The sequence below is a fragment of the Syngnathus leptorhynchus genome, chromosome 13, assembly GCF_054491065.1.
Source record: "Syngnathus leptorhynchus isolate UIUO chromosome 13, UIUO_Slep, whole genome shotgun sequence".
Lineage (NCBI taxonomy): Eukaryota > Metazoa > Chordata > Actinopteri > Syngnathiformes > Syngnathidae > Syngnathus > Syngnathus leptorhynchus.
In genome coordinates this window covers 715345-853305 of record NC_141207.1, presented here as the reverse complement: position 1 = coordinate 853305, position 137961 = coordinate 715345, and the positions used below count along the sequence as shown (strand labels likewise).

General features: G+C 46.1%; 12 protein-coding genes and 1 long non-coding RNA gene across 24 annotated transcripts; 7 read left to right on the top strand and 6 right to left on the bottom strand.

Moving 5' to 3' along the window:
• Positions 1-24852: 24852 nt before the first annotated feature.
• On the top strand, positions 24853-28126 carry LOC147046782 (regulator of G protein signaling 5-like). Of its 4 annotated transcripts, none has more exons than XM_085928025.1 (7): positions 24853-25294; positions 26691-26765; positions 26833-26960; positions 27132-27215; positions 27302-27363; positions 27448-27614; positions 27711-28126. In XM_085928025.1, exons 3-7 carry the CDS (start codon positions 26917-26919, stop codon positions 27924-27926), a joined length of 573 nt encoding a protein of 190 aa, XP_085784151.1. In that variant the 5' UTR covers positions 24853-25294; positions 26691-26765; positions 26833-26916; the 3' UTR covers positions 27927-28126. The 4 variants fall into 4 exon arrangements, with proteins under 4 accessions (XP_085784151.1, XP_085784152.1, XP_085784149.1 ...); XM_085928026.1 differs by having other exon boundaries at positions 25730-26765; XM_085928023.1 differs by lacking the exon at positions 26691-26765.
• A 4852-nt stretch (positions 28127-32978) lies between these two features.
• LOC147046781 (regulator of G protein signaling 5-like) lies at positions 32979-37445 on the top strand. The gene is made up of 5 exons (XM_085928028.1): positions 32979-33101; positions 33751-33864; positions 34365-34426; positions 35751-35917; positions 35992-37445. Exons 1-5 carry the CDS (start codon positions 33058-33060, stop codon positions 36154-36156), a joined length of 552 nt encoding a protein of 183 aa, XP_085784154.1. The 5' UTR covers positions 32979-33057; the 3' UTR covers positions 36157-37445.
• A 2147-nt stretch (positions 37446-39592) lies between these two features.
• LOC147046780 (regulator of G protein signaling 4-like) lies at positions 39593-42009 on the bottom strand. 2 transcript variants are annotated; one of them, XM_085927856.1, is made up of 6 exons: positions 41903-42009; positions 41690-41794; positions 41036-41100; positions 40231-40394; positions 39874-40163; positions 39595-39705 (listed from the first exon to the last, which is right to left on the bottom strand). In XM_085927856.1, exons 1-5 carry the CDS (start codon positions 41944-41946, stop codon positions 39921-39923), a joined length of 621 nt encoding a protein of 206 aa, XP_085783982.1. In that variant the 5' UTR covers positions 41947-42009; the 3' UTR covers positions 39595-39705; positions 39874-39920. The 2 variants fall into 2 exon arrangements, with proteins under 2 accessions (XP_085783981.1, XP_085783982.1); XM_085927855.1 differs by having other exon boundaries at positions 39593-40163.
• A 2388-nt stretch (positions 42010-44397) lies between these two features.
• On the top strand, positions 44398-47409 carry fetub (fetuin B). Its single transcript, XM_085927854.1, has 7 exons — positions 44398-44659; positions 44744-44857; positions 44935-45022; positions 45107-45273; positions 45384-45494; positions 45586-45672; positions 45995-47409. The coding sequence occupies exons 1-7, from the start codon at positions 44444-44446 to the stop codon at positions 46727-46729; spliced, it is 1518 nt and encodes a 505-aa protein (XP_085783980.1). The 5' UTR covers positions 44398-44443; the 3' UTR covers positions 46730-47409.
• Positions 47410-47763: 354 nt separating this feature from the next.
• Positions 47764-68847, top strand: LOC147046778 (carboxyl-terminal PDZ ligand of neuronal nitric oxide synthase protein-like). Of its 2 annotated transcripts, none has more exons than XM_085927851.1 (13): positions 47764-48349; positions 48627-48698; positions 55967-56059; positions 57077-57135; positions 57862-57970; positions 58105-58246; positions 58493-58650; positions 59748-59909; positions 60788-60953; positions 61069-61260; positions 64827-65023; positions 65093-65217; positions 66116-68847. In XM_085927851.1, the coding sequence occupies exons 1-13, from the start codon at positions 48245-48247 to the stop codon at positions 66558-66560; spliced, it is 2025 nt and encodes a 674-aa protein (XP_085783977.1). In that variant the 5' UTR covers positions 47764-48244; the 3' UTR covers positions 66561-68847. The 2 variants fall into 2 exon arrangements, with proteins under 2 accessions (XP_085783977.1, XP_085783978.1); XM_085927852.1 differs by having other exon boundaries at positions 47765-48349; positions 61084-61260.
• Positions 68848-69838: 991 nt separating this feature from the next.
• Positions 69839-71972, bottom strand: c13h8orf82 (chromosome 13 C8orf82 homolog). The gene is made up of 3 exons (XM_085928809.1): positions 71325-71972; positions 71211-71259; positions 69839-71037 (listed from the first exon to the last, which is right to left on the bottom strand). The coding sequence occupies exons 1-3, from the start codon at positions 71490-71492 to the stop codon at positions 70562-70564; spliced, it is 693 nt and encodes a 230-aa protein (XP_085784935.1). The 5' UTR covers positions 71493-71972; the 3' UTR covers positions 69839-70561.
• LOC147046776 (MARVEL domain-containing protein 3) lies at positions 71958-74634 on the top strand. Of its 3 annotated transcripts, none has more exons than XM_085928806.1 (4): positions 71958-72274; positions 72912-73014; positions 73105-73193; positions 73576-74634. In XM_085928806.1, the coding sequence occupies exons 2-4, from the start codon at positions 72914-72916 to the stop codon at positions 74232-74234; spliced, it is 849 nt and encodes a 282-aa protein (XP_085784932.1). In that variant the 5' UTR covers positions 71958-72274; positions 72912-72913; the 3' UTR covers positions 74235-74634. The 3 variants fall into 3 exon arrangements, with proteins under 3 accessions (XP_085784932.1, XP_085784933.1, XP_085784934.1); XM_085928807.1 differs by lacking the exon at positions 71958-72274 and adding an exon at positions 72641-72789; XM_085928808.1 differs by lacking the exon at positions 71958-72274 and adding an exon at positions 72648-72681.
• A 1516-nt stretch (positions 74635-76150) lies between these two features.
• LOC147046775 (PH domain leucine-rich repeat protein phosphatase 1-like) lies at positions 76151-84886 on the bottom strand. The gene is made up of 18 exons (XM_085928412.1): positions 84872-84886; positions 82209-84118; positions 81818-82014; positions 81620-81745; positions 81365-81513; positions 81111-81257; positions 80641-80871; positions 80286-80488; positions 80155-80215; positions 79981-80076; positions 79652-79807; positions 79377-79577; positions 79097-79259; positions 78843-78973; positions 78649-78765; positions 78368-78562; positions 78052-78289; positions 76151-77847 (listed from the first exon to the last, which is right to left on the bottom strand). Exons 2-18 carry the CDS (start codon positions 83779-83781, stop codon positions 76777-76779), a joined length of 5055 nt encoding a protein of 1684 aa, XP_085784538.1. The 5' UTR covers positions 83782-84118; positions 84872-84886; the 3' UTR covers positions 76151-76776.
• A 286-nt stretch (positions 84887-85172) lies between these two features.
• Positions 85173-95638, top strand: tns3.2 (tensin 3, tandem duplicate 2). 3 transcript variants are annotated; one of them, XM_085928750.1, is made up of 17 exons: positions 85173-85422; positions 86023-86735; positions 86986-87128; positions 87551-87623; positions 87687-87755; positions 91154-91304; positions 91402-91763; positions 91872-91955; positions 92067-92198; positions 92317-92412; positions 93213-93290; positions 93514-93591; positions 93680-93848; positions 93925-93993; positions 94283-94312; positions 94673-94810; positions 94916-95638. In XM_085928750.1, the coding sequence occupies exons 2-17, from the start codon at positions 86174-86176 to the stop codon at positions 94968-94970; spliced, it is 2289 nt and encodes a 762-aa protein (XP_085784876.1). In that variant the 5' UTR covers positions 85173-85422; positions 86023-86173; the 3' UTR covers positions 94971-95638. The 3 variants fall into 3 exon arrangements, with proteins under 3 accessions (XP_085784876.1, XP_085784878.1, XP_085784877.1); XM_085928751.1 differs by lacking the exon at positions 85173-85422 and adding an exon at positions 85533-85666; XM_085928752.1 differs by having other exon boundaries at positions 94673-95633.
• Positions 95639-103704: 8066 nt separating this feature from the next.
• Positions 103705-104915, bottom strand: LOC147046773 (uncharacterized). Its single transcript, XR_015068016.1, has 3 exons — positions 104487-104915; positions 104075-104372; positions 103705-103955 (listed from the first exon to the last, which is right to left on the bottom strand). It is a non-coding gene; the product is annotated as an uncharacterized LOC147046773 (long non-coding RNA).
• Positions 104429-112635, top strand: igfbp3 (insulin-like growth factor binding protein 3). Of its 2 annotated transcripts, XM_085927712.1 has the most exons (5): positions 104429-104860; positions 106091-106326; positions 106461-106580; positions 106699-106800; positions 110402-112635. In XM_085927712.1, the coding sequence occupies exons 1-5, from the start codon at positions 104488-104490 to the stop codon at positions 110519-110521; spliced, it is 951 nt and encodes a 316-aa protein (XP_085783838.1). In that variant the 5' UTR covers positions 104429-104487; the 3' UTR covers positions 110522-112635. The 2 variants fall into 2 exon arrangements, with proteins under 2 accessions (XP_085783838.1, XP_085783839.1); XM_085927713.1 differs by lacking the exon at positions 106699-106800.
• Positions 112636-112940: 305 nt separating this feature from the next.
• Positions 112941-115576, bottom strand: igfbp1a (insulin-like growth factor binding protein 1a). Its single transcript, XM_085928474.1, has 4 exons — positions 114998-115576; positions 114659-114828; positions 114290-114418; positions 112941-114056 (listed from the first exon to the last, which is right to left on the bottom strand). Exons 1-4 carry the CDS (start codon positions 115380-115382, stop codon positions 113946-113948), a joined length of 795 nt encoding a protein of 264 aa, XP_085784600.1. The 5' UTR covers positions 115383-115576; the 3' UTR covers positions 112941-113945.
• Positions 115577-122036: 6460 nt separating this feature from the next.
• adcy1a (adenylate cyclase 1a) lies at positions 122037-137091 on the bottom strand. Of its 2 annotated transcripts, XM_085927876.1 has the most exons (20): positions 136471-137091; positions 135368-135517; positions 134281-134399; positions 133363-133474; positions 131352-131479; positions 130929-131087; positions 130595-130736; positions 130099-130254; positions 129463-129657; positions 128099-128196; positions 127948-128032; positions 127672-127761; positions 127306-127568; positions 127112-127238; positions 126604-126720; positions 126133-126279; positions 125615-125713; positions 125310-125418; positions 124331-124455; positions 122037-124103 (listed from the first exon to the last, which is right to left on the bottom strand). In XM_085927876.1, the coding sequence occupies exons 1-20, from the start codon at positions 137080-137082 to the stop codon at positions 123771-123773; spliced, it is 3366 nt and encodes a 1121-aa protein (XP_085784002.1). In that variant the 5' UTR covers positions 137083-137091; the 3' UTR covers positions 122037-123770. The 2 variants fall into 2 exon arrangements, with proteins under 2 accessions (XP_085784002.1, XP_085784003.1); XM_085927877.1 differs by lacking the exons at positions 122037-124103; positions 124331-124455; positions 125310-125418 and having other exon boundaries at positions 125672-125713; positions 126105-126279; positions 136471-137085.
• Between the last annotated feature and the right edge of the window lie 870 nt (positions 137092-137961).

Sequence of the window (137961 nt, the reverse complement as noted above, 5' to 3'; positions counted from 1 at the left end):
ATTTGGCCATTTGGAGCGATGAGTGCAAAGTGCAAAATAAAGTGGAATTAAAAGTCTTTGTAAAAACATGCACGACTCCTTCTTGTGACCGGTTCCAAGTCGGCCCCTTGAAATCGTTTACGAATTGGAAGCTTCACAATTGCGTCGTTGAATAGACATTTTTCGTTTCTGGCATTTCAAAAATGTTTATACGAGCGCTATAGATCTGCCTTCCCAAGTCGATATGTTCGTGGAAAGCGAAGCGAAGGAAACGCTTGAGGAGCTCCTGTTTGGAGCTTGAAGCAGTGACAGCTGACACAGAGGGCAGAGTCATGGAGCAATAAGCCTCAGTGGTGGCGGTAAATGTGACCCTGAGTAAGTGACCTTTAAACCAACCTCGGGAGTGGGCAGGAAAATGACACATTGGCTCGCCCCCACGGATCTGTGAGCTAGACAACAGGCAGCAGCTCAAGCAGAACCAGATGTCCTCGCAGAGCCATTTGAAAGTGGAGGCCTGCTTATGAATGCAGTTAACAATTTGATTTTACATGAAGATAAATAAGGAAATTAAATACCAGTGTGGTCAGGGAGATGTTCTTTACAACACACCTTGCAGCCGTCAACTCTCACCAAGAGGCGATCTGACCAGAAGCCCGAGCCGCCCCGACCTGTTCCTCATAATGCGACGGAGCAGCGATTCGACTGCGCTGCTTCTGATGAGCGAGCATCTCACGCTAATGTTCACAAACAAATTCATGACATCGCGACCCGCCTGTTAGGCACTGCTGTCCTCTTGTTACCATGTTGGGGCTCAGTATTTCATGCCATTCTCTTTTGAGCATAAAACAGTGGCAGGCGCATGATTCAAGCCAATAAAATATGTCTTTGCACTTTATCACAAGCAATAAATTCCAAAGCTGTGACTTGCAGGGCTTATATCAGTGGCCTTGGCCAGGCCTTCCCACGATGCACCGCAACGGCATATTGAAACTCCGAAGGCAGATCGTGTTGAAACGTGTCCATCGTTAAGATGTGACTACAAAAATGGCAGCAAAAGCCTCCTAGAATGCCTGAACTTTATTCTTTGGGTTCATCGGAGGCACCATCTCGCCCTCCTTTCCCCCAACTGAGTGTTGTCGGTTACATTCATGACAGAAAAGGTTTTATTGGTGTCGGGTTTAACGTTGCAAAAGTCTGCCGTTTTATTGTACATGCACAATGTGCACTTTTAAAGCTTCTGTTCTCCTTCTCGGTGACGACAGTGCTCCCACCTGAAGGATAATAACTGCAAGTTTAGTGTGGGGGGGGGGGGGGGGGCGTTGCGCAAACTGCAGAGTCAGTTCATCATTCGATTACAGTGGCAACCACAACAATTTTATCACCTCTTGGCTTATAAACGCCTTCACAAGGTCAGGGAATCTCATTCTCACTATCTCCATGACTGCTTTGACCAATAATACAACTCTGGCATTTATTCTCGCAAGGTGTTTTTGCTGTCTGGCGCCCGAGTCATCGTGGCTTTGTGAGCTTAATAAGTTTTAAGACCTGCCATGTGAATGCAAAACTGTTTGAATTGATGTGAAGTGCGTCCAAACACCTTGGCCTTGCTCGGCTTTATGCTTTTCTCACCTTCTGATCTTTCTAATCTGCATCAGACACCTGCGGTCATGAAAACTGAAATTGTATTAAACCCCCGACTGTCAGACTGTTTGCCAAAAGAGCGCAAAATAATTTAACGGGATGAGCTGGGTGAAAGCAGCCCAGAGCTTACGAGAGAAGCAACGTGGCGGCGGTGGCGGCGGCGGAGAAATAACCTTTACTGTTGCCGCCGTCGACCTTGGAGAGCCTGCGCTGCCAATCAGCATTGAAGTCATCGGTGTGGTCATCTTTCCTTGGGATATGCCGCAACCGCCTTCTTAACTGTCACACAAGATCGAGGTTCCGAGTCACTTGAGGTCGTAATGAATCATACATCAGCGTACGATGAGCCAAGCAAGCGCGTTATTTATCTCATTAGCATTGACTTGTCCGCCTCAGTTAAACGCCATCTCGATGGCAAGCCACGGTAGCTTTGGGATTTGCAACACCTTTGCATATTTTTCATTCCTTTTCATCACTGGATGACTCCAATCCTCAAAAGCACAAACAAATGTCTTCAAGCTAATGAATCCGGTGGTGAGGTTGTTTATTTAATTTTTTTTTTTTGACACATTTCTTCACAAAAGCCTGGTCTGCGTTCCCTTGCTTTGCTCATACGTCGGTAGTAGATTATATATAAAAAGCATGTACCTTGAGTGACAGAACATATATATTTGGTCATATTCTTGATAATGACAACATTCTATGTTCACTGTCCCTTTAAATCCACACCCAGGCAGGCAGGCAGGCAGGCAGGCAGGCATATTGTTTGTGCGAAATTCATGTACATCTGAGTGACATTATTGCACCAAATTCTGAATAATAGCATAGCACCTAATGGCTTATTACAGGAAGGAATGCTAAATTAAACATTAATGCACCAATAAATGTTTTATGACATTAAGCTCACAGTGCTTCATAAATTGCATTTTTCCACAACCGGCCACTTCCTTTGCCCTGCACACTATATGCCCTTTATGCACAATAGCCTTCAGTCAAACTTTAAAAAAAAAAGAAAAAAGGTCTTTCTTGATCAACAATTTTGTCATGTGAGGTGAGTTTAGGAACATGGTCAGCAACAACCCCGCCCAGCGATTTTTGTTAATATTGTAATGGTTTGGCCTTTAAAATGCCTTTCAGTGGTGAGCGGTAAGATCTTATATGCTTAATATTCTGCCTGTACAAAATAATAATAGTCAAATCCGGCGTCAAGACAGCTGCTCAGGCATTCCTCCAGTAGCCCAAAGCTCTGTCACCACTCTAACTACATTTTGGGCCCAAGCCAGAAATCTTGTCCAGTCTATAGCAGACAAGCCACCGGTGCTCATTACGTGGAAATACGGTACGCTTGGGCGGATATGACAGTCGCGCGTCCCCAAAGCTCCGTGTTTGCTCAGGTCATGACTGTGAATTAGGTGGCAGTGCTCTCCTGCGAGCCATTACCAACTTCAGTGTCAACACACTGTCTGCTCAAATCTGTCTCTGACCGCCGGAGGCCGCCCATGTTGGAAGCGACTCTCATTTTGTCCCTTAACTACTCCGTCAACAAAGACAAACTGCCACTGACATGGTCACGCTTGAAAAACAGGCCAACTGTAGCAATCCAAAGTTTTTAAAAAAAAAATCAATGTCACGAAGGTGGGAAGTCTCAAACGTTAAGATTGTTCCCGTTCCAACTGCTACGTTCTCTTCTTCCATGCTTAGAAAGTATACGACAGACTTTTTGGCGTCTTGTTTGTCTTGGGGACCTAGACTAATCTGGAACTAGAGTGTGTCCATGTGTGTGTAAGTGCGTGTGCGTGTGTACGTTTAACAGAATGTGTCAGCAGACCTTCATCTGCATAAAATTACGACTGATAAAGACCTCTCATTATGCACAAAGTAAGCCTTGATAGCACAGTGCAGCCACATAAAAGCATACATGTATCCGTCGAGGTGCCGTCGTGCCATCGCACCTGCTCTCCCAGGGTGCGTCTTTTAACTACTGCCACTTGAACAAGTGAATATTAATACTGTATTACATATAAGTCCATTAAATGCTGGTATTAGCTCACTATTAGGCATTCTGATGTAGAGCGTTGTCTAAGATGGAAGGACTCCATCGAACATTTGGCTCATTAGCTGAGCTGAAGCCTATTCAAGTTACTTTTACCTTTTAACTACCTATTTGGAAAAATTGTATGTGAATAAAATAATTCTCATGTCATTAATAAACGCTGACAAGTTTCCGTTAATAATATCCACCCATAGACTAACAAATGAAAAACCAATAAAAAAATTAAAAATAAATAAATAAATGAATAAATAAATAAATAATCCCTGCCCAAAATAATGGCCAAAAAATCGGACTCACTGATGTAAACTTGAGTCATTCTTTCACTTGCTATTTGTAATGTCGTTGTATATACGGTATGTGTCAATTACAGCTCTCCCTGGCAGTGCCAAAAATATATGAAACGAAAGATGAACACACCTCGTGTTGGTAGAAACTGCGGTGGCCAGGGAACAGGCGAGTCGGTGGTAGCAAAGAGAGGAGGAAAGGTCAGCCTGTGTTCAAATTGCTCTTTCTTGCTCGACAGCAGAAGGTAATCAACGCGCCGCTGCAATATTTCATTGAAGCCAAAGAACCCGTCGAGCCCAGGATTTTTTTTTTTCTGGGGCTCAGGACTGATCTAGCATCGATGTCTTTAGTTAGGAAGCCTTTTGCGACGAAACGGAGCTGGATAGAGAGTGCGGCCCCGTGACACCACATTCCCCGCCGAGAGAAAAGTTCAAATTGCAACTTAAAATACTGGACAAGTATAGAATTGAAAGGTTATATAACAAATGACCTACCAAGGCACCGAGGGCCACTGCAGGACATTTAAGCTTCTTTTACAAAAACTGCAAATGGCACAGCAAAGTCTGTCTCGGTTGACTGCGTCATGATTCAAATGTAAACATGCGGTTTGAAGGCGGCGAGAAAGGCCACTCAAGCAGTGAAGAATGTCAAAAGAGCTTCACATCGGGTGACGGAGCTGAAACTTGAAATCAAGGGTGGTAGATTTAACGAAATTAGCGGTTCTGCCCCTCAAACGGAATGTGAGTAGGAGAGAGAGAGAGAGAAAGCGAGGGAGAGAGAGAGAGAGAGAGAGAGAGAGAGAGAGAGAGAGAGAGAGAGAGAGAGAGAGAGAGAGAGAGACGGTGGCGTATTGTTGAGGCGGTGTGGCTTTTAATCAATGACGGGAAGAGTCAGTCTAAAGTCTAAAATGGAATATTTATGAGATCGGCGGTATAAATCGATCGTCCAAGCACTCAGTAGTTTGCAACGATGCACGACTTCATAGATCAAGCAGGAATCGGTATCATGCTTGAAGACAAAATTGGAAACGCAAAACTTGACCTTATCATACATTCCTTCACGTAGCTGACCTTATGGCAACACTGCTCTTACCTCACACGCACACACAAGTGGCGATGGTCCCTAAGTGTTTTGTATGAATTTCCCAGACTGACATCTGTAGGTGAATACTATCTACTGGCAATTTGTATCTTTCCTTATCAGAAAATGGAGCTTTTATACCCCAGTTGAGTGGGCGGATTCTTGAATTGCTCCGAAATCAAAGGGAGGGAGAGCAACATTGCACATCACTACAAGGTGTGAATACAAGACTTGATTTTTGTGTCTTGTGCTGCAATGTCATCCTGGGAGTGGAAATTAGGCTTAGAAAAAAAGTAGGATGCTTGTATGCAAAATATTGATTGTTGTGCGGACGGGACGTATGATGGCACCGTCTGTTGATGGCAAGAGTAGAGCTGGCGTTTGTGGATTTGTTATGTGTGCATATGGATGAACATGGATTTTTACATAGGAAAAGGTTGAAAATGGCAGACAAGTTACGTCAGCGTTATAAAGAGGGCCAGATGGTGAAAAAAATCTTTTTTGCTCTTCTTCTCTAAGATAAAAAAAAACTCAGCAAGATGTTTTGTAAGTTTGCCAGAACTCAAGTTTGCAATACTAGTGAAATTCCACTTTGGGGACAATGTGTGCTATTAAGGCCACCTAAAGCTACTTATGTAAATTATTTAAGACGGTTGTTGTAACACAAAATGTATTATTGATGAATAACTTATTTGAACAGCATCAAAAAAACATCTTCATCGTCACATCCATCCATCTTCTGCCGCTTATTCGTGGTTAGGTGATGGGGGCAGCAGGTTTAGAGAGACACCTAGACTTTCCTCTCCCCAGCCACTTCGTTCAGCTCATCCCAGGGATCCCAAAGTGTTCCCGGGCCAGCCGAGAGACAAAGTCTCTCCAGCGCGTCCTGGGTCTCCTGCTGGTGGGACATGCCCAGAACACCTCCCTGGGAAGATATCCAGGAGGCATTCTAATGAGATGCCTGAGCCACCTCATCTAGCTCCTCTCAACGTGGAGGAGCAGCGGCTCGACTCTTGAGTCCCTCACAGATGACCAAACGTCTCACACTGTCTCTAAGGGAGAGCCCGAAAACCCTGCGGAGGAAACTCATTTCAGCTGCTCGTAACGGATCTTGTTCTTTCGGTCGCGACATATAGCTCGTGACCACAGGTGAGGGTAGGAGCGTAGGTCGACTGGTAAATCTCTTCTTCGCGACGGATCGGTACAGAGTCCACATCACAGCAGAAGCTGCACCGCATGTCGATCTCACACTCCATCCTGCCCTCGCTCGTGAACAAGACCCCAAGATACTTGAACTCCTCCACTTGGGGCAGGATCTCATCCCCGACCCAGAGAGGGCATTCCACCCTTTTCTGACTGAGGACCATGACCCCGACAGTTTCACACTCGGCAGCGAACCGCTCCAGTGAGAGCTGGAGATCACGGCTTGAAGAAGCCTACAGCAGTAGCACATCATCTGCAAAAAGCAGAGATGTGATGCTGAGGTCACCAAAACCAACACCCTTGACGCCTCGTCTGCGCCTAGAAATTCTGTCCATAAAAGTTATGAACAGAATGGTTTTGTCATGTCTCGTACCCAGCCGTTCCACCATGTGTCTGTTGTCATGGTTTCGGTCTGTGTGCTCGCCCCTCCCCTCCTGTGTGCCCCTGTTTAGTTTGATTATTCTCACCTGCCTCTTGTTACCTGTCATGTATATAAGTCCTGTCTGCCCCTTATTGTCTTTTTGTTGCGGTTGCTGTTGTTTTGTTGTCGTCTTCATGTCTTTTTTGGTCCCTGTCGTTTTCAAATCTGTTTTCGGTTAGTCAGTCATGTTATGGTTTTGTTAAGTCATGTCAGTTTGCAGAGTCTGTCTTTGGTTCCTCCAATAAACCCTGGTCCAAGCTGCACTTGGTCGCCCTGCTCCATTCCAGCCGTGACAAGTTTGAGAACAGTTTGGTGCAATTGCAAGGGTTTCACACAAGTACCTGCTGCTGCTGTATGGCTTCTCTGCCAACAAAGGCAGACTGGAAATTTCCATCTATAGGTTTTTGTCCTGCATATTAAGGGACACAAACTAGTATAGCAAATGAGCCCAACTTTATTCAACTTCAGTTCAACATCATGAGGCACACCTGATTATAAGGCACACTAATGATACTTCATAGCCCCTCATAGTCTGAAAAGAAAACAATAAATGGGTAATCTGTTATCAGGAAGATGCCCCTTTGATAAAATTCACCAGCATTCATCATTATTATTCTGGATAAAAAAAACTTTTCACTTAGAGATCTCTTCTATTTACAATTGGTCAATGTTTGAAAGAACAGATGTCCCTCAAGCAATCTGCTCTTCCCAACAGTCTTATTGAATTTACATTCTCACTGTTATCTCAGACTCTGCTGGACCAAGACCGATAAGCGTAGCCAGTGTGTTCCAGTACGGACAGAGGTCCAGTATCTCTTCACAGTGGCCCGTAATGCTCGCCTCCCCACCGATAATGGAACAATCTCGAGCCTCCATCTCTGGCCGGCTCTTTTGCCGAGCCACGGGGCGCTCGAAAAAGCGTTCGATAAAATAGCAGCAGGAGCAGCAGTATGTCATGAGGGGGCTTCTACGTGTCAGCTCCAGAACTCTTTTTGGAGTCTGTTTGACCAGATAAGATGCACACATATCACCTTTGAATTCGTTTAAATACAAGAAATGGTAGATGCCTAACATTAGATGTTGGTAACCACACCTGGAAAATACTTGTCTTGAAATGTTGCAACTTCTAAGCAATGGATGCAGTGTTGCATACCAATACAACACAGCACCTTTTATGGCTCGGAATCAAGAGGTTTGGCAAAAGAATACAAAGCCGTCAAGTCGATAGAAGAAGTTAAGAGTGAAAATGTTGAACATCTAGGCTGACTGGGATTCAGAATGAATCGGATGAAAATTCATGAAAACTGCTCCTGCAGGGCATGGTTGGCAGGTTCGGAGACGGGCTACAAAGTAGCAGTCCGAGGGCCACGGATCGGGCCCAGGAAGGCGTCCTCCCATCTGATTGTGCATATAACAGCGTTGATTTGGACAAATGAATGATTGAAAATGGACTGGCACTACTTGCTTGGCGAATGTCTTCCTCCTAACTGGCTTCATTAGAAGGCCCGTTGCGCTTGCATCTTCCCTCTCACCCTAATTAATTCTCAGCATAGCGTTTCAACCTCTCTCCCTTCTATATTTTCCATCCGGTTCCAACGCTCGCAGCCTCGTATGAATGACGGCTCCACGACCGGCAAGAACAGCTCTGCCATAAACCTGCAGCTGTATTCATCATAGTTATGATTTGGTGACGGGATCACGCCTTACCCCCCCCCCCCCACCTAACATTTCCCCGCCCGCCCATATAAGGTGCCTTGAGTTTGTGCCTGCAGAGCTCCTGCTCCGGTGCCTGTAATTGGCTGATTGGGCAGGAAAGCACCTATTAAGGCTCCTTTCCAGTTCACCGCCTCATTGTCATTGTTATCCACAGCCAACCTTTCCACACTATGACTTTTTTTTTGCCGACCTGAAAGCCTTTGCCTCTGCTTTAGTCTAGAGCCATAAATTCCAAATTGACTCTTGTCCAGAGAAAGTACAGCGTGGCCCAGTTTCCGCTGCTCTGTAACGTTTCATTGCCCGCCCGGCTCGTCTTATGGAGCGCTAGCGTACGATGCTCGCAAAAGATCCTTCAAATCATCCGTGTTAAGCAGCCATCATTACATTCCAAACTATCTGCAATGGATATTGCAACCTCATCAGAAGGATTTACTTTCTGTGGTACCATCGCTTCATGACCGCGAAGAAAATTTTTTTTCTTTTCTAAATCACTATCGTTAAACTTTACAAGCGACGCCTACATTAGGATTCAGAATGCGGCGCAGAGGTCGAGGCTCTGTAGGCTAAACACTCCGTCTTCGTGTCACAATTGTATAAGCGGGTTTCGGGCAGCGCTAGAAGCCACTTTTGTTTAATAAAGGTTTGACAAATGCAGAGGAGCAAGACAGAGATACCCGCAGATGAATTAACTCAAGTTGTGAAGTTTGTTAGCTTGTCTGTCAACTTTCCAGAACTGCTTCTACAACCATGTAACATGCCATTCAGAGTATTGGTGCCTATGTATGGACCATTTATGAGAAATAAAAAGCTTCCAAAGATATTATATAGAAAGTATTAAAAGATATAGCAAATAGTCCTTCTCTCCCTATGGGTTAAGAAATAATTGGCTCCCCATCCACAGAAAACTGATAGATTTGGCTTTTATGTCAAATATGCAGTCAATTATTTATTTTGCAGAATGCAAATTGACTCAATGTAATAATAATGCTAAACATTTTATTTATAAGGCGCCTTTCAGGACACTCAAGGTCGCTGCACAAAGGCATAAAAACAATTCAAGAAAGGACACTGTTTAAAAAAGCCAAGAGCGCTTTGTGTGTTGCTAATGTTCCAAATGAACGGATTGTCAGAAAACACACCATATGATGTGTATTGCTATCACGTTCTGTACATACCATTCACATGAAAGCCACCGAAAGTGAATATACAGCACACATAAAGACTAAATCCATCCATCCATCCATTTTCTGAACCGCTTTGTCCCCACGGGGGTCGCGGGCGTGCTGGAGCCTATCCCAGCCGTCATCGGGCAGTAGGCGGGGGACACCCTGAACCGGTTGCCAGCCAATCGCAAATATAACCTGAAAATTGGGATTGTGGCAAGCTCCTCATTATGGAAAAAAAAAATACGAATGGCCTTGCGCTCCATTCCACGTGTTTGTTTTCTTTGGTGGGATGGAAGCAGACGACCAATTAACGGCTGTTCATGTACAGGAGTTGTCAAGGGACTAATGCAGGACCAAATGACGTGGCCTTATCACACCGCACGATGTAAGTGCATGTGTTGCAGGATAAGAAAACATCGTTTTACTGGTTGTCCTAGCAACCTTTTCCTTCCATTACCAGAGAGCCACAAATCAATTATTCATTGTGTACAGTATATTCACACTGGTGTCTGTCCTACACACACGCACACACTGCAAAAGCAAGAGAAATGCTCAAGGGCCATTCCTAATTGACAAGACCCGGGATATTTTGGTGCGGTCGATTTAGTCCAATACAAGGACATTTTGTGCAGAGTTATAGGATTTCTGCAAATGTCGGGTATCCTTCACAAGAGCGAGACTCATGGAAGCAATGTCATTGAGAGTTCTTATTTCTTATTTTGGCTATGAAATAAATATGCCATTTTTGTTAGAGTAGCATACAGCCATTAGTATGTCTTCACTCCCATCTTCAAATATTATGATGTAAAAAAATTAGACTAATAAATCATTTCAAATCATGCTACCATTAAACTGAATTTTGAAAGTTTTCACTGGGCAAAGTAAAAAAAAGTAAAGTAACGCAGGTGCAAAAGTATCCACACCCTCATGGGTCCATTCACATTCAAAGTCTTGTTAAATGAGTCTTCTCACCAAGGTTGCCATTTGAAGTGCCTCTGATGTCACATTTACAGCCTTGGTTTCATAACACCATCACAAATTCTCCCAAACAAAAACAGAAATGGATTGTGCACCAAAGAAACCGTGTTTGAACTTTTTGGCCGCAATTTTAAAAGCTGTGTTTGGCACCAACATTTGTCATCAACGCAAGGCCAGGCCAGGCCCGGCCAGCAAAGGCAAGGCAGCGACAAAGTGACAAAGAAGTCAAAACAGCTCAAAAACAAACTACATAACTAAACGATTGCTTCCTAAAATCAGGACAAAAACACACCTTTCTTTTTAAAGGAGAAAAAAAGTGGATGTGGGAGCAATCAAAATGTAGCGCACAAGAAAATCAATCAACTCAGCACAGGAGTGAAAAACAAATAATTGTTGGGTCCATCAGAGAGCCGTCTGATGCGATCTCTGATAACCTCTTTGGCCCAGCTCGGCTCTTAATCCACATTTACACAGCAATGTTTCAAATTTTGAAGCGGTAAAGTCAAACCGATGAAATCCATGTTCATATATTTCGCGCCTGGCTGATGATTAAAGCACATTTTCTCATCAATGCAGAAATATATTTTCATTTGGGCTTCAGTGCAGTGCCAAGTCGCCGACCATAAAAACTGAATTTACTGAATAATCACTACATTTACATCCATATTTATTTGGAAGTAATTGCGTTTTTGAAATGCCCCTGGAGCAGAGTTTCTTTTTTTTTGTTTTGTTTTGTTTTTTTGCTCCAACTCTCAGCAAAGCGATACTCTGGTAGCGTGGCGGCCAAGTGTGCTACTTTTGCCACACGAATTAGATACTTATTTTAAATGTTAATTTGATACAAGGGAGAAACAAATAGAAGCATACATTAGGGAAGGCGCCAAAGTAAATATTTGATTTTTTCTTTCTGCGTTTAAGTCTGGAGAGAACCACGCTTATGCCACGTGGAAGCAAAGCTAATGTTTTACTTCATGAATATCTCCCTCAACGAGAACATGGTGTCGAGGCAATTTCCATTCTATATGAAGCCTACCATAAGAGCGTTACACTTTTTTTCATTCTATGCGTCCCACATTTCTGCATAATCAGGATATCAGTCGCCACCGAAAACCAGCTTTTTCTTTTTTTCTTGAAATCTCTGTAACCTCCCATTTATTTTGTTCGCTGAAGCCTCCCCGTTGCTATCTCCCCTCGTGTTCCAATCTCTGGAGTTGCCTTTGCTTCACACTGTGCCGTCATAGAGACAGACAGAGCAATTCCGGGGTGACTCTTGTGGAAATAGGGACTTTAACCAGAGGGGAGGAGAGAGAATTCTGTCCTTTTGTATTTGTCGTGGCCGGAGCTAGACGCTCGGCCAGACTGCTGACATCAATTCTCAAACAAAGAGCTTGTTGTGGCTCGTGAATAGGCAGAAAGCTCGAACAGAATAGAAATGAGCAAAAATAAATATCGACTCGGCATAATTTGGAATAGGACGCATTCATAGTTTAGCGGAGTGGACTTGGCTAGATAAGAAGGACATTAGCAAGAAATAAAAGCTCTCAAATTAGAGATGGCTTTTTTTTTCTTGGCGCGAACATTATATTTGTCGTCGCTGGGGCAGACTGCTTGGCAGATGAAACCGCACGCCACGCTGCACCGACGCAGCTTCCAAGCGTCAGGATGCCAAGTGTGAGCCACAAAGGAGGCAACTTTAAGAGGGACCAAGATTCCACAGTCTGATTCGTCTCACACACACAGGCACACACACACACACACGTGTGTTTATTAATAACTCCAGGACAACTTTCCACCCTTAATGGAAATCAAAGTGTCTGGTCTGGGTAGATATGAAACTTCACAGGGAGGGAATGAATTAGCTCCGATCGAAAAGGTGACTCAGGAAAAGCGCAGGGGAATGGTTGTGGATTGCACTTGTGTGCCTTTAGCTCTGCTCGAGACAAAGCAGGGCAAAAGTTCAGCCCAACATTTTCCAAAATAACTCTGTCTGGAGTGATGAAAGCAGAAAGAATGTTTATGTCAAGCAGTTGACATTCCATGAAGAGTTGATGTCTGAATGTAGCGAAACAAGAGACTGCACGTTCATTTTGGTTGAGCACGATGAGATTCGTCATGTCTTTGTAATACTATAAACAGATTCTTTTGTTCAGACAAACGATTTTTTTTTGTTTTTATTGTTTATTGTTGTATTTGTTGTCATATTAGCCAATTTACACTGGCTCCCGGTCCATTTAAGATGTGACTTCAAGGTTCTTCTATTAACCTATAAATCATTGCATGGCTTAGCGCCTTCATATCTCGTCGACTTAGTTGTTCCTTATGTTCCGTCTCGTAACCTTCGTTCGCAAAACGCTAGTCTTTTAGTGACACCGAGGGCCAAGAAAATGTCTGCAGGGGCTAGAGCATTTTCTATTCGGGCTCCAGAGCTCTGGAATGCCCTGCCAATGGATATTAGAACTGCTACCTCAGTAGAAATATTTAAGACACGTTTAAAGACGTATTTTTATGATGTGGCCTTTAATTAACCTGTAGTAGCCGATTCGGCTGGAGTTTGTTTTTGCTCCCTCTCCCCGACCCCACTCCCCCCACCCCTCCCCGGCTGGGGAGGTGGTTAGGTGACACCCAAGCTGACGACGGCTATCTAGATTCTCGTGGACCAATTCAGCATGAGGGATCTGCAGCGGAATACCCTCCTAGAGGACACTGCCAGGACAATCGAAGGCACCTCCGACAGCTCTTCGCTTTGGCCTGGACATCCACTTTTTGATTTCCATATGATGTATTTTATGTGCCCTCTTTGCATCCATTGCAGCCTGGTGATCCTGAAAGGGGGATCCTTCCATCTGTGGTCCCTTCTCAAGGTTTCTCATTTTTCCCCTGGTAGGGGTTTTTGAGTTTTTCCTTGCCCTTTTGGGAGCCCAAGATCAGGGGATGCTTTGAGAATAATTGTCAATTGATTGTCTATGTGAAGCCCTTTGAGACTGCTTGTGATTTAGGGCTATACAAATAAACTTGACTTGACTTGACTTGTCTGAACAAAATAATATTTTGATATTATATATATGTGATTATTCCCTCTGATAAATCCACATGGCCTGACATCAATCACGGTAACAGGAAATTCTCCAATTAATTCAAGCAAGAGAGACATGTCACGCAGCAAGACCTAAACAACGTCAAATCGTCTCTGTCTCGCTCAACTTTGAAACGATATCTTTTGTGTGTCATTGTTTTGGAGATCGATTTGACCCACATGCAGGAAAACCAACTCAGAAGTCCAGAATGAGTGGTGAGTGTTTATTGGAGGAGATGCGGTGAAGGTAGAGCGGGAGGATCTGAGCCAAGAACAAGGAGCTGGAGCAGCAATGGCGAAGAGTGTGGAGTTCAGCCAGGACGGGGTGATCCGTGGAGGGAATCGCAGGATCAGGAGAACGTGGCGTTGATGAGCAAGATCGAGGAGCTGGAGGCACAACCGAGGAGATGATCACACCGGTAGGGACACTCAGGCAACGAGCGGTAGACAGCACGCTTCTTAAGAGCCCTCCATTAATGAACCTGATGAGCCGCACCTCAGCCCTCAACCACCCCGGACCCTGACATTGTGAGCCATAACGGAAATGGATGGATGTACCAATAAGCTGTCAATAAATAGCAGCAGCATGCCTATCTTCAGTCGTACCTCAGTTGAAGGGTTAGCAAGACGGGTGGACATTTTGGAATGCTTTACAATGGAAAAGTAATTAAAAACATTCAATGATTTAAAAATGATGCAACTTCTATCATTTGTACATTTTGATGGTCAACCTGGATGTGGCTTGTATGAACGGAATGCTTCTGAAAGTCATTTTTCAAAATGTATCCCCGCCTCATCTGAGCATGATCCTTTGGAATTAATGGACTGTTGTCTATTTTTCATGAGCACTAATAAAGTCCTAATTTATAATGAGGCAATCTCATTAAAAGCCAGCAGCAACAAGAGATTCCCTTGAATGGCAAGGTCATTAGAAAGCAGCATTTGGCAGCGGTGCTGGCGAGCACATTCGTGAACATGAAGCGCCGCAGCGTCCGACGTCTCTGCCCCAAGCTCGCGTCGACCTTAAACTGCTTTCATTAGAATAACTCAACACAATGTTTGGTCTCGTGTCAGCAATAAAATTTGATGGGCGAATTTGGACAACTGCAAATTGCAGGATGGATGATTGATTATAAAGACAACGTCAAACGTGTCATCACGGCATCTGCACAAAAAAATGGAATCCTGAAAAAAAGAAAATTGACTTTCTCCTTGGTTTGCTTTGCCGTATTCGATTGCATCCACAAACTCCATTTTACATGAAATTGAAAAGATTGACTCTCAACAGACTGTACACAAAGTAACGAGATACAATCACATCGTGATACAAGATCAGTCGAGTCTCTGCAGTCAGTGAAATAAGGGTGAAGTCAACGAAAAAGCACGAGGGGACGTCTCGCCATTTCCTCATCATCCTCCGTCTCTGTCAGTGCCAGGCAAAGACGTTCAAAGTAATCAGCTGCTTGCTTCTAAAACTGTTTCGGCTAGAGCATGAAAACTCTTCTATGCAGATAGTCATTCATTCATTCATTTTTTAATTTTTTTTATAATCATTTCACTCTATGGTTAGCACGTCCGCCTCACAGTTAGGAGGATGCCGGTTCAATTCCACCTCGTACCCTCCCTGTGTGGAGTTTGCATGTTCTCCCTGTGCCCACGTGGGTTTTTTCCAGGCACTCCGATTTCCTCCCACATCCTAAAAACATGCATGGTAGGCTGATTGAGCACTCCAAATTGCCCGTAAGGTGTGAGTGCAAGTGTGAATGGTTGTCCGTCTCTGTGTGCCCTGCGATTGGCTGGCAACCAGTTCAGGGTGTCCCCCGCCTATTGCACGATGACTGCTGGGATAAGATGGTTTTTAATCGGATGGAAAAGAAGAGTTAGAAAAGGAATTCATCTCTTTGACAAATGGCTTCGAGACTCATTTCTTAGCCAGGATTGATGAGAGCACAAGTGTTGAAGCATCCAAGTGTATCCATCATGTTATGGATTCTGAATTCTGAGAACCTTTTTTTGTACACTTCTCAAGGTGATTGTATATTCTGTAAAATCTGTGAAAGTAAGAATATTTCGTGGTGTCAGATTTGAGTCACCTCAAGGCTGACTGGAGGAAAATGTCTCGGGCTTTGCAATTTGAAATTTCATGTGCGGTGCACTCGCTTGAGTTATTCTTTCACATGCCACAGATATACAAAGCTAACGATTTGTTGACGGAATGATCGGTGTCATGGGGAAAGCACTTGAAAATCTATAGACCGTTGGAACATGTAAGGAAATAGAATCAGCAGCCCCCCCCCCCCCCCCCCCCGTTGCAAATAAAGCACTTATCAGCCAATTAGTCCAAATGTGACAGATGGCGAGGACGTCAAGTTTCAGCCATCAGCGTGTCAATCATCTTCTGCTCTTCCCAAGGTGCTCTCGCTCTCATTGTGAAATCTTAGCGGGAAAAAAAAACGTCACGAACACGCTGTATCATAGAAATGATGACGAAGCATCAGCTCCCTCTAGCGTTTGATTATTTGAGGGGGGGGTTCAACCCTCAGATGGATTGTTGCAAATTTTTGAAGCTGCTTGTCTTGCCTAAGGCCAAAACAATTTAGCTGATGCTATGTTTACTTTCCCAGCTTTAATCCATTACACACTTTCATTGACAATGTGTTAATTTATCTTGTCTGTTTGGTTCTTGTTTAATTCTATTAAAAGGCAACACTTAACATGGTTAATTGACAAATGATTTATTGGGTTAAATTTCAGACATTGTTGTATTGTGATGGCACACAGAGCACAGCGAGTACGGATCGAGGGAAAAGGCGTGCAAATATTAAGCCTCCCCATCTTATCGGCTGGATACAGTTGGGGGGGGGGGGGGGGGTCTTTGTCGTGTTGGGTAGTTGGACATCTCGCTACTCACTCACAGGCTAATCTGAGCTTCACAAACCTTCCCATCTTTACTGGCATGCTCTCCCTGCTGCTTTCAGAGCTGGCCTCATGACTGGGGCCCAATCACAGGATTTACCGGTCCAGCAGGGAAGAGAAGATTGAACTTTGGAGGTGAAGTGTTTCCTTGATGGACTGTTGAGATTCAGCGCCATGAAAAGAAAAACCGCATGTATACGGGATCTCCCGTCGGTGCTCATTCATCTCCCTGGACTGAACACAATGTGCACAGGAAGGAGGGTGTTTTGTGTAAAGACATAGCGGGGACAGTATTCATTAAGAGCGACTTGATCCCAGCCACCTCGCTACCTCATTTTTCATCTTGGGGTAAAAATCCCCCACAGCTTCAGGCCTGGAAAACTTCACAGCTGAGAGATAACAATGACAAAGCATGCCAAACGCTGTTTGGCTCAGCCCTACTGTATTGAAGGCTCCCATATCTCAGTAGATCAAACCGCCTGGATTATCATAAATTCTTGCCGGGTGGAAAAAAAACGGGAGGGGAACAATAGATTAGCGCTGTTCAGGGAGCCAAGCAGCCTGCTTGACTGACTGGGCCATTATACAGACACTGCCTTTGCTTGTTGGGTTGGGTCCCATTTTGCCGTTTTGCCTTTCTGCCTGTGCTGAAGCTTTTTCTAATTGGCTCCCAGAAAAGCAGCATGTATTGAGAATACATCGAGAAATAAAAAAATTACAATTGCCCAATAAATGCTGAAAAATGCTTTGACCGGCTGCACTGCAAAGGAAATGAGCTCACTTGCTAACATTGGTAATCATAGCCTTTCTGCAATATTAGGACAACATGGTCTTTGCTTCACCACATTACTGGTGATGGAACAGGAACTAAAAATACTGATAGCAGAGTAGGGATCAATGTACTGTGTATCTATTTTTAGATATCTACACTGCTGTGGTACCCCTGAAAAGCGATGTCTTTGGAGGAACGACACCAGCCTTCCGGCCTCCCTCAGCCGCGTGGTGCAATTAGGAGAGAAACGAGCGAGCAGCAGCACAGTTATTTCAAACCGGATTGATTTATTCCTCTTCCTCTGTGCTGCACTGAAAAATCATAAAATGATGCATCATTATTTCTTTCACGATGTTGACATTCATGATTTCATTACAAACAACAGAAGTGTTGTGATAGCGGTGAGCCATGTTGAAATAATTGAGCCACGCACCTTCCGACAGCAGCCCCACAACAACGCATCGATAAGTGACACTTTTACCAATGATAGAAATCAAATCCCCATTAGTAAAAATTTGAATAATTTGCGCCTGGACCACTTTCGAAAGATTTAAATAGCAAACCCAAGGGGAGAAAAAAAAAAATGCAAATCCCGCACTGCTGTTGACACTTGTTTAATGGACATATCACAAATACACAAACAAGAAAAATGACTCTGGACATATTTTTTCCATAGTCCATATTTCACAGCCCCTGGAGCATGGAAGACATAGCAACAACATTAATTTGGCTATTTAATTGCTTAATCTTCAACTGGGTAGAGAGCAGCTGCTGGGTAGTGCACTTTTATTGATTGTAGTGCACGCCCATACATTTGTGTATTCCCCCGCTTGCAAGCAAAGGCAATTACTTTGTGTAAACTGCATACAACTCGCTTGTAAACAGCCCGCACGTAACATGCAGTCACGCTAAAGCCTCGTCTTTCCCCAAAGGCTTGTATCATTTCAAAATCATAATTTTGAATGTGCCCTAGGAAGATGGGCCCAGAATTTAGTCAGTAATAAGATTTTAAATTCATGGTGATTTTTAATCTTGATAAGGTCATCAGAAATGAAAGGACCGGTCGCCATGCCCCAAACAATGGAACTGATCCCAAATGCACTCGTTCAGCTGCTTGTCTCCAAAATAAGTATTATCCATCCATCCATATTCTGAACCGCTTAGTCTTCATGGGGGTCGCGGGCGTGCTGGAGCCTATCCCAGCCATCATCGGGCAGTAGGCGGGGGGCACCCTGAACCGGTTGCCAGCCAATCGCAGGGCACACAGAGACGAACAACCTTCCACACTCGCACTCATGCCTAGGGACAATTTGGAGTGCTCAATCGGCCTATCAAGTATATTTTTGGGATGTGGGAGGAAACCGAAGTGCCCAAAGAAAACCCACGCGGACACGGGGAGAACATGCAAACTCCACACAGGGAGGGCCGGAGGTGGAATCGAACCCGCATCCTCTTAACTGTTAGGCAAACTTGCTACCCAGGGCACAATCGAGCCGCCAAGTGTTAGGACGTCACTGAGACTGTTGTGCTGTACCATCTTCTGGGTGAAATAAGTACATTTTGTGAGGCTTGGACAAAAAACGTCAAGTATTCTTGACTTGAAAATATTATTATTCTTATTATTTCTTATTATTATTATAATAATAGTATTATACGTATTCTTGAAAGACGTCATTGACTTTGATAATGTTGGACACAGCAAGCACGTGACAAGTTTATTCTACACCCTTTTGAATTGTTTGACGTTATTTCCTATTTGGGTTTTTTTTTTGTATGTATGCATTCAAATTAGAACAATGGTCCCAGCTCTTCACTTTTTTTCTCATCTCGATTTTATCTAATAAGCGCCATAGAAACTACAAGGAGCTGTAAAACGTCCCTGAATGTGTGCTACTTCCTTATGACCACTAGAGAGCAGCATCACCAAATGGTAAAACAGGAAGCACCACAAATGACAGGCTTTTGAGTATGTATTTGTGCGAGGCTGATCAGAGGCTATGCGTCCGATCTACGAGCCCAAGACCAGCCCAATAATCATCAGTTTGCAGGGCAAAGACAGAGACAGAAGCAAAGTGCACGCGAGAGCGTTATATAACACCTCATCACTTTGGTATGGTTCCGCCAGTCCCTGAAAGAAAGCCACACTCAAAACGGATCGACCTCTGGGACAGTCATCAAATATGCATCTCACTAAGTTTTCTTTCATTGAGAAAAATCTGCCACGAAGTGGTGCCAATATTGCACCAGATGAAGGTGGCACATGAAATTCCACAAAACATTCCGTGTGCGCATGAAAGTGCTTTGACATCAGCGCATAGTTGTGTTTATTGCGCTCCATTTAGCCATCGACCATATATGGGAGGGGAGCTGCTACAACAAACGCATTCAATTGCAAACTTACAATGTAGTGTCATCTACTATATTGCATTTTTCCCATCGTACTTTGCAGAATTCCATCTCCTGGGGCTAGCATAATGTCCATAAGGCATTTGGCAACAGCCCCCTCTGTCTCCCACATTTCGCACGGCTGAGCATGCTGCTGCCGTTGCTGCTACTGCTGCCACCGCCGATTGCTCACAGACAGGCAATTTGAAAAATATCCCATCATCGCTTCTGAGCTGGGCACGAGCGAGCATCTTACTAGAAGACGCCTTCCGGACAGCCATCAATTTAAAAAAGAAAAAAAAAGAAAGGGAGACAAAAGTACATCATCTGCCCTTCACAGACTCAACAGAATCCAGGTAAAGGATTAATATCCATATTCTCGGTTATGTAAACCGGCCCTTCTCTGAACGTGCAGCTCAAAGTATTAAATGAATCGTTGACGGCATCCAGCCTGATTATTATCTGCAGCTTTCAGTCGAATTAGAAAAAAAAATAATGATGACGTTGAGTTGCTTTGGTTGATTGCTCAAATGAAGTGATTGCTTCTATAAACCCCAAATCCAGTGATATTTGAACCTAAATGAAATCAATTTAATAGCAGCATTCTGCAAATCCTTTTCAATGGAATACACAACAACGTTCAACGTTTTAGTCTTCCAACTGATCAATTGTACTGTGTTTTGCCAATATGGACCCATTTTAAATTTGGCGCCTGCAACACAAAGGGCGTTGGGACACGGAACTTAATAAAGTTGCCTTGTTTGTATATTCTGATCTCCAAAACCAACACGGACTCGTCAGATGACAGCAGACTCTCCTAACCGTCAGCCATGTCCAAGTTTGATAAACGGGATGGTAAATTCACAAACAACGTGCCAACATAATGAATCAACATTTTTCAGGGCTCAGTCAAACTCTGTCTTTGAGACGGGATTGGAACCCCTAACCTCAGAACTGTTTGCTGCATCTGCTTGTTAAGCATAGCTGTTTTATGCACATCCAAAATGAGGACAACTGAATTGCAGCATCTGAGTTGACATCGACGATGTTGTGATGGGCATCTGTGAAGGAGAACAAGCAAACGTAGCTCGTTCTCTCCAACTGGAGAGGTGTGTCAGCGGTTGCTATTTTTAGCTGCTTCCCTCCGGGAGTCAGCCAGCCAGTCAGCCAGCCAGCCAGCTTTTGCTGCATGGCTGAGTAGAACATGCTCTGTTTCCTCCTGACAACACACATTTGTCAGGATATTCTTATAAATAGTTCAACCGAAGCACGTGTCCACAACCGACCGCATCTCCAGACAGATTCATCCCAAGAGAGCAGAGAAGAAGTTGCTTTGGAAAACACAAAGCGGGGGGCATTTCTTACCTCTGTGCATGAAAAGGACTTTGAATCTGCCGATTGGTCAGTGTTGTGTCCTCACTTGACATACCATCATCTGGGAACGCACCAGTTTTCAAAATCTGTCACATGTATACAGACGCCATTTCAGTTGCACCTACGATATGTGTGGTTGCTTTCATAAGATACTGACTTAAGTGGGTCAAGACGCGCATACACAAAAAAGACGTGCAGAAATAGTGCTTGGACGGAATTTGGCGAGGAAGCTGTTAGGGTTTACAAACTATCTTGATCGTATGATTATGTTGGAATGTAGACTAGAATTATTAACTTTGTTGAAACCTTTTACCTTTCCTTGACTTTAACCATTTAGTTGTTGAAACTTTCCAAATGGTGTGGAAACATTCTTGCTTAGTTAGTCATCTAAAATGCTCCACTAGTTTCTATTTCCACGAGCTGAGGTGACCACCAAACATGCTTTTACTTGTTCTCAATAAATATGCTCTTGTAAGAGACTAACGGCAGAGTTTGTTCGAACATTGCCGTACCTACAGTAACGAACAAGCTCTCCACTTGTAAGTGCTTAAAGGGCATACTGTGGTTCTTGCAAAATAAGTTAGAATGGGAACATCTCTAACAGAAGCGGGATCCTCAATGTAGTGCTTTGCTATTTTTTAGCAAGTGTTGGCATAAAAGGCAACTTTTGATTCCTCTAATCCTTGCTGAAAATCCATCTGTAGTTCAATTAGTAAATGAAATTCACCTTGAGATTATGACTCACATACAGATGACGGGCACATCTGCGTTTTCAGTCCAGTGCTATGTAACAGGCGTGTTTCTAGGGCAGCCTTTTTGACACACATTTCAAAAGTGATTAAAAAGACCCCAAAATAGCCTTCAATCCAGCAGCTCATCAATTCAAACAAAACTGCCCAAGTATTTCTGTGTCCTCCTGGATTGGGTCAATCGGGAACTAGTTAGGTCCACAAAGTTTGGGGTGAACTGCCGGTAGTGTCCGGCCCAAGAATCTTTTTTTTTTTTTTTTGTGGAGCACCTCCTCACAGCCCAGATAGCGATAACTTGGCAGATAACAGATAACTAGGCCCCAGTCACCCTAAGAACCACGTCCACTAGTTTCACAACACATTATTTACTCACAAATAATTGTTACCGCGCATGTTTAAACATGAACCCAAAATGTTTTGTCTGACCTTTTCATAAGTGGGCAAACCTAGAAAAGAAGAGAGAAACAAACAATTGGCAAAACAATATTTTTCTGATGCCAAGTAAACATCCTTATCTTCATTCGAGAGGATTAGCGCCATGAAGACCAGATTAGGATGTTTATCTCACAAATCTGACTCCTACAGTGACTTGTCACAGTTTCTGCCTCCAGCCCATGAAACAACTGCCAGGTGTTTGAAGTGAGTTTGTCCTTCTGTCTGGCCGTCCATCCATCCATCCATCCATCCACCCATCCATTCATCCATCCATCCATCCATCCATCCATCCATCCATCCATCCATCCATCCATCCATCCATCCATCCATCCATCCATTTTCTGACCAGTATTGGCCATCATTCGTACCCAGCAAACATAATTTAGTTGCAAGCACTCCGGATTGAGCACAGGCTACATGATGCATTTAATGATGCTGCCTTTCACTATTACGTAAACCATTAAAATGCATGACAGCCATTCTTGCCGTGGCGTTTTTTTTCTCACTCCGTCAGATTGTCTGTCAACAGACGAGGTTGTCGGATGGTCTGAATCATTTGATCATGTTCTATCCCAAAAATGTAAGTAAACAGCTTTCTGTTTTGGGGGGGGAGGAGGGGGGCTTGCCATTCACATGCATTGTGCCATGATAACATAAAACCTTGTTCAAATGACATCAAATTCAAATGGGTGAATTCAATTTGCCCAAATATTGCAAGTGTCCAAATGGGTCATATCTGGTAGATACTGCTCAACTTCCAGCACAATGATTAAGATGAAAAAAAATAATAATAAATACAACATTTTCCAGGTAAGAAGAACAGAGGAAGGATTCTTGATTTAAAGATATTTGGTGATTCCTGGCGTCGTCGTGATGAGTATTGATGTCAATCTAACCGAACAAAAGGATACGGCCTTGCACAAAACAGCATGTTGTGAAGCTCGCACCAAGAACGTTGCATATTTACAGACAAGCCGCCCGAGCTGTGCTGTAAACAAGCCAGACGAGAAGGATGGAAGCGACGGGTCAACGTGACACGGCGTTTGGAGAAAAACATGCCCTTGCTCTGCACTTGCACATAAATTGATCATTTATCTGCACTAATGAAGAAAGATTGAAAGGGCGGGTGTGGGAGGCAGGGGGGGGGGTTGTTGATTTGTGTTCTAACAAACAACGGCCGTTTCTGGGAAGAAGAGTCTAAGCTGTGCATTACCTGATAAAAGCGCCTGAAGAATATGCTGCCTTTGGTGACCTTTTCTTCATCTGTGTTGGCTTTTATTTGTCTATCCCACACTTCATTTGTTTCACAGAATAGCAAACTTCTCAATGTTGTCCGTCCATTTGAAGTCATTTTAGTTCTCTGAATTTGCACATCTTAAAAGTGGGAGATATGATTTTGCTTTCGATGACATATTCTCTCATGCATGACTCAAGTAAACCAAACTGTGAGCTGAATAAAACAGAATATTTGTGTAGCGCATGATTCTTACTACAGTAAGACCTCTCTCTCTCTCTCTCTTATTGTGACTGTTTGGGCACAAAATGGAAAGGAAAGCAGATGACTTTTTTCTTCTTCTTCGTATTTTCAGGTTTGCGCAACTTTGTCTAAATACATCCAAGAGAGTTACAGTTGAATGAAATAACGCTCTCAAGTGGCTATTATTTAACAATCTTTGCGACCATCTGGCTCGTCCTGCTGGAGGCTCTTCATCAGTTCCCCAGAGTGCCATCAGACCAATGGACATAAAAAAACAAAAACAAGTTGCAGCGTGCATGCTGCCAAACACAACCCCGCAGAGACCACACACACAGTGGCCGAGAACAAATTCCAAATCAAAAATATAAACTACAATTTGACGTGCAGCATGGATGTTTCGGGCCTCGACGAACGGTGAAACGCATACGACCAGATTCGTCTCAACCAATCGCAAGCCGTGGCTGCATCACAGCGCAGAGAGGCCTTCAGATCAAAACAAAAACAGCGATATGTCAGGAAGGCTTATTCCGCTGGCATTGACCTTTGACCGCAACGTTGTCTTCTTTCTGCCCACGCTTCCAAAACGCACAGAGACGAGCGCTTCCCATAAGACGATTGTCTGTCTTTATTTTCTCGGACGTAAATTGACACCCGAGCAGCACACGTGAGCAAGTGCTCCACCGTTTTTCTTCATTTACGACATTTGCATCAGTAGCTCGGCAGCACGTGAGAGTTTCGCCATAAAGGAAACGCTTTCCGAGGAAACGATTAGGGCGGACGCTCGCTGTGTTTGCCGGATGTGATTTGTGAAATGACAACACAATATTTTCTTCTATTTGATTGTGGAAGAGGTTTTGCTCGGAAATGGGAAATATCCCAGTTCTTCAAAGATGAAAATATTTTCAATCATTTTTTAATGAAATGACTGATTTTTAAGTGTTGTTATTGATGTTGTCAGACGCCTGAAATAAATGTCACAATGAAATGAAAGGAAGTGTTGGTAGTAACACGCGGTGTATGTTTTGTTTTTTGTTCTCATTACGTCCCGTTTTTAAACCCTTTATTAGGTAGCCAACCGGGTGTCCCGCCTCACATAGCCGCGGGTCATGAGGACACATTTGTGATGCTTTTGTGCACAACAGCCAGGATGATCATCATGTTTCAATCATGTCCAGCACGCATGATGCGGCTATTGTCTTTCTGCTTTTTTTGCCATCATGCGGCTAGTCCACTTCTAAACTGTCCTTACAGAAGCGTCGTATGTTTCCTGACCTATTTTTCTAGGTGAAAGCCTCTCAGTAAGACGCAAAGAGGTTCATTCTAGGTCCTTTTAATTTCTTTCAAAAAGATGTTCCCAGTAGCTCTCGGAGCTGGCCTTTTGTTCTGGAGCTTTCAATTTGCCAGTGTGGCCGTATCCTGAAATTCATTTGATTATCCTTTCTGGCAACATTTCGGGGCAGCCTTCATTTTTGGCTTTTAAAGGGATTATAAACAAAACCCACGCTGAGCTTCAGATGAAATGATAATGTCTTTCCACGGCTATGGACATCAGTTTGTGAACGAACAGAATGCCTTCTCAGGTGACATAAGGGTAAGTCACAGCTTTTGTTACAAGTCCCGGTATCGTAAGCCTCAGTTTGGATGCTCTCAAATGGCCTCAAGCTGTAGCACCAAACAAGTCAACACAAATCATAGTTTTTACTTGTATATTCTTCTTAACACTGAAGGGGAACAATCCAGTTCAAAATGTAATCAATTCGGGAAGCATACATGAGGCAAACTGTCGATTTTTGGAAAATGTAAAGGAATTGAAATGCGCTTTATAATCTGAAAAATACGCTGGAGTTTATTGTGGAGCACGAACAAATCTTGTGCGTGTCAGCTACATTGGCTGCATCAGCCAACTTCAAGGACGGTCCATGAACAGCACAAAGGGAAGCTCGGCAATATTGGAAGAAATAATTGTATTCTTTATTTCCTTCTTCCTTTCTCTCTCTTCCGGTTGCCAATGCGGCGGGCACAAAAGGTGTGCTGACATCACCGAACGAGCTCATGAGTAGGAGGCCGGCTTCCCCGAGGCAACTCTTTTTTTCATTTCCTGGCAACAAATGGTGCTATTAAATCTTCACCTGGACAAAGATTGTCCAACGTGTGACGGGTTGATCGCGGGAGCCATCTACTCCATATTAGTTCAGGCAACCTATCTTAGTGATGCACACGTGGTCTTGGGACACCAAATGTCGGCTAAAATTTTTTGTACACGAGATTCTGGGGTCTTTTTTACTCGCAGTAATGTGAAACTGAGCACAAGCACCCTTAGCTTTTAAGCGCAAGACAAACTTTAATACCTTCCAGAGGCACGAGGAAGCAGATTTTCTGAAATGGGCTCCTATCTCTGGATTGGAAGTCACCCGGGTGGTTAAAAAAAACTCATTGATGGCGAGGCCCCTCGGGGGGGTAAACAAATTCATTGCGTGTTGCTTGAAGCCTCGAAACCACCTTATAAACCAAGGAGGATTTCCTGGAACTGTTTGAATGGAATCGATTGGCCATCTTGCCTATACATACACTCATGACGGAACCAAACCCCGGATAATGATAGTAAACGCTTTGCTTGGACGAAAGAAGCCGAGTTGCATCGTCACGCACCGCTGTTCTCCGATTTCTTTGAAACGCCTTCAGCGCTAGCTTTGTGTAAGCTTCTCGGTACTCCATACAGTGCTGTGCATTGTAGTTGACAAAGGCGCCGCCGTTCCGGTCAGCTTGGAACCCCCAACTACAGGTCTTAAGAAAAGAGAGTAAAGTGCTTCATATTGCCAAATATGAAGTTTCCGCATATCCTGTAATTACCCCTCTCTTGTATAGTAAATTTCTGGTTTGATCTCATTGTTATTCCGTGTGTTAAAAGTGTTTTGTAAGAGAAGGAGTATTCAAGGACATGCTTATTAGAGTGGCTTTGTTGTTTACTGTTTTCAATCATTTGATAGCAATTTCCAAGGCCCCCTCCATCCATGTCCTTGTGTTGACTTGACGGTGACTCTCACGCTGGGATTGGCTGCAAGGTCTGATGACACACGGGAGGCGCGGGCGGGCGCCTGCTATAAAAGCCGCTCTCTCGGCTGCTTTCAGGCAAGCAGACGCGGATCCCACGGATATTTGAGCACCGCCCCACACAGGAGAGACGCCAAGCCGCACAGTCTACAGTCCGCTGTTATGTGTAAAGCACTCGCATCCATGCCCGTTTGCTGCTTGGAAAGGTAGGAAAAATGGAGGCATCATCAGCAAGCCATCAAAGTTGATTCTCTCTGAGCAGATCAAATCGATTTTAGGTTTGACTCGAGCGGCATCAATGACAAATGTATTCGGCTCGCACTCAAGGTCACATCCAAATGGGGACTAATGTAACCTTCTCAATCTTCTTTCCGCAGGGCCAAAGAGCTGAAAGCCAGGCTGGGAAGCATTTTGCACAAATCCGAGAGGAGCCTGTTCAGTTGTAAAATGGGAAAGAACAAGTAAGAGCAATTCTCCCAGCCTGAGCAGTCAACAAGTCTGTGTTTCAATTTGGTCAAGTCTAACCACAAGGCACTGTTTGTTGTAGGCCAACTCTGGAGGAGTGCATGAGGTGGAAAGGATCATTTGAACAACTCCTGTCGAGCAAATGTAAGGACGTCTTTGCACACTTTTGAGCCAATTCAATGTAGTTGTTCAATTTGTAACTGTTTTTTTTTTTCTCTCTTGGCCCAGATGGACTATGCGCTTTCACTGCCTTCTTGCTATCCGAATTTAGCGAAGAGAACATTGCCTTCTACTTTGCATGTGAAGATTACAGAAGTACCAAATGTCTCGACGAACTCCCTGCCAAAGCCCACAAAATATACAACGAATTTATCGGCAGCGAGGCTCCCCGGGAGGTGAGTTAAATCAAATAAAATTGAATATTTGTTGAGCAGGTACGGAGGTCTTATTTGAATCAGTGTTTAAATCCGTCTCCCCGTCTCGGTTTCCAGATTAATATTGACCACGAAACCCGTGACATCACCAGAGCCAACATGAGCTCGCCGTCGCCACACTGCTTCAACCAAGCGCAGCACAAGATCTACATGCTCATGGCAAAAGACTGCTATCCACGTTTCTTGCGCTCGCCGGTTTTTGGGGATCTGCTGGGTCAAGCCAAGCAAGGCGCCAAGCCCAGCAAATTGTCCCAGCTGGGAAGGAAGCCCTGAGCTGGCCCGTTCGGCCGTACTGACAAGAAAAGTCTCCCATCCAATGACCCGCTGGAAAGAGCTCACAGGATTCCGTTTCCGCAACTGGGACGTCCTTGGATAGCGCTGCGGGGGTCAAGGCAGCTGCTTTGGAATGGCACAAAATAATCAAGACAGAAGATATGGGAGGAATGCAAAAGCTCTTTTTTGGGGGGGGGGGGGGGGGGGGGTCTGTTTGTAAGCAGAGTTTTTGACAAGAAAAATGGGATATGATGAAGTTTTGTATTTATTGATGCGTATTTTGTGCATTTAAAAAAAAGCATGGGCACTCCTCAGTAATATATTGATATTTATATAAAGGTTGTATTTTTACACAACAGAAAATAAACCTGGCAAACTGAACAAGAATGTGTTCCATTTTCTTCTAATGTGTTGTTATATTCACACATTGCAATTGGATGGAGACGCGAATGTCGTGTTTGGAAATCAAATCTCCCTTCCTGAGGGGATTCTTCCCTGCATTTGACCATTCCATGATGGAGTCTGCCTCTTGCCCCCAAGTCAGCTGGGATAAGGATGTGGATGCAAAAGGATGAAGGTTGCATCAAAAATTCTATATTCAGTATTTAACACAATCACAGTTGAGCAGGTGTTTCTAATATTATGGCTTCCCTCACAACATTTGATAATCATTTTATATTTCTCCGCGACTGTTAAGGGAAAAGAGATTGGTCAATAAATGAGACACGGCAAACTATGAAAGTGGCTGAGGCCATTCAAGTGTAACACTAATAATAGTAATAATTATGTGTTGTCTTTTCATGTCGCCCAGCATGTGTTTTGTTGAGTTGTGTCCAGGGAACGGTGCGAATGGGAAATACTTTGGCAAACAGGAAGCACCCAGACAAAAGTGACAGCATGGACGTAACAGAGGTTATAAAGGTTGATGATAAGCACAGCGGCTGTTTGCACTTGCCATCAACTAAGGTAATAAATTGAAAAAAAAAAAAATGGAAGCCAACAACCGTGAAAACTCAAAGGCACTGGAAAAACCTTGAAAGCATCGATTAGTTTGGGTTATCTAATTTCCTGTTGCCTTTGACCAGGTTTAGATTCGTTTAGTCGCACTGGGGCTGTATGTCGACTTTGTGTTTTCAGATGCCTCGCACGCCTGCAGCATAATCAAACACACAAGAATTGTTTAGTGGCCCCGGACTCATCAAATGTCCATTTTGAGGCACATATTTCTAGAATGTAATATATATATATATATGAAAGCGCCATGCAATTGTTTATATTTTGGAAATTTGACCAAGTGCCCATCAAAGTCACAGCTGCATAAAAATCTGTTCAACTGACATACGGTGGGACACTTGGGTTAATTTCTGGACACAAATAAGATTGTGATGTCTGGGTTTTTTTTTTTTTTCATAAATAGTTCAAGATCCGCCTGTGTTCGCTAAAAAACACCAGAGGGCGCTTTAAAGCAATAAATCACCACGACAATCAAGATCTGTGTGAGTGGAATAGTCACTGTATCCTTTGATTCGACAGTTACCTAAGTGGGGATGGAGCCGTGGGGTGGGCGGGTAAATTCAGCACAATAAACACAATTCAGCTCAAAACACAATTCAGCCCAATAATGACTTTATCACGAGTCCCCTGCTGAAAAACACACAGCAGCATCTCAGACGCTGTGAAACGGACATCAATGTTCTCGTTAAAACCTCTTATGTCATTTTCGGGATATTTTTTCATCAATAAAAATTATTGTGTGGAGATAAAATAATGTTAATCCATCCATATTCTGAACCGCTTAGTCCTCATGGGGGTCGCGGGCGTGCTGGAGCTTATCCCAGCCATCATCGGGCAGTAGGCGGGGGGCACCCTGAACTGGTAGCCAGCCAATCGCAGGGCACACAGAGACGAACAACCATCCGCACTCTCACTCACACCTAGGGACAATTTGGAGAGCTCAATCAACCTACCAAGCATGTTTTTAGGATGTGGGAGGAAATCGGAGCGCCTGGAAAAAACCCACGCAGGCACGGGGAGAACATGCAAACTCCACACAGGGAGGACCTCTCCTAACTGTGAGGCGGACGTGCTAACCAGTGCGCCACCGAGCCGCCTTGGGGCATGACTATGACCTCATCATCATCATCATAGCTTGTCACGTCAAACAGCCAATCATTCTAGGGTGTTCTGATTCACATTCTCGGAGGATATGCTCGATGGTCTGGGCGCCCTCTCCACCATGTTATTAGTGGGCCACGGGTTTATCCTTTTACCACCCACAAGATTGGCATGTAATGTTAGGATCGGTCTCCTTACGGATTAACAGGGTCACGACGAGAACGTTCCTAACTTGACTTTATTCACTTAATTGGGTATTTAGGATGAGGGACGTCGGTCTGCTCTGTTGTGTTGATTTCTTGTGAAGCATTTTCATCTTTCATTCATTGTTTTCAATACAGCAGTTTTGATTCTCACGTTTGATTTCACATGGAGGTAGAAATCATTTGCTTTTCCTTTTCTCTATTTGTCTCATAGCCCAAAGTGGAGTTTTGCCCTATGAGGGGGTGGAAGGTTTATGAGCACTGTCCTCAAGAAATCCTTCTAGAGTGCCGCCAATGCTTTGTGCGGTGGATGCTTCTCGCAAACGATGACGTCGGATGAGACATTCCTCAAGCGGCTTGCCTCATGATTTACCAAGAGAGCGTGAAATGTGACGTTGATGAGATGTCAAGGCCAAAGTGCAGAGAGATGAAAAGACATCAAAACCGCAGTAAATCGAGTCATATTTCAAAATATATAAAACATGGCAAGACAAAAAATGATGGTTGGCCCGTTAAATACAAATTGACCTTTAGGACAACCAAGGGCTATTGTCTAAAAAAGTACCTTCAAATCTTGAAGCTGTCAGCTGGCCAAGTAGAGAATGTCCTGTGGACGGGCAGACAAGACAAAACTGCTACTACATCAGCTGTCTGTACACAAAGATGAAAAAAGAACACAGTCCTTACTGTGAAAGGTGGCAAAATATAAAATATATTGAATATAAAAAATATATTCAATCACATTACTCGTTATAATTAACCCAATTGAATCTCACATAACGATGATGAGAAGGCGGAGGATGTGACCTCAGAGGAACTTTGGCTTTCTCCATATTTCAATATTGGCTTTCCACTTGGGACCTGCATTTGGAACTTTCCCATGCTTGGAGTGTGGTGCTGTTGTCATTCCCTCCTCCAGACACTCTCATATACCCCGCTCATAAGAATTTGCCACTACCTTCTGTCCTTTCTCTTGCCACTCGCTTGAATGAATTTATTCATCAAAATATAAGACCTTGTGTAATTCAAATGATCAAGATGCGCCTGCATTGTGATCTTGTAACGTGAGGCTGAGGATTATACTTGCGGCCATGAACATGTACTTGTATTTCTTTTTTTCAACTCCACAGAGGACTTTGTTTATTGAATGCCTCCGCTCAGACTCAACCTCCTACGTGATTCATCATGTCTGCTGCAGCGCTCGCAACTAATCAAGTACAAATACTTTGTTCCTGTTACAAAGTATCATGTGACTCCAGTGTGAACATTCCACATGCACAAATGCCAAGATGAACAAATGTTTAAGCTCCAGACTCGGCGTGTCTAATTTTAAATGCAAAAAATGATTGCGGTTGCTGTATTCCGTTTACGTAACAGTGGCCACAAAACTGTATTTCAAATTGACCTCTGGTGGCTTTTTCTTCTGAATAAAGGAATACAATTTATTTCTCTAAGACCAGATAACTACTAATTATTTTCTCTACCGTTTTGACTTTGCAATGGCAAAAGCTGTCGTAAATCTGAGCTAAACAGTAGTTGTAGATTTTTCCCTTCCGTTGTGTAAGAAGTTTGATCCAAAAAGGTCTTTCAAATAAACATCTTCATGAAAACAATTGATGGCGCTGTGGGAAGAGACGTTTAATTTCCTCTCGCGTCGGTGTGGGCTGCAAGCCGTGAGAATCCCGACACTTATTAGTCAGCCGACCTTGTGTCAGCAATTCAGCAAAGCCATCTTGACTTTTGAGCTGGGAATACACGACTAATTCCTGGACGTAAAGCATCACAAAACCGTTTTTTTCAATATGACGGTGCCATAAAAATGCCTGGAGGTGATCTGGCTCAAACTTTGTCATGGAGTGCATGGGGGGGTGCAAATGGGGAAATCCTCATTATTCATGGATGGATGAAAGGAAAGACACACTGGAAAAGTGATGTGCATTCCAGGAAAGCGCCAGCACGAAGCAAACGTGTGTTGGATGCTCAACAGTACGCCAATCAAATGGAAAATGGTCAACGAGGTTTGCGACATTTTCAACAATACAAGAAACATAAATACAGGAAGACAGAAGCAACGTTGCCTTCTACATATCTGGCAAATATAGTTAACGGTTAATAAATGCAAGTGACACTAAATTGTTGGGATAATATTTATGATTGCACATTTCACATCTCAGCAGGCATCATTCAATGTTTTTCTACTTTTGATTCAATTTGAAGTTGTCGCTTCTTATCGACTGAAGACGCATGTTTGTATATAAAATGTCGGGAAACAACTTCTTTCTCAGTCGAGGAGTTTCCCAGAGTGAGCGCTGGGGAAAGGTCAGCCTCTCAGCCTGCTGCCTGCTGAGAGCCTCCATGGCCCGAGCGCACAAAAAAATAGTCGAGCATTCAGTCAGTTGTCAAATCAGTCGTATCAGAAGAAACTATCACATCATGATTTCAGACTTTTTAGGAAGAGTTCCTCAATGGTGAAGGTCTGCCAGAAGTAGACGTGACGCTGTGATTAGGGATGCTGAATGTGAAGTCCTGCCAAGGTGTTTGCACGTAAACACCTGTCCTCCTCTGTCCTCCTCTGTCCCGCTTTGTCCAGGCACTGCCGCCACCAGGGCTGCACACATTCCAGTCTGATTGGCTTCACTTTTGGCCCGCAGCCCAGAGAAGGGAAGGAGATTGGAGGGGGGGGGGGGGGGGAGGGGGCTGCATAAAGCCCCCTGCATGTTCAAAGCCTGGGCCAGAACGCAAGAAGAACTCTCCTGCTCACTTTGGACAAAAGCAGTGAAGACTAAAACAACCTTTTTTGCCACTTCTGCAAAATGTGTAAAGGATTAGCTGCCCTGCCCCAAACTTGCCTTGAAAGGTAAGACCGACCCACCCGCAAGTTTTACATCATTAGAGGTTCATCTGCTTTCTTTGATTTAGCGCTAAAATGAGAAGAATTCAAAGAAGCATCTTGGCACCTAAATGTCAATCACTCTTCTCCAAAAAGCCTTCAGTTAGCAGATCAAATATGACAATCTTAAGATAAACATTCTGCGGTGTTCCTGCTGGGAACAAAAAAAGGTTGTTCTTTTTTCCAGGGAGAAAAATGACCTAACTATGCTTCATATTCCACATATTTGTTATTTAGAGTCATTTTTTGTTCCATGAAATGTTTTGATCATAGGTTTTTACAGCACAGTGAGCGCTGAAGTGATCAAACAAATTTGAAAGGGTTCCCATTCAAGTCCTGCTGTGGAAAAAATTTAAAACGGCAACTATTTGTTGGAGAGGTCCGTTTCTGCTTCCTGCTGTCGAGGTGCTCTTGAGTAATCTCAAGACGATCAGCACCGTTTACGTGTCCTTTCCATGCCGATATCGCTCCCGGCACGTGCGCAATCTGGTTCTGTGTGTACAGTGCAACAATTGGATTTCACCTTGAGTATTGATAATATTAAGTCTGATAAACACACACAAACAAAAAGTATCTGCACAAGCTGTAACCTGTGCCTCTGCTTCATGTTTTACAGGGCCAAGGAGATTAAGTCCAAATTGGGAGTTTTGCTTCAAAAGCCGGAAAATGCAATCGACCTCATCATCCCCTACCCGGAGAAAAGCGAGAAGAAGCCAGAGAAGCTCCACAAGTAACCATTTTCTCCTCCTCACCTTTGTGTAGCCGACAAGATGGTTGTCAGGTTTGCTCACGTTTGGCCAAGTGGCAAGACCGAACCCAAACACAAAGCAAAAGGCAGTATTTTTTAAGTCTTTGTGTTTTTGCTAAATATTTCTTCTGCGCTTTCAATGTATTGGCTGCATTGTCACTCAGTGCAAATCATTTTGTAAAAAAGCAGAGCTGTTTACCATTTGCTCATTACAAAATATGAATATCGTCCTGCTAAAGGTGTAACACCAAATTTTCCGAACGGTGTCAGAATGGACCGTGTCGGTCTTGGAACTTTCAATTTCCACACAAACCCTCTCAGAACAAACACTTGAATGGTCACGTCTCTCAAAGGTTGCAACAAGAAAGCAGCAGCAGCATTTTGTCTTTTGGTTTTGTTTCATTTGCACGGCCCATTTCAGAATGTGTAGACAAACGCTTTTATTTATTTTTGAACAAATCCTGCTGTTTTTGTGTGCGCAGACCTTCGTGTGAGGAGGCCTCCCAGTGGCGTGAGAGTCTGGAGCGAGTCCTGAACAACAACTGTAAGTGCGCTTATCAGCTTCACAGGAGCTCGACTCGTTCGTTGAACCAGACGTGAAGACTCTTGACTGTTTCAAAAGTTGCTCAAAGATTATACAACATCTGATCTTGGCCATTGGCCAACACGAAATAATGCCTTGTCGAGGTCTGCTGTCCGTCTGTCCGTGAGAGTGTTTACAATGACGAGGGTTCCTTTGAATTTGGAGCCCATTAGGCTATAAACAGCCTGCCAAATTGATTTTCATTTTTACTAAAGACACTATCACGTGAATGATTTGAATTGACCCGACACAAATCCTCTTTGTTCTTTTGAAAAAGTTTTACAAATAACTTTGTTATTTGCGACACTCGCAAACTCTTTAATTCAATGTGTTTGTATGATATGAGAGGTTGCGAAAGGCACTTCAACTCGGCAGAAGACCTTTCAAAATGTTTCTTTTGCACCGATGGGAGCAGAGAAATTTATTTTGTGGAGACGTACACTCTTGATTTATATGGATTGCTCCGTGGCGGCTGCGTCTGTTACGCTTATAAATTCAGAATTGGAATAGTTCATTTCAACTGAACAGCAGCTCCAACTTGACTTAAAGTGGATTTGTTCTGGCTGGTCATGTCTCGGAGCGCCTGCCAAGAGGGCAGCGGGTCCGAGAGGTGACGGCCAAGTCGGCGGAGGGCAGCCCACAAACTTCACTGCGATCCTCGGCAGCCGAGGGTCAGCGGACGTTCGCAAATAGCTGTCGACCAATTTCACAATCAGCTGCCTCCACACATATTGTTGAGCCTTATATAGGTTACAAGTGTGAACGGATTTTTTTGTTTGCTTCTATGAGCAGCTTGTCAACAGGCGTGCGTGCGTGCAGCTTGATTGCTATTTAAAAGCCAGCCAGCCATTACGGTGGTGGAGATGACAGATAAAAGGCGGAGGGAGGGGGGCGGCAGGCAGAAGGCTTATCATGCCCAGCGCAGCCTTGATCAGACAATGGAACCTTTGCTGTATAATCAACTGAGTTTGTGTTGCTTCTGGACGACGTTGGCAAAACAAACAGCGTGTATTTCTTTCCAAATCAACTTGTTTGCTTTCGTGACTGCCAAACATTCAAAGCTTATCATGACTAAATTTGCTCGAAACATTGTTTGAACTCGATAAGTGTTCACGTTTTGCCGAGACCGACACTCGGCTGGGTCTTTTCCAAGCAAAAGTCATTTAGTGAGCAAATCATTTGAGATCCAGGATAAGTTTTTATCGTGTCAAACATATTCGAAAGGGGCCAGGTAATGATTATCGGGAGTATGCACGTTTAATATTTTTCCCTCTCTGTCTGTTAGATGGTCTGGCTACTTTCCGTGCCTTCCTTCAGTCTGAGTTCAGTGATGAGAATATCGAGTTCTGGATGGCCTGCGAGGATTTCAAGAAGACCAAGAATTTGGAGAAGATGGCCGCCAAGGCAAAAATGATCTACGAAGACTACATTCAGTCGGAGGGCCCCAAAGAGGTCAGTCGGGCTTCCATTCAGCTCTCGAGCCACAAACAACTTACTGAGTTTGACTCTTTGGTCTCCTGCCACAGGTCAACATTGACCATTTCACCAAGGATGTGACTCTGAGGAATTTGGTGAATCTTTCTCCCGAAACCTTTGACCTGGCCCAAAAGAGAATCTACGCCTTGATGGAGAAAGACTCCTTCGGTCGCTTCTTGAGGTCTGAACAGTACCAGGAGCTCTTGGTCAACTAAAGGCCAGCCCGAGACTGACTCAATTCGTGTTTCGCTCCAAAAATCATCAATTAACAATTGAAATTTAAAATTAACAACAATTCAATGAACTTCTTTAAGTGCTAAACTCAAGAAAAAAAAATTTTCCAAATTGGTACAAAATGTGAGAAAACTCAAATGAACAATTTGGGTGTAAAATAAAAAGCAATGATACTGATATTGAAGTCATAAACAAGCGAGCAGCTCAAACCAAAACGGATCATCGCCCCCAAATTGTATTCCCCATGGAACAGAACCTTTCATCAAAATCAATATTTAGACAAAGTTGACGCCAATCGACTCTCATGAAGAAGAGAATTCGAAATGAGGTCGATCTTTGCATCCAAACTAGATGTGGATGACAAAACCACATTTTGTAAGTCCTTCAAAAACAAACACAGCATAGATTAAAAAAAAAATCCCAACGTATCTTACATGGTAGAGAACCTGCTGTTTAGCATTTGTCTTTTCCACTTTCCGTTTTCTCACACACACACACACACACACACACACACACACACACTCACACACACACATTTCTGTCCACCGCGCTCCTATTTGGGCTCCTGCGAGAGCCTTCCTTGAGAAGAGTGCTGGCAAGTTGTCTCAGTGGTCCAGCTCCTCGGCTGCCACCAAACTGCATGTTGCTTGGCTGGGAAAAGCCGTGGGAGGGCATCTTGGAAGAAGGCAACCGTGTGGCCAGATGGTTTTCTCCAGTATACACAAAGATATTAGCGACCCGGAGTGGTGTTTGTTTCCCATGCGCTTTTATTGACATTGTATCCAATCCTTTTTTGTGCCCTTACTCAATACACCCGCAAACAGATTTCCGATTCGGATGCTGTCATCCCTACCGATGCTTTCGATAACATTGTCCAGAACGAAAAATAAAATTCAAGCTTGATGATATACAAACGTAACTATTATATACTCTTTGCGCTTTAAAACTATTTATTCCCTATAGGTTGATTTACGGAGTCATTTAAAGTGTGTGATCATACACATACATGTATGTAATCTTTTTTTTTTGTATTACCAAAGAAGTAACGCTGTACTCAACACAATATTATGATTTGCATATTCACTATATTCACCATTTGTCAAGTCCTTTTTGTTGTGAGCTGATGGCACAGATTAGCCAGTATGTTGCCATCGGTAACAGGCCAGAATATCGGCCCGAATATAGGCCGTTGAGAATGATGAATGATGATGTCAGCAAATGGTGCATGTACGTCTTGGAGATGAGCACATAAATATCAATCTGCATACTACTTGTGAAGATGGATTTATTTGATGTGTAAATATGGATTTGTTGTGGCTAACTTATTCAGAATACAAAATGACGGCTCTGTGATTGACGGGGCTTTTATATACACTGCTCAAAAAAATTAAAGGAACACTTTGAAAACACATCAGATTTCAATGGTGAAAAAAAAAGTTCGATATCTTTACTGATATGGACAGTTTATTGTCTCAGGAACAAAAGGTCAATTCCTTCCTTCATCCTCCAGAAACTGTCTGCATACTCTTGCCACATGAGGCTGGGCATTGTCGCGGATGGATGGATGGATGGATGGATGGATGGATGGATGGATGGATGGATGGATGGATGGATGGATGGATGGATGGATGGATGGATGGATGGATGGATGGATGGATGGATGGATGGATGGATGGATGGATGGATGGATGGATGGATGGATATTTTTTTTTCCCCTAATTCCAACATAGCATTTGCATGATGTCATGTTGAAGACATATTTGTTATGTTTCAAGCACAGAGTGAGCATAATTAAAAGCAGCTTGCTAAAAACTCGGTTTCACTTTTCTCCTAAAATGGACGTGATGCCAGCAAATAATATTGAACAAATTGGAGAAATTAACGATGTTGTCGCACTTATGTGACATGATGTTCCATTCGATCTTCATCTTATTTTGAATGGAAAAATGATGATCTAATCCATTACACTTGCTTCATGAGAATATGTCCCAGTTGTCATTTTTTTCATACTCCATTTGATGAGTGAATAACAGAACGGAAACAGATGTGACAGAGAGAGTCGGCCAACACAAACATCGTCGGAGGCTCGCCTGCTCACATCCTACGTCTTTTCCAAGAAGACGTTGGAAAATCTCACATTCCTCCGGGTGTCACAGGGGGGTTAACGACATGGTGAACCACTTGTTTGTTTTTCATATCATGTACATTTAGCCTGAAGAGAACGCGATTAAATAGATTGAATTAAATGTAAAAGGGGATGACATAATCCAGCTTCGATCAAAGTCCGAATGTTGCCTCGGTGGCTCGTTGAAGATGACAATGACGTCAGCCTTGACACATTGTTGCAGAGGCCTCCGAGCTTTTAGCAAAGACGTCATCTGTTATTGTGGACTACGAAATAGGAGGCAAATCGGTTGAGAGACGATTCAAGACAGACGGATGGACGCAACGATGCGGACTAAATTGCCCTCTGTTCCCGTCAGCTGCTTTGCCGGCTGGCCGGTGAGCAGGAGAACGAATGATCTGATAACACCAAACAGTCAATGGTTGATGACATTTACTTATTGCAAATTGTGGCACCTCAGTCCTGCAGTGTTTACCATCAAAGCGAAAGGAGAGACACAAAAGAGCTTTGGACACAGCAGCTGCACGTCATTTGGATGTGTCTGTCCCAGGTGGGTCACGCTGGACACGTGTGGAGCGCACAGGTGGCAGCGCGTGCTGCCCCCGAGCGTACGTGCTGCCTTGCACAGATGATTACATTAAGGGGCCAGATCCTGTCGGGATTTCATTAGCGGCTTGATGCTGGGGAGGCAAAAGAGAACATCCAGTGATAAGCCAGTTAATGTCGGATCGAGCTCTGCCGCTCTGCGGCCGATCAAGCATTATCTATTCGAGCTGCCGGCAAACAAGAAACAAGAAGCACATGGTGGCGGCGCAGCGTGCTTTCTGTTCTGTGTCTTCTTCATTTATGTTGAATGCAGGCAGGTCCTTTGCAATACTCAGATGTGTGTTATGTGTACCACGATACTGTCAAGAAGTGTAGCAAAGAAAAAAACGGATAGAATTATTCACTTCAAATTATAAAGTCAACTATTTTCATTTCAGATCACTTGAACGAATTGTTTTTTCGTCACATTGATAAAGAAATTCACATCAAGTTCCAAGTTGCATAACAATTGTTTCAATGAGATCTAAACAGATCTTTTTTTTTTCCATCCCCAATGGGAATTAAAGACATGAGTTGCGACTACATAACCAAAAAAATACCCCAATGTCATCAATGCATGACTTTTGTTTATTTTATTTGTATATACACACACACACACACACACACACAAACACACACACAAGAGCAGTTATTAAAATAAAAGTTACATTGGCAAATGTATTTTTTATTGTGAAATAATCATGCAACGTTATGTTCAAATCAATTGATGTTATATTTTGATTTACAAAAGGTCTCCTTAAATGAGTAATCCATCTTGCAAAATCATCCGAAGCATTAGTTGTATGTCTTCACTAAATTCCTACAACACAAAGCACACAAAAAGGAAAGTATGAGGGCTTTCCAGCAATAACAACAAATGTTTTACTGGCAATAATGAAACGCTGACTAGGTAAGCTGCACTTGAGGATTTCTTTCTTCTCTAAACAACAAAATGTGCTCTTGAAACCTCGCTAACGGCACGACTGACTTCTTGCATGCAAGTTGTTGAAAGGTTTTTCCCGTCTTCCTTCCCGTCTAGGCACCGCCCGCCAGTTCCTGCCCGCTCGCCACCGCAGCGCAGTCACTTTTTGGTTTCTTCCGCACAATAGAAGCGTTGGCCTGACTCGAATCAAAGATCCACTTGGAGTGCAGGAAACGTCTGTAGGAGTCTTTCTCCATCAAGAGGTAGATCCTCCTCTGAGCCTCATCAAAACATTGGGGAGAGGCGCTCATGACGTTGTGGCGTGTTTCCTCTCTGGTCACACCTTCCAGGTTCACCTGCGACAGACGGGTGTGTCAAGAGTGTGGCTGGAACAATAGGCAGCGACAATTCTCTTGCCGTTACCTCGTTTGGAGCGTCTTGGGCCACATACTGCCCGTAGATGGACTTTGCTTTCTTCTCCAACTGGCATGCTGGAGTGTTCTTGAAGTCCTCACAAGCAAGCCAGAACTGCATGTTCTCTTGGCTGAACTCTGACCTCAGGAAGCTCATAAACACTGCACGACCCACTAACAAAGAGATTAAATACATAATATAATGGATAAAAAAAAAAAAGTCTACACACATCTCTTTAATGAGATTAAAAGAAATCAGACCAGGCTAAATTTTTGCACTATGACTGTGACCTTTGACCTGCAGAATCCAAATGTTTTAGCTGCGCCAAAGCCTGATTTATTTCTTTTTCTGAAACAATACACATGCATTTAACATGATCAAGAGTATCCAACAGAAAGTCTAGAGTGAATTCCATGTCATGGCCTGAAAAGATTTGGAAAACGTGTCAGGACATTCAAGTGATTGTGGTCATGGAAGAAGCAGGTCACATCTGAGTTGGTTTGCTGTAAGGCCGTTGCTCTTACGCACACAAACACACGCACACACATACACAAACACACACACACACACACACACACACACACACACACACACTAGCTGCAAAGCCCCCAGGGAGCATCCAGTAGTGCGTAGCGCCACGTAGCAGAGAAGCGGAGCACGAGAACATATGAAGTTTTCCCGTCTTTAGGTTTTGTTTTTAAGGCCACCGGAAACAATAGCATGTAGGAATCAGTTGATATCCTCAAGTACTTTGCGTACAAAAACAGAAGAAGAAAAGTGTCGTTTATGTGGAGAATTTTTTTCCCCAACTCACATTCAGAGTTCATCACATTGCTGAACGATTCCTTCCATTTCTCCACCTCGGCAGCAGTTGGCACCCTAAAACAAATGTTTCTTTTTCATTAATAAACATATTGCCAGGAAAAAACAACATTTTTGTCTGTTTGGAATACAATTTAGTACAGAATAGAACAAATACTGTCTCTTGTTTGCTGAGGACCTTTGACTGGAAGATCAGTGCAGATGATCGATAAGCTTGCATCGACCTGGCAATCAATGATTTTTGCACTTTACTCAGCAAATCAACTGAGGCAATCCATTTATAGATTTGCCATCTTTAAAGAAATGGTCTTCAAGTGTTTCTGATCATCAAAAATTGGACTTACAAACATAAACAGCATCAGGATATTATTGATTTAGTTATTTACACTTTTTTCTGTTTTTCTTGCCCTCCTCATCAAAAGGCACTCTATAAAGTCCCATCCAGAAAAAGACCTTTGCTGTGTGTGTGTTTCTGCTGAGTCGGGATTCAATAACAAAATGATTCCGTCGCTCCAAGTAAACACAATAAGTTGTTCATATTAGACCTGAGCGTAATGACATCATCATTATTTGTGACCTGACTGTGCACCTTGAATATCTTTGGCTCATTTGAAAAAGTGGATGACTTCAAGTTCTTCCAACCAACCTTACTGCAGCTTCTTCATTCTTTTCTTTTGTCTGCTTTTGATCCACTTCTTGAGACTCTTGCTTGTGAAGCAAGAAGCTTATTTTGTGTTTGATGTCTTTGGCACTGTGCAAAAGAGGACAAAAGAAATATCAATTTCGGTTGTTTGATTGACAAAAAAAACAGCATCTTTTCTTTGCATCTGCCCCAAATGGAATAAAACACGTTGCTTACCTTTTCAGGCATGTTGCAGGAAGTGTTGCAAGTCCTTTACACATGGTACGTTAAGATCCCAAAGCTTCACCGTTTGTTTTCTTTTGAACACAGAAGGGCAAATTGGTTCGGTGGCTGGAAGCGGTGCTTATGACACCGATGAGTCGTTTAAGGCAGCGGGCTGAAGCTTTCTCCACCCCTCAGGAGCGCACATCATCCCAGCGGACGCTTGGGGGTGGGGGCAATGCAAGCTGAGGAAGGACCTTGGAGAGATGCTCTGTTGTTTATTCTTACCGGTCGGATATTTGCTAAGATCAGAATTGGTGTAATGCTTTGTTTTTGAAGAAGATGCTTCATGATATGCAAATGTTTAAAAAAGCAATCAAATGCACACACCGGGGGCTACAAATGGGGTCCTCGGGGGGCCGCATTGGCAACCCCTGGCCTCATGAGTCCCTTTTCTTAAGCAGTTTTGGCATCAACAAAGATTTTGAAAAAGAGGCACAAGAGCACCTTCCATCTTCAACATTTTTGTCCTCTTAGATGCCGTCTGGAAGCATCTCCGATTTCTTTGTTGGAAACACATGCGAGCATTTAGTGCACGCGGCGCTGCCAGAGGTTCTGATTTAAAGCAGGAATGCAAACGAAAAATGCTTGAACAGTTGTTTTGGTGGTTAGCAGAATTATTATCTTCTGCACTCAAAAGCAGAGTCGAACACAAAACTGAGAATATTGTTAGTAGAGCTATCGGCACACTATTTGACTCATTTAACACTTTGGTCAATTATTCAGAGCTCATTTCCATCTGCCGAATCAGTTGTTTGTGATCGATAAATTGATGTGGAATTTCCTCTCCTTTGTTCAAAAGCGTGACGTCATTTGGAGGCAAATGATTTGTTCTGTGCTGCAGAAGTCAATGTATTGTCCTAAAAAAAAAAAGTCAATCAGGGCCATTCTCTGAAAGCGGAACCACAAAGTGTTTTTGGTTACTCTCTTCAGTTCCACAGCTGCTAACAATGAGACGTTTTGAAGTTTCCAGGAAGGCTTACGGTTGAGGTGACTTTCATTCATTTGTTTGCAGCTTTACCCTAATGACCCATAAAGCAGACCTGATGGAAGACGAGGCCCGATCCGTCACGGAACAATGATGAGTTGTGACGCGCCTACGTGGGGAACTTCATGCATGTGTGCTGCAGGTTCACATGGCCTCCGCTGCTTTGATGTGACCGGCCTCCACAAATAATGGATGGGACAGGGTGCACCAGGAGCTCTGCTCTGCTCTGCAAGGGTTGTCCAGGACACCTTTTCTCTCTGTGTTCATATCAAACACAGATGGGGCATTTAAAAAATGATGCTCGGGATTCGATCATCTTTCCAATTCATCTAACCAAGGAGAAAAACCAGAAGTGATTTTTTTTCATTTTGTTTTCTTTTTTTTTTTGTCATCTGATGAGGCACTAGCACCACATTTAAAAAGTAGCCAATGGACTCTTTGAAAGCAAGATGCACTTTGACATAACAAGCAGCATGTCAAAATTGTGTCCAATAATGAAGGTGGATCAGCATAGTGTAGGGTGGGAGTCTCATTATGTCTCATACAGGGGTGTCAAACATGTTTCATACATTTAAAAAAGAATTTCGGAGTTTACTCAAGTCATTGCACCGCAAGTTTCTTGCTCATCAACATGTGAATGAGCTTCTGACTTTTCAGATGCACGTCAGTGGTTGCGTTTGCAGCAAGACAAAACACTTAGTGCAGTAGAGCCCCCTAGCGTTACAAAAGAGCTCTTGACACTATTTGCAAGACAGCTAGCTTCCTTTCACACCAGGGGTCACCAGCTCCCATCCTCAAGGGCGCCAATCCGGCCTGTTTTAGGTGCAGCCCTATTAGAAAATGGAATGGACGGATTTGTATTGATTTATTTATTGAATTCTTTTTTTTTAAATTATTTCCCTGAGCAGTTTGAAACAAACTGTGCAGAGGGGCGGGGCTTCACGTAGGAGTCCGGCAAACACCGCTGGCTCATTTGTCCTCAGTCTGTTAGACTCTTGCCCCTGCGTAGAGCCGGCCCCAATTTTCAGCCTTGTTTGTGCAGATGTCAGTAAGGTTATCAAGTGGACATGCATATGCACACATGTACCATGTACTCTGAAGCCCAGAATGCTGTCTCTCCTTTTTATTTTACACACAGTATGCAATGTGACGTGCTACTCTGATTGTGTAACAGAATAAAACCAATTTAGAATTTTGATTTCAAAGCCAATTATCGCACCTGATAACCGGTTTGGGGTCTCGATTGAATTCCGTGAGTAGATCGGGTCATTTGTTGCAGATAAGCTCTCTTATGCAAGTCTGTATGTTGATGAGCAAGAGTGGATCAATCAGCAGATGGAGCCTGATTGGACAGTGTCTCGTGAGAGGGGTTAAAGGCTCAATGGTTATATTTACCCAAAGGAGCAGCCCACGAGTGTGTGTTGGAGGGGCTCCGGGGGCTGCGGAATATAAAAGTGGCCCATCTACTTCTTGGCACATCTCTCTGACTCAAGGGAGACCCCTGCACCATGATGAAGTCTTGCCTGTTGTCATTGCTGCTGGCTTTGGGCTGCGTGCACATCCGAGGTGCACCGGTGGACCAGGACGCCATGGCCATGGAGTCTTGTGAAGATGCCGTGGCCCTGGGTGCCGCCAAGGAAGCTCTTAGCAAGATTAACCAAGAGCGGCGGGAGGGCTACATCCTGAGCCTCCATCGCTTATCCAACGCACACTCCACCAAACACGTGAGACTCGTCGCTTGTTCTAATGTCCGTGATTCAGGGAGAAAAAAAAGAGTTGAATTCATCATCGTCCGCCGTACGTTTCAGGGAGAGACGGGCATCGTCTTCTATCTGACCTTGGATGTTGTGGAGACCAACTGCAGCGTGCTCAGCAGAAAGGACTGGAAGGACTGCGAGGCTCGCCCCACGGAACAAACACCTGTTAGTAGCAAGACCAAATTTGGCTTTTGCTCCGATAGCAGCCAGCCATTTTCAATGTCAATCTTGTTGTGGTTCAGGTGTACGGCCAGTGCAAAGCAGCCATCTACATGAACAGGGTGCACAGGGTGGTGCGCCTCTACAAGTACAACTGCGTCATCAGACCAGGTCACTTTTAACTTTCATTTTCACACCTCAGTTTTCTTTCTGGAAGCCAACAAAGACACTTTTTTTTATTTTATTTTGTTTTAGTGCCCGCAGAGAGAGTGACGCTATTATGTCCAGACTGTTCAACTTATGAGAGTTTCGATAACGCTGAGGTTCAGAAGACCGTCTCGGAATCCCTGAAGAAGTTCAACAACGAGAGCGGATTGGCCAATCGATTTGCTCTGCTGAATATCAGCCGAGCCACATCAGGGGTACGACCTCACACAAATCAGTTGTTATCTCTTTTACAACTATAGATCATTTGAAAAAGCCACCTTCTCTGTGCTGGCCACTCATTCAAGTTGCTTGCTATTTTGTCCAGATGGCCATGGGAATGTATTACCACGTAGAGTACAGCATCCAGGAGACGACCTGCCCCAACAACAAAGAAACAAGGACGGACAACTGCCCACTCATGGAGTGCGAGTTTTCTGTCAGTCAAGACGAGCTCGTCGAATCTTTCACCACCCTACTCCATTTTTTTCATTTTTGCATGTCTTTTGTGTTTTTCTTTCTCCCTTTAGCACAAAGGTTTCTGCAAGGCCTCCCACTACCACACTCCTGCTGGTGATGGTGAGGTCAGCGTAGCGTGTGAAATCTATGAGCCCGAGGTAAGGCCATAAAACACCAGTTTAGCTTCTTGAGGCTGTCACTATTCAATATTTTGAGCATCGATTCTTTTATTGATGAATCAAATAACATTTTATTTGCATCAAATCATTTCCAAATAAAGAGGATGACTTTTGACCTTATCAAATGGGCTTGTATGGTAAAAGTGGCAAAAGTTATTACCTCATAATATTGAAAGATGGTGACTGAACCTCCCTGCCAGAATGTTTGAACAAATGTTATCGATTATGGATTGATTTAATTTGCACGTGTACTTTGGTGTTTGCCATTTGAACGGAGACATTGACCTACCGACCCCCCCAGGCTGCTGAGCGAGAGAAGAAAGTCCACTATTTGGGCGCAGAGATCGATCACGTTCACAACGACACGCACCCGCACAGCGACGGCCACGACCAAGCACACGCCGCAGATTCTGCGCACACGCACGACCACATCCACGACCACACTAAGAGCCACGCTCACCACAAAAGTCAGCACGTCGAGGACAGCGAGCACCACCACACCCATGACCATCACGGGGGAAGCGCCCACAGGCACGCACACGACCACTCCCACGACCACGGCCATGGGCATGATCACGTGCACACTCACCACGCCAAGGCGCACGATCATAGTGGCGACTCACCCAACCAACACCATAACTACAAGCATGAAGAAGGTGTGCACACGCACGAGCACGACCACGAACTTGCTCTGGACCACGACCACAAGCACGCTCACTTACACGAGCACGAGCATCATCATCATCATCACGCGCACGAGCATGAGACAACGTCCCACGACAATCCAGAGGGCGTCGTCAGGGTATTGCCGGCCTTGGACCAAGCCACGAGCGCACCTTCCTCGCCCGATGTACCTGCAGGAGAAGAGGCGGTCGTGCTGCCTCTGGTCCCCGATCCGCAGATCCCCGGTGAGATGCAACCGAGCATTCGGTCCTTCCCCGCTTCGGTTTCATCTCAGTGTGCTGCACCAGTAGTACGCGCAACGCTGGTGGGGGAACTCTTTGCAGAAGACCCCATGTTTAAGGCCGCCGCCTAGATGGCGTTCTTGGGATACTTCATCTCCTCTTGGTTGCACAATATCAGTAAAGAATAACAGAAATACGCAGCTGATGCTTGAAAGTAACATGAACTCATGTTCTTTTCAGTGACCACCACTTTTCTGTTTTTACTGGCCTAGAGCATATTGAAAATTAAAACTGAATCCAGTAATCCCTCATTGATCGTGGATAATTGGATTTTGAACATTGAAACATAACAAATATTTTTATGTTAGAACTTGTGCCTCAATATGCAGTAAATCCACAACCTTGGCATTGTTCATTGTGGGGGACAGCGCTTGAATCATTTTCTCTGTAGTTCAAAATCTGTACACAAGATGTCAGCCTAACATTGGCTAGCATTTAATAGATTTTTCCTTATTTGTTGGGGTTTCATTCCCTTGCAGGTTTCAAATAGTTACATGTCCATTTGACCAAAATAAGTCGTAAAAAGTGCAAATAAAACCAAAAAAGTCCTTGTAAAAATACTCCAAGCAGAGAAAAATCGTTGCTTTGATACTTCCCACCACTAGATAGGCCTACTAAGCAGTTTAGACCCAAGAAGATCCTGTGAAAGAATGCAAGCTTCTTCATCAAGTCAAGTCTTCAGCACGACGTTCACTGCGGTGCTTCAACCAATTCTAAAGCTGTGGTGTGAAAATAAACTATTGCTGCTCCACTTCCACTTTTATTTGAGCACCTTGAGGGGGGGAGTTCTACATCTGGGTAACACAGATGGGCAGATAACTGCTGCATTATCAAACGATCCCAGCTCATAGACGCATTTGTGGCGGGCGCTTCCCACTTTCAGCCCATTTGAAAATGATTGGATTGTCTTTGCTAATAAATTGGATGTGCCATTATCGCCATCTGCAACCCTAACTCAGACAATCCTCAGGTAATAACTGTGCTTAGTAGTGGATTACCTTTGGCCACTAAGAGGCAAGGCAAAGTTTAGCCCGGAGCTGCAAGAAGCCACTCCTTCTGCTGGAGGGGAAAATTCCGGTTCTCCTCGTGCACGTCGTTGCGTGAGCGCAGGAGGAAAGGGGGCAGGTATCACAAATGGGGCCCCTCCTCCAGAGAGACAAGCCGCGGTGGGTTTGCGCGAATGGAAACCGCTGGAATGGCAGGACGGAACCTACGGCTCGATCGCTCCCTCCCAACACGGGTGGTGGGGGGGAGCTCGGCAGCCACTCGCACGGGAGGCAGGACTCGCCTTTGACTTGCACACTCCAAGTAACAACCGGATGCCTGCTGTGCCTTGTTGTATTTGCAAACCTTGAACTGACTTGTTGGAGTCTTTGGAGCGCGCCAGTGCGCCGTGTGCCGCCCGCTGCAAGACATTTGCGGGGAAAGCGCTGGCTGTCGAAAGCGGTGAGGCGCCGCCGCTGCAATGCTGGCACGGACGAAGGCGAGGAGAGACATGCGCTGACCGGATTTGGACTTGGTTCCTGTCCGCACCGACGTCTTGATTAGTGTAGTTCCCCTCTGACTGCGGAGTTCAAAAAAAAAAAATGCCCGTGAAGAGCAAATACAACCTGGTGGATGATGGCCACGATTTGAGGATCCCGCTACACAACGAGGAAGCCTTCCAGCATGGAATCAACTTCGAGGCGAAGGTATGTTTTCAAGTGGAACGAAAAAGTCCTACTCGTTTGACTAAAGTGTAATAGCACCTCCCTGAACACCACAAAAGTTGTTTACTTTTGTGTTTGTGCATGTTTTTTTTCTCTGTTCCGGTGTTTGAAAAGAAACGATGAACGCCAGCGGAGTATATTTAAGAACTACCTTTGTTTACACAAGCATCTTCAAAGATTTGGGTCAATGTTGTCAATGATGGTGTGAAAATGGATGATTGATGTGCTCCGTTTTGTGTTGCTGCCACCAACCTCGCAGTACATCGGCAGCCTGGATGTGACACGACCGGGCAGTCGAGTGGAGATCGTGGCTGCAATGAGACGAATAAGGGTAAGCAAATTGCCTCTGCTATACTTTTCTCTGCAAACAAGACCGTGCAATTGAAACTGTTACTCACTATTAAAAACCTCATAAACTGGGTGAATTGACTTTTTTTTCAAAAAAAATTTTTTTTTTTTTAAAAAAGTCAGTCCAGACGCGTTGGGTTGTAACTTGCACCACTCATTGACTAATGTCAAGTGTTGAGAATGGCTTGCTCTTTTTGATGGTGCAGTGCAGCGAGGTGTGATCTCTCTTGAAGCCCAGCTGTGCAGACTGCAAGATTGATGCCTTTTTCCCAAACTACACTTAATGAGTGCCAACTTGGCAACGTTTGACTTTGCATTGTTTAACTGGATTGGTTGCCAGTGCACTTAGATGCTCCTTTTTGATGCGCTGGTTTGTGAGAAGCAGAAAATGCTCGCAAACATTTTCCTCATTTCGGCTCATCACTTTTTGTTTCAGAGTTTTTAGAAGCACACAAATTCCAATTCCAATCTAATAAAGATGGCCTCGTCATTGTCCATACGTGTGGTGGCGTTATGTGCATTCCAGCACAGCGGTCACACCGGAACACGTGCGTGACAAAAGACTCCAAATGTTCTTTTTCCCTTTTGCAAATGTTCTGGTCGGCACCTCTGAAGGTGGACCTCCCAGTGCGCTGCCATGGCAGCTGCTGCGGGCAGGAAAGGGAGCTTCGGTTTGGCTCGTCCAGTGTGAAAACGCTCTGACGCTGGCCTGAAAACACAATGGCGGGAAACCACGGGAATCTAACTTGGGAAGGAAGATACACTAACAATAAACAAACAGTAGACAGTGTGGAAGACATTGGTGTCATGCATCCTCTGTAAGATTTTTATCTGACTTCCAGAATATTTGTGCCCCGTCAGTCCTGGTAACCTGGCAACCTTTCCGTGTGTGCTGTCATTGTTCACTGCATGCATGAGTCACCTGTGAGCAGGCTACTGATAGCAAAGCAATGCCATCGCAAAGCAGGAAAGAACTCCCGAGCTGTGTGGCGTGTTTGGCCCTTTCGTATCCGAGTGCCGTTTCATCAGCTATGCATGCAAACTTGGTTGCATGGGAGATTTTCTTTTAGATTGATTGATGCTTGTTTACAGAGGAAATGTGCGGGAAAACACTAGGGATTCCACCCCAATGGAAAATTCTGGTCATTTGTTGTGTCGTGTACTCCTGTATATACACTGCTCAAAAAAAATTAAAGTATATGTTATATGATAGTTGTTTGAAATATACTTTATATATTGTTATATGGGTCTGTGGAATAATTAGAAATGCAACTTACAACGAGTCCGATGTCAGCGGTGCGGCGCATACGCGGCAATGTTTAGATAAAGGACGATTGATGGATTTAATGAATTGGAGTGACACAGATGGTTTGATAAACGTCTTATGTAATACTTATTTGAATAACTCTGAATGTTACTTCAGGCTCGTTCTCAGCTCCTCGTGTATACGTCACGTTAGCATACCATATCGTTTAGCCTGTTGTTGCTGGTTCATGTGTGTTCTTGGTGTTGGATTTTGACAAATAAATTTGCCCCAAAAGTGCGACTTATACTCCGATGCGACTGAGACTTAGATATGTTTTTTTTCACTTTATTGTGCATTTTATGGCTGGTGCGACTTGTACTCCGGAGCGACTTATAGTTAAAAAATTACGGTACATTGTTGTCAGATAGTCCGCTGTTGTGGAAATATTCCGTAGATGAGCAAGAAAATACCAACACTGATCTGCATCGAGACTATTCTTGTAATTACATTTTGTTTTGTTGTTGAGCACCTGTGACATTAACGTGACTAATGAATTTTTATTCATCACCGCATATAAAAACCACGCACGTCTTGTCCAGTTTGGCTTGTGAAGTTGAAGAATATCAATCAGCAGTGAGTCTCTCACCTGATCTCAACCTCCGTTTCCATTCTGTTCCATTCTCTCTCCCCCTTTTCATCCTTTTCACTCGCAGCCACTTTGCCTGGCACCGTACTACAATTTCTTCAACCTGTCCAATTCTCCTGCTTTTCATCAGTGGCTGAATTAAACCTCGAGTGATTCACGGCTCTCCTTCGGAGAACCCACAGGAGGCCTTGTCGGCCAGCTCAAATTAATGGAGATGCCAACCTCATTTGATTTTCCCCTTAAAGTTACTTTGGTCCTGGGAGCTTCAGTTGAGTCCAAGCCCAAATCACGAAGCCCCGCCTTCGTGCTGCTTCTGCGGCGACAAGCGCATTGAGATAACACTCGGCATCGTCCGACTTCAAGTACGCACGGAACGACGAGCCCAACTGTCAGGACACATAACTGCACTACACTTCCTCTTTACTCCTTTTCCTCAAACATCCCTCGAGCAATTTCATTTTTTCCTGCTTGATGTCTTAAACTAACAAAATGCAGCGTTGATTAAAGAAAGGGGGCACTCAATGAACTTCAAACTGAAAGATACAAATATTCCAAATGAAATAATATATAGTAACTCTTGACTTTTTCAAAGGTTGTACATTCTTATGAGGACAAGATGTCAATCCGATTATTTCTCTAACTTTCAGCAAGACTTGCGCCCCTGCCGACACATTGATTTAATTTGACTTTGACAGTCTGCTGCCAAATCACGATTGGAGTTGTTCTCAGGCACTTGAGTCACTCAGCGGGTGTCCGACAAATCGGATCACTTCTTAAAGGACCAAATGAAGAAAGAAGTCTGAGCTTTCATTGGAAAACACAATTTGGAAGAGAGGAACGAGTGTCAAATTTACAATGGATAAAAAGGAGCTACTTTCTTTGTTAGCTTTTTGTTTGCATCACCTCCCTCGCATCTTTCACAAGTGCCTCGTTCTCAAGTGCCTCGTTCTCATCTTTGGCTTTTCCTCCTCCTCCTCAATATGCTTGACTCCAATCTTCTGTCGCCCTAATCTGTTTTTGTAAGACCCCCTCTTTGCCGTCTAGCCCCTTCGCTCTTCCCCCTCCTCCTTTTCATCTGGGACCGCTTCCCGTTCCTCCGCCTCCTTTGGATTTTTCCATCCCATTCATATCTTTATCCGTGCCGTCTTTGCACGGGGCAACGCGGCAGCCGCCGTTTCAATTGTTGCTCAATCCCCCCCCCCCCTTGCTTGGACTATACCTAGCCACGGTTACCATTGCTGAGCTGTCACCTCGGAGACTTTCCCGCCTGCAGCGGGATTTCAAGGTGTAGCTGTGTGGAGATTTCACCAAGCCTATTTGGTGGGTTTACATGCTTTGCTATCCTGAACGGCGCTGAGGAAGTGAAGCGAGTCGTGCTCAAGTCACCTTCAAGATAGATGCTGTGGAAACTGGCCCAGAAGACAGCTCAGATCAATCTGCCAGCAACATTTTTTTTTTTTCTTCAGGGACTGTCTCCAGTTCCCGGAACATGACTAACTTACTTAGCTACTGCAGAGGCAAGTCTTGCCTTGGACCAAATTAACGACTGTATGTGTAAACATGAACTCGGAACTCATGAAAGACTTTTTCACATGAGCTTGAAGTTGCCTAAATGTGGTTCCCGTCTTGGGACAGTTGCGATGTGATAAAAGGTGCTGCACGTGATCATTATGTTAATGATGGACAATCATGTGACTTTCTGTCATGAATATTCATTTCACAGCACCCAGGGCACAATATGAAGTTGCTTACATCACCAATGTGTTCTTTACAAATCCGAATGCCAAATCGCTCTTGCGGCTGGAACAGCGATCGCATCGGCTGTCATCATCTTCTTTATATGCATCGGAACCCCGTGAGAATATCACAACACAAATTGTTACCAAGGCGGATGAAAGGAGCTCAAGAAATTGCATGATCGGCTGGCTGATAGCGTTCCTGCCTGCGTGTGAGCGAGTAGGATGGAATTACGTTGCTTTCCATTCTGGTTTTAATAGAAGCGTTTCCTCTTCACAGACACTTTCATTAAGCGGAACGCGGCTGCTGTGGGCCCGACTTTATCCTCTGCCACATTGTGTATAAACTTTTAGAGTCCAGCTCGCCTGCAAATGCGGCTCCCTCGATATTACTTGAGCTGTAATTGGAAGACGTTTTCATGCCCTGCGATTGGCTGTCGACCAGTCCCAGCGTGTACGCCGCCGCCTCTTGCCCAAAGGACGGCTCCAGAAAATAGGCAGATGCCATTTAAAGAAAGATGATGACAATGAATGAATCATACATTTGGTGAATTGACGTCTTTACACGATGATTCAAAGGATTTTTTTTTAATTTTGTGTTGCTCATCTGTCTAGAGCAGTGGTTCTAATACGAGGGGGTGGCGCAATCCGTAATGCACAAAATGAAGACCACCCAGGCACAGTATTGAAAAAAAGCCAAATAAATTTTGTATTGAAAAAAAACATCAAAGATACTCTTGCAAAAAGGTCCGATTTCCCTCATACTGCGGCTTGTCCGGCCTTGCACAGCAGCAAGATGAAATTGCATCAGGATGCCCGACGCTCATCACCCCAGGGGCGGTTTCAGGCCCCAAATGGCCTTCTCAAGTTTGTGGAACGGACCAAGTTACGCTGGTTATTTGTGACTCATCCAAGATAGTGTGTGTGTGTTTTCAAAAGTAAAAGAGCAGGCAAGTGCAGTCGTCCTGCCCAAGGTCACGCGTATGCGAAGTACTATGTAGTACTAGATATTCTGGAATCTTGTGTCGTGGGTCCACCTACATAGGTCATGTTTTGGTTGAATGCCACATGTGGATGATGTCAACATTAGCGCTCACCCTTTTTGCTATGTTGAGATACCGGGCGGCTTCAGTGTTGTGCGTGTTTGTGTTATTTCAGGAAGGGGGAAATGGAAGAACAACACACCTGCATCTGCAAATACTGCCGACATGAGTCAAATGGAAATCTTCATGTTTCCGTAGATGCACAGCCACCCTTGTGATTTGAGTCAAACCCAAATGCTTCACTTTAAAGGGGTCAAAAGTAATGGATTAGTCTATATTCTCAAATTAATCGACAACAATTTTAATTCAGTAAGCCATTGTTTAAGAATAATTGTTTGATTTCAGTCTCTCCACAGTCATTATTCTGATATCTGTAGACCATCATGAAAGCTAATTGATTAGATTTTGTGTTTGCTTTGGAAAACAAAAACAGAACCAGTAAATGGATCAGATTTGAGGGGGTCGGTGAGTACATCAATCCCTCTTGTTCAATATTGCCTGTCAACATCCAGTACATATACTGTATGTTCCACCAAACACGACTGATCACAGAAGTGAGCCTCTGGTATGCCGCACCATAAACTACTAATCCGCCATCTCAGCAGGGACTCTGGATAATTTGTCCCGATGAGGGATTAGCTTCCGGCCACTGCCCCTTTCAGATCAAGCCGACAAAATGGCTGTTCCGCCCGTGTCGCTCCACATATTGCAAATGTGCAATGAACGTCACACTTAACGGCCTTTGCTTGTATGTGAAATGCATTCAATGACGATGTCTTGCCTTGTTATTAGGATTGAAATCTTCATTATTTGCTCAACTAAGACAATACTTTGTTTTTAAGGTTCAGCAATGGCCTGCCCCAAAGTCCAATATTACTTGAGCGGCGGCATACTCTGCGATGCCTCAGCGCAGCACATTATGTTCTCCGGAGGGCTCCAATATCACATTTAATATCTCTTAGTTAGCGGAATTGCACTGTAGTGGCTAAAGCATGGGGACGATGCGAGGATATGATCTACAACTGGCAGTAATATTGGCAAAGTCAATTTCAGTAGATACTGCAAGTCAGATAGCGTGAAAAGTTGGCTCGGACTAACATCTGTTGGCTATCCCTTGAAGCTCGTGGACACGTAATGTCTCACTATTATTTGGATTGTTCCTTGACTCCTATTTATTGTGACATTTACTCCTTCTTGTCTCGGTTAATTCATTCGGAGTAAATTAAAGAACACCTCCTGGTGCTTTTATAGGTTGAGAAATTTAAAGAACGTCGTAAGTGCTTAACATTACAACCTGATACTAAAATATTTACAAGAGCTACAATCAAAGTGCTTTCGTGGTTGCTGGCACAATGCACAGAACTTCTGCTAACAGCTGTTTTGTTTTGTTTTTTTAACTTTGCTCGACGAGAACAGACCAATCAGCTAATTATACAAGTCACTTGTGAATGACTAAACGACAATAGAAAGGACTGTATCAACATTTATTCTATCAAAAACAACATTCAAGATTCATTGATAATAATCCATCCATCCATTTTCTATAGCGCTTGTCCCCACGGGGGTCGCGGGCATGCTGGAGCCTATCCCAGCAGTCATCGGCCAGTAGGCGGGGTACACCCTGAACTGGATGCCAGCCAATCGTAGGGCACACAGAGATGAACAACCATTCGCACACATACCTAGGGACAATTTCGAGTCTTTAATCAGCCTACCAAGCATGTTTATGGGATGTGGGAGGAAACCGGAGTGCCCGGAGAAAACCCACACGGGCACGGGAAGAACATGCTAACTCCACACAGGGCGGGCCGGAGGTGGAATTGAACCCGCACCCTCCTAAGCTGTGAGGCGCACGTGCTAACTAGTGCGTCACCGAGCCGCCATTGATAATAATAACAATTATAATTTATATTGTATATTTACGTGTATATGTACGTGTATATATGTATGTGTATATGTATACGTGTATATGTACTATATGCGTTTTTTAATCATGTGTATATGTACTATATGCGTATATAAAAATGTGTATATGAATATGTGTAAATGTATACATTTATATGTATACTTGGGTATGTGTAAGTGCATATGTATATGCAAACGTGTATCCGTGCATACATGTGTATATGCACACGTATGTGCACGTGTATATGTGTATACGTATATACGAGTATATGTATACATGTATACGACGCATGAGAAACGAGGAGGAGGTTTTGAGGCCCTTTGTACACAAGTAGTTGCTAGCCATGGAGAATAAGCGCGTCACGACTGCCACTCTCAATACATCCACAACGATTCTACTTAACAAGACGTGATGACAGTCAGCCCAGAGATTTGATAACCACTTCGGTCTTAAGCTCCCTTTTCAGCCATGCCTTTTCTCGCTGCCCTCAAATTCCTTCTAGTCTTCCATTTTTCTTTGTTAACGCGGCTTGTTCTGACTGATGCGCCTAGGCCACTCGGTGTAACAATATACATTGCATCAAAACATTTTGGGGATTCTTTTCTTGTGTTCTGTCCTTCGCTCAAGAGGATTTACAGAAGCAATCTTCATGTCTATGTCTCTTCTCTCTGCAGTATGAGTTCAAGGTGAAAAACATCAAAAAGAAAAAGGTCAGCATCATGGTGTCTGTGGAGGGCGTCAAGGTCTCCTTGAGAAAAAAGAAAAAAGTAAGTGACACTTCTCATGATTTTCCATATGCTCCTCAAGCACGTTAAGCGTTGCTCTCCGGCTTCACCCGCAATAGTTCTTTTTTTTTTTTTAACGTCATCTGCTCAGACGCGCTAAGCCTGCAAATTCTTCCTAATTAGAGTCATTTTGATCGAAAATATTGGTTTCATGAAGGTTGAGCCGGGTGAAAGCGCTTCATTGTTTTCAAGGCGCAATATCTGTGTCACACGGAAGGGCCGTCGGCGTCCGGCAGCTCAAATGTCAACCGGCGGTCCGGAGCTCATCTCCAAGACTTCATCTCCAAGTCCCAGTGCGATGACGGACTAAAGATAGCAATGATTGAAATATTGAGTCAACAAAGCTTAAAGAGATAGGAATCAATCTAAATAATTCCTCCATTGACATTTTAGCGTGACATTAAACTCCCGAAAGGGCGGACTGACAAGGGAAATGAGTGTGCGGGTTCGCGGGCGCGTGTGTGTGGCGCACCGCTCGGAGATCAATATTTGGGATGATTTCACTTGAGAGCATCAGCAGCAAATGCCACCCAACTCGCGTGTGTTATTATATTTTTCCCATTTCATTGGCCATCAATTATACTCCAATTTTTGGGTATTCAAGGGTGGGGCCGCTCGACTGCAGGAATTAAACACAATGTTTAAATACACTGCTAAAAAAATGAAAGGAACACATCAGATTTTAATATTTGGATATCTATACTGATATGGCCAATTTAATGTCTCAGGAACAAAAGGAAGCCACATCTTTTGATGGAAATAAGACTGCCGTTCTCTAGCCTGTAGAGGTCTGTTCGTCCCTCCATGGAAATGCCTCGCCAGACCATCACTGAGCAGTGTAGAGCTGATGGAATTGCTACTATCATAACTCAGCTGTTTTTTATTTTTTCGTTTTTGTTTTTTTTCTTGGATGCACTTGAATTGAAATTGAAGTGTTGCGTTTCTAAAGTTTGAACTTTGATTCCAGCCGTCCTAATGCTTAGTTTCTTTATAATACAGAAAAAGGAGTGGATGTGGGATGAAAATAAAATGATGGTGATGCAGGACCCCATTTACAGGTAAGACGCTCAAATATCTTTTCCGCCATCCCAGCACATTTTGTGAGCACTTGACTTCTGCGAGCACAAATTGACACCAACTTGAGGAGCCATTCATTTTTTTCTTGCCTGGCTCTCTGCCATCCATATCAGACGTGAGCAAGCAGTGTGACGTGTTTGGAATCTGCTTGTTTGTTGACCTCGGCAAAGCAGTTGATGTTCTCCATGATCACATTTTGCCTACCTTCCTTAATTTAAGAAGTACACGGCCTCAGCTTGAGATTCTGAAAGCCCGATGAGGGTTGCCAAGGAACTCTCCCACGCATCCAAGCATTTAATTTCTGTTAACTGTCACAACAGCTTAACAAGCAAAACACACACTCATTGATGTCCTATTTCTAATTTGCCTCTGTGGATCAGATTTTCAAATTGGAATGCGATCATAGCACACATGAAAAGTGTTCTCTCCAGGATTCTAAAGACCCAGAATTGGCCCCCTCGATACCTTACTTAATCGGCTAAAATGGCCCTGATCAGGTCAAATCACTTCCCACACATTAAAGAATGACATTTCTCAAAGTGAACTTTGTCATCTTGTGTTTGCCATTATCTTTCTTGACTTGCTTTTTCCTCCATCATTGACTTCATTTGCAAAACGGAAGGCCGGTTCTCTAAATGAAGGTCATGGAATTTGTTTCCTTTAAGTGATGCGTAATTGAATTGTCTTTTTTTTTTTTTGTCTTTCAGAATTTTCTATGTGTCTCATGACTCGCAGGATTTAAAGATCTTCAGTTACATTGCCCGAGATGGGCACAGCAATGTCTTCCGCTGTAATGTTTTCAAGTCCAAGAAGAAGGTGGGTGAGAAACCTGTCTTCAAATTTTCAACTGCACTAATTAGTGCACTAATTAGTCATTAGTATTCGATTCCGTTTTCTGGAAAAGAATGACCGGGGCCATTATTATCTCTGTTTTTGTCCTCGGTCAACAGAGTCAGGCCATGCGCATCGTCCGCACTGTCGGTCAGGCATTTGAGGTCTGTCACAAACTGAGTCTGAAGAACACGCAGCTGAGCAAAGACAGCCAGGCCGACGGCCACGGTGAAAAGAATGCAGACGACTCCTCCGTCATAGGTAAGAGCAACACCAAACAACGCATTTTGGGTCTGACGGCAGATTTGGGATAGTCGGACTACATGTCCCATCATTCTTAGACGCGGGCGGAAATAGTTTGAGTATCAGTGTTATACTAATGGATGATTAGTTTTTTTTTGCCTTGTGTCCCTCCATGTGTGGCTGCATCCATACTCATGCCTCCATGTATGCGTGCAGGAGTGCGTGCTCATCCACCCGTGTGTGTGTGTCTTTTACTCGGCCCAGGCTCGGCGCAGAAGACGACGACGGTCGCCGAGGAGACGGACATCGATGCGGATGAGAGCAACCAGCCGCCGGTGTCCGAGGAGCTCAATGTGAACCGAGGAGTGACCGATCTGGATGCCACCGCCAAGACGTCTGAGCTCAACCACTCAGACAAGAATGTAGGAAAAGAAGTGCAGATTTGCACATTTCTTTTGGGGACTTGGTGCTTAGGTTTATCCTGACATTTCGCAGCAAGCCCGTTTGAAAAATGCTCAATGTTCATGACCTGGTTTTCTCCTCGCATGGCACGTCAAACTCACTCGAGCTCCCATTGAACTGTCCGTGCATGCCCTGTAGTCCAATTACAATGGGCATCCGTCCTACTTTGGATTTCCACGAGTCGAGTCAGGATGCTTAGCCTGAAGCGGCAAAGCTGCTGCTGCTGCACATCACAATTCACGATTATCTGCAGCTTACGTCCTTACCACTCTTTTCTTTTTTGAAGGCATTGAAAGTTAAAACAAATGTGAAATATCTATGCAGTGGAAATATCTTATTTATGAGCCCCGCAGATACCTTAGCATTCATCGGACTTTGGCTCACTGGAAAACATTTTCTCACGAAGAGGCGATCTCACGTATAGCAGAGCCGAAAAGGAATGGATGCCATTTTGCTTATTGTGGTGTTTGCTGTTGGTGTGAGCACTCGGCTGTTGCTCGTCTTTATTTATTTTTTTTTCTTCCTTGCAGTGTTACTGCAGTGACCTATTTTCTCCGTTTCTGATGCTCACACTTTTGATAAGAATTTTCTGTCATCATGAAATGATCATTTGCCAGATGCCTTGAAATAGAATTTGAAACTCATCTGGCGTCATTAAGCCATCTCCTCAGTGGGGGTGTTCAAAAACCAAATCACGGTAGTTCTTGTTTATTTACATTTGCTAAAATTCGGCACAACTTGATTCCTAGCCGCTCTATGGCTTAACTGATTTATTGTGAGCCTCTCTGCAAGAAGCAGATCATGAGAGCAGAGGGGTTTGCAGCTAGTTTATATACGTGTGTGTGTGTGTGTGTGTGTCTCAAGGCTGTAAGTTTGAATATTTAATTTGCAAACTCCATCAATTATTTGTAATGATTCCAGTGTGCACACGACCAAAGTGAGCTCCAGCTACGATCTAACACTTCTGTCATGACAAGTCAACTTGTTTTGATAACGTGACCGCTTAGCCGGTTGAAGATTCTTGTTTTCAGCTAATCCGTGAATTTGTCGTGGGCAGATTTCCCAAGAAGCCTCATTGCTGATGTCCAGCCCCAGGTTGCTGCTGCCGGCGTCCAGCATGCTCTCGCCCGCCACGCCCTTGTCTGTTCACCATCAGATCCAACTTCTCCAGCAGCAGCTTCAGCAGCAACAGCAGCAGACACAAGTGGCCGTGGCGCAGGTGCCTTTGATACATTTGGGGAATGATGTGATTGCTTTCACAACCCAAGCCTGGCCTTTATTGATCTTTTCGAATCACCTCATTGATTTTTTTTTCTTCTGTTTGGGCACAGGGATGGCGTGATCACTATATCACTCAACAAAAGTGCAAAAGTCCCAAATGAAAACATTATTAAGCTTGCTGGCTTTGCTGACACTTGTAAAAGCACCTTTTTAAATCAGGATCAAGAGCAAAAAGGTTCCCCCCGAAATTCTTGAGGCATTATGCTGTTGTTATGACCTGAAAATTATGCAAAAATCTGAAATTTTCGTTGTATAGTCTCAGTAAATAATTTCCACTCCTTAAGGATGTAGAACGACAGCAGACGGTAGAATGAGTTGATGCCCGCCGACATCGTGACACCATCCATTGATGGGCCGTAAATATTTCTTGTTTTAATTTGTCATTTATGTTTGTTAGTTAACTGCGTTAATCTGCCTTCTGAGCGCAGTCCCTCAAAAGAGCATCAAACATCTGCGGCTCATTTAGAGCAACAGCTGGGATCGTCCGTGATAGCGCAGGGTACGCCACAGTGACCAAACAGATGGATGAGGGGACACCAAAGTATAACAAGAACGCAAAATGCCTAAACGCTAAAAATCCATCTGCAACTCCTGCAGTAAAGTCGAACATTGCACAAGAGCGTGTCGGAATAAAAAAGCAGCGCCTGAGCTAAGAGAGAAAGCGGAGCCGCTGCGGCTATATTTTCTTGGCGGCGCCAGAAAAGCAGACAGGTCTCGAGAGCAATGGGCCGTTCGGTTGTTGCCGGGCTCCACCCCGCTAGAATCCAAAAGTGAACATCATGCGTCAAAATGGAATCTTTTTCTCTTGCCGCAAAGGTTCACCTCTTGAAAGACCAGCTGAGTGCAGAGGCCACGGCTCGGGTGGAGGCGCAGGCTCGTGTTCACCAGCTGCTGCTGCAGAATAAAGACCTGCTGCAGCACATCTCGCTCCTGGTCAAGCAGATGCAGGAACTGGAGAGCAAGATCACCGGACCTGGCTCAAGTAAGTCAAACGAGCAGAATATTGAGGAATCTTTAAGCATATGCGACACGCTTATAGTTTCAAAAATCAATTCATGTCTCCATGAAAAGAATTTTTTATTGTCATCTGATCTTAGTTGTTTACTTGCCAGCGGGATCCCAGGACAGTTTGTTGGAGATCACCTTCCGGTCCACGGTGGCCCCGGTAATCTGCGACCCAACGACGCCCGAACCGGAGGTGTCAGCCATCGACCTACCCCAGCTTTGCAGCGCCGACGGGGCCGCCAATGCATTTGCATCTTCCAATGGGAATCTGGGAAGCCCGCTAGGTAGGGACCAAGATGTTCTCCAATTGGAATGTTTTCTCCCAGGGCCTCGGCCACCTCCCTCCTCCTCCTCGCCTCCCCCTCCGCTCAAAAGCAGCAAGCCCGAGGTGACGGAGACGCCCGAAGACGCAGCGGAGTTAGAGCCGAGCCGCTGGGACTTTGCTAGTTTTCGAGAGTCGGGCATCGTCTCCGAGTACGAGTCTAACAGCGATGACAGTGATGAAGAGGAGGAAGAGGAGGAGGTGATGGAGTTCTTTGCTTGGGGAACAGAGGCGGAGACCCTGGGGCTGCTGAATGTTCTTAACAAGCAGCGCCTCGGAGACCAAATAGCCACGTAACACGCTAAGCAACAGCTTGACAGTTTTTCTTCCGTCCTGGAGAAGATACGTCACAGACTCAAAGCATTTGGGTACCTCTCGTGACCAGGTCCACCTGAATATCGTTTCCACGTTGTCATCGAAGGTGTCGACATATTTCTAAATTTTGAGCCTACAGATTGTTTTTGGAGAGCAAAGCGTTTGATTTGGAGCTTGAACTAACTTGAACTCTCATAAAGTCACTTTGCCTTCCAAATGATTAAATGAGCGGCCGTGGCATTCTTGACTACCTTGGAGATGCTCATCCACTCCCCGGCGATCTGATGGATCTGACAGACAGTCAACTATGAAATGAGGGAATAAATTATTGATCGGCCGCCTCCAATAATTGGAGCCAAATTGCATCCCTGTCCTTGTGATCCCATTTCATTTTCTTGGGACGACTTTTCCTGACCTCCGCTAGTGAGCAAACACGCGGGACTGTTTCTCCCGTGGTAGTAGGCAATATAAATATTGATGCCCGAAGAAGTACGGTGCGCTCGCCTGAATCATTCATGCTGATTGATGAACTTGTGGGACTGACATGAAAGCAGAGTTGCTGTAATGATATATTTGTTTCAGAGAGCAGGAGCCTGTTGAGATTAGGCATCAGAGGTTATGCTGCCTTTAATTAGCGTAGCTCGTTACGGCCCTATCAAGGTCCGTGCTCTCGGACTGCAGTCGGGCGTTGATTGCGAGGCAATAAAGTTTGAATTCATTGAAGCATTTGCAACGAGACTTAATTATAGCCTGAGTGTAAAATCACAATGTTTTTCTCCGGCGGTAATTACAGTCAGGTGCATTTTCTCACACAAGAAACAAGCACCGGATGTCGCCCCGAAGGTTGGTGGCTCAGTTAACTCATTGGGTCAGCAGTTCTGCATCAAACAGATCAATCGCTACTAATGTCTTGAGAGGATTCCAAGCTAAGGTCAGGTTCTGTTGGTGGGCTTTAAGTAAGCCAAGTTTGAAGGCAGTCTTTGGACTTTGGAAAGGCTTTGGATCACAGCTTGTGCTTCCTGCTTTGATTCAGGAGATAAAACAATTTTTGCTGATTAGAGCAGCTGAAACTGCCAAACATGTTGAAATTTGAAACACGCGTGTTTAAAATGATATTTGGGGACGAGCCAAAGTTGTCTAGCCGGTTTTATTCCATTTGAGGCACCCTCAACATCAATTGGAGCCACTTTGACTGTCACAGTTTCAAACCTTTGGCATAATTGTGTAATTTTTCACCATAATTGCGTAATGTCGTTGCAGATGTGTGCACCAAATGAACCATTAGTGAGCGTTCAAAGTAATCCCGCTTCATTTCAAGCCCAGATGTATCCGAGGTACTACCTGTGCCATAAAAAGGAACACAAATAGCCCGCTTAACGATTATTTCACAAGCAGTCAATAATCCATTTTGTCTCCTTCTCTATATTGTGTGTTAGTTCCTTCAGCCGTCAGTCGAAGTGTGTATTTCACGTCGCAGAATCGTTTGTGGCAAATCGACCAATGGAGAGAAAATGCCGCAGTTGCCGCAGTAAATTTTCCCCCTGAAATGGGACATTACTCACAACCCCCCCCCCCCCTCATTTATTAGTCTGCAGCAGTTCTGCTAGCTCATGTGCCGTGTTAAATTGCGCACTTATTGCTGATAATAAAACAGTGTGAAATGAAGCTTTTCTTTAATAGTGGCATTAAAATTGACTTTTTGGGAAGAAAGCCAGCAGGATTAGCAATACAAATGATGTTTTATGTCTCGGTCTTGTACGTAGTGCCCGCCGGGTTCATCGTTTGCCAGTGTCGTCTCAAAGTCATCGGAAAAACACAAACACAAAATAAACATTCATTCATTTTGTGAGCGAGTCGAGCACAATGGTGCAATTAGGACACTGGTTGGGAGCAACTCAAATGGACGGAATGGAGTCTCACCTCCGGATGAGGCTTGCTTACATGTTGTGGCTTGCTTAAGTGTTGCCTAAGATTGCCAGAGGGTTTTTGTGTGATGAAGCCTGACCACCCACAGCAGCTGCCCACTTCTGATTCTGTCATGGCTCCACCCGTAACAGGCCAGGCCGTCTTCAAAGTGTCTTTGTGGCTGCCTGCGTTGAAGAGAATTTCTAAACCGAGATCTTCCAATGTGTCTTGTTTGCGTTGGAAAATGAAACGTTATCTCGTACGGTTCTCCGCAGCTGTAGATTTGTGTCATCTTTGAGAAGTTTGCTCTGCGCTAATTGGGAGGGTGCAGATTCGCTGGGATCTTTGAGCCGCGGACACTTTGGGGAACAGAAAATGGAATGGGAGATTGAAAGGAAACTGGCGAGATTGTTCAAATATTCGTTTTTCATTCCGACAATCGTTTACAAAGCATTTCTTTGTAACCTGTAAGTGTGCATGCGTGCAACCAATGATTTCTCTTCCCGTATTTCTTTCCTCATCTCCTTGAAGCGCGGGTATCATGAAGGGCCGTGCGCAGCGGGCCTCTGGCACATTTGCTGCCGTGCGTGGCCCTCCGGCTAATGTGCTACTTTAGTCCATCTCTGGGGACAGTAAGTGAAACGCTTGCGCATGCAGACCGGCCGGCGTCAAGGTTAGGCCCGCTCTGCCAGATTCTGCGGCCGCCTCCTTCCCTTTTGCAAACAGCAATATGTTTTGCCTCCTTTTATCGGGCCAAGACAATGTATCACTCAGACGTGCGCGTGCTGTGCCAGACTGCACTCAAAGCCATTACGCTCGCCTCACCTGTTCGGGCATTTCTGTGAACGTGCTTGATTTCTCAGAAGGTTGAAAAGCTCTCAAATGTGCTCGCTTTGTGTTTTTTTTGACCTGCTTTCCGAGAAACCTTTCTCTCTGTGAGGTAAGCTTTGAAATCTCCAGTCAATTCATTCCCACCTCATTGTGTTTGTCGGTTATGTGCATGTAGTTTCTCCTCATGTATTGCTCGTGTCTTTGCTCATTCATCGCGTCGCATCGGCATCTTGCGAAATCAGCCATCTTGAAGGCACCGTAAATCATCCAAATGTTCATTGGGGCGTGCCAACTTGAATGGGCATCTTTCAAAACAGACAATCATTGTGTCTCTTCAACTAGCTGAGTGCGCAGAGTGCCAAACGTCCTCACCACTCCAATCGAGTAAGAGGATGTGGTAGTTGTCGAGAGGAAGCGATGACTCCGAGCTTGACACCAATCAAGCCGCTACTTTACTCCTCCTTTCTCTTTCTGCAGTTGACCAAAGCATGTTTGAGAATTCCATTGCCCAGCAACAGAGTACGCAGACCACCAGGCAAGGCCCGCCTTCCGCAAGAAGCAGCCCGGCATCCCCAAACTCTCACCTGTCCGTCGCTGCCTCGGACTCTCCGTCGTCCGGAGGCCAGCAGAGGCTGAAAAATGCCATCAATCTAGGCAAGGCCGTCGGGGCAAAGGTGAGTATGGCGCAAGCTACGACAAAAAGCCACGCGCTTGACGTCCGAACGCTCCTTCCATCATTTCAGATGAACGACCTGTTGAGGAGGAAGGAATCCAGCCACCTGGGCGACATCGGGGTCACCGAGGTCAACATGAACGCCGGGGAGGTGTGGTCTTGCATGGACCAACTTGCTAAAAATTCGCAATACAGGTATGAAGCGATATGCAGGACATTGTTTTGTCCACTAAATGTACTACTGTCAGGTTTAGATTGACAGTTTATGGTGTTAAAACCAGTGATTTTCCCCAAACAATCTTCTCGACATTTTTTACAGAAAAAGTCAGCAACAGCTTTTAACTCAAAAAAGAAATCATAATCTCATCACTGGCCGCTTACAAAACGAAGCTTCCAAAATGACCAAGCGAGCCGAAAGCTTTGACCTGCTGCAAACTTAATTGGCCAAGTAGTTCACCGTCTTCAATCATTTTTAACCGGCAGTCTCCCAGAATGGCTCTAATTAGAACGCTTCAAAGTTTGTTGGTGGTAATATGAGCACGAGGCCTTCCTGTTACACAACGTCACCAATAAGACCTTATTAAAAGGGCCGGTGCGACATCCCTCACCGACATTTAAATAAGCATGAAAAACAACAAAGGCTTGCCAGTGTTTGCGTTTTGGAGCGAGTGCGTTCTATAGCCATCCAAGCGTGCACTCAATCTGCCGTGTGCACGTTGACATGGCAGAAAGCTATTTTGTCATTTGCGGCGGACGATGCCGTCGAGCCGTATTCAAACAACGGAGCGGCAACAAGGAGCACCTTTGGCTACATGCCAAGACGTGAGGACGGAATTTAGAATGACAATGCAGCGTGCCAAGTTCTTGTTCAAGTTCTTCACCCCGGTGACTTGTCACGTCGATGCATGGACTATCTTTTATTTTATTTGATTAATGGATTGCAAATTATTTTGCCGAGCCCTTCGAGTTAAGACACCCAGTAGTGGCATTTAAGTGTCCTCTTCTTTGTTTGAAATGCTGTGGTGAAAAGAATTATTGTATTGCACAAGAAGATGGCACAGACCTCTCAACTAAGAAATGTTTCCTCTTTCAGCAACTTCCCCTTGGACTCCATCCCTCGGCTTGACCCGCCGCCGCCGTCGGGAAAGAAGCGTCTCCCTCGGGCATTAAAGACCACGCAGGACATGATGATTTCCTCTGACCCAGTGGTCTCTTCTCCGGATGCCACAGACGTGTCCTCCCCGATCACCCTGCCCGAAAAGACGCCCTTCATCACCAAGGAGGAGGAGGAGGACGCTCGGGATGGTGAGCCTGCTGACGAAACGTCAGAGATAGAGGGAAGCGGCGCTACACCAGAAAAAGCCAGCCGAGGGCACGCGGAGGAACGCCAGCTCCTTCCGTCTGTACCGGACCTGATTAACAAGGATCCTCTTCCTAAAAGCCTGAGCGAGGAGGCCTCCCATGCCGACAGCGCCAAAAACGAGCACGCGGGTGCCGAGGAGCCGGAGCCGCACCCGGATCTGCTGTCCTTTGACTGAGTCCAAGACGCCAGGGCGGGCGGGATGATTCTCACCACTCTTTGTTGTCCATCCGGCTCCAGGATGTCTTGGAAAAGGGAACGTGTGAGTTCACGAGCATTTTTTTATCTACTTTTGAAACATTTCAAAGCCTTTTCGAGTCCAACTTCCCGGGACTGGAAAACGTCAGGACAGTTTTTGTCCATTTCAAAATAAAGGTAAAGGTGATCTGTTTTTGAAGGTGATAAATGAACTTCTTACTGACATATATTCTTAATGATTGGATTATGAAGTCACCCCTAACGCAAGACTGAAAGGTGTAAGTGGAGTGGAAAAAACAGGATGAAGAAATTTTATGCAAGGTCATGAGAAGAAGAAAAAGCAAATCAGACTTTGATGCTTGTAGTGTTTTCCTCATGATTGCACAATAACAAAAATGTGAATTAACCTCAAACTAACATACAAAGGTATTTGTAGTGTTTGTTTCGAGTCCAAAATGGACCAAAATAGAGTGAAGATGTTTCTTTGCGAAGAATTTCAGGCTGAACGTTTTTTTCCATTGCAAAAACGAGCACGGCAGCGGAACGGACTGATGAGAGGAGGGAAATCGATGTCAAGTATAACAACCGAGCTGATGAGGACTTGTTGTTTTTATTCCCCGGGGGGGCTGCAATGATCATTATACCAAACACGGCAGACCAGAGACGTGATTGTTTTCATCAGTTGTTTTTGTTCTATTGTTTTGTCCACTTTTGCCTGGGTGGGAAAAAGAATGATTTATCGTGATTTATACTTGAGATTTTTCTCTTTCATCGTTCAATTTATTTGTTTGCCATTTGGTTGTTGTCTTCAATCCTTTTTTTCTGTTCATGAATGTTTTAGCAAGATTTGTGTGTCCATGAGAGTGAGTGCTGGAAAAAAGTATTTGCGCTCTTCTCAAATCTTATTTCTTTGCTTTAGACAGCTCAAACCACTAACTGAATCATGATTTTTTTTTTTTTTTTTTTAAATAGCTTCCAGATTTTCTGCACTGTCAATTTGAAATATCCCGCTTTTGAATAAAGGGTTAGGAATGTCAACATTTTTGAAAATCAGATCGTCGCTTAATCAACCAAATAATCTACAGATGAATCCATTTTTCAAATAACAGTTATTTGAAGCCACTTTGTTGCAGATGATCATACTAATGTAAACATCAGAAATGTATACTGTGGAGGGGGGGGGGGGTCAGTATGTAAAAGCAGCACACTCCATTTTTGCATTTATCTTGTGTAGGCTCCTTGTTTCACATCTTTAGCCCTGGAAAGGTTGAGCCGATTCCAAAGCCCTAAAAATGACAAAGCGAGGTACATAAGTGGCCTCTAAAAGTGAGCCACAGTCCCTCTGGGGACTTTTTGACCTCCGAAGCTAAGAAAAATTCCCAGAAGACACAGAGCCGACTGTTGTTAGGGTCGTGGCCGTCTCAATAAAAGGAATGCGGAGCTGGACTCTCTCCTTTCTAGAAAAGGCACTTTTGTTTCACTTTCTACTCTCAGTCTATTTTCAGTTTGTGTCTTTGTCATGCAAGCTGCCCGCATCGCCAAAGGTCTTTGTTCGCGTCCAAGCCCTAATGTTGTGTTCCCCAGAGGCTCCTTTACATTTGGAGTTGGTCTTTGGTTTATGGCCCCACTCTCAAGCCTCTCTAGTAGCTGCTGACCTCATTCAAAACCCAAATACTTCAATCATAAAGTGGCCACCTTTCCATTTGGACTTTTTCTTGGAAGCACTCACTTTTTTTAATAGTACTCATGATGACGCCATTTTTTATATGAATGAGCGTGTATTGTAGTGTGGTTTGGAAAACCGGCATTTTTTGTTGTTGTTGTAGTGTTGAATCTTTTTTTTAATTTTATGAGTTGAACATTACATAAAGAATGAAGGAAGCTAATAAATGAAGAAACAATAGAGCTGCTTAAAAACAAAATGACCTTAATGTCCATTTTAAATGTTTGTATGAAATCATTTTTGTGGTGTAACAAAAGTGCTTAACATTGTTGATTATTTTGGATATTTAAGTTTTACTTCCCAAATGTATCATTTGTCTGACTGTACTCTGTATCACATGTGGAAATAGATTTGATTCTGAATTTGGTCTGAGTTTGTCTTTTTCTCAGCTTGGATTGAGGCTTATGTGACGTTATCTCTGTTATTTTGGATGGCTCGCTGACTTTTTCAGAATGCCTTTGTATTTTATTCCTAACATTGTGCTTTGATGTAGTGATTGTCAACCGACGGCCCTTTAGTGGTCCGCGCAATCGGAAATGGAAAATTGTAACGTTTAAAAATAAAATTATTTAAACTTGATTTATTTTCCAGCTAATTTTGTTCATCATTTAACCATTCAAAGTATATCAAATGTAGCTGAGATTCCCAAAAATAGACATACAGCCTGTATAGGTCTATCCTCCTCTGGTGCAAAATCAAACATTATTTCACCAAAGCAGTGAACCATTATAATGGTTATAATGGTGCACCATTATAACCCGAATTGCTTCTGGGTTATAATGGTGCACCCTTGGACAAAACCAGTTGAAAATCCCCGCTCTAATGTGCTGTAGCACCATCTACATGACCCAGGTGGAACGCTCTCACAAAGCCTTGTTTGAGTGTTTGTTGAGTCAGGATACTGCTTAGTGAGGAAGAGAAACAAATGAAAGAAGATTTACCTGCCGGTAATTTCCACATCCAATCAGCACGTTGATCGCGTAATCATTTTAACGTAATGAATGTATGCATGACCTGCGAATAAATCAGGGCCTTTGCTCAAACCAAATCAGCAAGGTTGGCAGAACCTGGCAGAACTCAATTATTGAGTGTAACTGGCCCAGTACTTGCCACATACTTGATATGGAAAAAGAAAAATGATGGAAATCTTTTGCATTTTGTGAAATGGTTTGATATGTTGACCATTCTGATTTGGGTTTTGGAGATTTTTCACAATAGCTTGTCCATATAACAGAAGGCTAGAGAGGGAATGGCTCAAGCAATAACGGTTTTGCTCGAGGAACACTTTGGCTACTTAATCTTCCAGTCACGCAAAAGACATGATGAATCTGTTTGGAAGGATTTTATGACCCGGCTAAACAAGTCAGAAACACCGTACTGTAAATACATTCTATTTTGCTACCGTTCCTGACATTTAGGGTGCAGACTGTGGTGATTTATGACCGGCGGTAGGCAAAGAGGCAGACAAGCTGTTAACGTGTTTGTGTGTGTGTGCGCGCCTTTCATAAAAGTCACAGGGGCTTACTGCAAATGTGTTTTCTTTTTACAGGACGTTAAATGCCGTATTGGATAATAAAAGATTACTTCTCTTCTGGGAGGACAAACCCTAAGGAAAAACAAAATAGGAACTCTGGGTTTTGTACAAGTTGTTGACAATTAACTCATTCAAGCGTGCCATTTATCAATATTACTATTGACTGCGACAATGAAGGTTACGCAGATCAATTAGAAGCTGTTCCGCCAGTTGACGTCGCTAATGACGCAGTTGGGCTGCAGTGACCTTGTTGATATGAAAAGTATATGAGTAATCGGTCGGAAAGATGCATAATATGCTCAGCCAATCAAAAGAAACTTGTCTTGTTGAATATAAGCCTTTTAATCCCTCTTGTACTAAATGTTTTATTGTGTTCAGATTTGAAGGTCTCTAATCCCATCATTTCTCCGGAGCAGGCAGTGCTCGCTCGTTTGCACCGGTATTGACGCTAACCACCGAGCTGTGTAAAACGTCGATACGAACAGCCCTTGACATTTGTTTTTTTGTCTCGCGAAATAAGTGGGGAACATTCACTAACATTTCAAGTTTGATTTTCTCATTTGCTAACATTTCAAGTGTCATTTGTTCATCAATGTCACGGGCCTTGGAGGGGCTCATTAAGTGAAGAAACACTCAACAATTCGTAGTTTCGGGATCATATGAATGCTTGAAATGCCAAATCTTTATGACTGACATGTCACTCAAGTGTCATTATATCAGGGCATTACAGCCCTCCAGTTGGGCTGTCGTCTTGGTTTTCTGTGGAAAACCTTCTGAGCAGCTCATTGCTTAGTGTGTACTGCTGTTTCCTCCATAGGAAGTGCGTGGGCGGTCCTGACTGAGCATGCTCCGAAGCGTAGATAAAGAACGGGCTGAGCTCCATGGCCAGGGACGACCTCACCAGCCCGATGCCGCCCGCTCGCTCCGAGCACGGGTGGTAAACCCGTCCGCTGGTCGGGTGCATGTAGAGCGCCTCGGGCTCGAAGGCCACCGTCAGCTTGTCCTCGCCACCGCAGAACGACAGCGAGTCCCGGTTGCCGGCCGTGTCCCGCAGCAGCTGGGTGAAGACCACCGGTCGGTCATCACAACGCAGGAAGTTCCTCTCTCGCCCGCACGGGGACAGGAAGGGGAAGGCGTCCTCGTAGCGTCCGCTCTGGTTTAAACGCAGGCGACTGAAGAAAAAGACTAGGAACTGTTTGTCTGGTGATACAAGAAAAGAAATACAAAGCACCATCACGTTAAAAAAGAAAGAGCCCAGTTATAAGATAAAAATGCCCAAACAGAGAAACGTCGACAGCACTACTAGTCTCAGGTTGTTTATATGTTATACATTTCTAAAGAACGTCAGATTCCAGTATTGAACTCGTCTCTACCTTTGAAACAGGTGACAAAATTCTTCACTTTGGTGTCATCCAGGAACAACTGCAAAGGAAGCCAAAATGAAGAACATCTTAAAGAAGAACTTTCTGGAAATTTGCAACGGTCACCTGCCCTTGGTGATCAATGTAGTAGAAGTATTCTCGGATGCGTGGCTCGGGGCTCTGACCCTGCACGTACGCAGCGGCTGTTGTAAAGCTCTTGTAGCCGGCGGGCGTGCAGCGTAAAGCGGCCACACGCTGGCTGACAAGCACGGCACTTGTCCGAAGAAACAACATGAGCTCAACCTCAAAATGTACTTAAACGACAAAGTGAGATTCGGTGTGACCAGCAATACATGGAGAAATACTCTCATAAACAAACTTCAACTTTGACTCATGACGTAACCCGGAAATGTTTACATTTTCGTTTTATGTTGACTACCGCCACCCAACGGTCTAAATTGGTATAGCGCTATCGTGCTGTAAATTAAATTTGTGCGTAAAATAGTCTAAGAACATCAATGCTGACATGGTATCAGATTTTGTAGATTAGTACATATATGTATCTGAACATGAAATACAGTGCTGTCATGTTTATGTTTGGATGTTTACATCTGGCGGAAGATTTGTTTCACTGCGCAAACGGACCAGACTATTTCCCTTAGGTGGGTGGCCAGTTTCACGCAGGTGTGACACCATCGCAAGAACAAAACACAAGTTGCGTCGAAAGTGGTGACGCACAACTTGGCTGACTTTTTTTGTCACTCACTCATTCACGCACACATTCACACGCCGTCACATGCGGGAATCGAACGAATGGTGCCTGCACACTTGACAGGCGAGTATATCAGCGACCCCCATTTAGCTAACATATGTTTAACCGCTTTGGACAGTGTGTCGTACGTTGACGGGGTCGCCATATTGAATGTGAAAAGCCAACCCCTCCTCCTCCCGCCTCCTCTTCCGGGCAGGGTGGGGCACCGTCAGCCACCTTCCTTGTACCTTACCTGGGCTCGCTTCATACGGGACGCCGTAATGGCGAAATAGTTTCACTTTTCCTCACGGACACCAACTTCCCAGTGAGTTTGGATTCATGACAAATGCTAAACTCTGAGCCACCCACATTAGATTTGAGACCCTGTTGACAGCTTTGCGTTTCAAGTCATTGATTTTTAGGCAGTGGCGAGTGTTTGGGAGTGGGGTGGTTTTTGGTTAAATACTTTTAAAAAACTTTCTAAAAAGTTTTTTTGTAGCGTAGACGTGAGCTGATTTCGTCTGATGAAAGGTTAGGACGCATCACCACTGTTATTTTAGTGAGGTCTTTACATAAGATCATTCAGGTGGTCCGTCGCTCAAGAAATGTCGGGGGCGGAGTCAGGTTGTATGACTTTTGGAGATCGGAGTGGATGCACCTCAGCTGATAGCTGGCTGCTGGCTCTCCAGATCGGTCATACTTGCAAGTTCTCTTTCACAAAAGATATACACAGTATGCCATTTTCAAACAAAAAAAAAACAGATTTTTCATCTCAAATGAGTCACTCAGTTATTGGACACAGAAATAACGGATCAAACTAGTCAGACTAATTTAGTCCACGTACCGTATGCAAGTTAATAATTGACTGTCTTTAAATTGTAGTGATTGCTAAAGCAGAATCAAATCAAGTGAGAGCGGCAACGTTTTTCCTTTCTCTTCAAAGTGTCCTTTTCATTTCCCAGCAATGAGCCAAGCACCCCGTTCCAAGCCGGGCAACAGGAAGAGAAACGCGGACCACCGACAGCCCCGTGACCCACGCAATGGCGACAGCTCATCAGCTGACGGGCGAGTACAATGGAAACTTTCATTTATCTTGATAGCAGCGCAAAAGATTTGAATGAATGGATCCTAATTGTGTTTGTTACCGTTCTCCAGGTCATCCTCCCGACCGCCATACTACGACCGCGATCCGGACCGCCGTGAGCGCGATGACTCCAAATGCACACACATGTGCTCCCGGAGAGGTGAGGCTGTCTGTGGAAAGGATTCGGGGCTTTCTCTAAGGCCGGATTTTGATTTCATTCTGCATACTTCCATTCTGGTTTCTGGAACTCGATACTGTCCAACTGGTTTTCCCGCAAAGTTCTTTGTCATGCGGATGACTGCTGTCGAGGATGCAGCCTATGCAATAACTACAGTAATTCTCACAAATGCTTCACTTGAGCAAGGAAACTCAATATCCATGCCAATCACTTTTTTTTTTTTGGTTCTTTTATCACAAACATTTGTTTGTGATAAAAGAACTAACATAAATGTTTGTGATAAAAGAACCCAAAAAAAAGTGATCGACAAAGGAAACAAAATGAACTTCGTACAACTATCCATGCCAATGTCTTGTGCCTTCAGGTATCGTTTTGATTTGCTCAGTGCTGACCAACAGCCTGGTTCTGATCTGCGTGGTGGCTGCGCAGATGGTGACATCTGGCTTATCCTCCATGGGTGGCCTTGGCGGCATCAGCATCAACTCCAACTTTAACCTGCAGGGCACGGAGCTGCAGAAGGTGCGCGAACTAGACATGCGCTACAGCCAGATGAGAGCACCGGGCATTTACGGCGGCATCGCCTTCAGCCTGACCATGGGCGTGCTCTCGCTGCTCTTTGTGGTGGCCAGCAACAAGCCGCCCCACCGTCTGTCCCGCAAGCTTCTCTACGGGGCGCTGGCGTTTCAGGGCGTGGGGGCTGTGACCTATGTGGTGGCCGTAGCTCTCTACCTGCACTTTGTGATGGGCGTCAACGCTACTGACGTTTGCGTGCAGCGCGAGCGGCTATACGCCCGCAACGGCTACACGTGGATGAACTGCGACGTCGGCGGGGCCGACGCCGCCGTGGCTTTGTTCGGACTCATCACGGCGATCCTGTACGCCGCCGGCACGGCGCTCACCTTCCAAACCATCCGTGGGGTGAAGCGCTACTTGAAGGAGCGTAAACAGCGCCACGCCAAGCCGAGGCAACTCGGATCAAATACGCTGAGGACCCCGCTCGAGGCCGAAACCACCGAGGTGTGACTGAGACGGTTTGGTTTTTGCCTCTTCTTCCCTGGTCTGTTTTAACAAAGTGATCGTTTTAACATTTGTGTTGTGGAACCCAAATCACTGATTTGACTTTTTCTAAGTGCATCAAGATACGTTGTTTTATGTCATTGTGCAGTTTTAGCATTTTTAACTGTTGTTTTTTAAATGCACACATGCTGTGCTTGATTAAAAAGGCAAACTGATAAAGTATCAAATTTGCATTTAATCTTCATATTTGCTATGTTCTGTGTCATCAACTTTAAAACATTTATGGTCGTTTTTAGTAAGGCTTTTTTGTGGGTGGGGAATGTATGTATAGTAAGGCTCTTATGGAAAAAAATAACCATGTACAGTAAGACTTTTTTAAATAAAACAAATTGACCATGTGTAGTAAGACTTGGGAAAAAATGACTAAAGCTTTGTAAATGTAAAAAAATACCATGTATACGTACACTAAGGCTTTTTTTAAATGATAGAAATTGACCATTCTCTTTCTTTCCGACATTCCCAGCAGACCCTCACAGAGCGTTTGGGTCTGCCAGTTCGGACCGGCATCTTCCCCCACCATCTGAGCCAACCCACCACCAGGTAGGTGGTGATCAGTTGACAGCTCCGCCCCTCTCTTCACCCGAGTGTCCAAAACACGCGGCCGCAAATCCGATGACACGACTACAAAGTCGATCATCGAACCGCGGCCTAGCGTGTCCTGGTGCCAAGAGCACACATGGACACCCTTATGCTTGAACATGATGTTCATTATAGAAGATCCGTGTCCAGCACAAAAGTCCAACAATAGAACACCGCTCGGTTTCAGATCGGGGGGACCGTTCCTCCCAATCACGCCACTTCTAGGTCTCACTGTCATTGCCCACGTGAGCATTGAAGTCACCCAGTAGAACGATGGAGTCCCCAGAAGGAGCGCTCTCCAGCACTTCTTCCAGGGACTCCAAGAAGGGTGGGTACTCTGAGCTGCCGTTTGGTGCATAGACACAAACAACAGTCAGGACCCGTCCCCCCACCCGAAGGCGGAGGGAGGCTACCCTCTTGTTCACCAGGGTAAACCCCAATGTGCAGCTGCCCAGCTGGGGGGCAATACCTGCTTGACCCCTCTCACCGTGGGCAACTCCAGAGTGGAAGAGAGTCCAGCCCCTCTGGAGAGGGCTTGTGCCAGAGCCCAAACTATGTGTGGAGGCAAGTTCGACTATGTCTAGTCGGGACCTTTCTGCCTCACACACCAGCTCGGGCGCCTTTCCAGCCAGAGAGGTGACATTCCATGTCCCTAGAGCCAGCCTCTGCAGCCGGAGATTGGACCGCCAAGGTTCTCTCCGCCTTTGGCCGCCGGCCAGCTCACTTTGCACCCGACCCATTTGGCCCCTCCTACAGGTGGTGAGCCCATGTGAAGGGGGACCCACGTTTTCTGTTCAGGCTATGCCCGGCCGGGCTCCATGGGCGAAGATCCGGTCACCAGACGCTCGCCTTCGAGCCCCACCTCCAGGCCCGGTGACCCGCGTCCGGGCGAGGGAAAACTAGTCTTCAGTCTTTGTCTTTTTCGTCATAGGGTGTCTTCTGAGCCGTGCTTTGTCTGGCCCCTCACCTAGGACCCTTTTGCCATGGTTGACCCTACCAGGGACGTGAAGCCCCAGACAACATGGCTCCTAGGATCGTAGGGGCACGCAAACCCCTCCACCACAATAAGGTGATGACTCACAGAGGGGATAAAAAAAAAAAAAAAAGTAGTATAAATATATATTTTTTCACCGTCAATGATGGAAACGCACCCTGCATGTCTTGCATGTTTATTGAGGCAGGCTTTCTTGAAGACTGCATTGACTACTCTTGTATGCCTCAGAGAAAATAGAACATATTCGGCAAAACAGCAACTCATTAAGAGGTCAGAAAGTCCATTTGAAAACAGGAGTTTATTTAGAAAAGTAGCTTTTTGTGCAGTTGAAATATATAACAGTTCAGATAACATTCAATGTGCTGGTTAGAACAAGAAGATCCTCATCTTCAACATTCATTCACCACTGCAGCAAACCTCAGAACACAAATATGGAGGAACAGCCTACTGAAATTTATACGCATATAATTTATTTTTCTCTCAGAGAACAATTGCCTGCACTGGTGACCGTGTCACTTGAAAGTATTAAACTCCTAGGAGTTAGTTAATATTGTACTAACTTTGACAAATGAGAGACCAAAAGTTATGACAGAGAAGTTGGAACATCCACAAGAGAACTTGGCGCTCAACGTACCACAAAACAAAAGATGAAACAGAAAAAAAAAATGTATATTTTGACAAAATATTCTACCCACCCTCAAGTCTAAATTCGATTGGAAAAGCATTTACAATGCTTCTGAAATGAAAAATGCTGTCGTTACAAAAATTGCATTGTATCTTTGTTAACAGTAGAAAAGAGTGACATTGACTTCTTGAAATAGTCTCTGGTCCAGACCAACTGTGAGGAACGAGCGCAAATCAACATGGACTCCGAGATGATGAGGTGGCACGGTGGTAGACTGGAAGGATTCAGAGTTAGAGCGGTGTAATGAACCGCTCTGTGGGTTTCTGGTAGGCGGCCGTTTGCTGGTTACGAGTCTCCATCTGTTGCTGTCGGATGATCTGCCGCACTTCTTCCTCCAACTCCGGCGGAATGATCAGCTGGTCGTCGGGGTCTGGCTGAGCGGGGGCGTTAAAGTAACCCCCTTGCTTCTTGAGCGGGGCGTCCGCAGCCTCCTCGATCAGGTCTTGGTTCCTGCCTTGGCACGCCACGGAACCGTTGGCCCGAGCCCGCCGGCCCAGAAGGCTGGAGCGGTTCTCCCCGCTGAGGCAGGGGGAAGGTGGGGTGACGGGTGGAGCCCAAGGCTCGTGACTGGAAGCCACACTGGGAGGAACATGCGCGCCACGCGGTGGGGCGCCGTGCAAACTGTGGACGTCGGCCTCGACCTCCACCCGACTGCCGTTGGAGAAAACCCCCGGGATGGGCTCCTCGTCTTCGCTGTCAAGCCCGTTGTCGGACGACTGCCTCTGCAAGCCGCCGCTCGCGCAGGCAACCCAGCGCCCGCCGCTTCGCCCAGGCAGGCTCACGTGGCACGGCGGCGGCTCGGCTTGCGGCGGATCTTCTGACGACACAGTGGAGCCCACCTCGCTGCTCAGCTCTGACGTGCTGAACTCGCTGCTAAGCTCGCTGACGGTTCCCGAGGAGGCCGGGGGATGCGCCGTGTCGCTGCTCCCCAAGTAGGGCTGTGCGCGTGCGCACAAACCGGGACTGTGAGGTGGAGGCAGCAGCTCGCAGAAGCAGCAGCAGCAGTCTTCGCTAATGCTGAGCCGGACCACCACGGCGCTGAGACTGTCGCAGCAGCCGTAGCTTTGAGCCAGCGTGACCAGCTTCTTGGCGGCGGCCAAGGCGTCGGGAACATTACGGACCGCTTCCACCGCCTCGCCGGGAGACAACATGTCCCACAGGCCTCGGCTGCCCAGGATGAAGAACTCATCCTGTGGGGTGAGCGTCACTGTGGAGACGTGTGGCCGGGGGGTGACAGACGGACACAGGAAGGAATATCCCATCATTCTGGTGGAGTCGGTGATGCCGTTGACTTTATTGTCCTGCGGAAAGAGAGGAACGGAGGCCCGAGTTAAATGCGCTTTCTTGGCTTTCATTTTGGTCGCATAGCTCTGCTAACTATGCTGTGTTGACTTTTACACGGAGGATAATACGGAGATCCTCACACTCAAAAGTACGGCTAGAAGAGACTGATGGGAAAAAAAAAAACGATGCACCAAAAATACAAGCGCACAGTTGAGACTCACCTCTGTGATGATGGCGTTATGTTGTCGGACCCTCTGGCACTCCACCTCTTCTTGGACGGTGTGGATGGCCGAGAGCGGCACGGCATTTCCGTCTCGGCACAAGACGGCTTGGCATCTGCCCACGTTGGCGGCTTTCAGAGTGAAGCAGCCGCCGTGCTCAGCGGGAGGCACGGGGTCATGTCGAATGTGGCACAACGCCGCCGATCCGCCCAGCCTTTGGCCCGCCGTGCCCAGTTTCCTAGGGGAGATGGGTGCAGAAGTCGCGCTCAGGAGAGCGCAGCTGCGGAAACGTAGGCCGTTGCTACCCAACGTCTACCTTTGCATGGTGAGGAAAGTGTTGGTCATGTAGTCTCCCAGGCTCGGGCCTCTTTGGAGCTCCTCGGCTAACACGTCTCCCATGGTGCACTGTAGCAGGTATGGCACCTCGACATTTCTGTCACCATCGAAAACACCATACAGTGCTTCGCGGGCTCCGCAGAAGTAGTCCAGCGCAAGCGCGGCCACGCACAACCTGCCAGGAGCAAACAAGTTCCATCCATCTTTGCAAACCCCAGATATGAAAAGAGAAAAGATGAAGCGAGACACAAAAGGACTGACTTGTTTTTGATTCCGGAGGCTTCCGTGTATCCGTGACTCCAGACTGCAGGAGCTCCATGATGCTCGCTGGCACTGGGCGTGGACGAGGACGGATCCAACCTCAAGCATCGGATATTACTGCAGCGACACCGTGTGAATTTGTGAGTCTTAAGCTAAAACCGAGAATGGAGGTTTTGTATCGGGAAGGTTCCTACTTGAGGAGCTCCAAGCTCTTGTGGTCCAAGTTAAGGCGGGGATTTCCCTTGAGATCCAGCTCCTGCAGTTTGGCGGGAAGTGACTCTGGCAAGGTAATCTCCATCAGTTCGTTGCAGCTCAGGTCCACACACTGACGGTGAGAACAAAGACCAGGTTAGAAGCGGCGGGATCTTTGGACGGCTGAAACCGACCGATACCCAGACGACAACATTTGCATCGCTGACTGGCTTTTCGTCACGTGGTGAGGTTGAACCTTGATCTCGGGCAGCTGCAGGACCTCCGGAAAGACGCTGATACAGTTGGAGTGCGCAGAGAGGCTTTGCAGACGGCAGCAGCTCAAGATGGTGGTGGGCACGCTCCTCAGCCGATTGCCACTCAGGTCAAGCTCTTCCAGACACTCCAGTTGGGCCAGCTTACTACAGAGCGACAAACAGATCAAACTAAGGAGCTACAACCGGTTACCAAAGATGAAAGTTTTGTGCTGCTAGCAAACAAGCAAAAAGTCCACCTGATTGATTTGGGCTTTTGTTTACCTGGCAGTGAAGGTCTGCAACTGGTTGTAAGAGAGGTGAAGAACTCTGAGGTTGCCATGTCCGCTCAGTAGAGGGACACACGTGTCTGTCAGGCAGTTATTGGTGACGTAGAGCTCCTTCAGGCCGCTCGACGTGTCCTCCGAGGGGCTCGCGGCAGGGAGGCTCTCCAGCTTATTGGCCGATGCATTCAGATAGAGCAAGCTGAAAGCGTCAAACGTACAATTGGCGCGATAAAGCAAATGAAAAGAAAGGACAGCGAGGCGGCCTGTATTCACTTCTGGGCTTTGATGAAGAGGTTGTTTGGAAGCTCCTTGAGACAATTGTGCTGCAGGTCCAAGATTTGAAGGCCAGAGGCCTCTGGGCCCACGCCCAGCTGGCTCAGAGCATTCCAGCCCGCCAGCACCTTTCGGAGGCTGCCGTTGGCTAGCAAGCTAGGATGCACAAACACAATCAAGCTCACTCTCTTTGGAAACTGAAAGTTCCACCTCTCTCTCGGTTTGCTTCCCACTGTCGCTTTACAAAGAATTTCACACTCGATCAGCGATTCCTTTCGCTGTTAAAGGCTCGGTTGCGTTTCATGAAAGTATTTGTGCGCGATGCTCACCGCACGGGCAACTCGCTGACGGAATTATGATTGATGTCCAAAAGTTCCAGTTTACTGCTTTCGCATACCCAATCCGGGACAGCACTTAGCTTGTTCCTTTGAGAAAACAGACACGAGTCAACATTCGGCTAAAATCAAGGACATAGACTCGTGTTTTCTCGTGAGTCTCGGTACCAGGACAAATCCAGACAAGTCAGATTCTTTGGGACAGGCCGCACATCCACTTCTTGAAGCTCTGTAATCACGAAAACAATATTTATGAATCAGTAACCTGAAAGAAAGCGCGCTTTGCGGCCGCACCGTACCGTTGCGTGAGGCGTGCAGGCTCTTGAGGGCGTGGCCGCTGACTCGCAGGACAGCGAGTCGGTTTCTGTCACAGTAGAGAAGTTCCAGTTTGCAGAGAGCGCTGACGTCCAGCTGCTGCAGCCCAGTGTCCCTGAGGTCCAGCTGCACAATGTGCTCCAGCTGCTTCGTGTCTCCCAGCGTCACACTTTCGAGCCGGTTCAGCCTGTAGTATCAGAAAATCACCTTGGAGTAGTTTGTGCGAGCTTAAAGTAGACGGACGGCGCCGAGGACTGATTCGGACAGATTTCTATTTTTAGTAGCATCCGAAGCCTACCGCATACTTCAAATTTTGGTCTCCTGAAAGTTCGAGTTTACCTGAGATCGATGTGGCGGCGAGCGCACAACGGCTGCGGTCCGGCCATGTGCAAGACTGAGATTCGGTTTCCTGCCAGGCACAGTTTCTCCATGTCTTTGATCTTCTTCAGGACAGGAGGGATGCAGGTGAACCAGTTGAAAGACAAGCCAAGGTAGACCAAAGCCTCCAAGGTGCCCAGCTCAGCGGGCAGTGCGGTCAGGCAGTTGGCGTCCAGAAGAAGCGTCTGCAGGCTGCCAACATTGCTTTTGGGTTAATTGACAAAAATCAAGGTAACTGAAAAAGTCTCTTGCTCCAAAAAAAGACAACTGTGGCCCACAACACAGCCACAATCAACTATGCTCTGAGAAGCAAATCTTTCAGGTGAGCCTTTTTCATCATAACTAGCAGTGAGGGAAAAGAAGCTTCAAAATGACCTCATGAATAAGTTTTTTTTTTTTGGTTGTTATTGCTTTCAGTCTGGTTGACTTACTTGTGCATGATTCCCACTTCCACAGGAAGGGTTGAAATGTAATTTCCCGACAAGTTGAGCTCAGTCAGTGACGGGAGGTCACATAAGGCCAGTGGGAACTCTGACATTGCGTTATTGGACAAACTCAGGGTTCTCAGTTTACAGAACCTGCAAGAGCCGCAGCGCTATAATCAATAACCTCGTGACGCACTGCGTGTTACTTTAGGACAAGCAATTTGGACATTTGACATGCCGTCAAGGTGCCGCAAACTCACCTGGTAAGTGCCGAAAGCCCTTTGTGCGTGGACAGGAAGTTGTTTTTGAGATAGAGATGTGTTAGGTCCTGACTGTGAAACAGCTGAGTGGGCAACTCCTCCAGACTGCAGCACGACAGGTCAACCGAGTTCACCCGCTGGGACACGATCTGACTTGGCCGAGGACGGACACAACGAGCAGGGTCAATCGTCTACAATCGTTTTCAAAGGACGTCGCTTTGAAAGGAGAAAACATTTGAGAAGGTCAAGCCTCACCTTGGAGGCGGTTCTGTGCCAGCAGAGGTGCTCGGTGTAGGACTCATAGCTGATATAGTAGGTCTGGCTCTGGGGGCCCGCTGAGCTCAGCGCCAAGCAGTGGCTGTGCCTCTTCACCTCCTCCACCTGCAACCAGGAACATTTTCAAATGACATCTTAATACAAGTTGCAAAGGCTTTTTGAATATCGATTGCATACCTTGCCCCCAATGAGAGGGAGCACGTGGATCTTGCCCGCGTGGGCGTGTTTGACGGACGACACAAGAAGGCAGGTTCCGCTCAGCGTGACCTGCCGTTTGGACCAGCGGTTGACAGGCAGCACTGGCTTCCCTTTGCGCACATTGAACACCCCGGAAAGCTGCACACGCTCAGAACCGCCTGCGCTCCGAGGCTTTCCTGAAGAGGGACCGAGTGCTCATTACTTGGGAAGCTAAGATCCCACTTTTTTCCCCCCAAACCAAATTTATGATGTAGCAATTGTTGAATTGTAGCACTGACAAAAATGAAATCAAATGAAAGTCAGAAATTAAGAGAGACAACAAAGCCAAGAAAACAAAGCAAAACATCGACTCGTTTTTCACAGTACTCACCAAAGTAGAAGCGAATGAGGCTGCCAATGCCCGCATTCATTCCCTCCTCCTGGACCCTCCGCAGGTCTTCAAAGCCCAGGTTGCTCAGGTATTTATTCAATATTTGTAGAGGCCTCTCGTCGTCACGCAGACGTCGCACAACGCCGCCATGCAGCTGGACAAAGAGCGCTGGAGTCGGGCTGCTATTGATCTGCTCGGGGCGCCGTCTGCTCCCGGCATCGATCTCCGGGTCGGCTCGCACCGACGCTCGCTCGCTCGGAGGCCGTGTCTGAGAGCCGCTGGAGCATTTGGCCAGATGAGGTGAATCCTTGCCATCGCCGGCCTCGCTGGCATCTCCCAGTCGCTTTGGAGCATTTGTGAGGTATGCGGTTGAAGGTGGGTCCGCGGGAGAATCACCGGCCGAGCGTGTCGGAGAAGAAGTGAGCTCCAGCTCGTCGGACGAGCTCTCAAACGAATCGGGTCCCTCTGTGGCACTGTCACAGTTTGGACTCAATGCCGGAGAGTCTGTAGGTAAACCTGCGACTTCACTGAGTGAGTCCTGCTGCGGCGTGCTTTTGGGTCCTCCCAGGCTGCTGTCCTCACAAGTACTGGTCTCCAAATCTGATTCAGAGTAGGCGCCACAACAATCGCTTGCACTCAAGTTGACTTCCAAGCCAATGTCGTTCAGACAAAGCTCTGATGAAGAGTTACTTGCGATTGAATCATCTAAGAAGAGATCAGACTCAAAACATGGTTTCGCCTGGCTGTTAAACAGCAGAGACTCATTTGCTTTTGTCTTCACGTCTGTGGTATCTGATCCGGCGCTGCGCGCGTCATCAGTCTGTCCGTGAATATCTTTCTCAGTTGTTGTCTGGCAAGTGACTCTTAAGACACCCTCGCTCTTATTTGAGTCCAGCTTGCTGACCACCTCTGCGGCCAGAGTATCCACCGTGCACAGCACGGGCCGTGGGTACGTGGGCAAGAGCCAGTCGTGGACGTGAATGCAACCCCTTCTGAGGTCCGATCTCACCCATCCCTTGTCGGAGGCCAGGAGCTGCTTGGACTGCTTCTGCCTGAGGAAGGTTTTCCGATCCAGACTCAGGGTGCTCAGCGGAGAGGCTGAAGGGGTGACGCCGGCCGCCTCGGCGGAAGACGCGCTGGGAGAGGAGCTGCTGGTCGGCGGGCAGCCCAGCGACAGATTCCGCTTGTGCCGCTGCCGTCTCTTGCTCAGCAACGAGTTGCTCGAAGTGCCACTATTGGCCGATGTAAGGCTGTAAATGTTGCCCGTCTTGGCTGAGGACATGTTGATGTTCTTGACCGCGCCGCCGATAGCATGAGCAACTTGGTTTTGGTAGATCCCATTCCTGATGGCAATCTGCAGAAGGGAGGTGGCCGCCAGTCCCTTCCCTGTCAAGAGTTTTGCCTCGGCGCCTCCAGTCGCCTCGTCTTCCCCGATGGATGGTCGCTTGGCAGCAGATAGCGCCGTCAATTCGCTCGATTTGGCGTGAGCGCCGTTATGATGACGCTCTGGCGTCCACTGTAGTGTTAGCGAAGTCGAAAGAGCGCCACACTCGTGTTCCTTCACACGTTCCATCCCCGTGAGGCGCGGTTAGCGACAGCCTTCAGGTGCAGGGAGGGCTAGCCTTGGCTAGCGTCGAGCTCTCCCCGTTAGCCTAGCCTAGCCCAGGTGCTGCGTGTTTTTGCCAAATACCTCGTTGGGCCACATCTTCCCATCGTTGCAAGGGACCGTTAGGTAAGCGGCGCGTTGAAGATTTTTGAAAGCGGTTCTAGTTTGTTGCCATGGAAGCCAGCAGAAGAAGGCGAGTCAGGCTGTCCTGCCTACAGACGGATGAGTGACGGGCGGGCGACACAGCAGGCTAGGGCGGGTCTCGGTGAATAGGAAGTATGATGCGTTCAGGGTCCCGCCGATGCTCGGAAATTTCCACAAAACAGCGAGGGAGGACAGCAGGAAGAAAAGAAAAGAAGAAAGAAAAATCAATATTACGCTTATTACTAACATGAAAAATATCTTTTATAGGCACAGTAACAACAAACATCAAAACTAGAAACATCAGTGAAGTACATCAAGCATAGCTCAAGTTCGACAAATCCCCAGGTGGGGTCACTGTTGTGCTACAATCTTCCAAAAGTAAATTGGATTTCAACTTGACAGGAGTTTCGATTGTAGTTGCAGTGTGCTTAAAATGAGAAACTATGCACACGTTCATTGTGCCTGCCTCAAGCTGTTCAAAATAGTCTCTATTTCAACGGGGATATACACCTTTGGTCTTTGCAACCCTGCGTGAGCAAAACTTGTGTGGTCCAAGACTGGACCAGTGTGGCAAACTGCAAGAGAGGCCTGCCTGTTCAAGAATGTTGTTTTCGACCACAGGTGTTTCTACTTTACCTCCTCAACTCACCGTGAGCCCGCCTCGCCTCGCCTCGCCTCGTTTCTATCTCCTCATCTACACTGCACACTCCAACACTGGCTTCTTCTGCCTTTATCAAGCAAATAGGAGCTCCTCTCGCGCCTTTCAGGTTCAAGTTGCAGGTTGCAATTTGTCCATGCCCCCCTCTTCAGTACACAAGCCACTTGAGAGACCGCCCCCGTGTTTACATTCCCTTCTCCATATTTGAGCAGCTCAAGGCCTTTGCACAGCATGCTGTTTTATCTTTTTTTTTACCTGGTTGAGTATTTGCTGATGATTGAACGCTGGGTAGTTGGTCACCCCTTAACCTCACTCTGGCCCTCAGACACCAAAAAGTATGAGTGCACATTTTGCAGATACCTGTGTCAACAGGGACAGAGTGCGGGGGGAGAGGGGGGTAGGGGGATTCGCTGAGCTGGCCCTTTTCAAAACGGCGGGGCCAGTGAAGGCGGAGATTCGTGGGGACGGACGGAGGAAGCAAGGAGGACGCGTAGTAGGGACATGGGTGGTGGAGAGACAGGCAGGAGGGGCTGGGGGTGGGCTTCCAGCACCTTAACAGTCACTTGTCTGCTTGTTTTTCTGTGCTGAGTGCCTGCCAGTCAGAACGGACGATACACAAGGAGGAGGAAGCGGAAGGAAGGAAGGAAGCAAGGAGAGGAGAGGAGAGGGCACGCCGTCTGAAGCTTTGCATCGCCTGTGCAGTCTGCTTTTACTTCAGGTCCTTGCAAGTCCTCCGGCTTGTCCTCATCAAGCAGTCCCTCGATTGTTCTGCTCAGTCTGTCGTGAGAGCGCCATCTCGACCGCAGGTACACTCGTCTGCTATTCTTTGTGTCGATTGCATTTTGTTATCAGATGAATTCTACCAATTGATCATTTGACCAATGTTGAAAATCAACTTTTCAACGTGCTGTGTTATCTGTTGGTGAGCGCATGGACAGCAAGTGGGAGGAGATCTTTGACACCATCTGTGAGATCTTACCACGCGTGTCTGGAATGTATTGCCTGTCTGCATTTCAGAGCGTGCACTCACCATATGTATTGTTACAAGAGGTACATGATGAACTGTAAGCCCCAAAGATTGATCACAAAGTGACTTGTGTGGTATTCCAGCCTGCTCGCATCCGTCAAAAAAGTGTTTGGATGGTGTGAGTCTGTTGTTCACGTTTGACAGTAAGAGATGATGTTGAGTGTGCGAATCATCAACGATCAGCTTGATCTGACCTCGGGCAGATTTTGTGACAGACATGTTATTTGCATGAAACACATACACATGCATGCACACACACACACACACACACACACACACACACACACACACACACACACACACACACACACACACACTCACACGAAATGTTTGTCTGTCTTTGAAGCCTGCAATGAAAGCAACATTTGTGTCTTCCCAGCTTGACTCCTACGGCTCGTGTTCAACAATGACACTCGTTTAGCGGGGCGAGGTTGAGGAGTTATGACCAACAATCTTCACTTCTCTCGCTACGGTGGCCAAATGGCAACTTCCAGCATTTCCTTCGGATCTTTGTGAAGCTTTGAGTGGTCATGACTGAGCTGGCCGCATGCAAAAGGGAGATGTCGGAAGACGAGTCTTGCTGGGGACAGGCTGTGAATGGAGAGTCCTCATCCAGTGACAGGGAGACGGATATATTGGAAGATGAGAATGACCAAGCAGCTCCTTCATGCAATATTTGCTCCCTTTCTACGGAGAATCTGCCAGAAGAGCCCAAATCAACCCCCGCCGACTTCACTAACAGTTGCATTCAACAGGAACTACAATCCAAAAGCCAGTTCGTGTCAAATGGAGGGTTCAGCGCAGAACGAGAGTGGACTGAGAAGCTGTCCGCGTCGCTGGCTCCTCAGGCGTTGAGCGTAGGGCCCAGCAGCAAGGAAGCCGAGGCTTGCGGTCTTACACAAAACACGGACACAGAAGTGGTCTTTGCTTCGTTGTCTTCAGACATCGATGACTCGATCGAGCAGTTGAACCAACTGATCCTGGATTTGGACCCCACATTCATCCCTGTGCCGACCGGCGGCACCCCCCTGTCACGATCCACCTCCGTCCAAAGCGGCCGCCTCAGTCAGAAAGGAGACACCCATCTAACTGGTAAGACATCATGACCTACGCCCAAACATCACAATCTGAAGTCGATGCTGCGCTTTGCTGAGGAGCTGAAGGCTCTTTGTCCAGCAGATGTTCCACCATCTGTTGGTGCAGAGATGCCTTCTTTTGTCATCTGAGTATCTTGATTTTGTTGGAGGATTTCATTTCCGAGCCTTATCTGACTGACGGCCCTTTATGTGCCTCCCACATGGCCGTTCTTTACCTTTGGCTTGATCTTGTCGCTCTTTTGCAGGGTGGCAGCAGCAGAAGCAGATCAGCGATGTGACTGACTACTCCAGTTTTTGGGTGTGCAACTCGGATTTTCCTGCTACTGGGGAAGAACCTCAAAGATTGGGGGCCGACCTGCTTGACACTCCCTCCCATTTGTCATCACAGGTAAGCAGCTTGGAAGAGCCCAGTACAGCATTTTTTTTCATTTTTTGACTATCCACAAACAAACAAACAAACAAACAAACAAACAAACAAACAAACAAACAGTAGAATACGAAACAAGTAGAAGAAAAATCTCATTGTGCTCAATTTTATCGGTCTCTCACTTTGTCTGGGTTGACATTATACGCTTCTGTTGGCATGAATAGCCTGCTTGTTTACACTCAAACAGTCTGCACTCACAAACACACACACGCACAGACGCACACACACGCACACACTCACTCACACACACACACATACACGCACGCACGCCCATCACAAGACTGAAATCTGCTGATGTGTGTGGATTTATTCCCCTATAAGACTATGTGGAGAAAACTTTTTTAATCCTGGCCTGTCTTTCTGCCTCCTTCTCATGTCTGAAGTTTAAGTGTGTCGATCGCTTTGAATCGGTGACAGCGACTCCGGCTTTTCCGCTGTCTCCTCCGACGCCTTACGGTAAGAAATCACGTCAATTGCTGTCTTGGGGAATCTTATCACCATCCCGTTTCTTTTTCCCAGTTGAACACATGTCCGAGTTTCTTCATATCAAGAGCGGTGGCGGATGGGGCCAATGTAGCTGGAGACCAGGTAAACTTTCTCAGGAGCATTTTTGCGTATGCACCAGTGCAAGCGTGGAGACAAGATTTTCTGCTTGACTGCTCAGGAAGTTTGGACTTAAACACACGCTCATGGCTGCCAGACAGGGTTCAGGAGATGCCTGGAATGTTGACTTGGCATAACACACTCACACAGACACACACAAACACACACACCTGGCAAGGCCGCTGCTGCTGTTGGTGGACAATGCAAACATGACTGTTTTGGGTGAAAGGCAGGCAATGCTCTGGCTTCACTATTGTCTTACTTGAGTGGCGTAAAGCAAAATCACGTCTGAACATGCCTTCAGTTTACTTGGGACGTGACGGTGTGCCGTAATTCATAATCCTTGCGGTATTTTGACGAATTGTGCTACAGGCAGAACAGCTGATGCTGGATGTCTATAAATAGTTTGGGCTGATAAAGGAAGAACACTGCTGACAGGATGTGCAGGCACATCCTGTTCTGGGAGGGGACGTCGGAGAGGGTCTTTTGTTGCCGCCGCATCCGGAGAAACGGGCGGCTGTATTTGCACTTATGTCACAAATCGACTCGAGAGGATTCAATAACCAAACCGATTTGAGGATGATCGGCTAGGTTGTCGAGCGAGTCCGACATTTCTCGCCATGTCTAGCTGTTTACTGAAGACCCAATGTGACGGTATGCAGCTCGCGAGCTAAAGGTTGCCCATGTTTATTGTACACAGAGGCGGGAGTGCATTCATCCGTCCAGAAAAAGTCACGCTGGATTCAAATAGTAGACAATTGCTTCCTGTTTACCATTTTAGAGCCAGATGACTGACTGCCTGGGAAAGAATTTGACCCTTCGGGACACTTCCGCTCCCGGTTCAATTATTTTCATGTCGTGTTTACGCTGATTACGTTCATGGCAAATGACCTGATGGCAATGTGAGAAGCCCTGACTCGCTCTGCTGTCACAAGGACAATCACATTCACTTTTCAACGTACGCTATAAATCCCAATCAAGTTCCATCAAAGATGATAGGATCTAATTTGCAAATGGCATTTCTGTAAGCGGATTGTAGGAATGTAAACAGCATCCATCCATCCGAGTGTAACGCGGGCAGATACTATGCAAACACTTGACTGTTTGAACCCTGAGCGGTCAAAGGTCAACAGAAAAGAAAGTCAAGACGCTCACTACGACTGCATTCACTTCTCGGGATGTTGCGATTGACCATGTCTTTCTTTCTTTGAGACGGACAGATGGACAGTGCTCCATTCCAGTTCATTTCCTTTGTGAGCACAAGGCACACGCGTTCATGAATGCAACACTGGCATGGTGGGCAAATTTATGATGCGCTCAGATTGAACGCACGGCAGCAGACGTACTCGCTCGGGCTCTGCGGGCTTTTGTCTCCGTGTCTCCGTGTTTGTAGTGAGCAGAAGGCGGGAGCCGACTCGCATGCCTCAACAGAGAGGAACCCCCTCCCTACCAGTTCAGCAGCACCATTGCCCCCTTTTGTCTCCATTGCCCATAAAAGGCCACATGTCACCTTTGACCCCCTGCAATTCATTCTGATTGGGGGAAAGTTCTCCCAGTGTCCAAGAAAGAACAATGCTGAGTGGTCAGTCAGAGGAAAAGGGTGGAGGAGAGGTGGGTTCTCACTCTCCCCCTCTCAGTTTTCCCTCCTCTTGCTTCTGTCCCATCCACCCTGGAAACCCACAAGTCGAGCCGTGTCACAACAAGGAGGAACAAACGGAGCGCTGGAATTGGCCATGGCCACGCTACGCTCCGGAGCTTGACTCCGACGGGGACCGCTTCGCTCGGGCTCAAGAAAGTCCCCTTTCGTTCAGCCTGCAACTGGAAGCCATACAGCGAGAAAGAGGCCAACGGGAAAGCTGCCTCGTGTCGCACATCATGACCGCATCTCTTGGTATGTACAGCATGCGCTCCCATGTCAGACATTACATTCCTGGTCCTCTCTCAAAGGAGCTAAGTGTAAGTTTCTGTGTAAGTTTGTAAGTGTGTAAGTAAGTCCACCAGATGACAGAAGAAGCATTTATGTCATCTGCGCTCCCCGCCCCAGCTCTTGCCCAAACACGCACAGCTCCTATTGATGACTTTACCGTCATAAGATAGATTTTATTATGCGGTGTTGAAATCTGCCCAAGTCCCATCGTTATTTGGAAAGATTCTACTTTTCTTTGCTCAAACACTTGGTAGAAAGAGAAAAGGCTCCATTCTCCGTGATGACCTAACCAGATGGGCAAAAACGGAGGAATTTTGAATCGTCTCAAAAACGTCTGGAACATTTTTTTTTCTCTGTCTAATATATTGACCGTTCTCATGACTCCAACTCGAAGGCATTAAACTTCAACATGAATACAAGTACTGCATTGCACAAGACTAAACCCCATCTCTTGGTATTTGTAATATGATTGCTGGAACGGATCTTCCACTACAGTTTCAGCAAGACACAAATTCATGGCGTGAGTATTCTTTCATTTGCAGTCATTTTTTTCAATTGGCCATATCTCTTCTGCGGGCTTGTCAGCTGGCTGTAACTTTGCCTCCTGGAAGCCGTTCATCCAAAGATCAAGGCTCGCAGAGCACAATGTGATTTACAGCCGCCATTTGGAGGAGAGCGCTTTATGCTTTGGATCTTTCTTGGCCGACTTGACTGTCTGCTTTACTGGGTATATTTCTGAGGCAGCAGGTGTGATGAAGAAGGTTTGGGACAGAAGCTAATGAAAATGGCTCCTTCTTGAGTATCGCATCCCAGATGCTCTCCAAGAGGAATCCCTTCAAGACACATGTGAGATGATGGAATGGACTCAAGGCGTCGTATCGCCGCTTGCTAACGCTCATGTCTGTTGAAACGAGGCCGCTTTCCAAAGCAAATTCCTCCAACTCGAATTCCTCGAATTCAAAGAGTAGTGGAGGTACAAGGGGTGGGCGGGGTGTGTGAGTAGGGAGGGGGGGCACGGTCGTGTGTCTGAACAAGGAGCCCTTTGACTCTCTTTGCCGTGACTCATGCTACTCGGGGCCCGCTTGTGGCCTGAGGATGGATGCCTGCGTTCATGTTTTCTGCATGACGCGCATTGTTTGAATGTCAACATGTCATCTTGGCATGTTTGAGCCTTCCGCAGTTCTTGCGTTCTATCATAATGGACCGTACGTTGCAGTGGAAACTGCGTGTGACATCTATTTTGAGCTTAACATTTGTTCAATGGCTTCAATTCATTTTTCAAGAGCAATAAAAACATTTTCTGTGGCCCTCTTCAAAGTTCACTCTCAAAAAAGAACATTTCTCCTTGTAACATTTGGCAACCTTTGCAGTTCTACAGTACTTGTGGCAGCTCAGCATTTTAGAATCAGAACCAAAATGCTAAAAAATGCTATCTTTTTATTTTTTATTTTTATAGATTCACGAAGTTTCCTGGACAGCCACGGCGGCAGCTCTCTTGACGGAGAATTGCTCGGGTCCGACGTGTCGGTGAGCTCGGCTTCTTGTCCGCGAATATTTGGTTCCACATCTTCTGTGTCATCAAGCGCCCCCGTCCTACACTTAGACAGGTACGCATTTAGCCGACGTTACATTTTCAATCACAAGAACTTGTAGGATCTTGCTGCAATGCTGAAGCTCATCCCAAATGTCCCAAATGTTCATCAGCTTCTCGCCGCCTCTCGTGTGGCACCAGCAAACGCCGACCTTCTCACAACCCTCGACTCCCATCAAGCGCAGCATGCCCAATGCCCTCGCTTCACCTCGGGCGGACTTTTCCTCCTTAAATGGTGATCTGGAGCACAGCCTGCTGCAGGCCGTGGAGGACCTGAGGGTCGGTGGGGATGGGGAGCTCCCACCACTGTTGCCGGAAAAGAGGAAAACGACAGAAGGTGGCGACCTTGGCTCCCGCTTGCCTTCTCTCACCGGCTTTTCCAGTCCTCACAGTGAAGGCAGTCTCAGCCTTTCTTTCTCCTCGCCGAACCCTGACCCCTTCAAAAATTTAAGCCGGACCTCATCACCCGGATCAGGTACAAACCGCAGCTCCTGTCTACTGGGGCATGGCGATTATTCATTTGAGTTTCTTGCAGTTGATGATGGATGGATGGATTTTCTGTTTCATTTGTAATTGCTTTTAGAGCTTGGCAGTAAGCAGGACACTGTGAAGTTTGTACAGGACACTTCAAAGTTCTGGTACAAGCCTGACATTTCCCGAGATCAAGGTAAATATCACGTTCTTCCCACTCCCGTCCAAACAGTGGAAAAGGTGTTTTGCCGTGCAGAGCGAGAAGCAGCCCACGACTCATTCTACCTCCCACTTTATCTTCTGCTAGCCATTTCCGTGCTAAAGGATAAAGAACCCGGCTCTTTCATTGTCAGAGACAGTCATTCATTCCGCGGGGCTTATGGATTGGCGATGAAAGTCGCAACTCCGCCTCCATCTGTGGTGCATCACAGCAAGAAAGGTAGGCTCCTAATCCAAAGCCAAATAAGTGATCCACTTTGCTCAATTTGCTTAGCAGTGCTTTGTTTTGTCAATGTTTGAATGAATGTCAATGCGATGGATATTTTGTGTCTTTGCAGTTGGAGATCCATCCAATGAGCTGGTGAGGCATTTCCTGATTGAGTGTATGCAGAAAGGAGTCCGTCTCAAAGGCTGCCCTGATGAGCCATTCTTTGGTGAGAATAAACGAATAAACACTGCATCACAACTGCATTGAAATTGGGACAGTCACTTTGCTGAAAGCTTGTTACAACACCAGACCAAATTGACTGATTTTCGTTACAAACATTCCCAATTTTCCGTCCGTCCGTCCGCCCGTCCGTCCGTCCTTCCGTTCGTCCGTCCATCCATCCATCCATCCATCCATCCATCCATCCATCCATCCATCCATCCATCCAGCCATCCAGCCATCCATCCAAAAGTCAGTTGAGTGAACTGCTACATTACCAGCAACTGCACTGTACTGTTATGTAGCTCACTAGTTCCCTCTGCTGGTCACTGCTATCCAACACAATTATCTCGTTCAAACGCCATCCATCCATCCATCCATCCATCCATCCATCCATCCATCCATCCATCCATCCATCCATCCATCCATCCATCCATCCATCCATCCATCCATCCATCCATCCATCCATCCATCCAGTAGACGGGGGACACCCTGAACCGTTTGCCAGCCAGTTGCAAGGCACACAGAGACAAACACACACTCGCACACAGACCTACGGATAATTTGGAATGTTCAATCAGCCTACCATGTATGTTTTTGGGATGTGGGAGGAATCTGCAGTGCCTGGAGAAAACCCAAACAGGCACAGGGAGAACATACAAACTCCACACAGGGAGGGCCGGAGGTGGAACCCACACCCTCTGAATTGTGCTAACGGATGCGCTACTGTGCCGCCCTCTTCAAACGTTTCTTGTGTTTTGTACTTAAATGTTCTTCATAGTTATGTATTCCGTTTCTTTCTGCCAGGAAGCCTCACCGCTCTGGTGTGTCAGCACTCCATCACACCTCTAGCTCTCCCCTGCAAACTCATTCTGCCTGACAGAGGTAGGATGAAGGTTGATGCCATGTCAAAGAATGCACAACTTTATCAAGATAATCATTCACCCAGTGAGCTAAATGCAGAAAATAAATCATTCAAAGAAATACTGACTAACTAGATAGATCAAAGCAATTTGTTTTCACTGCACTTTCTGAAATGAATCTTGGACACAATACGTGGCTTGTGCATTTACGCCGGACTTCTTTTGTAACGTCTCGTACCTGTCAGATCCGTTTGAGGAAATGTGTGACTCTCCCGCAAAGACGGCAACAAACTCAGCAGCTGAGCTTCTGAAGCAGGGAGCAGGTACAAAAAAAAATATCAAAGTGCATCTCAGGCATGTGAGCTAGCTTGGATCTTTGTGTTGACACAATGTCATCGGTCATTTTGTTAGCATGTAACGTGTGGTATCTTGGCTCTGTGGAATTGGAATCTCTGACGGGGCACCAAGCCGTTCAGAAAGCCACCTCGGCCACGCTCACCGCCGACCCACCCGCACTGTCCACTATTGTCCACTTTAAGGTGTCAGCGCAGGGCATCACACTCACAGACAACCAGAGGAAGTGAGTTGACTAAATGCTCCAGATGAGCTCAGAGTTCATCTCGTAACATCTCACTTGAACAAAAATGTCCCTCCAGGCTGTTTTTCAGAAGACACTATGCAGTCAATACCGTCATTTTCTGTTCCTTGGACCCGCAAGGCAGGAGGTGAGTCACGTGACACAACAAGAAGGAACATGCTCGCAATCCCATTTCAGGAAAGGTCTTGACACACAAAAGGATGTCTACACGTGACACATACACAAGTCATCTGATGACTGACAGTATTTGGCAATCAGTCTTCATTGATCAAATCAGCATTTTAAAAAAAGAATTGAGAAAGGGTTCCGGGACTCTTTAACGTCACCTAGCGCACGTCTCACGTTCGGAGACCGAAGATCATTCGTCCTTCGTATTGAGGAATGGCTGTCCTTAATCAATATTTTCTTCCACACAGATGGACAAGAGGAAGTGCTTCTACAGCAAAGTAAGTGTCTCATCCAGGGACCGGACATTTCCACCTTGCCAAGTGATATTGCCGATGAAAGTCAGATCAAAGAAATCCAGATTTTGGAAGTGGAATTTTTCCAAATCCTACATTATTTAACCAATTCAACCCAGTCCAACTTTAAACATCATTCTGTAGCAGTATTTTTTTCAGCGTCTTGGCCTTCACATGCAATTTCTAGAAATTGCAAATTCTAGTTATTGTTGTCTTTATTATGTTTGGACATACCGTGCGAGTTCCCCAATGTGTCAAAGTCATTCTCTTTTTTTTTTCCTTTCGCAATCATTTCAATTGACTCATGCTGTCATATTTCAATATCCTTGTTTGTCTTTCTCGCAGGATATTTGGGTTTGTAGCAAGGAAATCTCAGAGCGAGACTGAAAATATTTGCCATCTGTTTGCCGAACACGACCCAGAGCAGCCGGCCAGCGCTATCGTCAACTTTGTCTCGAAGGTCATGATCGGGTCACACAAGAAGTGAGGCTGAATATGTCAAAGACATGAAACAGACACCTTCCAAAAATATTTTTTGCATTTCTAATACAGTTCTTTATTCTTTATTTATTCATAATTTTATTTCAGTTTAGAATTGAATGGTAGAAATGATTTGGCTGGAGGTGGCCAGCATTCCAAATAGGATTTTTCTAAATAACAGCCATTATTTTGAAGAGCAGTGTGCTAACACTGAGTGTGCTGCAAAATGATGCCGCTAGAGAGAGCAAAAGCTAACGTGAGTATTTTCAACCTGCGCACTCTTGCTAATAGTCACTTAGAAAAAGTTAGATGGGACACGTAATAATGATTGTGAAAACTATACATAGTACGTGACTTGTTTTATTGATAGTTAGAGTGAGCAATAATAACAAATAACATTATTTCATATAAAAATCAGCCGTCTACAAATTTATTGGTAAAGTTACCCGTTTTAACTTTTCACATGTTTATTTAAAAAGATGACTTTGATGTCTAAAACAATAGGGGTTTTTTCTCTCTTTGTGTATGGGATGTATTTTTCTTTGTGTTGACACTTTCCATTTATCCAGATGTGCTTTGTACAAATGTAGTTTTCCAAAAATGTTCATGTCACAAATTGTATTTTTGTATATACATATTATATATATTCTGTACATTATGACCGATAATGTAACTCAGGATTTATGACATGATGTCACATGTTTTTGGATGTATTCTGTAGCTCATTAAAAAAAAATCAAGATATAGCTGTTTGTTTTGTTTTTCATTTGATTGTATACGGTAGTTGCCATAGTGACATCCGATCCTGTAATGCAGAAATTTCTAAAATGTTCTTTTTGTCTGACCTCTTTTTGTAGGTCAGGGCTACATGTTTCATTTTGATTTATTCAACTTGGCAAAACAACGACAAACTGAATGCACGTCTTCCATATTTGGCGGATTCCTTCAATCTTAAATTGGTGATTTGCAGGTTATTCGCCGTTAGGTGGCAGTAAGTAGTCACCTTCGTGGAACGTGGATGGCTGGTTCAATTCAGTGCACTTCGAATTGATTGAACAAAAATGAAGTTTAAGGACACTTTTCAATGAAGTGCTTCCAACATGTAAGCAATACAGAGAGAAAAATGAATGGCTGTCTCCATCTTCTGCTTTACTTGAGATTTTTAGGGGAGATCATCTGATATAGGCTTTGAATTGGCGTCTATTCATCATCCTCTTTGGGGATTGCTGTGGAAGTGAAAATAGGACAGAGACTTGGGGGACACGTCAGTCCAGCCAGGTTGGGAAAAGGGGGAACAGCATGTGAATTTGGGGCGGTGGGGGGTGTGAGAGTGTGTGCGAGGGGTGGGTGGGGGTGACAGTGGCGGATGGGTGTCGGTGCTGGATGACCTCACCATTTCAGGAAACTTTCCCACAGCCTGCACACAAAGAAAGCCGTCAAAAAGTAAAAAGGATGAGGAAGAATAGAAATTTAACGCACTTTTAAAAAGAGGAGGCAAAGTAGGAACATGACTGGGCATAAGAGAGAGAGAGGCCCTCCAGGAGGACTCCTTTTGGAGACCGGCCGTTGCATTTTGTGTCGAAAGCGTGCACCTGGCGGCACATTCCTGGAATGGCACTTGCACAGAATGGCGTTTGTAAATCCAAAAGCCGGCTTCCGTCGGGAAATGCCTCCCTCAGCCTCTGATCCCGGCAGGGCCTGATCCCACTTTATTTGAGTTACCTATTTCAAGCCCACACCAAGTGTGCTGCTGCTCTCACACAAATGATTCCTCTTCCATTTGTAATTTCTTGGGCTCAGCCTGCACGCTTAGTTGCAATCGATGGTTTTTTTTTAATTACTGCCGCTGGCTGACATTTGATACCGTTGCTTTCAACATAATGCCACCTGAAAAGCCTATTCTATGTAAACATTCCCGGATGCTGTATCTCAAATGCAAACAACTGATGTTCTTCTTTGGCAGGAAGTGTTGGATGCTCAGGGCGTTGTGAGCAGGCACACGTTTTCTTTCCTGAACCTCCGCTGGCTGTCCTCGCACGACTTTCAGGGAACAGGGAAAGACTGCCTGGTGGCTGGTATGGCCTTTGCCAAAGCAGCTATGGTGTCTGTACCTTCAGCTTTGGATGGCCGACATGAAAAGCCTGATTGCTGGAGACAAAATTGTCCTCAATACACTGACAAGATGAGCACATACGGCACAGACATGTGCTCACGTCCGGCCTACGTGCGCTCCAGCACATGCTGAGAAAGTAGCGCCTTTATGGCCCACGTCTTCTTTGCATTGTCCCTGTTAGAAGTGCACTCATCTTAACCTCACACACACACACACACACACACACACACACACACACGCACGCACACGCACACACACACACACACACACACACGCACGCACACACACGAGCGCTCCCACACAAAGGAGCCGGGTACTTGGGTATCAGCGTCAGTCTTAATGAATCTGTCTCCAGGGGGCGGGACCAGGGTAATGTCTTGCACAAAAGAGCTCCCGCTGGGCCAGCGAGCCAAGCAGAGGCCAAGAGATTAACTTGCATTACATCAGCATCCCCACAATGCACCTAATGAGGGAGGGATTACGTGCGTGGATGTGCGTGGGCGTGTTGGCGCTCATGCCATTGCATCACTCATTAAACACTCATTTGTGCTGAATCAGTCCACGTTCAGCTGCGTGACCGTGCATGCGCCGGCTAAAACATAGGTTGGATTGGAACGTCCATCTTTTGATAGCTGCCCTTGTTCTGAAAGTCTTGAATGGTCTTTTGTACCATTTCAATCCAACTTCCACCTTCATGCTTGTACCTGGAGCAATCTCCATGTAAAGACAACCATTAGCAGCAGCTGTTTCGTGTCCATGATAGTGGTCAAGCCCCCCCCCCCCTTGAGTATGATGTCATCCTACGTTGGGGATGTGTTAGAAGGCGTGTTTTGAGCGGATGGCCTGAGGACACGATAACAATGATGAGTGAAACCTGAACCTTCTGCTAGTGACCTTCTAGCATGCAGTCGCTAGCCGGGAAAAACCCTCAGGTGGCCGCTAGCTTGGTATTAGCATTAGCATAGGTTAATGGCCCGGGGTCTTGACCTTCAGGCCGGGAGGTCAGGGAACGACCCTGAGCCAACACCTCTTTGTCGGAATCCTCACACTGCGCACAAAGAGCAAACGCATGAGACAAAGGGCAAAAGGGCGACTGGATTCACGTCCTTACTCGGCCATCCGTGCACACTGCACAAATGCGAGCTTACATGCCAGCACAGAAAATCCAAAAGAGAGAAAAGCAAACCCTCCTCGGGGTCGCTTTCCTTTCTTGGAGTCCCGCGACAGAGAAGTGAGAGAGAGACACACACACACACACACACACAAACACATTCATCACCTGGGAACCCGTCCGCTGGCTTCCTCCACCCTGGCCGAGCGGCCTTTTTGGGAACAAGCCGAGCCTTGTGCGGCTCCCAACAATGTCGGCGACACTCGACACTGGCCGCTTGCTGCTAATTGTTCACTCACAATGCTTCCTGGTATTGTGCTCTCAACAATGGCCACTCTGAATGGGGGCGCTAACCTACTTGTATTATTGCTAATTGGTTTCTTGAGAGCAGGAGAAAAATAGCCAGAGAAAGGGAGAGAAGAAATGTTGGCAATGGACTGCGGTTTCATTGGAGTCGCGAGTAAATAGAGTTCACAAAGGCCTTTGTGGGGTCGAGGGCCGAGGGTCGGAGGTGAAAAAGAAGAGGCGCACCTGCGCTATGCGCAGGCTGACAATGAACTCATTCAGCCTCTCGGCCCGGTGACATGATGGAGAACTGAGGCCATTGGACGCACCAGCCGCAGAAGTATTTTGTTGACAGTCAGGATTTAACAACAACAACAAAAAGAATCTGAAGAAGCGCATTTCAAACACAAGCTCGCTCGCTAAAATGGCAACATCATTTAGGTGAAACCATTGAATGGCTGGACAAGAAAAAAAAAAAAGTGAGTGCTATGAACAGATTTCAGGTCACGGAACATTCCCGTTCCTCCTTTGAAAAAAAGAAAGACGAGGCTTATCTTACGATTCCGCGCTCGCTTGCGTTTGACTCTGGCCCCCCAAAATCCTGAAGGCTGGCCACGGTCAATGTCATAGCTCAGAAAGCCAGATGGTTAAGTCTGGCCCGTCAAACGATCTGCTTGACATCAACTTGTGGGGACTCTCACGTCTTTATTTAGGAATGGAATCTGACAGCTGCTTCCCAGCTAACATTTTGCTGTCATTTACACAATTAACATATCAAAACAGTTATATATAAACACAAAGTATCAATTTGGGTTTGTCCAGCATGTCTGGAAGATGACGAGCAATAATACGTCTCTCGGTACATTCAGTCCGGCATTACAATTTCCACTCTTCAATTAACATGCGATTTTGGAGCGTGATTTGAAGCCCGAGAGAAGCCGCAGAACATTCAAGTGAGCTCCGCACGGAGAGTCCCCGGCCGCAATGGTCTCGCTCGGAAAACGTCTCTGAGGGTGCCTTCACACTTGCCGACAGCCAAATGACATCATGACCATCTTTTGAATCGCAACTCCAGCTTCTTCCTCTACTTTGTTGAAATCCGCCATGTCGCTATTTGGAAACAAAGAGGGAAGACAAATAGGAGTGGAAAAATGAGCAAAGGAGGGAGGGAGGGAGGGAGGGAGGGAGTGAGTGGGCTACTTTTTAAATAGCTCATGCAGAACAGCAAATCCCCCGCCCCAGCAGGGCAAGTCAGCTGACTGACCGCCACTTGCCAAGTCGTAGTAGGGGGCGGCGGGCGGACGGAACGGGGGGGGGGGGGGCCTTACAGGTCCTTCCTCTAACACAATCATCGAGCACAGACAAGAATACGAGCGCTAGGCCTTGAGATCAGCAACCAGTCGAAACATAGTCTGGCTGCAACAAGACAAGGAGACACCAAAACAAGGGCTCGGCTTGCCCTGCTGTCTCCAAAATCGAAACCGTGCAACTTTTTCAATGTTGGTCCCGTCAGATCAAGATATTCCGATACATTTGAAACATCTGCTTTCAATCCATTTCATCAAATTGCCGTACTTTTGACTGCATGTAAACATAACAAAGAGCAAATTGTTTGGTTTCCAACACAGCTGCAATTCAATTCCAGAACATTTTGCGCTGAGTAGAAACAGTCACAAATTCTTCCAACAATGAAGAATTGTTGAAAAGCTCCAAGCTTTGATGTCGCGTGAATAGAGTCGAATAAAGAATATATCAAGATGCTTTGAAAATCCTACTGGCCAAGTCACTTACTGACAAATAGCATGCTGACGCCTCTTGGCTGAACGAATGGAATGCACGCGCACACACACACACACACAAGTCAAGGTCCAAGGCAACTAGTGCGGCCCTGGTTCCAAAATGCGCTTTGATGACATTCTTGCGCAAGGCGTCATTTCCCACTTTGCATTCCAAGTGTTTTGATCTGGCGCAAGTGTTTTCACGATGCCGGATGGCCAAGTGACTCATGGCTGATGCATCCTTTTGATGTCTGCGCTCAGGACCTCCCAATATTTTATCTGCCACCTGCCTGCCAGCTTTCAGGTGCCTCCAATAAAGAAAGCACGCTGATGTGCTCAACGTGAAGCTCATGTGCTCATCAGGACAACAACAAGAACATATATTGATCACCTACGACGTGGCCTTCCCTCTCAGCAAATGTGCTCCAGCCTCTTTTTATCGTCTCATCATCTACCAAGTTCAGGAGGAGCTACAAATTTTTTTGATCGATGGACAGACAGATAGACACTATGTGGTGTTAAACGTCATTGTCTTCCTCAGCTTTTGCTGACAGACACGTCTCGGGACATGCCCTGTTTACACTCGTGATGTCGGTGTGGCAGCTCGCCCATCTTTTGGCCGTGATCCAGAGCACCGTGTACTTTTGTGGCTCAAAGCAGCGCTTTCAACTTAATGAGACATGGACTGCCTGATTCATTGACTCCAAAATATATGTTGCGGCCACAAGACTAGTGTGTCATTAGAAATCACTTGACAGAGACATGGAACCCAAAAAAAAAACATCACCGCTTCTTCGTAAAATTGTTCCTCTAAAGTGAGTCATAACGAGAAGACCAGGAAGTAGAAAGTTGGAGGCTGTCACCTGCTTCTTTGTGAACTTGAAATCAAACTCGGATGAGCACTCAGCGAGGACAAAGAAGAGAAGGAATCTGCTTTCTGTCCGCTCGGCTCGGCGGGGTGCTGCCTATGCTCGACTAACTCCTGCTGTTTAGCCAATCAAAGTGCTCCATGTTCTCCTCGTGTCACACTCTGAAAGTGCGTCAAAGTTAAACCTACGTCATACTGGAACATTCTTGATTGAGTAGTCACTGTTTTCGGTTTGATACGTGTTGACTTCAAAAGAAAAATGTTTGTAGCGTAAAAGTAGAGCTTCATGGCATTCTTTTTTTTTATTGTAGTAGTATTTGAATGATGTTTGTTTCTATTTCAGCAGTGGCAGCCATGACAAATAACTCAAGCAACCTATGTATATAAATGGATATTTATTGCCATTCATACAACAGAATGAATATATGCATACATATACATATGTATGTAAACACATATATTTATACATAAGTGCATATAGTATTACATGGACATACATTCAAAGACATGCAACCATGCATACATATGTACATAGTGCTCATGTGCCTTTTTTTTTTTTGTCGAGCGTGATGCCCAAACCACAACGTGCAGTCTCGGGGAAGCGAAGCATTTCTTTTAAATGTGTTTTGTACTTTCTGCAGCTCCAGAGGTCTCATTACAGCTGGTTTGAACACACAGACACCCCAATGTCAAAGACAGACTCTACAAATCACACAGTCATTAGTGGCCAAATAGGCTTTTTGGTTTTCTTTGAGGGCTTGGCAACACAACATAAAGCCACGGCAAATGAAAGCAATCAAGTCTACAATTGGTTTCATCGCGCCATACGGACACCGATGGCACTTACGCAAACCCGTTGGCTGTAAACGCTTTTTATTTGAAAGACAGGATATAATTAGAAACTTGTGGCCTTCCGAGTGTGTGCATGTGTGTGTGTGAATTTTTGTGTGTCTGACCGTGTGTAAAACTTGATGAGTGTGTGTGCGTGCGGGACTTTTTTTTTTCCCCGCCTCTCTTTCTCGCTCACACACCCATTCTTTCCCTCATTAGGACAAGAAGCCCCAAATATTTTGGGTCAGACATCAAATTGTCATGAGGAATTTCACAGTGCTCCGTTGCAAAAATATACGGTCATGAAATATGAATCTGCTGTGCTCAAGTTGTTGGCGCCACACCATTTCAACGTTTCTGCTGGACCAAGAACTACTGGCTTAATTTTCACATGACTTAAAAGTGACATTCCATCCACCTGGTCAGAGATGTCCCAAAATGGGGTTACTTTAAACAATTTTTCATCTAGCTGAATGTTTTGTGGGGTCACAAGATTTCTTCCAGACTGCACAATGTGTTTGTGATTTTTGTTGAACATTTGGTCGTAATTCAGTTCACCAAGTCCCGCAAATCTAAATGTGAACATCTTAAACAGACAACAGTTCTTGGGTCCCCGTTGTGTCTCAGAACAGTGAAAAGTTGTTGAGATGCAAATGTATTTCTAAAGCCAGATTTTTTTTTTTCACTCATAAAAACGCGGCCTTCCTTGCGAGGACCAAAATTGGACCCTGCTACTCAACATTTGACGGGAAATGCATTGTTCTCAAGACCTTGTATGGGAGAGAGATTAATAGTGGCCGTGGTTGCAAGTGTCATCTTTTTGATCAATCTTTTCCTGACAGCCCCCACCACCAAAATATTCGACTTGATTTTTGTCATAAGAAGGACACCCATTTTGTATCAGTTGTGTTGACTAACCTGATTTGCGGGAACGTCACAAACAAGAAGCGGCCACCACTCCAAATACATTGGCACACAAACGACAGCCAAATCTCACTCAAGTTGTTGATTTGACCTTTGCAGAATGTTGCAATGTGAAAAAAGGGAAGAAAATCGTGACCCTTGAAGTGAGTCAGCATTTGAGCAGGCAACCCGTGAGCTTTTCCCTGCCGCCTACCTACCTACCTACCTACCTACCTACCTACCTACCTACCTATGTGCAAAGGTTAAGGTGGCAATCATCTTATGCTGAGTGACACTCTGATTCCTCTCGCTCTGCGTCCTCAACCTCATTTGTGCAAAATGTCCATTTTCCTTCCATGAGGCACAACCTAAAATGAGGCGAGTAACAACTTTGGTGCAAAGAGCGCAACGTTGTCCCTCAGGGTGGAGGCAAACCAAGAAATCAGTTGACATCTTTTAGTTCCCAGAAACCTCAAATGATAAAGTGCAATCTGACTTTGCATTTCCAAACGAATGATTTGCAGCCCAAAATGTGCTACATTGTGGCAATGTAACACGGACCATTGTTGAGCAGACTGCCCAAAGTCCAAAGAGGAAGACGTTCCTTGACAAAGTGTCAATGACATTGCTCTTGGAAAGCCAAAATGTCATCCAGACCACCGAGCCGAGGTAACGCAACATGAAGTTCGACTCTGCCACTTGCAGGACAAAATAAAGCTTGGGGGCTGGCGAGTGGGGTCGGTCAGCGTTTTGCTGAATTGGTTCAATTGGGAGGTAACCGAAACCTCGTGTGGACAGCCTGACAACAAACAAAGCAAAAGGTCGACAGAAGTTGAGTGTTACTGCGGAGAGTCAAGTCAGAAGAAAAAGTCACCTTAGCCCAACAAATGTTATTGCTATTGGGCGAGTGTTTCCTTACACTTGGCTTGTTATTCAGAATGTAGTCTCAACACCTTTTCTGCTTCTGTGGTGCAAATCACACAATGACTGATACTGATTGCTTTATTTTCTCAGTGTGTACCCAACTCTGGCGTTTGTTATTGCAGAACGAGAGGCTATGCTGGATCCAGGGGCTGCGGGTGGCTGGGGAGGGGGCGGCCGGCCGGCCGGGCGGGCCGTCAGGCGGGCGGGCGGGCGGGCGGGCGGGCGTGCTGCGCCTGCACAATCCCAATGTTGCCTTCCAAATCTTGTGGGGTCCGCTGGCATGCTGGAGATGACAATCCCCAAAAGTCTGTAGAGCAACACTTCATTGGCTGCAGCTGCTTGCACAAATACACAAAGATTGCTTTAGTATAGTAACATGAAGAATAAATACTGCCAAACATTTTTGTATTGCCTCCAAAGAAAAGTTTTCCAAATGAGTGCAATTTTGACTCACTGAGTCACTTTAAATGAGCCTCCAATTGGTGTCACGACAACTCAAACACACAAACGCCTGCACTGCAGCATGAAATCATGATGCACAAAGTCCAAGTTTTTTTTCCCAACTTTTATGCGCTGCAATTTCTTTTCTCCTATTGCGCCGCAGAGCAGGTTGCGCAGACAGACGGCCGGCCGGCCATCGGAGTGAGTGGCTTCATCTTCCTGGCGGATGTTTATCGCGGTCCCTCATGTCTGGACTCTCCGTTTACATTATTCATACGGGGGAGGGAGTGACTTCTTGGCCTTTTCCCCTCCTGTATAAAACCAGAAGTGCGCGTCAAAGAAAATACAGATGGGGAAGGCCAGCCGGTTCGCGGCGCCACCGAGAGCAAACTCCAAGTCGTTGTGACAAACGCAATCCACACTACCATGCCCGCCGCCGCGCTCTGCCTGCTGTGTCTGACGGCTACGCTGGCCGTGCTCGCGCGATCGGGTGTCTCTGCCGTGGGGCCGGTGGTCCGCTGCGAGCCGTGCGACGCCGCGGTGCTCCTGCAGTGCAAGCCCCTGCCCAAGGACTGCGCCGAGCCGCTGCGGGAGCCGGGATGCGGCTGCTGCGTGACGTGCGCCCTCGGCCGAGGGCAGCCGTGCGGAGTGTACACGGCGCGCTGCGGCTCGGCGCTCACCTGCCAGCAGCAGCTCGGGGAGAGCCGGCCCCTGCAAGCTCTGCTGGAGGGACGGGGGGTGTGCTCGAGCGCGCCGTCCAAAAAACTACACCACATCCTGGTTCCGGCGCAAAAACAAGGTAGGCAACGGCGCGGCGCGCGAGTGCGACACGCGAGGCTTGACAATCGTGAGTGTCATTGACGGTGCTCCTGCTCCTGCTGCTGCCGCTGCTGCAGCTCACTTTGCAATGCTTCATTATGACGTGCAGATTTGGGCTTGTTGTCCGGCAGAGGAGATAGATATCGCTCGATCCTTGCTTTCTTTTGCACCTTGCCTTTCTTTACCTCAGTAGTTTTCGTGGCTTAAGAGGCCACGTTTGACTCTTGAGGGAATTGATATTCAACAAATTCCACAGCAGTCAAATGTGTTGCACTGTGCGCTCAACCACCCGCAAACTTGATGTGTTTGCGCACGCTGTTGTGGAATGTGGCTCGGCATTTTAGCGCTACATCATCCCTCATCGCTGACAAGGCACTTTCCCCCCCCATCTCGCTACAACCTCAAGATATTTGGTGTGAACGAGCACGGCGGTGTTCACAGTGGTGAGACGGCACACACGCCACCAGCGTGTGAATACACACACACTTGTGTGTTTAGGTACTGCTGACGTCAAGAATCCAAATCTCTGTGTGCTTTTCTTGTCTTTGGCCTTTGGGTTTGGCTGCAGCAAATCTTTCACCCAGCAGCCAAATTGTCCCGCAAACACATCGGTTGGCCTGCGTGCAGCATCCATCCACCAGTCACACTTGCAAACATCACAACTCACATTACACAACTTGGTGAAAGATGAGGAAACTGCTTTTCTTTTTTTTACTGTCATCTCCACTGCGCATGACAAGGTGGCCCCTCATTGGTCCATTTGTAAGTGCAGCCGCCTGCAGGTTCCCAAATTGGTGTGCAGTCTTCTGTCATCGGCTAACATTGGCTTGCTCTATACGTCAAAGGCCCCGAGTTAAGCCACCATATGAATCGATGCTTTGCGAATGAAAACAACTCGACTTTTTTGCCCTTTGAGTCACACCGGATCCATTTGCAGCAGCCCAATTAAAAATGATATGCGTGGTCCTGTCGCTGGCTTTGGGCTAACTTGATAATGACTCGACCTTTGTGACGCTCGCTACAAATTTAAACGCGTGTGCAGACTTAAGTGTAGACCGGATCCCACATAACTGCAAGCCCGTCTTGTTGTCGTCTGTCCTCCTCGCTGGCCCGGAAAGTTTCCAGCAAACAAACAAGCAAAGATTCCGAAATAAAAACAGCATTTCATTGATGGTGCCAAACTTTGATGAGCCTTTCTTTTATCTTGCAGACAGTGGGCCAAATCTTGCCAACAAGACGGCGACGTTGAGCGCCTCGCCCGCTTCGCCGACTGTCAAAGGGGGGCGGAGCAGAGGCGCGATGGACCCCAGACAACCCTTGCACAACAAGCTAATAAAGAAAGAGCAGAACAGGAAGACTCACAGCTACAAAGTGGAGTCAGTGTCAGAGGGAACCAATATGGACATGCAGAACTTCTCCTTGGAGAACAAACGGGAGACCGAGTATGTAAGTCAAACCCAAGCAGAAATCAAAAGAATTCTACATCATTTGATTTGATTTAAAATGTGCAGGGCGGGCAAGTGTTCTATGCGAGTGTCTTTTTGCAAACACAAATCTCTCCATTTTGTCTGTGTGTGCAGGGCCCGTGTCGACGGGAGATGGAAAGCATCCTCAACGGTCTCAAAATCAGCAACGCGCTCAACCCGAGAGGCTTCCGCATACCCAACTGTGACAGAAGAGGCTTCTATAAGAAAAGACAGGTGACCCCCCCCCCCCACACGCCTTCTGCAAAACACACCTGTAGACAGACCCAGCACATGCCTGAGCACTTTGATGAAATCCTCACAAGTTCATCCCCCCCTCCTTTTTGCTGCTCAGGTTGCCTTGACAGCCACATCAACACTATATTATCGGAATGACTGCAACCATGTATTAGTGCAGTCGGTGCAGGCGTCTGACTCATGCCTGACAGGAAATGAGGTTGGTCAGGTGTGTGGTGTGGGAGCTGGAAGAATGCGGTTCTGGAGCGTGTGTGGCACGACAGGAGTGGCGCCAGCGGAATGTATGGATGGTGGTAGTTTTGGTGGAGGAAGCGTGGGTTTCTCTTGGTGAGGTGAAGAACAAATGGTTTTCTCGTCTGTGGTCCGGGCTCAGGCCACCCAAAGTCAACCTACTTGAGAAGGAGGAGATGAGGACACTCAAACGTGTTGCACAAATGGCAAAGCCAGCGTTGAAAAGTGGTGTCCAGACTAATCGCGAGAACTACTACAGTGCATTTGAGGACCCTTTTTCTTGTGTTGTGCTTTTTGTCCGCGGTATTGCATGGTGGTGGAGAGTAGCACGATTGGACAATCAAAAGGAGCTGCAACAGATCTTCAGAGAGATGCTATCGTCGTCGTATAACATCGGGCAAAGCGCCGTTTCATCCCGGTTTTGCAAAACAAGGGTCTTCGTTGTTCCTTCACTCCGTTCTGTCAACAAATATCCATCAGGAATGTGTCAGCTCCGCTCATAGTCTACGCGAGCGTGCCAAGCCTTATCGGCCTTGGCTTATATGGAGGCTTGCGGGGGTGCAGGCTCTTAAATCCATCCGAGGGAATGTGTCTTCACCATGTGCTGCAGATTTATGACCGGAAACGCGCTGAAAAGGAGACCGTGTGAACCGTCTAGAGTGACAATACTGTGAAAAGGAGATTGCACAAGGAGGGGGGGGGGGGGGTCTAGGAATGGGAGGGGCTGAGTTGAGTGAAGAAAAAAGGCCTAAGCTTACACTATGATTAACTGAAACTTCATCTCCAATGGTTTGAAACTGCTCAAATGTTTTCACCTTCACCGCTGCCGTCAACTACTCCCCACGAGGCTTCACCTCCGTCAGTTCCATCAGTTTATGCTCAAGTAATGTTAAAGGCCAAAGAGAGCCCCGCAAAGACAAAGATAATCCAATAACCTCAACGCTAACGCCTGCAAACCATCTTTTAAATCAGAAATCCTCAACCCAACTAAAAAAAGTAACACTTGGCTTTCTATTTATTTTTTCATTTTGTTCCAAATCACTTTTGGGCTGGAGCTACATAGCAGATGGAAAAAATGCCAGTTGCTCAATGTGCAGTTTGAATGAAGTGTCAATGTGCATCTCATCTGTGTGTTGCTGGTAATCCGAGTGCCTTGGGAGGCGTCTGAGCTGTGTGAGTCTACCTTGGCCAAAGAACAAGCTATTTTTAGCTGCAGCTAAATGAATTGCTTCAGTATCCCAGCCCAGCCCAGCCCAGGCCACGCGTAGCCTGCGCTGACCCATTCATTACAGCCATCAGCCTCGAAACTTCTCCCTTCCCGTCTGACTCTTACACACACAAACACACACAAAGACGTTATCTGCGCTATTCATTTTGGGTAGTGAGCATTGTGCCAGTGTGTCATCCATGCCGTCCTACCAATTCCATGATTGCACTCATCCAGGCCTTCCATCCTTGCTTCAGCCTGCATGCATGCGCTTGTGAATTGGACAACACTTTCAGAGTTAGTGTGTGTGTGTTAAGAGGAGGGGGAGGGGCGGCGGCCCGAGCATGGCAGCCAGGTGCCTGCCTGTGTGCCCGTTTTCTTCCTTCCTTCCTTCCTTCTTTCTTTCCTTCCTTCCTTCCTTGGCTCCGCGTCGCGCCAGGCAGGGCTGCCGTATTGAGGGGATGTGCGCAAATGTATGCGGCCACCGCAATCACTTTATAATAAGTGCCCAAGCTTTCAGACTGCTATTTTAACTCTGCTCTGTTCCATGGCCGGATTTTTAATTGGGCTTTTGTTCCCTGTCAGCCAGCCATGTTGGCTGTTTGTATCATGTAACATTCATGAGCTGAGCAACCAATACCAACATGTCTAAGAATATAATCGACAAACACCCGTTTAAATTTGGCCATTCGGTTATTTGTCATTCTGCGGGTCAACATTCGGTCTTGTAACACAAGCGGCCTTTATGTGGCCTTAATGATGCTGACTGCAAATACACATTTGTATTATTTCTCAATTGGTTTGATTTGGTTTGCTCGATTGGCAACTCCCAAAGCGTCCTCAAACTGTTTCTGGTTGGCCTCCACGTTTTGCAAAAGGCATGAAGACTGCTCGAGTGGAAAGTGAAAGGTAGCTCAGCAACCGGGCGATGCATACGTTGCGTACTACAGAATACTTCCTATCCCTCTTCGCTCTTTCCCCTTGACAGACACACACATTGAGTGTCATCGTTAAGCAGGGCAGAGCGACACAATGTTAAGCTCCTCTCGTCCGCTGAGTCAGGTCTAAAATAGAAGCCGGCCACAGAGTTGAGGGCACCTAAAGAGGCTACAGAGGAAGGGGGCGGGGGGCAATAACTGAGAAAGACAAGAGGACAAGGGGGGTGGAAATGGAGTTAATCCAAAAAGAAAAAAAAAAACTCAACGCTGTTAGCATCAGCCAAATGAAACATGTTGGGCCCAGACGGCAGCAGTCGTCGCTGCTTTTGTATTTGAACGGGGCCATCTCTTGACTACACCGGAAAGTGACACCTGCTCACAATCACGCAAAGCCTGATCGCGTGTCGCAGCCATGTTTCTCGAAAGGAATGCAAAAAGATATTGGCCACCAGGATCATACATAGAATTGTGTCATTCAATGTGTACATGGTGTTGGGCTCATAAAGTTGCCACTCTACAAAAGCCCGTGGCCATTTTATACGAGTGCTGAGGTGCACATGCGTGTGCTTGTATTTTGACGTAGCTCGGAGCTGACCTTACGTGCCTTTCCTCCATTTGGATTAGGCCAGAAAAATACGGTGGGGTTAGGGGGAATGACGCAAGCAAAAGTATTTGTGTGTCCTCGCTGCTTTGTGCAACAACATTTTGCTTGTATACGTACGTTTGGGTTGGGGGAGCGCGTGCACACGCCCTGGTGCACTCGCAGCCCATAATCATTTCCAGATGATTTTGAGTCCCTGCCAGACTCCCAGAATAGCATCATTGGTTTCCCCGCAACCCTCCAACTGGCCTTGGCAAATATTTTAGCAACAGCGTGTTTACCGTCACACTTTCTCACTCAGTGTTTCTCATTCCGAGCCTTCCATTTCCAAATGATGGAAAGAGATTGATTTGCATGTTGATCATGTTGTGAAAGCATCACTCACATCGTCTTGCACAATGCAGCACCCGAGTCTGTTTTTAGCATTTTACGGACTCTTCCGGACAAAAGTCTCGGGTCATACCACGTCGTCAAGTCACGAATCCGACAGGCGACACCCGTTGGTTTGCATGCTTTGGGGAAAGCTTGTTTCTGACCTTTGTCTTATTGGAGCTCTCCTGCATTAGCCTACTTTGGCCATGGAGATGTAGCCAAACTATTATTAGAATAAACACATCCACCTTTCAAGATGGACGTCCCTACCCGGATTATTCTTTAGCATGGGAACCCTAATCTGTTTTCAAAATATAGCCCAAAATGCTCGTGGAAGGATGGAAGGTGAGAAACATGTGAGATGTGTCAAAGCGAGGGAAACGCCCGCCTGCAGTCTCGCCTACTGTCATTGATGACGAGACTGAACCTTTGCCACCTCTTCTCTTTGCAGTGCCGTCCGTCCAAGGGCCGAAGGCGGGGATACTGCTGGTGCGTGGACAAATACGGCCAGCCCCTGCCCGGCTATGACGATGGCGACGACAAACAGTGTCACAACCGGGTGAGCCAATGAAGGAAGCGAGGAAGCGAGGAAGGCAAAGAAAGAGAGGGGAAGGGGTGCAGCACCTGCCCACCAAACTGCTCATCCATCACAACTACCTGTTTCGTGCTGAGTTCCTTCTCCAAGAAAACGTTCAAGCTAAAAGGAAGAAAACGTTGAAATGCCAAGAATTTCATCATCTGCACTATTTTTGCTAAGAAGGGAGAGAAATGAGGGAATTTTCCACTCACTTTTCAAGAACTCCTTTGTGACTGTGAGCCCCAAAATGCAGCGCCTCCGTATCAATGTTTGTCTGTCTGTCTGCCAACGTGCCAGCCCCAGTCTGCCGGCGCTCGTGTCCTAGTGGAATCGCTTGCAGCTCGTCTATGGCCGCATGTTGCGCAAGAAGGGTTTTCCCAAAAAGTCTTTGTGTCGATACTAAGCGCTACGTGGCTAAGCAAGCGGAGGCCTTATACCATTGGACGAATCAAAACAAGTGTCTCAGGGTCGCTTACAAAGAGCAGGATGATGGCACGGCACGGCAGGGCGTCGTCTTTCTATTTAGCGGAACTTCACGGCTGCTGCATCCATCTCGCCACTCAAGTGTTTGTAGCAGGAAAGAATCAGATGCAGACCGGATGGTGCCTTAAACATGACCTTTACATGCTTTACCGCCATAGTAAATCGATCTTGAGTATCAAATACACCCCTCAGCCGTACATATAATTAGCAGCAATTACAGCAATCAAAAGAATTAAAAATCAATTTCTTGAAATAAAACACCTCTTATTGAATGAAAGGACCTGTCTGAGCCACGCGGATCTACGAGTTCATGTTCAGTCTATGGCAAAGTATTATCAGCAACGGTGGCATCAGAAAATAGTCCAAAGCTAATGTTTGAGGCATCAGCAATTCCGTGATGAGCTTTTATCATGCAAGGAAAGGATCAGTGTTGCCACCACCTGGTCCTGTCCGTCCACGATCCTTCCGATCCTGTCCTGGTTCTGCTTCTCGTTCTTGTCCATCCTAGCGGTGCTGAGATCCCTTTTGTGGAAACCTTGCTGCCATCCTTTGGCCGTGTCTGTCCCATTTGTTTGTTTTTTGACCATAGCGCTCCTCACGTCCTGTCAGCGGCTTGTTGAAAGGTGTGAGCCCGGTGGGATTGGGTCGCCCCGCCGCTGGTGCAGGCTACCCCTATGCTACAAGCACAAGCACTTAAAGCACTTTAGCTGCACCTGTGCAAATGAAAATTGGGCCTATTTGCATCTGTGTACCTTTCCTAACAGGCAGTGTATGTTCAATTTGTGTACTGTAAGTCAGAACCTGGCCGAGCTGGGGTTGCTAGAAAGAAGGAGAAAAAAAAAACAAGCCGCACCAGGATTTTTGACGGGTGAGCATAGGGAAGGCCTTTAGAAATATTCCTTTCATTGCAACTATTTGCATTTTGATTGTTGTTGTGTTTCTTTGATCAAAGCTTGCCCATAAACGTGTACAAGGTGGACGCACGCGCTAGCAAAGATCGACACGAGCGGCCCGCTGGTGATGGAGGCGCTGGCGTCCCGGTAGCTCGCTCGCTCGCACGCACTTGCTCAAATAGAGAGACCCGAGCCCGGCGGTACTGTTGCGAGGGGAGGACAAAGAATCAAAATGTCAAAGCTATTTCCTCCCTACATGTGTCTTTTTGTATTTTCTGGCCACTCGGCAAACAGTTCTTCCAAATATGAACTATTTATCTGAAAAGATTTATAAGCTGATCCAAACTGTTTTTTTTGTGAATTGCACAGCAAACTCAAAACGCTTTTTGGGGAATGGAATCACTACTTCATGTTAACTTTGTAACATCCAGTTTCTTCTCTTGTTCCTTTTCTCCACTGGCGACTTTTTCACAACGTTACGTCTGCCTACGCTGCCATCTTGCCTCAAAGCCAGGTTGACACTTTTTTTTTTTTTTTTTACCTTTTTGCCCGCTGGCCATGTTAAGGATCTCTGTGCACAGTTTAAATGTCAGCTTGATCCTTCCAAGTTTATTTTTGGAGCATTTCTTGATACTAAACTAGAAACCTCACATGTATTGCATTATCCAATCACGAAACCGGTTTGCTTTGTATTTAATGTTGTTGTGTTTTTTTTTAAATAAAAGTTGAACACGTGTGAAAATGACATTTGAGTATTGCAGCACAGCGTCTTCGCTTCTGTGGAGTAACAAATCTGCCGCTTTTTCCCGCCAATGCAATCATTCCGTCTCGGAATGTGTCAATAAGGATCGAGCGAAGGTTCCATTTGTAAAGAATAAAAATAAATCTGTCGGTGCCAGGCGGGCTGGCGGCGGGCACGGGAGGCCGAAGCGCATTCTTGTGCCCGAGCGGGGAAGACAGAGTGGGTCAAAAGGTAGCCCTGGCCCCAGCTGGCTAAAGTTAACAGCGGCTCCCCTTTGATAGCACCACGCACAAGCCGGGGTTAAGTCATGTTTTTATTAAATATATCACCTTTGGGTTTCTTACATTACATCTCAATTACAAAAGTGAGCAAGCGGTCGGTTAGTCTCTTTGGAATTAATATAAACAATCCTCTCCAACAGCAGCATGTAGATCAGAAGAGAGGCGCCACTCGAGAACCACGACACGGTTCAAGCGCGGGACTCCTTCCACGTGGTCACGTGTTCTTATTCCGAGAGAGCGGCAACATACGAGGTCGAGTAGCAAGTCTTGTCGACAGACACACAAACACAATTGCGAGAGGACACATCAATACTGGAGGTAGGTCAATGTTGAAATACCCGTCTGAGCGGAGGTGCGTCAAAATGGCGGCGCCCGCGCGGAACCCGGCCAGGGAGATGTTTTTTGAGACTACGTCCTCGTTCCAATTGGACAGCTTTGCAGTCACTCCCAAGAGCTGATGCTGAGTCACATCAGGTCATGAAAGACATTTAAATGGCAGCAATGTAGAAAATGATATCAAAATATTTCAAAGCAAAAAAAAAAGTCAACAACAACAGCAGCAATCGTTGACATTTGAACGCTCAGTGCTTTCATTCTCGCTTGCTTTGTCACAAGCAAACCTCCAGACAACTTTGACGGTACAACGAGCTCAACTCAGCAATGGAGTTAGTCAGGGCCAAGATAAATATATACACATTGAACAGCCAATAAAAAAAAATAGAACAGTAACACAAAAATGTCATAAATACCAAAAATAATAATAATGACACAACAACAGCACACATTCAACCCAACTGAAATAAATAGACTGAAAAGTAAATACGTATCAATATTAAAATCTCCATTTTGAAAAACAAAAATAGACTCTTGCTCTTCTCTTTGGGACAGAACGGGGCGATGGCAGTCCCACAACGACAGTGTACCTGATTCAAACACCACCAAGGACCGGGTCAATAAATAAACAGCTATCAAAATGGAAAATCAGTGGCTCGCTTCTTTTTTCTTTGGGAGATTCTCGCTTAAGAGCACTCGGAATCCGCCGACAGCTCGCCGGAGCCTAAAATCTTCTTGCCGTTCCAGGAGTTCACGCACCAGCATCGTCCCCTTTGGCCATCCAGAGATGATTCGCACTGCGGACAAATCAAATCATTTCAATTGACCTTCCGCGTCAAAGGAAGTTCTTATACATTCATTTGGATCATGCACATGTTTTGCACGTGTCGCAGCCCACAATTTATTCTGACATTTTAATTCGTGTCGTTAGCGCAAGCGACTGCTGTAGAACTGGACTGCATCATATTGACAGCAAACTGTTCATGAATATTAAAAGAGCACTGAGTGGGAAATTGGTTCTGGTACCAACCTGCTTGGCCTTGTAAAGGCCGTGTTTGTCACAGTTGGGGAGGTAGAATCTGGTCAGCTTGTCTCCGAGTTTCTGTTGCGATTTGGCAATCTTCTCCAAGGCCCTTTGCAGCTCGATGTGACAAGGCCCCTGTATGGAGCAAAGCGGCGACGGGAGGGTTCAACAAAAGCCTCTCCACATTGGAGCCAGCCATCATCACGTAGGCTGAAAACCACCAAATGCATCCCCCTATCAAATAGCATACGGGCTCCCCCTAGCGGCAGCACCCATCTATGTACCATCTATCTTGTCAAACTTTTAGCAACATAATTCATTCCCATGGAGGAATTGACAGTGGCGTCCATAAAGCTGGGGAACTGCCGTGCTCACCTGCTCGACTAATTTCTTGCGGATGGCGACGAGTTTGGCTTTCATGCTCTCCTGTGCGTCGGCAGCCGCCCTCGGGTCGTATGGCTTATTCTGGCCGGGGAGGTAGTAACTGAAGCCGGGGTCCGAGACCACGGCGACATTTTCCATCTCAGCCTCCTGCTCGCCCGGATCTGGAGGAGGGACGTTGAATTGGATGAATTGAAACGGATGTCCGTGGGGAGGTTGAGAAAAAAGAGGAAAAAACGGCTGTGAGTGGAACAATCGGCTTATTTATTGAGCTGGATAAATTAGATCGTGTGGTAGGAAGCGGTTGGGGGGAGAAAAAAAAAAAAGGCCTACCTTGTGTCTGAAGCTCCGCAGTCGGTTTGGGCTCGGAGCTTTCCGTGCACACGGCTTGTCCCCGGGTGAGAGAATGCAGCGGTCGGGGGTCCCCGGGCTTCGGGCTGCACCTCAGTCCGGAGCCGCACGGCGCCGTGTAGATGCCGCACAGCTCGTCGGCCAACAAGGCGCAGGCGGGACAACATCCACAGCCGGGCTCCCTCAGCACCTCCACGCACCCGGGATCCACCGGTGGACACTGGCTCAGCCGCTCGGGAGTGCAAGCCGAACACCGGATCGGCTCCGGCGCCAACACCGGGGACCCCAGCGTGACTGTCCCTGTTGCCAGCACGGAGCACAGCGCTGCCACCACGACGTGTTTGACGTAAAATCCAGCCCAAAGCATCTCGAAGCCTTTTCCACTTCCACTAGGCAACGACACAAATTGCAGCGCGATCGAGTGAATGTTCAAAAGTCAGCCGTTCTACGGTTTCCCAGCCTATCTCGCCCAGACAAGTGTTTCCTTTGATTTGGGGGTGAAATGTCTCCGTGTGCATTGCGCGCAGCCCTATTTATAGCCGCCGGCTCGTGTACGTGTGTTTGACGCATCGGCGTTATGAATGATTTTCAGAAAAGAAGGTGTACTGATAGCCTGGCCTCTGATTGGCCCACCGACGTTCGGCCCGCCAGCTCATTTGAATACAACAATCCCGTCAATATTTTCTTTGGAATAGTCCCTGCTTGCTTGCTTGCGCATATTGTGCACCAGCGAGGACGCCAATGTTGTAGGCAAGGACACAGGATTTTCCCACACCAAAACAACTTGACTCACTTTATAAGGCTCCACGACAACAAAATAGTTGTCCTTTTTTTCTATAATGACTTGGATTTTTTTTTCACATGCAGATTTATTGTTGAGTGCACGGTGACGTGGTTCTTTCAGCGCCCGTGTGAAAGAGCCTCCTTTGTTTGGAGCTGCCCCCATTCATGGTGCGCTCCGCGATCTTTTTGACCATTTCCTTTGGGAAACTCAATACAGTAATGAGCGAAAATGCGGTTGCGCACGTCTGCTCGCAGTGCGTGCGTGGGCCTTTGAATAGAACACACTGGCTCCAATCTGAGAGAAAGACTGCATCCGCGCATTGAGTCAAAACATTGGTGTAATTGACGGTTCCCGCTTGGGACACACTGTAAAATGGAAATCCGCTCTTTTGCGTGAGCCTCCAAACCAACACAAGGCCAGTTGAAATGATCACTTTCCTTGTTTATGAATAGAAAAGAAGTCGGAGCTGGGTCGCGGTGACCTGACGTGTCCACTGGCACGTTCCTCAACGTGCACGCGCCTGCGCGCTTAGGGAAGGAAGAAGATGCTCCAACAGCTAAGCACAGCTCTTGCATGACCTCCCTCCTTCACGTCACCAATTCAGCTCACACTTGTTATTTTTATTTTGTTTTGTGTACAACACATGTTGTAAAATAACATCATCATAATTTGGCTTGTTCGTGGTGACGATGCCTGATGCAACAAGATTCCCGTGTGATTGGCTCACGCAACTTCTTGATAGGATTGCATCATCTGTCAACTGCTCACGTGAGCTCACGTTTGGATCAAGGTTGCAAGGTGCAGCCAACCTGAAGGCATTTTACACACATTGCCAATTCGGATGTTGTTCAATATTCCAACCTACGCACATGCCACCATTTACACGGGCAATGAAAACCGATTGACAATAATTCAACAAAAAAGGTCAGACAAATGGAAAAGAAACATTGGGAATGTGTTTGTTCAGTTCAATAAATGGCTCTTCCTTCAATTGAGTTCAGGGCTGGGCAACTATTTTTGCAAACTTTTGAAAAACTGGAACGCTAACCTCATCTATGTGATATTGTTCTCATGTATTTAGAGACCAAATATATTCTTTACAATAAATGACTTTGTGTGTGTTGTCAATGTTATAGTTAGGAGAGATCGTTTTGAAACAAAATGGTACATGCTCATAAAATTCAAATTTGACCCACTCATCATCATCATCATAGCTTGTCACACCAAACAGTTGGCCAACTACGGTGTTCTGAGGATATTCTCGATGGTCTGGGCGCCCGCCCTCTCCACACTCACACGACTGATCCGTATTCATGTTATAAGTGGGCCGAGCGAGGGTTTGTCCTTTTACCACCCACAAGATCACAGTTGGTTGGATTGTTTTGGCGTGTAATGTTAGGATCGGTCTCCTTACGGATTAACAGGGTCACGACGAGAACGTTCCTAACTTGCAACCCTAATTTAATGCAACTAGCAACCATCAACTCATATTAGCCACTCCTTATCATGCAGGGATCCCAAATATAAGTGACAAGTATCATCTTTGAGAGAGCAATGACTAGCCTACGTGAAACGACTTGACCAAATAAGTTTGAACGACTTTGCAGTGTACGTTTTTGTCACAACAGAACGGCTGAAAAGCAAGGACCCCCACAGGATACTTGAATGATGGCGCCATTTTCAGCAGGAAAAGAGGAATTTGCTAACACCTCTAAAGATCGACGCCGCTGCCGTCGACTGCAAACGGAATCGGCCAGTAATGAGCAATCGCGGCTCAGTTGGCAAATGTGGCGCGAGTCGTGACTGGTCGGCAAAAGGCAAACATTTTACGACAGAATATTTCTAAATGAGTCAAATATTTCTCATCAAAAGAGCTCTGAGTGCGCCGGAGGCCTCCGGGGGATGGCTCACGTCCACCTTGCCAGAGTTACACAAGATCAAAGGTGGCCTAAAGGGCTTGACACCAGTCACGAATACTGGACTCATGCTAAACCCAAGCTAACTCGACGACAAAAAATGACGAGTGACCACCGAGCGTGTCTTTCTTCCATTTGTTTTCATTTTGCACTTGGGCAAGTGGTGTGGCTTCATTTATAGGCTAGGTGTATTGTAATTGCATGAGTGAAACCTCAGATAAACCGGGATTGAAGAAGGAGACCACCCACCCACCACCCACCACCCCACCCATATGCTTTGTGTGAGTTGATGTGCTGCTAGGAGCAAGCACATAAATTAGATGATGCATGCATACATGCACAGCTGCCTAACCGCAAAGTTTTCAAACAAGTTTGTGCTTGACTCACCACTTGCTCTTCTGTCTCTCGTCATATGCCTTCAAAACAGAACCTTGTCATCTGTGGAGGCGGCAACTCAGCCTTAAGGACTCCAACTTGATTTATGGACCTGTGATGGCTGGCTACCTTTGTGTGCCATCGCATCCCGAGCGCTTGAGGAGAGCAGAGTTATCTCAGGTCAGGGGCAGACCTACATTTTATGTCCTCTGCTGGATGCCGGCCCAACCCAAAGCACGCGGCCGGGTATCGTCGCCGCGGGGTTTGTGTTGGGCAGACCGAGACGAGGGAGGATAGCTCTTTCGCATGTCACGTGATGTTCAAACAGCACTTGGCCTTGAACGTCCTGCGGCTGGAATCTTTACCTTAATTCCTGGACTACAAGGCCCACCTGAATATAAGCCGCACCACCTAAAACTGGGGGGAAATCCTCTTTTGTTTATAGTTAAGCCGCACTGGATCATAAACCCTATGTGTTTTCATGTTAAATATCCATATATGAGAATATATCATAAAAATCATGAAAAGTCCATAGATACGTTGCACTGGACTGTAAGCCGCAGGGTTGAAAGCTTGTGCAAAAAGTACCGGCCTATAGTCCAGAAAATACAGTACATTTGTCAAGAGTGCCCAGAAACCGTCTGTCTCATTGTCTCAGGAGACAAGGAGAGTACACACAGAAACGCGTCACTCTATTTCATTGAGCTTGATTCAGACCTTTGCACAGTGTCAAAAGGGGGATTTCTAAGTCGTATGAGCTCCAGGGGGTGTGTGTGGGGGGGCTTGTTTGAACCCACACCCACAAAAAGAATGCACAGCTGCATGAATACAGCACAGGGCAGCTCTGCAATGTTTGACATGTTCATAGGAACAAATACAATTGATCAATGCTGAATTGAGCTTGGTATAATTAGATTCTATTTGGAACTATAACTGAACCACAACTAAAAACAACCACAAAAGTAAGCATGACCGGATGTTTATATTTGTGACATAACAAAGTGTTGTGGATGTACAGCTGCTGTCGCTTGATCCCATCCAAAACAAAAATAAAAAAAAATGTTTGAGCAGTTTAGCAGGTGGCTGCACGCTAGGAATGGTATTGCTAATGCTAGTCCTGATGCTAACATAAGCTGTGCCAGCCTAGTCCTTCACTGGTTTCCATGGCAACAAGAAGGGACACTCTTGTTGTCTAAATTGTGGCTTTCCACCCAACGCAGGGATATCTTCCATTCTTATTTGAATGCCAAATTGGTTCAACAGCAGCAGTGAAATGGATGCATGGAAATGGAAATTCTCTCTTCTACTTTCCGTGTGACAGCGGATGATGCAAGAATATATCAGAGTGGGGCCGACGAAGCGTTCCCAGCGCTCTGTCTAAAGTGCGCCGCACGTTTGCGTCACGGCTGGCTACTTTCCTGACTTTGTGGCCTATTTGGAGAAATGAAGTCGGCATGCGGCAGGATGTTTTGATGCGTGCCTGTTTGTCAACTTTACAAATGCTTGTGAATGTGTGTGATTGCACACCTTTGTGTGGGAAACCCAGGAAGTGAGCGCTCCCATGTGCCGGCCGACGTCCATTGTCTTTGGCTTCCTTCGCTCTCCTTCTTCTCTGAGTGACTTTATGTTTAGCTGCGACGTTTCCTTCTCTCATTGTGCCGCTAATGAGAAGCCAGAGGAAGTGTGTGCCATAGCATGCTAGCACTTGGCAAAATCAACTGGATGGATGGATGGATGGATTCTCATGAATGACCGACCGACCGCCTTTGGATTTTGCACGTTTCCAATCCAAATCTAGTCCAGACATACAAGTAGGCTGCGCCGAGGTGTTTGTCGGTTGCACTTTGGAGAGCACACCACAAGAAGGGTCAAAGCGCGTCAAATCTTTGACAAATGGATGGATTCCAAATCATTTTAAGCTCGGCTACGTTGAGGCGATCAGTCAAGAATTTGAATTCTTTTCCACAATTCCGCCTTGAGCGCTTTACGGCCTTTGGAGAAGCATGTCAGATTCTGCCAAACATATGCGGCAAGAGTAGGAAAGACTGGGCCAGCCGCGTTCTTACACAACCTGGAGTTCATTGACCCGCTGTGTTTTTGCACTTGTGGGGAAAACAGAACGCAGCGCTCGGAGAATAACACTCGCGCTGGGGAAATCCTTGATTGGAACGTAGTGGGGAGGAGGATGTTTTGCTCAGCTAATCAAAAAAGGAGAGTTGCTGTTTGGAATATAATTCCAAGCGCCGCGAAAGCCGCTTGGGAAACAAACGACAAGCATGGATACACTTGCTTTGTGGATCACATTGGACAAACGCTACGTTACAACAAAACAGTCATAAGGGGAATTTATATATTCATTCATGCATTCTATTTGTTGGGACTTTATCTTTTGAATAAAATATAATTAGTGCCTTTTTCAAGTTTTCACTAAAACTCAGTGAAAACCTTTAGTCAAAAGGGCGAATATTACAAAAGTGTAGAATTGCCAATATGGAGTACAAACTTTCAGTGGTCAAACATACATACTGTAATTTTCGGACTATAAGTCGCTGTTTTTGTCATAGTTTGGGTGGGGGGACGACTTATACTCATATACATACTACATATATGACATGACACTTGTGTCAAGGAAAAATGGCAACAAGCGACGCTGAAAATACCATTTGAATGGCAGTGAGGAAACAAGAGGAAGCTACTATGTGAACATAGTCTGTACTGACTAGAAGTGCAACATTGCAAGCCATTGCAATGTTGGGACAATTTTGATGTCCCCTGCGCCCCATAAGCAAGTCAAACTGCACCCAGTTTCTTATCCTCGGGATCCAGTGATGCAAAGTCGTAAAAGCACAGCCAGTATTTGGTAACATAAAGACGTAAGCGCTCGCTGGGCCCTTGTTTTCCCTCCCACGCTTTAGGTCCAAATTCCAGCAGCACTTCCAGTAAAAGGATGTTATGACACAAGAGGCGCATTGGGAAAACTTGGCGAGGGAAGGCCGGAAGTAGTAAGACCGTCGTTAACATCCCTCTCACACGCGCTCTGACTGCTGATGGACCAACGGCCGACAAGCGCCAAGTCCGCGATAAGGGAGAGCAAACGGATAATTGTTTTGGCACTCCTCCGTCCAGCAGGTGGGAAATGCATACGTCAACACAAGCGCACATAAACTGTAGCGCATTGATTCATCCTATCTGTTTTGAGATTACATTTAATATCCACACAAATATTTCACATGATAATCGGTAGGGGGGGATGTCAAGAAAAATAAATAGTACCTTTTCACATTTGAACCGCTACAGTACAGATTCTCGGTACCTGCCAATCAGAACCGGTACTCGGGGGTATCTGTTTTTGGTAGTTTGGTGTGCGCATTTGCAGTGACAAGTTAATTTCATTGAGAAAATCTCAACGGTTTCATAAAAACACTTTGGTCAATATGATAAAACAAATGAATGTTTAGGAGCTGGGCCTTCCTGTGGCAGGACGGGGGGGCAACTCCGTTTGACAGACAAATACACACAGTCATTGTTTGGTTTTCCTCTCTTTTTCTCTCAGCCACAATTTGTTTGTGTGTCCCTCTCTGTGTACTGTATGTATGTTGATTCCTGACTGTCTATTTGGGTCATAACATAAAAAGGAGGATACAGTAAGTGCCCGTGCGGACGCGGAAAGTCCCAACGTTACCTCGAGATGAAACAAACAAACTCTCACATAGCAACAACGTTTGCACATGATGTTGGAAATTCACAAATTCATTTTGTATTCCTGTATGTGTGTCGATCAGTGTGTTCTCTCTCCATGTCCTGTTTTGCAAGGTGGAGGAATGACGTTACTTGTGAAAAACACAGCTGGAATCACGGAGGCTGGCTCCATAGGTCAAGCTACTGTTTTTCTCCTCCCTTACGTAACTTTGTAGGTTGTTTTGAGTCGAGAAAGTCAAGTTGCTCCCGTATGACGCAATTCTCTCTTGCTTTATTTTGACATTCACAATATTTGAATATCATTCGAATGTAAACACGGATACAAAATATGTCCTTTCAATTCACATAAAACATCTGTCAACAAAAGTTTGAGTTGTGAAAAAGACCACAATGTACAACAGTGAGAAAGACCTGCATAAGACAATGGCATCCAGTATGAAAATAAACAATTTACAAGGACGTCGTACACAACCACTGGCCATCGACTCCAAAGGATCATATAAAAATCATCACCGTTTTGAAAAAAGTCAAGCAAGCATTTCTGCCGTAACATTGCCAGTCAAAAATGTCAACGTCGTAAGCACAACCTCGTCCTGCTCACGTCTCGTTTGAGACAAGGAAAAAAAAAACACTGCTCAATAAAGAAAGAATCCAAATGAAACCATTCAACCCAGAACGTCCGCATGCACACGTTCGTTGTGCTACGGCTCAACACCAAGTTTGATATGTTTATGAAAATAGGTTGGCACGTTACAAACCAAGTGACTGTGGTGGGAAAGAGCAGGGGCAGGGAGGAGTTGCCCGACACACACACACCATCTCAACAACTATCCTGAAATGTTGTTACAGCGAGCTTTTGAAGAAGACACAAGTCGAGAAAGCACCTTACATTCGAGAGTACCGCTACCCGGAGAGAACACGCACGCCGATGCCAGCTTCCATCGATGCACGTGCATCACATTGTTAGCGTGTGGCATGCAATCCCACAAAAGAATCTGAATTTCTCAGTATGAGGAAGACATGCAGCTTTTCTGACTCCTCATAAACACACATTTTATTTGACATATGAAAGCAGATTTTAGATTGTAAAAATAGTCCACTATCAAACCATAAAAATATGACTCAATAAATAAATAAATAAATAAATCCACAGATTCTTTTTGTTCTATTTCCATTAGCTATGAGTTGCGCTCACTGTGACATGGAAAACAACAGGCTTTCAAAGTGATGCTTCAACTGGGCAGAGGTGCGCCGGAGACATTCTACGAGCAAAATCAAACCAGGACCCACCCGGCATGCAAAGGTGAGAATGTTGCGAGAGGACACCAAGCGTCTTATTGCTACACTAGGACAAGGAAGAATCTGGAAGTCAAGCATCACAGGCAAACAACCGGCAACGTGAGCGGAACGCGGCGGCGGCAACGGCAGCTACATGCATTTAGCGGCTCAGGGCCAAAAATGAAATCACCTCGTGTGTCATATGAGGTTTACGATCAGCAGGCCTCACTACCAACAATTAAAGGCCTTGCCCTGTTGCATTTTGACAAGTTGATCAGCATAATTACACATTTGGCTCCGTCGACTCGAAACTACACACCGTGTCTCGTTGCCGGCGATTCTGCGGCAGTAAAAGCATCATCTATAAAAGTCAACGTCAAAAAGCCGCTAAGGCAAATCTCACTGATTTGGTTTGAGACTGTGGGTGGGCTCATGCGCTTAAAGGAATTTGTTGCGTGCTACACGAGGATCGCTGCATGTTTCCATGCCGATTCGGTGGATTCGACACATGGAGGCGTTTCCACGGAAATCCCGGACGCATCCTTGGCTTTTGACGACGAGCCTCCTGCACGATAGCGTCAAGCAACGAACTGGACTTGAGTTCCATTTGAGGCCGACGCGGTGCGGGCTGGAGTCCGTGAGGACGTGGCCCTCCGGCTCCGCCCTCATTTAGCTCCCATTTTCAACCGCCACTCTGGACACATCACACGAGTGGCACGGGGACGGACGGAAGGTACCTCATGGTGCCAGCGGAGCTTGTCGCTTTGGCCGCGCAGGGGCCGGGAGTCCTGACCGTACCGTAGGTGGCGAGCGTCGGCGCCGGGCTCAACCTGGTGCGGACGTTCCCTTGGCCGAAGGTGCTTAAGCACTGCTCCGCGTTGCGGCGCTGCTGCTGGAGGGGTTGAGACGGCCCGCAGTCTTGCATCCGCTCTTCCAGGAAGTATGTCAGCATCTGACCTTTGCCCTTGACGCTGACTTGGCCCCGGCAAACAAAGTTATAGTGGTTTGCGATAAGACGGTAGACATCTTCTGTCACCTGGAAAAGAAAGACGGAAGAACGCATAGTCTTCAAAGACCGACAGATACCATCGGGTTGACCCAGTCAAGCGAGGTCAATTTCATTTCGTTACTGTGGTTCTCTCAAGGCACTTTGAATCTGGAGCGGGTCTCGAACCTATGCAATTTGCTTTTGAGGATTCCTGCTGCACGGGAAAGAGAATTGGAGCACGCTTTCTATGCAATGGCGTGCAAGATGTACCATACCTGTATTTTGCCTTGTACTCCAGTGCTATCCATTCTGCTTGCTACATTGACAGTGTTGCCCCAGATGTCATACTGAGGCCGCCTGGCCCCGATGACTCCTGCCACCACTGGACCCACATTGATTCCTGAGCGCAAAGCGAAAAGCAACAATGAGTTGCCGTAAGCTTAAACAGCGCTGAGCCCAAAAACTCAAGAAAATGTCAAACCTTTCAAATGAACTTGCAGGGATCAGCCACGTCACACATGACATGTGCTGAGACCCTCAAGCGGGGCACTGCCAAACAACCAGCTCATAAACTGTCACTATTTTTCACCCGGTGATAATCCGTCTCCCTCTTCCAAGTTAAACGAAAGAGAGCCTAATGACTGTTTTGGAGCCACGCTGGATGTCATGTTGACACCTGCCTTATTCAAAACATATTGCCGTTGCACCGCCGTGGAATCCAAACAAAACGTAGCCTAGCATAAAAACGTGCCGCAGCTCGCAGGCAGTGACGCTCGTGTACGACCCTCACTTGTTAAACTTCTGCCCTCGATCGAAACGGAATCGTCAACGGGGGCACGTTTGAACGTGTTTGGATGCTGGCAAAATGATAAGAAGCCACTGGAATCATGATGTTTTCATACACGTACGGGAAATCTGTCAATCGATTAGATCAACGACATATTGAAAGTCCTGTCGTGCCCAATTTCAAAATGGAATACACTAAAATGACTGGCTGGATCCTGGTGATTTTTTAACTGCACGCCTTGTGTATGGAGCCAGGGAGTCTGGGGTCAGGACAACACTGTGTATGCACTGTATATGTATAACACTGTGTAGTGAACTGCTCACAGGATACTCAGCACAATGGAAGCCAGAACGGCAGGTCCCCTTGTGACGAGTTTCCTGGACGGAAGGCACTCTTCTCTCTGATGCCGTTCCCGGCAATCAGTGTCAACAGTGTCCAGTGCCACGACGGCTGCACGTTTCACTCACCCACTCGAAGGACAAAGTCATTGTATGACTGATAGTTAATTGCATCCAGGACATCGAACATCTGAATGGCAAAATCTGCTACTGTGCATAGATGTGAGCTGATGGAATTCTGGAAAACATGAAACACACAACGCGCATGCTGACAAAGGAGGAAAGCAGTTAAAAGTTTTCTTGTGGCGCTAAGCATGAGAAGCCACGTCTTTGAGGCCCGTGAGCCCCCACAGCGCGGTGTGCTACTAATACCAACGACGGCATGAAAAAGAACTTTCGAGAAAAGTCGAGGGTACTTTGAACAAGGTGCGTACCTTTGAGCCGGTTGTAGGAACGAGCCCCACGGCAGCCATGTAAGTGCTGCCAATCGTCTTGATTTTCTCAATATCTCGATAGCACTCTTTATCCATCAGCTAAAAAGAAAGACCGGGGGGGGGGGAATCATCATTAGCAGCACAAACTTTTACTCTTACTCGGCATTATGCTCACACACAAAACCAAAAGTTTAAAATACAACAATATAAGAAATGTCTCGCCACAGAGACTGGAAGAATGTTTTCGAAAGTGGTCAAATGGTTCTTGTGGCAGAGCAAAAAGGATTCAGGTCTTTGCTCCTATAACTTGGTGCCCTCCAGGGGCCCTTACTGGGTCCCTTTTTATTTACTACTAATATAAAATGCCCTGTGTATATCTGATACCAAATTTCCCCTTTTTAAAGTGATACGGGAAAAGTGATATCTTGTTAGCCCGTGTTTGACAATGGGCTCTTTTTGATTGACAGTTTTTAAAGTCATGAAAATGCACCTCTGCCAAGATGAGAGAATGCTTTCACCTCATCAAAATCAGCAATGATCTCATTGAGCAGCCTGAGACATTCGACGCCCATGTTGTTTCCATCCAGTTCGATGTAGAAGTCATTGAAGTTGGCAATGGAAGCAAACAGTACTCCAACCTGAGCGTAGGACTGGTAGTACAGGTCCTGATGGGGACAGGGTTCAGGACATTCTTATTCTTACAACAGATGGCAAATGCAGCTTGGACGTCATTTCAATGTTTCATCAGTGCTACGAGGGGGCTGCGTGTGACTGCGCACTTTCACGACGGTGACCTCGCGACCTCATAGTTCTTTCTCGGCTTTGAAACTGAAATCTTGCTTCTGGTGTTCCTATGTGACATTTTGGTGTACTTACCATATGGCCAATCCCTCCATCTGTGCACATCCCAGCAACCTTTTGTGCATGTCAAAGAGGTGCGAAACTCTTCCGGCGGCCGAGCCTGCCTAAACACGTCGGCGGATGCTCACCATGTTCCTGGGGTTGGACATGAGGAAGTGTTGAGCCACGTGTGCCGGCAGCAGGTTGAACAGGATCCTCTTGTTGTCCAGTTTCACTTTCTCCATATCATCTCTCTCCTCTTCTGCCTGGGCGGCATCACGCGGGACACAAACAAAAAGTGTCAATCTTTATCTCATAACAACTGGTCTTGGGTGGTGATTACGTGTTCTTGTCACTAGAGGGAGATAATGAGTTACTTTTCATGTACTCGTACTGGTCTGAAAATGCCGCTTTAATTTGCCACATGCAGAAATCATGACATCACAGCATTAAGTGTCTTTCTACATTTCATGTTTTTCATTCATGTTTTAGTTTTCTGCAATAACCAAGCCAAAATAAGTCTTTTTCTTCATTTCTTCAAGTCTTTTATAAAGTGTACAGTTCACCCCTGAAAATATCAATGACATTTTCAAGGGAATTTTTATTTTCAAACAGACAAGATCCTAAGTAAGTTCCTTACATTATAAATGCACATACCTGAGTTGCCCACAGGTAGTCAAGACGCAGTTTGAGGTCGAGCTGCCTTGAGTGGAGAGCCAGCGCACCAGAGAACAGCAAGACGGCCAACACGGGATCAGAAGCCCGAGTGTGGAGAAAGCCACCGCTGAAAAACACAGCACATGGATCCCATGCACGGATCTAACCAGCACCCGATGCACTTTGAGTCTTACCCGACAGCTTGCCGATAGCCGCTGGTCTCCACCATGACGGTGTAGGTGGCAGACAGGAGGAGCAGCAGCAGAATCTTGGGCAGTGACGACACTCTGAGGTAGGGGACTATGGTGAGCGTAGCAGCCAGGCAGGACAGGAGCGTGTACGCCACGCTCGGACCTGCTCCGTTTGCCATCGTGGCGTTCAGCGCTTCGACGGCAAACGCGTCGGCGGGAGAGTTGTTGGAGCTGACTTGAACGCCGCCCCACGGAATAAAGCCCAACTGTCAAAACACGAGAGCAAAACGCTACTTGACAGAGACAACAGAAGAAACATAGAAATATGGAAAAGCCATCTGATGCTTAGTTTCAAACGGCAGGACTTACCATGCAGGCCTGTGCGACCGAATACGAGAGCAAAACAAGGAAGACGCACACGAGCGTCCGTATCTGGATGGTCAGGCAGCCTGGTTGGCACTGACGGACGGCAAAACAAAGGAGAAGGCTGGGTGAGTTTGCGACGTGCAACTCGAGTCCCGCATCTTCTTCGTAAAGCGATGTCAAAGAATTGAGAATTGTGCAAAGTAGCTGCATTGTGGAAATCTGTACAAAATAGATGTGTCAAAGCCGCATCTTGATCAAAAAGGAACAAGACGTTCCTACCTGAAGACTGGTGAGGTGCAGGTACATGACGCAGGCCATGTGAAAACACACGCAGAACACCAGCAGGAGCAAAACCGGCAAGGCCCTAGCAGACAAACAGCATCGTGCGTGGCACATTTTGATTGCGAATCCGACAAAGTAAGAAACCTACTGTGGGATCATTAAGAGATAGATGAGGCCAAAAAACGCCGCCAGGATCAGAGAGACAACCACTGCGCCGATGAAATGATCGTCACACGTCTGGTTATACTGCCAAAAGAAAGAGAAACAGGTGTCAAGAAGCAGCCATTTGCAAGTAAAACGACTCGTTCAAAGCTGGACATGCGAAAGGAATGGATCAAATGTTGTTGCCATGATGACGCTCTCTCCTCAAGAATCAAGTCGCTGACCAATTCATGTTGCGACGGAACTATATCTTGTGTTTGACGACTATACGTTGCTTTTGGGGAGGTTTCAAATCATTGGCATTTGGTATCTTTTCAATTTTGAGTCATACGCACTATTTACTCTGATACACGAGTACAGCAAGAAACCTGCTTTTGAAGAGTAACTTCTGGAGGGACACAGTTGCATGTTATTGCCACTAATTGACAGATGACATTTGTACCAACACTGCTGTGTGTTTGCACCGTGTCGTTTTTAGTAAGGGCATTCAAAGTGGGGCCAGGTTTGTTTCTTTATTGAGGTTGTTTGATAAGGTCATCAGGACCGATTGGTTCAGTATCATTATCCAATATTGCAATTCCATGCCAAAATAAAGACAAGACTAACGTGAGCATATGCGGTGCATACCCGGCATTGTTTACATAAAGCACGATCTATGAATTTAATGAATTGGAGTGACGCAGATGGTTTGATAAACGTGTTATTTATGTAATACTTACTTGAATAACTCTGAATGTTACGTCAGCTCCTCGTTTGTGTATATGTCACGTTAGCATACCGTATCGTTTAGTCTGTTGTTGCTGGTTCATGTCTCTTTTTGGTGTTGGATTTTGACAAATACATTTGCCCCAAAAATGCGACTTATACTCCGGTGCGACTTATATATGTTTTTTTTCACTTTTTTGTGCATTTTATGGCTGATGCGATTTATACTCCGGAGCGACTTATAGTGGGAAAATGACGGTATGTGCCTCATTTATTGCTCTCTGGGGTCTGCCCACGCACACAGGAGCAAGATCACGTGTGCTGTTGAGACGTTCCCAAATCATTATCTGCAACCCCTCCTGAGAGTGTGGGTGGATTGCTCAAAACACACACACACATACACACGTACGCACACACACACAAAGACACCATAGGCTACAAGCGTGGGTGCAAGGGACGAAAAGGGAAAAGAATTAGACCTGTGTCGGGTGGATGTGTGAAATTAAAAAAAAGGAGGGGGGTGGGGTGAGGGGAGTTCAGTCACGAAGCATCCTAATGGACTGGAAAGTGCGGTATGGCCACATTATTTATTCTCCATGCATGGTATCCAAGTGGTTTTGTTTTTCTCCGCATGCTCAGTCTTACCCTGCGCTCCCTGTCTCTGTTCCGAAAGAACAAGGTCAGGTAATTGAGGTCGGACGTCCCCGACTCGGTCTGGCGAGCTTCGATGAGGCGTCCGATGTAGCGGTTGACTCGAGTTCCCGGCGAGTGCTGGACGGCGGCCGCTGAGAAAGACGTCCGACTGCGCAGCTTCTCGGATGCTGTCCTTAGAGCTCTCCGCTGTCGCACACCATGCAAATACACGCAAATACTGCACTCTTATTTTAGCATATTTTTTTCTGTATATGCAAACGGTATTTCTCTCTTTGAGACGTGTGTTAGCACACTAAGGCCACCGCTATGTCCGGCAAAGAAAAAAAAAATGCATGATCTTGAGAAATGTCCTGATGAACAGAAATGGAAAGCAAACAAAACAAAAAGAAAATCCGCTGTAAAATGCTCTGTGATGGCTGTCATGTCAGAGCAGGATTAGCAAATGGGGATTGAGCTGACAAATGCAAACAAAACAAATACAATACCGTTGCAAGATTCAAAGTAGGCACCTCCTGAAATCATTGAGCAACATGCGCAAACCGGATTCAAGAAATATTAGGCCGTGAAACACGAGCCCAGAGGCTTCATTCCTCCAAACACTTTGAGTGTGGAGCAGATGCTAGTCACCTTGTCATCATCCTCACAGGTCATGACATTGGAGAAGGGGATCTCCGCCTTGAACATCTTCCTGCAGTGCATGAGTTGCACAAGCAGGTAGCACACCGTCTTGAACTTCATCCTCTTGGCTGGTTTGATATCGGACAGAATCAAACCGGGAAAGATCTGCAAAAGTTAAAGCTAGTTAGATAAATGTCTTTGCATTATATTCCTAAATAATCACTATTGAGAACAACAACACACACACACACATCAAAATCCATCAAAGTGCGTGTACTGTTCACATGTATGGTTTGTGGTGAGCTGGTGGGGTGTGTTTGTATGTGTGTGTGTGTGTGTGTGTGCGTGCGTGTGTGTGTGCGTGCATGAGCGTGTGTGCGTGTGAGCCGGCATAACACATAGCCTGTCTTCCTCTCTTCCCCACTGATACGTTTCACCTATCCAGCTGTGTGCTGGTAAGAAAAACAAGAAAATACGGGCAGGGAGAAAAAGCAGTCAAGCCTACTTTGCGTCTGTGCGACGGCACGATGAAAAATGTCTCGATGTGATGTTTCTGAAGGAAGGCGTGTCGCTTGTGGCCGAAACCAGGTTCAACCTCGTAGTCGCCGTTCAAACACTCCAGGGTGGTCTTTGTTATGTGGACCTTACTGGGAGCAAAAGCAAGACAAAAGATTAAAAACAGGACTTGCCGTCGGAATATCGAGCCCGTTGGAGAAATAATAAGGAAATGATTATACGAGAAACTTTGATCGGCAAAATGGTAAACAATAACGGGATGTTTTTTGACTTGTAAACATCCTTTGTTGGATCTACGCTAGTCACAGCGAATACTGACTAACCCAGGCAGTCCTCCAGCCTCCATCACGTTAGCCAAAGTCACGTCGTTTGACCAGACGTCGTACTGCCATTTCCGGAGGCCCAGCACGCCACACAGCACTCGTCCCGTGTGCAGGCCAACACGCATGTTCAGGTCCACCTCGGTCGCCTCCACAACTGACCTGTGAGAAAAACCACATTCAAAACATTGAGCGTGACATTTGGAGACCATCCGACTTCTGATTGATTCAGCTGTCAAATTCATGATTGTAATCAATCGATTGGATGTAAATAAAATGCATTCTGAGCTTTGAGCACTTTTCCTTCACCGCAATTAAAAATATCAATTAACGATAGAATGAATGATACAACCTCAGTGAAGATAAGCAGTAGAGAAGATGGACGGACTGTGAGTCGGGAGGGGCGCGCTTGTTTGTGTGACTCACGCTATGGTGTCAATCATGTCAAGGCCCATCTCCACACAGCAGTGGGCGTGGTCAGCCTTGGGTTGGGTCAGTCCCGACACGCAGTAATAACAGTCCCCCAGGATCTTTATTCGCCTGCAGTGGTTCTCCTATTGACAGAAGAACGATATGCCCACCATCAAGCTACAATTGTCAGATGAGATGCTCTTGAATTCGAAGTCATACAAGAAGAACTTGGCTAATCTCGTCATTAGTCATCTTCCATTTTTAACATGTCTCTTGGAAGAGAAACTAAATTCAGCACAACATGAATGTGTCTGAAAGTGAGTGCAAAACGGTAACGCACTTAAATGGATCAATTCTCATTTTAACAGCTGCAAAGTATTCACACCGTACGTCGTGAAGTTGGATTTGACACCAAGCTACATTCAATTTGACAGGTGAGAAACTGCACACAATCAGCATACAAAAGCATCTCGGCGTGTGCGCGCTTGTGCAATTGTGCTTGTAGTTGAGGCCAACTGTAATTGCTCCGACATGCTCTTGAAGTAGAATCCCACCCACACGTTCCCAGATGGATCAGTTATGTGTCGCGGTGCACAAACCCAGACGCACGTACGACACCACACCACACGACACGTGTCGTGTGGGGATGATTGCGCAAACATCTGGCAAAGAAAGTTAGAAGAGGAGCTTAAGAATGACAGGGCGCAATGTCCAGTCACTTGTTGAAGCAGTTCCAGGGGCGCCTGAGAACATTCCCACAGCGCCAATGTCAATCTTATTTGTAATCAAATCTGTCTTTGGGTCGCTTTAGCTTGCCATTCCATCAAAGAAAATGTTTTTCTGCGGCGGCCTGACACCTCTGACACGCTGGCTTTGGAAGTAAATGTCTCCTTTGCTAATGCAAACATGATACCAATCGTTATTAGTCTGCAGTGACTACACACACACACACGGGCACAAGCGTAGCATTCAACGGATTACTGACTCCTATCTTGTTCTCGCACCCCCTCTGTGTCTGCTGGCATTAAAGCAGGACTGATTGGTGGGATGCAGAATCAAGTCAAGGAGGATAATCCATTTTGGTCATGTGACTTTTGTTCATGTGCGTGAACGTAGCCGTCAAGTTTAACCACTGTACATGTACGTGGCTCACGAGAGGTGGAGGTCAAGAGAACCATGTATGGCATAGGCTGCACTCATCGTGTGCCTTCACATGAAATCTACGAGCCACGGCTTTGCCCAATATCAGCAGAAAAATAAATAAATAAATAAGTAAAAATAACAGCACCAGAAGCAGAGAAAAAAGTGATCCATTGAAATCCTGACTTCACTTCTGGCGCATCATGGTGGTTGTATAAGCTCTATTTATCTTTTTACGTGGCGCTAGTCCAACCAAATCATGCCCTAATGAAAATGTTGGAAACATTTCAAAGTTGGGTTTGTTTGAAGGTGCAGCATCAAATGAGGCTGGAAAGGACACAAGTGGCACAAATGAATTGAAATGATGTCCAAATAATGAGCACATATGTTGACGTTTTTGAACTCTCACTTTGAGTCTATCTGTGTGTCTCTGGCCTGTTTGTCCACAGCCGCTTTGAAGGTCTTATCTCCTCAGTGCCAAGCTGCTTCTCTGCCTAAAAATCCGCCAAATCATCTATCTTTCTGCTCGGAAGCCTCCATGCACTTGTCTGTCTTGACCTTCGTGGGCCCCTTCCTTTATTTCACTCAGCCCCTCCGGGCTGCTGGATCAATATTTTGCACAGCATATTAAATGAGCTACTGCATTTAATAATGCATTTGGCTTCCTTGTTGATCTTTTCCTTTTTTTGTGTACAGGCATGAGCGGGAGCGAGTTCACGCAGGTATGAGATCGCCGTCACGTATGATCCTTCATCAAAAATGGATTGATCAATGGCCTCTAGAAACAAATTCTGGCTCCATTGAAGCTGGGAGAGCTACTGTTTATTATTGCAATGCTTTTACCGTATGAATGATGACAAATGGAAAAAAAAAATCTTATACTTACCGTGGCAAGTTCATCAAACTTCCCAAAGAGCTCGTTGAGCAACTTGACCAATTCCTGTGCCGTGCACTGAGAAGCCAAGCTGGTGAAGCCCACGATATCTGCAAACAGTATGCTGGCCAAAAATACAGAAAAGCAGAGATGAAAATGGGATCGATATTTGTCGAGCTCCGCAAACAAGAAACGTCGGCGAGGCACGCTTGATCCGACCGAGTGCAGCACAAGTTGCTAAGTGAACCTTCCTCATTGCTTGAAAGGACAAAATCAATTGAAGGTTTGAAGTGAACGCTGCTGGCGAGCTGATTGAGTGAACGTGAGGAAGGTGATGAACACTACTTAGCTCCAATTTCATTTGCTCAGAGGCAACAAAACAAGAAGCAGGAGCGCTGCCTACAGTTCTCTTGGGGATACTTGTTTTTTTTGGAATGGACAATACAGAAAGTCACTGATCCTCACAAGGCAGATGGACTCATGAGAATATTGTTTTTTTAATCTCACAAATCCTTTTCACCAAGCTTCGCACTGCTTCGATGTGGAGCGGAGATGTCAAAAAAGGTCCCCAGAAGTATGATGGCTGTTTTCCCTTCATCTGTTGCTTATCAAGCTCAGGCTTTATGTCTACATGCAAGTTTTTGGAGGTGGGGGAAATTGGAATGAGAGGAATCAGAAGAATTACGTGGAAGTAGATGCGTGTCAAAACCAGAAAGAGGTTTGATCTTCAGCCTTTTGCCAGCTGTGTCTTCCTCCGAATGGGGACCGAACTTCCATACTAGCGTCGGGAGTGCAAAAGAGTTGCTGGGCAGCTCCACGGATGCAAACTGGCATCAATTGATGACATTTGGGCTGGGCAAACCTGCGTCATGAGCTGGATGGCAGTCTCAGGAGGTAATGTTTGGCTCAAGACGCAGCCGCTGGTTTTACCTGACATTGTCGTGACGTTGAATGTAGATCTTGTGAAAGATCCTCTCGGGGGGCTTGAGAAAGTCCTCCTTCATCTCCATGGCAACGTTTCTGGGCAGCAGACTCATTAGCAGACGCTCCTGAGAAGGCAAGGCGTCCAAAGAGCATTCGAGCGGATTTTTTGGAGCCAAAATCAACAACGTTGGTTCTTTTCAAAACATGTGATGTGTTGGCAAAAAGCTCTGTAGTCGTGCGGTGTCTACATACTTCACTGTCTTATTATAAATACAATTTCTCAATAGTGTCCACGGTGAAATTATCGGAACCAATTTGGTTGCAAAATGTCGTCCTTACCGCAAAAACCTTGACAACGGAAATTAACACAACACGGGTCATATCGCACCACCTGAATGTCAAGACATCCATCTCCATGATAACCGAGTAAACTCGGCCAGCCCACCATTACTGTTTGCATTGGAATCGCATTCCTTTCCGACTGCTTCGAGTTTAGCTCGGCAAAGGTTCCGAAAGCCTTTGCGCGGTGAGATGCCATGCTTCATTGTAAGTTCCAATTTTAAGACAGTCTCTGGAAGATGCGATAGTCAAGGATGGTTCGTATTTAATGCTCCGTCGACGGCTGACATTCAAAAGCCAGCCATCTGTTTGCGAGGCCGGCGCTTGATAGATCCCAATCAGCTCCTGCCTGTTTTCTTCCACCCGGATCAACTGTGACCTTTGCTCAAGTATGGAGGCCACCAAAGCAATCTGCTTGCCTAATTACCTGTCAGAAGGCGGCCCCGTTACCACTCGCCGAGACAACGTACCAACGAGAAGGTACGAGCGTCCGTTCGTCGCCAATAGTTAGTGGCAATGAATGGCGAGTGACCGCGCCCGGCAAAAGTCGCCTGCTCCTTTTTCAAACGGCGCCTAGGTGCGCACGAAGGTTGCGCAATGTGCATATGCCACAGTAATTGTTGTTTCCTAAAATAGCCGCTGTCATAGTTACCACTTTCCCGTAGGAAGGTTGTGAGAATGCATTTGCACCTGAAGCCTTAAAATGGAAAAAACCTCCAGCGCTTCTCCCGCTATGCCAACACGCACGCCTCACCTGTTTCTCGTTCTCGTCCTCCAGTCTCAGCCGCTCCTCGATGCAGTCGCGAGCCCGCAGGAAGACTTTCCTCTGCGTGCGCTCGGTCAGAATGCGCACAAAGACCCCCAGCAAGTTGACGCTGCCGAAAAGCACCGCGTTGGCCGCCAACTACGTGCAAAAGAGAGAAAGGCAGGGCATGAAAAAGAAATATGGGTACATGGACATGCCAATGCGCAGCTGGAAAACCGAGGCTATTTCTGTTTGTTAGGGTAAAAGCCGTACACATTTCTCCCAATTGGGCTCTCTCCAAATCAAGTGTAGGGCAGCAATCGCTTGAAGGCTTTTTTTGCTTCAAGAGGACAAAAGTGCTTGAAGAATATGCGCTGGCAGACAAAGAGCATCATTGATTACAGATCTAAGGCGATTGATCCTGCAGCAGGACACTTTGTCGGGAGGAGGAAGTCTTTGGCCCATCACCTTGTTTGAAAAGGGGATGAAAGGTGAAAGAGATGATGCTTCCTGTACTCTGAGCCTGCAACAAGCACACGTCATTTGGATTATGGTAGCGCTAGCGGCGTTCTTGTTGCTGTTGTTCTTCCCCAAATGTGCCTGTAAAAATTCAAGTGTTAACAATATGACCTCAAAGCAATTTCTTGCGGCCAAGTGCTCATATTTCTGGCTAGTAGCAATCAGTCCATCTGTATTACCATCAAAAGTTATTGTACACTATGTCTTGGTCTTATAGGTTACCCTCACGCTAAAAAGGCAAAGCATGAATTCATTTTTTTTATCGACTTTTAGAGTTTTGAACTAAATACTTTTGAGTTGCAGTCCTTTCGCTCCACTGCAACCTCGCAAGTCATCAAGTTTTCCCGTTCCATAAATGTGGAGGGCATCCTTAGGAGTGTCCTGCAAGGCCAAATTTGGAATTTTGTTTTGCTTCCAGATTTTGGGGGACTCTTGCAGGCTTTCAGCACTGCGAGCGGGACAGCTCCACAACACCGCCGCCTCATGCTCAGGTTCTCGAACATTGTTTGTGGAAAATCCCTGGCCAAACATGCACGTCCCTCGATCTCCGGGTTTCAACGTTTGCACCGAACACAAGGGCTGCCTGCACCTACCGGTCTCCATAGCTCCCGTGCCCTCCTGCTGACGGACGTGGAGATGACAATAAAGTGGGACGTAGCCAGCATGACGCCGAAGAGCACCGCCAGCAGAGTCCGCACCGGCAGCAGCACGTAAGCCACCAGCGTGACCAGCATGAGCTGCCACACGCCTTGGTCGGGCGCTGGGGCGCCCGCCGCCGTCGGCTCCGACGCGGCAGAGGCCAACGGGAACGGGCAGCAGAGCAGCGCGAAGGTGAAGCTGAAGAGTAGGGCCAGCTTGGCCGTTTGCTGCAGCTGCGTCACCTGCAGGTATTTGACGTTGGTGACGATGAAGAGCGAAAGGAAAACCACGCAGTGCACCGGGTTGGAGCCCTTGGAGAGGCTGAGACGCGGGTTGGAGAGCAGCTCCACCAGGGACAGAGACGAGGCGGCCACGATCAGCACCGCCAGCGCCTTGAGGGTGGCCGTCTGCTCCAGCTTCAGGTTGTAGTTTTGGAAAAGAGCCTCCAGCTCGTGGCTGTTGAACTCGTCCTCGCACACGATGGCGTCCAGCGGTGCGGTGGTGGCCGGACAGCGCGCCTTTCTCCTCCGCCGGCTCTTGACTCTCGGCAAAGGCATTGCCTCCATGACGGGGCCATTCACTAAGCGGGGACGGCTGGCGCACGGACGGACGGACGCACGCTTCAACTTTCTTGCTCGATGCGATCTCGCAATTCGCCCCCCCCCCTCCCTAGACTTCGCGAGGGCTGGAGAGGTGGCACGAGGGGAGGGAGGGAGGGAGGCAGGGAGGGAGGCAGGGAGGGGGCGTTCGCGCCCTTCCACAGGTTGACGAGATTTGGTGTGTTGTCGGAAAAGTCAACATCCCTCCTTCCCTCCCTCCCTCCCTCCCTCCCTCCCTCTCTATCTCTCGCGCTCGCTGTCCCCGCCCCCGCCCCCACCCCAACCTTCCCTCTCTGGTAGTTGAATCACGAGACAAAAAGGCTTCATGGTGATTCTGCATGATACGCAACCACAACTTGTCGCAAATTGTCTCTCAGTATCCTCCCTCACTCACTCAGATGCTTCCTTCCATTGCACTGCCTTATGTTTGGCTGAAGACGTGCCGGTGATTTCCCCTCAGCGTCTGCAGATGTATTTCCCAGCTAAAAATAGCTGCAGCTGCACCATGCATGGCAAGAATTTGGGCTTTTCTGCCTTTGGAACACACACATACACTCTTGTCTTAAGACTGTTTGAAAAGGAATAATAAAGGACCTGGAAGTAAGCTTTAAAAGGACAAAAGAGTGCGATGCGGTCATTATTCAACTTTATACATCTACAATTTGTTCTAGAATTAGTCAAGAATTTGCTATACTCATTGGTCTCCCTCAAGGGGGAAATTGTGAACGCATAGCCTGTTTGACCTCGAAAAAGGTCTCCGACATAAGGGAGCAATTTGGAGTGAGAGAGGTGCGAGCACTCAGAGTGCGCCGTTTCAAGCCTTGCTGAAGGGCACAACAGCAGCAA

Bases quoted from the DNA above. Each gene is read 5' to 3' on its own strand.
- LOC147046782 (XM_085928023.1), top strand. From the start codon at position 25,223: ATGATAATGTCTTTCCACGGCTATGGACATCAGTTTGTGAACGAACAG. The intron at 26,961-27,131 runs GTAGGAAAAATG...TTCTTTCCGCAG, and splicing joins CCCGTTTGCTGCTTGGAAAG to GGCCAAAGAGCTGAAAGCCA. The intron at 27,216-27,301 runs GTAAGAGCAATT...TGTTTGTTGTAG, and splicing joins TGTAAAATGGGAAAGAACAA to GCCAACTCTGGAGGAGTGCA.
- LOC147046781 (XM_085928028.1), top strand. From the start codon at position 33,058: ATGTGTAAAGGATTAGCTGCCCTGCCCCAAACTTGCCTTGAAAG. The intron at 33,865-34,364 runs GTAACCATTTTC...TTGTGTGCGCAG, and splicing joins AAGCCAGAGAAGCTCCACAA to ACCTTCGTGTGAGGAGGCCT. The intron at 34,427-35,750 runs GTAAGTGCGCTT...TCTGTCTGTTAG, and splicing joins GCGAGTCCTGAACAACAACT to ATGGTCTGGCTACTTTCCGT.
- LOC147046780 (XM_085927855.1), bottom strand. From the start codon at position 41,946: ATGTGTAAAGGACTTGCAACACTTCCTGCAACATGCCTGAAAAG. The intron at 41,795-41,902 runs GTAAGCAACGTG...TCTTTTGCACAG, and splicing joins CCTGCAACATGCCTGAAAAG to TGCCAAAGACATCAAACACA. The intron at 41,101-41,689 runs GTTGGTTGGAAG...CATTTGTTTTAG, and splicing joins AATGAAGAAGCTGCAGTAAG to GGTGCCAACTGCTGCCGAGG.
- fetub (XM_085927854.1), top strand. From the start codon at position 44,444: ATGATGAAGTCTTGCCTGTTGTCATTGCTGCTGGCTTTGGGCTGCGTG. The intron at 45,023-45,106 runs GTCACTTTTAAC...ATTTTGTTTTAG, and splicing joins CAACTGCGTCATCAGACCAG to TGCCCGCAGAGAGAGTGACG. The intron at 45,274-45,383 runs GTACGACCTCAC...TATTTTGTCCAG, and splicing joins TCAGCCGAGCCACATCAGGG to ATGGCCATGGGAATGTATTA.
- LOC147046778 (XM_085927851.1), top strand. From the start codon at position 48,245: ATGCCCGTGAAGAGCAAATACAACCTGGTGGATGATGGCCACGATTTG. The intron at 48,699-55,966 runs GTAAGCAAATTG...TTCTCTCTGCAG, and splicing joins CTGCAATGAGACGAATAAGG to TATGAGTTCAAGGTGAAAAA. The intron at 56,060-57,076 runs GTAAGTGACACT...TTTATAATACAG, and splicing joins CCTTGAGAAAAAAGAAAAAA to AAAAAGGAGTGGATGTGGGA.
- c13h8orf82 (XM_085928809.1), bottom strand. From the start codon at position 71,492: ATGTTGTTTCTTCGGACAAGTGCCGTGCTTGTCAGCCAGCGTGTGGCC. The intron at 71,260-71,324 runs GTGACCGTTGCA...CTTCCTTTGCAG, and splicing joins ACATTGATCACCAAGGGCAG to TTGTTCCTGGATGACACCAA. The intron at 71,038-71,210 runs GTAGAGACGAGT...TTGTATCACCAG, and splicing joins TTTTGTCACCTGTTTCAAAG to ACAAACAGTTCCTAGTCTTT.
- LOC147046776 (XM_085928806.1), top strand. From the start codon at position 72,914: ATGAGCCAAGCACCCCGTTCCAAGCCGGGCAACAGGAAGAGAAACGCG. The intron at 73,015-73,104 runs GCGAGTACAATG...ACCGTTCTCCAG, and splicing joins GACAGCTCATCAGCTGACGG to GTCATCCTCCCGACCGCCAT. The intron at 73,194-73,575 runs GTGAGGCTGTCT...TTGTGCCTTCAG, and splicing joins ACACATGTGCTCCCGGAGAG to GTATCGTTTTGATTTGCTCA.
- LOC147046775 (XM_085928412.1), bottom strand. From the start codon at position 83,781: ATGGAACGTGTGAAGGAACACGAGTGTGGCGCTCTTTCGACTTCGCTA. The intron at 82,015-82,208 runs GTGAGTACTGTG...GTCCCTCTTCAG, and splicing joins CCTCATTCGCTTCTACTTTG to GAAAGCCTCGGAGCGCAGGC. The intron at 81,746-81,817 runs GTATGCAATCGA...TCCTGGTTGCAG, and splicing joins TCCCTCTCATTGGGGGCAAG to GTGGAGGAGGTGAAGAGGCA.
- tns3.2 (XM_085928750.1), top strand. From the start codon at position 86,174: ATGACTGAGCTGGCCGCATGCAAAAGGGAGATGTCGGAAGACGAGTCT. The intron at 91,305-91,401 runs GTACGCATTTAG...AATGTTCATCAG, and splicing joins CCCGTCCTACACTTAGACAG to CTTCTCGCCGCCTCTCGTGT. The intron at 93,849-93,924 runs GTGAGTTGACTA...ATGTCCCTCCAG, and splicing joins CTCACAGACAACCAGAGGAA to GCTGTTTTTCAGAAGACACT.
- igfbp3 (XM_085927712.1), top strand. From the start codon at position 104,488: ATGCCCGCCGCCGCGCTCTGCCTGCTGTGTCTGACGGCTACGCTGGCC. The intron at 104,861-106,090 runs GTAGGCAACGGC...TTTATCTTGCAG, and splicing joins GGTTCCGGCGCAAAAACAAG to ACAGTGGGCCAAATCTTGCC. The intron at 106,581-106,698 runs GTGACCCCCCCC...TTTGCTGCTCAG, and splicing joins GCTTCTATAAGAAAAGACAG to GTTGCCTTGACAGCCACATC.
- igfbp1a (XM_085928474.1), bottom strand. From the start codon at position 115,382: ATGCTTTGGGCTGGATTTTACGTCAAACACGTCGTGGTGGCAGCGCTG. The intron at 114,829-114,997 runs GTAGGCCTTTTT...TCCCTCCTCCAG, and splicing joins TGCGGAGCTTCAGACACAAG to ATCCGGGCGAGCAGGAGGCT. The intron at 114,419-114,658 runs GTGAGCACGGCA...TGCTCCATACAG, and splicing joins GCAAGAAATTAGTCGAGCAG to GGGCCTTGTCACATCGAGCT.
- adcy1a (XM_085927876.1), bottom strand. From the start codon at position 137,082: ATGGAGGCAATGCCTTTGCCGAGAGTCAAGAGCCGGCGGAGGAGAAAG. The intron at 128,033-128,098 runs GTAGGTTTCTTA...TTTGTCTGCTAG, and splicing joins TATCTCTTAATGATCCCACA to GGCCTTGCCGGTTTTGCTCC. The intron at 126,721-127,111 runs GTATGTGCATTT...GATGCCGCCCAG, and splicing joins ACTACCTGTGGGCAACTCAG to GCAGAAGAGGAGAGAGATGA.